The following is a 144179-nucleotide window of genomic DNA, read 5'->3' on the forward strand; positions in this document are numbered from 1 at the left end:
GTCACGTGACGTCGTTACGAGTGGGACGAGTCAGTCGTACGGCAGACGCCGGCGAGTACGGACGTGCCGCAGTGAGACGCTTGGTGTGACGGTGAGCCAGTGTGCACATTTACAAGTGGCGACGAGGATAAATAAAAATTTTTTGAAAAATAAGGAAAATAAAAGGTCAGTAAAATACATATTTTTGAAATAATAATTAATTTGTAACAAACCTGCCATAATAATTAAAGTTCAGTAATGTGTCTGATTTCATCGAGTTATGGATAAAATAACGATTATTCTGCTTTGGAAAGGGCATAATTATTTTGTTGTATGAGAATAGTCAAGTTAGCAGGCGAAAACATTTTGGTTTTTATCATTATAAAATCAGATTTTATTAGAAATACATACTGTGACGGTGAGCCAGTGTGCACATTTACAGATTGTATAGATTACATCAGTAGTTATATCCCACACATTAAAAGATAGAGTCCTTTCGTTAATGATTATTACCAATCCTCTAATTTAGTAGCGAATGTTCAAATGATTAACGCGATTTGTATCACTAATTTACATTTTCTTGTTACAGGTACGTTGTAAACGATGCAAATTAAAAGTCAACATGCACGTGAGTTGTCAACAATCACAACTTCTGGTAGTGAAAGTACAACGAGCACGTCAAACTTAACACTGCTATCTTAAGCGGTTGTAATAGATGCTATTCTGCAACAAAAATGTGAAGCCTGATAAGCTACTGCTGTGCTTTTACATCTCATTCAAGCTAGACACGGTTGGTTCGGTCGGAAATGGCAAGGATTTCCTTCGCAGTGCTACTAATTGGGCGGCCTCTAATTTATTTGTCTGTGGGAAAACAACGGGCGGGAAACAAAACTTTCTCGTTTAGACCGTAGGATGTGTTACGCCATTTATATGTTGGTATCCGGTTTTCTTTAAGTTTAATATCCGTTTACTACATTTGTACTTTTATTACTTTACTTAATAGATTTGCCATTTCGCTACCGCAAACAGAATTATTATTCGTTCTCATTACAAACTAATCACTAAGATTGAGTTGCACCATCTTATTTTAACTGTGACCATAACCTTAACCGGTGTTTTTTGTATGGAGTTTAACAGACTTTCGATGTTTGTTAAAGTTCAACAATCCAACCAACCAAAGCAAGTTAGCATTCACTTTATTTATTCAAAACCAGTTGTATTTTGTACACCACCATTTCACCTTATTTCTTCTTGTTATCGGTTTTGAGTAAGCTCTCAGGGGTCTTTGTTCTTTTGTAAAGTTTTAACCAAATATTGACACTTATTTTATGTAAACATATGTACGTATACATCGTGTGTTCTATAGAACCTAAATAAACCTACTACACGTCTAAATATAGCCTATGTTCAAATGTCAACAGCCGTTTAAAATACATGTGTTGCGTTGTCTTCGAGATAGTATCGGTTCTATACACGACACTCGGATTAAGGTTAATTCTGGGCTTAGGTTAGTGACTACGAGCTTAAGTTGCTTGTAAGGAGACCCTAAAATATGCCATTGTATTTTCAACTCTTTAGTGTGGCTTACAATTTTGGTCAGCTTAAATATTGGCTTGCGAAAGGTTATTGTTTTCGTAAAAGAAAGACAACTAAAAATATGTATTTTATTAGTTATTCTTTATCGTCTTCACCTTTTAATTTGAAACGTAATTTTGCTAATAACTGACTTCTTCATAGAGAAAAGATCTGATTCTGTCGTGAGATCGCCTCTCGCCTCTTAGACTTTGATTATCAGTTTTCTTTGATTATAGATAGAGGTCGTTCGTTCGTTTCAGCCGAATGACGTCCACTTCTGGACAAAAGCCTCCCCCAAAGATTTCCACAAAGACCGGTCTTGCGCCCCCCGCATTCAGGCACCTCCCGCGACCTTCATCAAATCGTCGGTCCAACTAGTGGAGACCTGCCCACATGTAGATAGAGTAGATTTTTAAACTACTGAAAACAGAGTGCGGGCTAGCTGCAATGTCACCCTAAATGCATTCTAGGAATCAAAGTTCAACCAGATTAAAAATGCTTTCAAGATGANTAGAGGTCGTTCGTTCGTTTCAGCCAAATGACGTCCGCTGTTGGACAAAAGCCTCCCCCTAGGATTTCCACAAAGACCGGTCCCGCGCCTTCCGCATCCAGGCACCTCCCGCGACCTTCATCAAATCGTTGGTCCACCCACCTAGTGGAGACCTGCCCACATGTAGATAGAGTAGATTTTTAAACTACTGAAAACAGAGTGCGGGCTAGCTGCAATGTCACCCTAAATGCATTCTAGGAATCTAAGTTCAACCAGATTAAAAATGCTTTCAAGATGAATTATTACTTAATTTTAAATTCTGTTTAACGTGGTCAATAAAAATAAAACACGAAAAGTTCAGGTTATGCATGTTTAGATATTTAGTAATCCACTGATTGGAAGAATTTCGTAAAACAGGATACCCGAGGAAACGTCAGTCAAATCTACAAAGTTACAAACAGTAAAATTGGTTGTGTATTGTACACCGGAAAAATAAATCGTATGTTTTAGGTAATACAGTTTAACCTTTTCGGAAAAGTTGTATTAATCAAGGAAGTTGATTTCAATGGGAAATATATTCATCGACTAAGGATGATGCAGTTCGGGATACATTAATAACCAAGAAAAAATACAATACGTAGGTAGGTACTTATTATGCAATGCCATTTACTGAAATGAAATTCCGTGCTGATAGATCCTGTAATTGGTTCAACCATCTTGTTACTTGAGTTAGAATCTTCAGGTTTTAGCTTCGAGATTAGATTTGCCCTCAATGGAATTCGATCCCGCTACAATTAGACTAAGCGACCATCATAGGGTACTTAATGTGGGGCGAAAGTGTATTGATGGTGATCATCATAACTTTAAGGATAATGTAATGATTAACCATGACCATTGTATCTCTAAAGAACAATTACCATTGTAGTAGTTATCTACTTGTACAATACAACGAAACTGTAATGCGAAATGAATATTTATGTTGTCCCAGCTCATTAGTAGGTATTATGCATCTTTATGCGTTTGTTGGCATTTGAAAATGTCAAGTTCCAATAAAACGCAGTAATATTTAGTGAAGTTGTGAAACTGTTCTCTCAAATTGCTATGAAGTGATTCTCAGAAGTGGAAGGATTTAATTTTTTTTTTTGGAAATTAGTATTTTAGAGGTGAAATGTGTAAGAAATGAGTTCATATACATATTTGCATGTTACCTGCTAAAGCATACTTCAACTAGATCGTTCAAAATTTGCATTTTTATGACTAGCTTGTCCTTGATACAAATAATATTCTTATGAGTTGTAATGAATTCTAAACGATGATTTTAATTACAAAATTAATGTAGTTTTTTAAGATAAGGAGAATAGAACACAGAACACTATTGGCAAGACATACTTGTACTTATTTGACCAGATTAAACAGTAGGTAATTTTATACATAAAAATTAATTTAGAATAGAATAGAATAGAATTGTATGAAACAGAGATAAAAAATACCTACATAGCAAAATGTGTACAAAAACGCTTTCCATTTATGATGATTACAATAACATTTGTGTCATTACGCGTATGGAACATTGAGAGCGTTGTGGACCACCGGTCCGTGGCGTCCGGCTGTATTGTCCGCGTTTTTACGTGGACCATGAAATCCGATACATGCTCCTATTGACCACTGAAACTATGGACGTTGCTGCTAGAACAGCCGCATTGAGGCATGCTCAGCAAAATGGCAATACGCCTAAGGCAGGTTCACTGAACTACATGTGGTTTGAAATTTTGAGTATTCCAGTGACGTGGCCCACTTTTAGCTTGGTCCACGGGCCAAGTTGCTGGATTGAATTTTTAAATATTTTTTCTTCCAGTAGGACTGGGTCCACCTTCAATGTTTTTAATCACCATTTAACACCAAATCAACAAAAATCTACTTTAGAAGCCCAGTTGCTGAAAGAAATAATATTTAAAAAATCAATTCAGTGACTTGGCCCGTGGTCCATGCTAAAAGGGGCCCAAGTCAATGGAAGACTCAACTTTTTAAGTTACAACAGGCGGCGTCACGTTCGCAACATGTGTTTGTTACAATTGGAATATGGCAACTTATTGGCCACTTTGGGTGTCTTGACGCTGACTGTACCTGCTGCCAGTCTTAAAATCAGCGTCCCATCGCAGATAAATATTAGATGGTTTCAATTGAAAAATCATGTTCTAGTAACATTTCCGAGCGACTTAACATCTGTGTCCAAAGTCTGCGGTTTACGTGTATTTGAAAGCCGAGCCCGAAACGCCCTCATTCCTGAGGCCTGCCGGCTAACGAAGCTGTCGTCGTGCGGTCACACCGACCGCGGCTCGACGTGAGCGCGTGCCAATTTAATTTCATATCTGCGTCAAATCTGCAGTACCTACTCCCTAAGGCCGTATACAGAAAGAAAGCTGGAAACTTATAAGCGCGTACCAGCGCTTGACAGCGCTAGTAACCCGCGCAGGAAAATGTATGAACACGCGCCGATAAGCACTGAATAGCGCCGACAAGTTTCAACACGCGCTGGTCAGCGCTGGACGCTGCCATATAAAATGCCAAGTTGAATGGCATTTTATATGGCTTCCTTTGTGAACGAACGGACCAGCGCTGTTATAAGTTTCCAGGTTTCTTTCTGTATACGGCCTTACACCTTTTTTTGTGTTGAGCGGCTTTTCTGGTTCTATGAAGTCCCAGTACCTATCACTGCAACCAGTACCGAACTATTGTGATCGCCAGTTTTCCTTACGGTTCGCCTCCGAGTCCTGTATCCATTATGTAGTTCAGTATCCATAACTTCTTGTCCTTACACTGCCCGTGGTTCTACTGTCAAGCCCTGTCCGGTAGATCCACTGTAAAAATAACAACAAGATTTTTCATTATCGCAGTACCTACTTACAGTGTCATCGAAAACCTAATTGCCTCGGATGCTACAAGTAGAGCTAAGCAGAGGTTCAGTATTTTCAAATCTGTCATCTACTGCGGATTCGCCCTCTCCTCTGATCAGCAATAATTTTATTAGATAAGTTTTATCTTCTTCTGACCAGTAGATATTTCCAATAAATTTCTCTTACTGGAGAGTTCCCACATCGCAGAGCGCTCCTACATTCCGGAGTATTACCGGGAACGGAATGTAAGGGCGGAATGTAATGTGCGGAAATATCTCAACACTGAAACACCTCGGCTGTTTCCTGAACCTTCTGATCTGTTTGAAGACAATTTCTTTTCCGTGAGACTCAATAATCACTAGGGGGGTAATTTTACAGTATAAAAGGTAAAGAATTTTATTGTTACACATACCTACACTGTAAAATGACCCATATATAAAATTAAATTCATTTCGATAAGTTGAGGAAAAAACGATTTAAATAAGTTAAAAAATACAAATGGGGATTTACCAATGCTTTCGTGTTTGTGATCTATTGATCTGCATTTTGTTAATGTTGTGAACGACAAAACCATAGATGTCTTCATAAAGATTTCGTTTGAGATCTTTGTCTCGACTTTTTTATCGCTTAGGTAAGATGAAAACATGAAAGTATGACATGACTCTTACAACGTTTTTTCTTATTTGACAAATGGATTATTTATTATTGGAAGTCATTAGCTACCTACTACGAGTATGCGAATTTTTTTACCATTTCTATGTCCCCCTTAACCTTAAATTACCACATTAACTATCTAAGCACTAAACTATAAAAAATCATTCGAAGAACTTTGGTGAGTTGCTTCTATGCTTTTCACCGACACACACGCCATGCTTTCAAATGCTATTTTCTAGAACATATGGGTTGAGCAGTTTTCCTCAAAGCACAAATATGTAGTGGTCTATATCAGTGTGTTCTTGGAAGACTGCCATCTATGCGCGTGCGTCGCTAAGGGCTTGTAAAAACTTGATCTGATTGATCTAAAAATATGGTCATTGCCACGTTTTTTCTATTAAAAAACTCGGTATAGTCATACACAAGTAGGTATTAAGATTTTGACTTATGACACATGAGTGTCATATGTGTGTCAATACTAGTTACATACTACGTACTACACTCCCAAAAATTTAAACATGTCTTTGATTCCTGTAGATTGAGTTACTCTATCTCTATCTTTAGCTGCGTAAGTTTGTCATTCATTTTTTATATAGGTATGTTACGGTTAATGTGATAAATTGAAAATTATTAATAATAACCGGTTATTATGAATAATTACCGACAGTCGCGGTAAAAGTGATAAATTAATCACATTTAACAGTGATTGTTTAATAATTCAACATATGGAATATTTACATTATTTCCGTAACATACCAGTAGTAAGTTATTAATTTTCTTCAGTAAAGTATTAAATTAATTTCCAGATTAAATAAACTATTTCCTCTTGAATCAGACTACTGCTAAACCGCATTTAAATTCGTTGCGTATTTTAAAAGATGTAAGCGCACAGAGCGGGTTTGTTTTATACCAAAGATTGACAACACAACAACCTCTACATGTGGCAACCCTAATAGTGACAGAGACAAATAAATCTCGCATTGAACATCATTCACGGAGTCGCGTCGTGTGCGGAGTTCCCAGGGCTGTGAATTAATATTTAACGAGACTGGGTGGCGGCGTCGCCCGCGCATGCGATGCGCACTATTAGACCACCTTGATAACAAAAGAGAATAAACTCATTGAAGAAGAAATAGGAGGATACAACAACGTTGTTTTTATAAACAAGGACAAAATATGATCAAACTATTTAGCTTTTTATATGTTTGCATATCGCTATGTCGATGAAACATGTTGTTCTCCTAACAAGTAAATAACTGAAATGTACCATGTTTTTCAGCAAATAAAAAATAATTTGAATTTTGCCCGCGGCTTCACCCGCGTGAAATTTAGTTTGTCACAGATCATCATAAATTATATCTATATGTTATTCTGGGTAATAAACAATAATACTGTTAAGTTTCATCAATATCCGTTCAGTAGTTTTTGCGTAAAAGAGTAACAAACATCCAGACATCCATACAAACTTTCGCATTTATAATATTGATAGTAAGAAGTAAGATATCACCGCGAGCATACAATAAAAGCTATTGAAGTTTCTTCAGTTAGATACAGGGAAAGTTGTTGTAAACTTTATGTTTTTATTAAAAAGGAATAAATACGAGTATAAATAAAAGAGGAGGTGGGAAAAGCAGGTCATGGGATAGCTTTGTAATCAATGGAAGAATTTGGGTGCACTTGGACATGCCCTCAACAAAATTCACAAGGGTTTGGTTCCTTACTTTATGACCAAGATAATTTATTTAATAATAACTTGTATGTTGTCTGGAATAGCTAAGTCTTCTGAAACATAAGATCTCTCTTGGTGTTCTCAGTGCATAATAACCTGTGGGTGGCAAATACACGAGTAGCGTGTTTATTAGTCGACTGTCGTCATTACCTGCCTGAGAATAGCTTTATATAGCAATCATGGTCATCAGCTTTCACTTGTTTCTAAGACGAGCTAATAAGTAACATATTGAATAATATTCATATTACTAGCTTTCCGCCCGCGGCTTCGCCCGCGTGGAATTTTGTCTGTCACAGAAAAACTTTATCGCGCGCGTCCCTGTTTCAAAAACCGGGATAAAAACTATCCTATGTTCTTTCCCGGGACTCAAACTATCTCTATGCCAAATTTCATCAAAATCGGTTGCGAGGTTTAAGCGGGAAAGCGTAACAGACAGACAGACAGACAGAGTTACTTTCGCATTTATAATACTAGTTTTCCGCCCGCGGCTTCGCCCGCGTGGAATTTTGTCTGTCACAGAAAAACTTTATCGCGCGCGTCCCTGTTTCAAAAACCGGGATAAAAACTATCCTATGTTCTTTCCCGGGACTCAAAGTATCTCTATGCCGAATTTCATCAAAATCGGTTGCGAGGTTTAAGCGGGAAAGCGTAACAGACAGACAGACAGACAGACAGACAGAGTTACTTTCGCATTTATAATATTAGTTGCGATTATCATGAGAGGAAAAGTGTTTTAATTTTGTTGTTTATCTATTTAAAACTTTATTACACAATATAGTTATTTCACTGTAAAAGGCGAATTAATTTACCATAATTATGGCATCCTTTTCATTTTGGACTGAACGCAAATGGGGCCATTTTTGCATTCATGACGGAATGCGAATGGGACGGTCTGTGTCAAACCCTTCCAAGTCCATATTTAGGTTATTAATGAGTATATATTTTTCACGGTAAAGTTTGAAAGCATTTCAAACGTAGGCAAAAAACTCTGGCTTGGTTTCATGTGTTACATTACTGATTACATTAATGACGATTGCAACAAATTATGTGTACCTTCCAAGTTATTTCAAATTGATGTCACACCAATGGTCTAATTAACGTAAGCGTTTCCACCACCTATTTAGCCACATATCGCAATCGGAACGACATCTGAGGCAACGTCTTTCACCACCACGAGAAACACGCGTTAGGGCAATCAGATCGTCTTGTTGCCCTACCATCATTATACCATTTATGGTCAGAGAGTACCATAATATTAATAAGCTTTGGAGAATTTTGGTGTAGAAAAAGGAGGTGCCTTAAATATTGGTCTGTCACATACCTAATAGTCTAATGCCCGTTTTCACCATCAATCCCTAATTTTTAAGTGACCCCTATGGTAACACATAAGAGGAATTTTGTTTTCATAGAGGTCACTTAAAATAACTGATTGATGGTGAAAACAGGCATAACCCCCTTAATAATAAAAAGTTTACCCTGGATTAAAATGACATTTCTATACTAAATGACAATTTAAGCCAGAGTTCAACTATGGAGTAACTTTTATAAATAAGGGGGCTAGTGTTTACTATGTATGTTACTTCATTACAAAAATGTTCTGCATAACCTGTGTCATTTCTGTATAACACGTTAATCGAGCGAGGAAAAAACTGAACCAAATAATTTGTTTATTTAAGCGATTTTTCAAACTAGAATTACTTAGATAAGCAACTGATATCAAACGATTTTTATCTATAACTGGTATTAATGTAGTTTTTTTTTGACAATAATTTAAACGAGCTGATTTAGAGTCGTGCCACTAAATCATGCATGTAAATGACTAATCGACTTTACACTAGCGTGACTTCTGCGTGGGCGACTAAATATTACACGTGTTGATGCAATATCATGATTAGGCTTAGGCCAAAATATATTAAACGGTACATACTTTCACACATACATCCTACTAATATTATAAATGCGAAAGTTTGGATGTCTGGATGTTTGTCACTCTTTCACGCAAAAGCTACTGAACGGATTTTGATGAAACTTTACAGTATTATTGTTTATAACCCAGAATAACATATAGGCTATAATTTATGACGATCTGTGACAAACGAAATTTCGCGAGTGAAGCCGCGGGCAAAAGCTATATATTATAACAGCTAGTTAGTTGAAGCTTACGCCCATATTCACAAACATTACTATGAAGTCTCACAGGTGCGCGTGGACGCACAGGGTGACACATGAACCAATCACAGAGCTCTATTCAACGCTGTGCGTTCGATTTGCTGCTTCACTTAAGCAAGCATCGTTTCACAAACGATGCTTGCGTTACGGGCATTAATATATCTTAGCTGATCGTGACAAATGGTTAACTTAAATTAAATTTGTGTTGTCCACGGCCAGGCTTGGTTCACGAGGTTGGTCCACTAATAGCCCGGGTCAATCCATGTTTGGGCACTATGATTATAATGTATATTGATCTAGCATGACGAATGTTTTGCACACGGCTTCGGGCGACGTCATGCGAAATTTCTTTTATGGAAGCGCGAATGAATTTTGGTTTTATTTATTTCTTTAATTATTACAATATTTGTCACTTAGTTTTTTGATATTAAAAAATAATTAGGCGAATCAATTATTAAAGTGAAAACACAAATTTCTACAACAACAACAATGTTAATAATACCACAGAATAATAATAAGTACTACGTACAGAAGTTTTACTTCGCGAAGGTATTTAAAAAAATGTATGCTCAATTTCATTAACAATATGGTGTAATTTAGCCTGTCTCAAGAGTCAAGCACCATTTTGTTGACAAACGTCAGCGATCGGCACTGCGCCGAAGCTATAGGGCTGACTTCGGTAAAATGATGTGACGTGAGGTGCCAAACTGCGGAAAATGGCGGAGGAAATACATGATTTAGCATGAATTATCATGAATAATATTAACTACCGGAATGGAGGCCGCGTACCGGAAAACGCAACGTGGGGCGTCCACCTACAAGGTGGACCGACGACATCGTAAAGGTAGCAGGGAAGCGCTGGACGCAGGCCGCTACCAATCGATCAACATGGAAAGCATTGGGGGAGGCCTATGTTCAGCAGTGGACGTCCTGTGGCTGAAATGATGATGATGATGATGATATATTACACCATTTTATTTATTTTCTTCCATCATACACAAGAATATGCGTGCGTGAGTCAATGTTCGCTCGTATGTGAGGCCTTGTCGAATTGTATCCTGTAGGTGGGCCATCGTGCGTGTTTTGTTTTCGATGTAAACTCGCGGAGATGAACAGGCCTGATAATACTGTTATATAATTTTAAAAAATCCGTGTTTTCTAATTATTTTGAAACAGTTACAGTATACAAAAATACATAATATGTTATGTATTGAACAAAATGTAACGTTTAAAATATGCTCGCGCGATAATTAAAGTAATAACTCTCTTTCACATCATGCAAATCATAACAATTGCGATGACAAATCGGCTGAAGAAATATCGATGATCGAATAAACAATCGAGTAACGATTGCATTCAATCAGCGCTCGTGACTGCTCGATTTTATCCGTTCCAGGTTGTATTCTAAGACCCGACCTTGTTCTGTGCCCTTTGGTTGCGAAAAGTTTTTGCATATTCATAACTGGCTGCATTGTTTGAAAATGCTACTGACATGTATTTGTATAACGGTTTTAACGGTATGATGAGTTTTGCTCCCATTTTAGTCGCAACATTTACTTTAAGCAATTTGGAATAAGCTAATTTTAATGTTAGCCAACTTCAGTTTACTAGGTGATCTAGAGAGAAAATAATTCAGAAATTCTTCTTTTATTAGCCATGCATTGAAACCCTAGGATTAGGCTTAGGATGCGCTTTTATCAGGTCATTTTATCGATTTTGCAACCCTCTTTGGTTTTTTACACCATAAGCTCATTTGTCGCCTAAAATCGTCGATAAGATTTTATCACGGGGCACATCCTAGCCCGTCTGGTATGGTTGGATACTAGTTTCCATAGTCAGTCAATGTGTACTTTGGAGCATTTGCAATATCAAATCATTTTACCCATGTTCATATTAAGATAAGTTGTACTTCGATCAATCTACTAAGTAAACTAACTAGTTTGGGTGTGTCGTTTGCTAATGAGCCACCTAATTCTCGAAAGCAACCTTCGGTGGACTAGTTCGAGCGGACTATGTGGCCTACATACAGATTAGCGGTTGCTTCTTACGATACCCGCAATCTGGTCTCAAATTAATCCGTTGCGTTTGTTTCAAACTATTTCTTAATCGGCAGTGATTTGTTATAATAAGTAATATAATTTATTGTCTGTGGTTAACTAATGAATCTAGGTAATAAATCACAATAAATTTGAACTTGGTGGAAATTATTGTGCAGAAGGTTTAAAAGTAAAATTAGTTTTTATGGAAAATATTATTTTGTGTCGAAATTGTTTAATGGTCAAATACCTTCCTTTTCTGTTTACACCTTTTTGAAAGAAATGTGTGCTCCATTTAATTTTCTTTTTATAAGTAAGTACACACTTACATCATTATGTCGGTAGGTATGGCCTAGGTATGGTATAGTAGGTATTTGACAGTTGTACATCGTTTAAAATTAATTTCTAGTATTTGATACCTAAAACCTCATACATAACTAACTTCCTCCTTTATCGAAGTCTGATAAAAATATTTACTAATAATGTAAAATGGCGCACACTGCATTGCTACTGCCTTAAAATTTTAATTTAGGGATACTTGACACGTTTTATTTGATTGTATGACAATGACAAATTCTTCGGCCAAGAATGCTGGGGCGTGGGCGTGGGACCGCAGGCCAGTGGGCGGTAATGCTATAATGTTATTATCTTTGTTGTTTGTTTAATTTGATTGACATTGAGTACTTGTTACATTATAAATGATGCCATTATGAATACAATTATGGGACAGTCACATAGTATAATTGGGATATTTGGAAAACATTGTTGCTGTTGGTCGGGTAAGAAAAGTATTGCTCACAGGGAAGACAGCAATCTACCAATAAAATCAATTAAGTCCATCAATCTTCTGTGTAGCCCAGGTTATCTGGCAGTTAGTCGGTCATTTGGTGTAGTGGTTCGAAACGGACTACTATTCCGGAGGTAGCGGGTTCGATTCCCGCACAGTACAAACATTTGTGTGCATAAACATATTTGTTTGTATTGGACTGGGTTTTCTATGTATAATAAGTATGTATTTACAAAAAAAAAGTATTTAAGTATGTTTATATCCGTTGTCTAGTACCTATAGTACAAGCTTTGCTTAGTTTGGGACTAGAAGCGCAGTGTAAAATGTCTAAGGATATTTATTTATTTATTTAGATAATGCCATTAACGAATAATTAAATCATTTTACCATTGGTAATTTTCATAGTAATCCTTTTCCCATTTCAGGAAATGGGTTTTTCTTTTCATTCTGTCAAACATTTTCAGTTTCATACTTACCTAGATACTGATTGACACGTATGCTTAGTTAGTGTCTGCACTTAGTATTAGTATTTGCCTAATCTTTCAAACAATGACGGTTGTCGCAAGCCGAAGCTGTGCCACCGTCCAGGGATAACGTATAGATAACCAACACAATCTACATTTCAATCTGACGGCCACCATTTGCATTTCTTGCTAACCTCTTTGTTAAGGCCGGAGTAAGAACAAGAAGTCTCAATGGCAACACAAAAAAGTTAAGTATAGGTATGTACTATGTTTTGATTTCATTTCAGCCACATGCCAACTTTTATTAGGAAGTGATGACTAGATTTGGCCATTAATAGGCATATTTGTGATTACTTTTGATTTTTGTATACATTTATGATGCTGAATGATTTTAACCATTGGTATTAAGCCCACCGCTTGATACCCGAATAAAAAAAATGCCAGACAAAAGCACAGGTGACATTTTTTTTAAGAAATTATTTTTATTAAAGAAAGCTACATTTATTTTTTTCGTTATTTATGCTCAGTTTATTGAAACACTGAAATCTCTATAACGAAATTAGCTAGGTAGTTTTTATCACAAAAATAGCGTTTTCTATAAAACTCATTGCATCATACAAATAGAGTTACCAAATAGCCCTAACATTTGATCTCAATTTGGCAATGATTTACCATACCCTCTATTTAGGGCTCACTTTACGAACCATAAACTCTACAGAGTTTATCTTTGGCATCTAAACGATCGAATATGCAGCGATCTTTACCGTCTACCCTTCAAACCGTATGTTAATCATACATGTATATTTATTCAAACCTTTGTTCTCGCAAGGCTGCTTTGTATGAGATATTAGCAGCCGTAATGTATATTGTTTGCTTATTTCATTCGTTTGATATATTGACTCGGTTTTAATGCGAACGCTATTTGATGGCAATAATAAATAACCACGCACGATATATTTGGCTGTAATGTCGAATATCCCAACTAATATTATAAATGCGAAAGTAACTCTGTCTGTCTGTCTGTCTGTTACGCTTTCCCGCTTAAACCTCGCAACCGATTTTGATGAAATTTGGCATAGAGATAGTTTGAGTCCCGGGAAAGAACATAGGATAGTTTTTATCCCGGTTTTTGAAACAGGGACGCGCGCGATAAAGTTTTTCTGTGACAGACAAAATTCCACGCGGGCGAAGCCGCGGGCGGAAAGCTAGTATTGTTATATGTCATTCAGCAGTAATTCAATATTATCTAACGAAATAAAATACCACTGTATGTATAGCCTGACCAGGAACATAAAAACCCTGGCATAGAGGCGCGTCAATTGCATTTGATAGTGCAACACTGAGTACAGTCGTACCTGTGTTAAATTAATAGGCTAACTTTATGTATCAGGATTCAGGATTACGGGATAATTTGATATTTTCATGAATTAACGAAAAAATATTATTATAGGTAACCTGGTTTAAATAAATTAAATGAAAACATCAATCGAGCTAGTAGAATTTATTTTATTATTCATCAATAATCAAATTCAGAACTTGAATATTCAACTGCAATGTCTGCTCATGAACGCTTCAAACTCGGTACTTCTTTCCCAATCCCATAAAATTCAACACTTAGAAAGTGACAAAAAACTTTAAAATAGGTAGTTGAAACAAATCACAGCTAATTTTCATAGTGGACTGTACTATACGATAAACATGTCAGTCAATTTGACACCCTTGTCGGAAACATTATTCAATGAAAATATTGTCCGAACCCTTAGTATTTCTCTTCGACAAATACTTTAACACATTGTGAACCACTTTTCTTTCACGACTTTAAAAAGATTTTAACAATGTAATTCACAAAATCAATTGCGCACATTTAAAATAAAGTTTGTTTACACTTTGACAGCAATAGACTGACATGCAAGGTGACATGTCAATGAAGTTTTCAGTTACTGTTGCCATTAAAAGAAATTAGTACCATTAGTTTTCCGCAACATGGCGAGGGTTTTTATGTTCCTGGTCAGGCTATATATGTATAAATGTTATTAGCTGCAGGTATACCTTTTTAAATGGTTCAAATATGAATAGGATTCATGCTTGTTTCAGTGTCAGTGCTATCTTGCTGTAACTTTAACAATCTTCAAAAGTCTGTCAAACTCCATACAAAAAACACCCAGTTACTGCTATGGTAACGGTTGAAGTAGGCTGGTGCAACTGAGCCCTAGAAATAAGGACGAGAACTATTACCGACAAACTGTAATGCAGTTTGGCAAGCGTATCTTTATGTATTGATGTGTATCTTTTTGTGAACAATAAAATAAAAAAAAGTTGTCACATCCCAGAAAAAAATTAAGATTTTTAACTTAACTTTTAGATCTAAATCTGACTACAAGATCTGAGTAATTATGAGAACTCTAACATCTTATTACCTGTGCACATACATCTATTACATCTACGTATTTCTCCTCCATTATATTATGTCCTTTCTTCCGTAACACATTATTTTAAAACTACCTTGTTTATGCAATAATAAACAATCATATACGCGAAATATCATAAACATGGAACAAGGAATTCACTATCGTTTTGCATACTCAATTGCCATCGTTAAATCATGCACTCTCGGCAACAGTGCTAAACAATTTTGACACCTATCTGGGTATGAATAAAGATAGTTTCACAATACGGATATAATATTCATTGAACATGAATATATCATTAATGGACATATAGTTGTTAATTGCTATGTCGGCACCTTCAAGTGAATGTGTCGATAATTTTGATCAAATTATAGTTTACGAAGTGCTAAGCGCGACTCGATGGTAAGGCCCGCATTACGAAACGATCCTCGAAATATTGAAAAAGCAACGAAAAGCTTCAATCTATGGTTGTAATTGAATCTACGTCTTTCTATAATATTACCCACTTGTAATTTAAAGTAAAAAATGTATTATTCGGTTAAAATATTACAGGTTTGGATCAAGTGATAGTTTATTTTATAAGTAGAAAACTATAAATCTACTTTAAAGAGATGCTCAAAAGTAATTTCAAAGTTTAATGTAGTTTAAGGCTGAATTTACAATAGACCAATTACCGGCTTGAATCACATTCTTGAGAATAGATTCATACTTTGGTGTTGTTTTAGAATACGGGCCTCAAATCTAAACCACAATAATGTAGGCGCACCTCTAATCTATTTGAATTTGATACTGCCCAGTATTAGAGGGCCGCTCACACATAATGTCAGTAATTGACAAATCACCATGAAATACGTTATTTGTCGGTCTGTATGTCCATTTACAGGTCAATACGAGAAGTGAATGAAGTACGTTTGAGTGAATTATGTTGGCCTCTTATCACGGATCTAGAAACATTTAAGTCTATCTAAATTCGTTAAATACGCAATTCTGAGGCTATTAAAAAGTTAATTTATTTCTCGTTTGCATAATGTATGTAGAGCACATTTATTGTGATTTTTATTATCGTTTAAAGTGCATCGATCAAGATTAGTTATTGGATCAACGATTAGCAAACGTTTGTAGTATCTGAAAATACTAGTTAAGAGCTTAATAAAGCATTTAATATAAATGTGGTTAGTAGGTTAGCTTTACTTCCTAGAGTTGGGTATATTCCTAGTTACATGGCTTTTATCAAAATAAGTCCTGAGGCCCATGTATGTAATTTTGGGTTGTAATTTTAGCTATGTCAGTTTCTGATTTGGGTAACCAATTCGGCTGTAAATCCAAACTAAAACATTAATGTCTTTTGTAACAAAAGTATTCCACACGAGACATGAATACGAAGTAGGTAGTTTCAAATAAACAACTCTAAAGCGTCTTTAAATTACGCATACTTTTTAAAAACAAGGAAGTAGGATAACTTTTTGAATCAATATTGAAATAAAATATTAAATTCTTTATGTTTATTTTTAAAACAAAAAGGACCTCGTGGAAAATTTTCGAGCCGCCCAAAATAGCCGCGGCCATCGGAAGCGCAGCGGGATCGCGTGACAGCCACTTCCGGTCGCGGGCAATTGCGCGCGCGCAGCCTCGACGCTTGACATGTCACATGTCACTGTGAGGCTGTGTGATAACACCTAAGTACGTGTAATTGGTACCGCATCAGTGACTTGGATAAATGACGTAGTTGAAAAATTCAGAAATACCTACGGAGTTATTATGATGATAATAAGCATGGGTTTGGAATTTTGACATCAAAGAAGATATCTCATTACGAGTGTGGCAACATCTACGATACGCCAGCGCCACTACAAACGTGTACCAACAGATGGCGCTGTTACGACTGCACTATGGCACACTCCGCCGCTCATACAAACCTGCAACGCGGTGACGGAGTTTTCTACCCTGCCAAGTACAGATAGACAAACCAAGATGGTGTAAATCGGACCGTGGTCCCCGAGCATAACACCCGCTCGGAAGGAAGCACTAACACCTAGCTTCCTTATTGTGGTTGAGCATCATATCCCACACGAGTTTTTAAGTGTAGTAAAACGTAGGATTAATATTGTAAAATTGAAATTGATTCTAAATCCAAGTCTATTCTACAGCACAAATACAAAAAGTGAGAGAAAAAAATTATTGTTGCCTTCTTTTCTTTAAATCAAATGACGCATGCTTTATAGGTCACTTACAAAAGTAAACCATATCTGTTTGTACGTTTAACATCATATGTCAGTTAAAACCTGCCTGCATATCTAATTGAATAAAAAATCTTGGTACAATGTTAAGACAATTTGAATTATATTTATAACAGAGCCTGCGCTTGTCAGTTTACGTTAAGTATCTGTCTGTATGTTTCTATTTTTATTTTAACAATGAGTGGATAATAATTCGAAATGGCTAGTTTCCGGTCACATTGCAATAATATTCTTATGTCCAAGATAATCGCTAATCGCTTAGCTTCATAAATCAACACAGTATAATCTTATATCTAATAGTATTTAAAGTAGTGTTATTATTTGTTTGAGATTCTAATGAGCTGCTTACACAAGAGCGGAAATGTGTTGTTAGTATGTATAAGAATAATTGCGGTACAAATAGTATGCGTCTTAATAATACAAATTATTGCTGGTACGGATCTGTTAAGGTAAAAAGTTCAATTGCGAACTTATTAGTTCAAGAACATTAGAGAGAATGGATTGTTTGCATTGCTTGTGAGGTGAACTTTTGAGAAGTCGTAGTTATGTAGAATGATATTTAAAATATGCTGGTTTTGCTAGAATTTTCAAGCTTGAATTGATATTACAGGATATTTTTGTATATTTCTGACGTCATAAATTAATGTGTTTAGAATAATAACTTTGTCCGCTTTAATTTTCCATTCCACCACGACCTGCAAAAATTAATAAGTAATTTTACAAAAGAACTACATTTGTGTAAGATATAAGATTTTGTGCAATTTCCTTTGACTAAATAATAGCTAAGTACATAATTTACTGTACAATTTAATGAGTATTTTACCTGTACATTTTCGAATAAGATTTTCGTTATTTATAGTTGTATTGACACATCAATGCCAAGACATTTCAGTTGTAAACAAGCATGGCGGCCTCCCGACCCCTCAAGATGATCTTTCCCTACAGCTGTCGGGTGTGTTTCGACACTTTTCAATTATTGAAGCGAGAATATTGGCCGGGCGTAGGGTTACCAGCCGTCTGGGGCTTGTAGGGACATAACAGGACTAATCCCACATCTTGCGTTTCCAACATAGTAAACTCCGAAACCTAACCAGTTCATTAGTCCTGGAGGAAAGCAGAGTACTTTGCATCTGTAACGAATATAACTTAAATAACAGAAAAATAGGACATGGACAACTAATGGACATGTGCGAACTTTCCACTTCCCATACAGAGTCAGATTTTTAGCGGATGTAATATGTAAATAGGATGTATCCCTTGCTCACTGTAATTTCAAAACGTGCGTTTTGTGTAGGATTTATAATTCATGTTGTAAAATGTCCGGCTTTTATCCGATTTTTCAGTACAGATGGTCACCCTAGCCGGGCGGAGTTAGTCCGATGCGAAAGGTTACAGTTGCATTCGCCGCGGTTGTAATTGTAATTTGATATCAGAAACTGAGGATTTTGATAATACTGTAGGCTGTTTTGCGGTAATTTTGTAATTTTAGCTTTGGGTCAGAAGTTTCGCAATGTTCATAGGTAATGAAGGTATAGTTTTCATTTAATACAGAAGCATTAAAATAAGCCCCCTAATAAAAGTTACACCCTACTTGAACTCTCGCTTAAGTTGTCATTTAGTATGAAAATGACATTTTAATCCAGAGTTCATCCTACGTGTAACTTTTTATTAATAAGGGGGTATACCTATGTATCATCAACAGCCCTTTACAGTCCACTGCTGGACTATGAGCCTCCTCCAGTAAAGTGGAGGGTTTTGCCATAATCCCCACGCTTGGCAGGCGGATTGGAGATCGCAGTTTATAAGATTGATGTTTTTCAGAGAGCGCCTATTATACCTATGTATAAAGACAATATAATATCTAGAGAGTTATAAAAAACTAGTTTTCATCACACTTAATATTGCCTCTCTAGTCTCTATTGTATGGTATTCGAAAACGATTGGCATCGTAGTTCCTTTGGCAGATCACAAAGTTTTTGGTGACACGATAAGTATAGTAAGCACAAACTAAGTAGTAATTTGCAATAAATTAAATATGCCGTTCATAAAAACTTACTAATCGTTCTGCTCCATAAAAAAATCAAACCTACATGCTTCCTAATACAAAAACTACCTTATGCTATATCTAAACTGCATTACTTCAGCGCCCACATGCCTAGCATTGCGTCGGCTTATGCAAGCGAACCAGAAAGCAAAGCGCTTGCGCACCCGATTGCCTTAATTTATTGTGTGCGAACTGCTGTGGGTGAGAAACAAAGTTAGGAGCTGATGATCAGTAGGCGGCAAATTATTATATACTCGTTTGAAGTGTCTGTAGTTTCGTGAGAGAGTTAATCTGGAGATCCTGGATAATATTAGTTATTATCGTTAACAAATGACCACCTGATGGGTTGGTAAAGGTCTTAAATGACCGCCGTAGTTGTGTTGCAGATTGGAATTCCGCAGAGAGCACATTAACATTGTAAATGCATTAAGTTCGAAAATAAGTAAGATAATTACATATTTGATTCTGATTAATTTATCCATTACCTTATCGCTGTTGATTATCTTATTTTATCCAACACGGGAGAACTCTTGGTTGGACTGTAACTCACCTGATTGAAAGTGATGATTAGGTCAAAAATTTAAGTTAATTTCGCAGTCCATCTAATTCGCAGAGTGCATAGGCATGACGTGTGTGATTGTAAAAATAGTTGTATCCTCATGTCCATTTCTCATTAAAATACACGATTAAAACTCATAAAACTAATTTATTTATGTAAATAGGCTTAAAAAGCACTTTTACACGTCCCAGTATTAACCCTACCACTGCTTCAGGACAATAAATGGGCCAGTGCTGAGAAGAAGCAGCGCAAGAAACTCAGTCACTATTGTCAGCCACTTTTTCAAAGGTTTACAGGCTTTAAATTAGAATACATTTCATCAGTAAGTTAAAACAACAGGTTACTTATCGCAGCGTGTAATGTAGACCCTGCGCGGGCGCAGGCGTGAAGTTCGTGCCACAGAGGCGATAGGGCATGGAGAACACTCATTCCGCTATGTTGCCCTACCCACCCTACACGTAGCGTCGGCAGAAACGTCACAAAATAAATGATAGGGTATAGGTACAAAACGTTTTTCTGAAATTTTGAAAAATCCAACTGAATTTTCTCTTATACATTAGCGGATTTGTCATTGCCGTCCAACATAGCTTAATCAAACCTCGATGGCTTGATGTGACTTAAAGAATGGAATCATAATCATATTCGGTATGATTGAACCTGTAATTCACACACATATTTACCATAAACTATTTACGGCACTTAGTAAAAAAATTTTTTTTCACTATCTGCCTATGTGGCAAGAGACCGATTCCAGAATTTCAGTCTAAGAAAATCTAACTCTGGTGTTCTGTTCTGAGTATCTAAGAGAGTTTTACCCAAAACCGCGAAACCGTAAAGAACTGTTGCAGCAAAAACAATATTAAACAATAAAATTGTGACTGTTTTGCGAACTCTACAAGAAGGCTTAATGCAAGTTGTTCGTGCTGATAACGCACGCGCGCCGCTATCGGGATATGTCGGCGGATAGTTATTTGTTGAGGTCACCGGATTACGTGTGCTGCACTCGATGCACCGATCACTTAGACTCTAAGTCTTAGAGCCAAAGCACACGATGCGTTGCGGCGGCGGTGGGACGCTGGAGCGGTGTCGCTGCGTCATCTTCCATAGAAAATATATATGTCCTACAATGACAGGGGGGCGCAACCGTCAATACCGGACCGCTCGTTCCGAATTTTACCCCGTTGGAAAACACTGCATGTCATTTGTAGGATGGCGCTGCCATCAATGCCGGGTACTATTTCCGATCTTTGCCATTTGACGTTTGAAAATCGTTTAACTATATCTGTGGCGGGCACGTGGTGAGCGCCGCGTCGCGCGATACGGCGAAATCTTTGGCGGTGCGGCGCCGCATCGCATCGTGTCGTGTGCTTTAGCTCTTACGTGTGCTGCAGTCAATCGATGCACCTATCACTTTCGGTCGAGCTTGCTTCAGACATCGGGCTACTTTTACGGGAATGGATTTATTAGATAACAGACTGCGATGAAACGATTGGGTTGAGTAATAAGAAACGGTGAAATTTTCTGTTCCGTACCTATTTTTGGAGCTTTTTGCATCGTTCAGCAAAACATATTTAAAGTGCTCAAATTAGGATAAATACTTATTGATTATTTTAAAGTTAAGATGTAGCTTTGTGATAACAACGAAACGAAACGTACCGAATGTAGTATTTTGTCACTGGTACAATAAAAGCTTGATGTCCATTATTGTCATTTGAATGTCCATTGTTGTACTCGTATGAATGAATCACGTACGAATCCGGTTGACATGAGAATGATTTCATTTGACATCCGATTTGATTTGGAACTAATAAAGGATCCAACAAAAGTTTTTTCATTTAGTTTCATGTCAGTGTAAAATGATTCAGTTTAACCCATAGACTGACTATAATTCCTAGCGTAGACAATATTTAGATTATATGTCAAAGCATAGCAATTAGTTATGTATTTGATATTGCGTTGTATATTTAATAGATCATATTTGCGTTATCATTCAGTTTCCCACGTGAAAATCAGTAACAACCGTGCAATAGATAAGGCGTGGGTCATGCCACTTATTGATTGATATGTACCTCCATTAATTACATAGCCCTGAACCCAAATATATTGGGAACGACAACTCATCAGGCCATGGTTATAATAGTTCTGTAGAGGAAGTACAAATTGTTGTTAGATTACTAAGTATTTACCCGCGCAACGGATGACGGTAGATGCAAATGGCCACGTACTTTTGCAACGACAGAAATAATTGGCAAGGAATAATTTTGATATTGCAAAATATATTTAGGATTAAAACCATCCAGCATGAAATTAAAATACGAACCAGAATTGTCGGATTGCTTACAAATTGGACACAGTCTGGTTATTGTTTATGTAACTATAGTAATTGGACGTGTTTGTGGTGAATCGCTCGCAATTAACTGTTTTGATAATTATTCGCGAATATTTAACCGCTCGAGATATTCTGATCGAGATTCCGCGAAAGTTGTGCAATTTATGTTGCTTTGCCATTTGAATGAAGAAAATATAGTTCAATTAAAAATAGTGGGTAGGTAATTAACGAGCTATAGCGGAAGCTATCTAGAAAACAAATTGACGTATGATGCAGTCAAGACTTTCAAAATTGATGAGAACTCGAATACTTTTGCTAGGAATTATGTAGGCTTCCGTCCATGCATTATAAAAATAAAATAATTACATTACACTACGCTGCATAAACGAAAATGAAGGAAGAGAGTGTTGCTGTAATATTGTTTACTTATGTTACTCTATTTGTTTTGGCGGTTATTTTAATAGCCTAATCATCTTTCTTTGAAATACGTGTAAGAACTCTAATTATGGCTGAGGCATAAATAAGGATTTTAAATAAGGACCCCTGTTTCCCAAAGACCTGCAGGCTTAAACTAAAGCGCAGGCTAGCCGAGACTATCTCCCTGATAGTACTGAGAAGAATTAAACTTTCCTTTTACTGTCTTATCGACAGCTCAGTCTATAAATTATAAGATAACATCTGATTCGATCCAGTCCAGTTTGCGAGCGTTCAAGTTGCCGCATCTGATGCTAATGTTACTCGTAGTTGCGCAAAAGCAGGTTTCTACCAACATTTAGGAGATCGCATTTCGTTTCGCTTGACGTTCAATTGACGTAAAAGTCAATGAGCTTTACGTGGTAATACATTGTGGGTATTTTATGTCTTAATTATCCTGGAAGTAGGTCAGGCTTCAAAGTTTAACGAGTGATCAATTAATTTGATGTGATAGGTGCACTTTAGGGAGTTAGTGAACATGCGTACCTATATTTAGACTGAATAACCACTTAGGTTTAAAAAGTATTTTAATACAATCATCATAAAGTGACGCTTTTTCAAATGTCGTTTAAGGAAAGGACCAGAAACAAAAGGACCAGGAAGTCACTAAATTATTGAATTAAAATTATTATTTATTGTTAGTAAAAAGCCATAAAAAGTTGATCTTTAAAGCCTATTCACCGTCTGCTTCTATTTGCCCAGCAAAAACACACATAGCTAAGTATAAGTGAGTCTTTGTATGCTTATTTTTTGTTTTCGTTTGCATCATTGTATACACAATGCGTGTTTCCTGAAGAAGTACCAGGAAATGTACGTGTATGTTGCTTCCTGAATTCGCTATGAATATGTTTCAATTTCATGCTGTGAAATATACGTGTAAACATTACGTTTTGGTCAGCTGTAGGATTTTATCAATGACATTGAATCCATGTTAATCAATTATCGTGAAATATGTCGAGATGTAAATTAAATTCGTTTCCTCGTGTTAGTTCAAGATGTTAATATTATTAAAATGCACAAAACAATACAGCAAAGAAAGGTTATAATATCCTTTTGTTGTATGGGTTGCAAAAACCGAGTGTTCACAAATGGTGTCTCCATAGGAATAGAATCCTACGAATAGAATCCAGGACTACCAGATCCAATTTTCTAACCATTAGACATAGAGATGTTAAGTTCAGAAATTAATTTACTTTACCTATTGATTCTCTTTATAGAAAATGCTCAAGATCCTAAGTCGTGTCGTCTATATCATGTTCTTTGATAAATATTTCAATTATTACTGTTTTAAATCGTTCCATCGTTTAGGTCAATTAAACAGCAACCTTTTTATACTTAATCTGCCGAGTCACCTTGGGTCCGTTTCAAAGGACGTACCTACCATCTGCAATTCAAGAAACCCTTTCGTGATTCGTGACTATGGCGAGATGAGTCATGGACAGTCCCGTAGCACATTAAATTATACATTTTTGTAGCAATATAGTACTTATTAAAACGGAATAAGATGCTGCTGTGTTCAGGTTGGTAAGCTGTCGTCTGGTCATAGGCAGATTCGTTTTAATGTCATATTTATTGGCGTCTATTCCGATTGCTGTAAGGTCGAGATTGTGCGGTTTTTCTATGAGTTTTGGCGATAAGATCTGCATAGGTATGCGCGGTGCATTTTCAGTGAGCACAATCGCACAATGGTGGCCAGCCATGCGGACCGTTAGTTTAGTGGTGAGTGCCCAATAAAATTGGCATTAGAACAATCATCGATGTTAGAAGTTATTTCATCGACAATGATAACGATTGGTTTAAAAATTGAATGAAAGGATCGTAAACATTTTAATGTAGGTACAGAAAATAGAACTCCAATGAATGTTGAACTCTATCTTCTTAGTGGTTGTTGTAGTAATTTCCTTGAATATAAATTCACTAATTGAAAATTTGAGTAATAGAGGGCATAAAACTTTATTATTTAAAATCTAGAATTAGTTTAATCTAAATTAAATAAATAAATAAATATCCTTAGACATTTTACACTGCGTTTCTAGTCCTGAAACTAAGCAAAGCTTGTACTATGGGTACTAAACAACGGATATAAACATACTTAAATACTTTTTTTTTGTAAACACATACTTATTATACATAGAAAACACCCAGTCCAATACAAACAAATATGTTCATGCACACAAATGTTTGTACTGTACGGGAATCGAACCCGCTACCTCCGGAATAGTAGTCCGTTTCGAACCACTACACCAAACGGCCGACTTTGGCCGAAATTGGTACCTAAATGTCCTTTGCAATGGGGGGACTTATTATTTCAAGGTACGAAAGGCAAGTTATTTTTGTTAACGAAATTTTGTCTAGTATGATTGCCTCCCTACGCACACCCCTGCTACCTTGATAACCAATCGATATCGACAATCCTCCCTCACTAGCAACACCTGCAGCCTCTACTGCAGCGTGCAGTGACCGGCAATGGGGCCGTGTTACCCCACACGACCTCGGCGCGTGCGCATACACAGTACACACATACAGTTGCGCGTATGGCACATTATGACGTGATAATCTATTAATAAATATTGTTATATTTACTATGGAAAAAATTAATTACTGGTTGTACTAGACTGCTTTCCATGTGTCTACACCACAGAAGTAAAAAGGTTTTACATTCTAGATTCAAGCTAGCAAATCTCTAAATACAAAACGTGTTACTTTTCACGTCTTGACCACTGAACCAGTTTACATGAAATTAGGTATCAAGATGTTTTACGTAGTTTGCGACCCATGGGAAAAACATAAGATGAATAAGTTTCATTCACCACCTCAGTAGTTTTATCATTCCATAATGGGGTGAAAAGGGGAAGGAGGGGTGTCATTGGTTGGCGAGCGAAGCCTTAGACAAAAACTGGTTAGGTTATTATGCTCAATAAGTACATCAGTACAACGTCAAGCATTTCTGTTTGATTGAAAAATAGGAGAAACTGTTTATTTATTAGAAAAAATCTGCTCTTAGAATTTGTAAAATATATTACACAAGTAAACTGTTTTTAGAAATTACACTATTCTACTAATTATATTGGAGTCATTGCCCAAGCTAATCACGTTTATTTTGTCCCGCAGACAATGCTCAGTTCTGCAATAGTCTATGGTTTTTGTTTTGTACGGAAAGGCTATGGAGAACAGTGTGGGAATGTCGTTTTATTGTTGTACCGTTTACTAATGTTGTAAGAATGCAGATTTGCCCAGTAAGCCGAGGTGTTGGAGATTGTTTTATGGGAAAACTAGCGACCCGCCCCTGCTTCGCACAAACCTTCCTCTCAAATCACACTTCACACTATCTATTAAAAAAACCGCTTCAAAATCCGTTGCGTAGTTTTAAAGATCTAAGCATACATAGGGATAGACAGACAGCGAAGCGACTTTGTTTTATAATATGTAGTGATAATGAAGAGTCACATGCTCATCATTACCTACCTTTTAAACAAATGCAACTGTTGAGTATCATAAAAATTTTAGATAATGATGATACAAACTGCTCTTGGAAATGTTATTTTTCTCCTTTATTGTGGAATAACCCAATAAAGGAGACAGATTTATTAACTTATTTCTTAAAAAAAATACAATATCTGCAACTTCTCTGGTTTGTCAAGGATCCCAATATTTATTCCCTCCTATTCTTCAAAATAGACTGGTTATAAAGGAGAATCTAAATTGAACACCCTTTTCTCTCAAGTAAAGGCGACTTAACGGCTCAGTTTACTACAGTACCTATATCACAGTTAAGTTACGAGTAGGTAGTACTTTAAGCGTGCGAGAGTAAATAAAGCAATGCATCGGTCACTTGGTCAAGCGAAAGGCATCTGGGATCCGCTCCACTTAGGACTTAGGTAGACGTTCTTGACGACCCTTGGCGGCTAAAATACTGCATGATACTTTATATGAAACGTTGTTTTTTGAATTACTTGCACGGAACGTCTGTGCTACAAAAGTGTTTATATGTATTATTTTCTTATGACCAATTTAATGACAGGATAACCTATATTGAGAAAAAAATGTGAGTTTGTAACATGGGGAAATATCACGAACGCCCATTATCATCGGTTGAAAAGAACTCGCTTGCTACTTTGCTCACATGCATTTATGATTTGATGATTGAACAGGTTCGGGGTGAAAATTAGCACGATATTTCGAAATAACTGCATACATCGTATGTGAACCTAAGGACTATACCACAGATAGGGTTTCTGCTCGAGCTTTCTCGAACTCGAGAAAACTCGAGAAATTTGGCTTCATTCGAGACAAGAAAATAATTACCGGAGCTCGAGAATTCCCGAGTTTCGATTTTGAAACTTTAATATTCTTGAAAGCCTATTTTCTTAGACAAAAGTAAGTTTTTAATTATTTAATAGGTCAACGTTGCTTTAAGACTGGCCTAGTCTTTCCTTTTTTAACTGATTTGATTTGCAAGTCATGATTTCAATCGAAACTAAGTAATAATGTTCACCAACGAGTATGCTATATTTATTATGTATGTTTAATCTGACTGATTTAAAGACTGAAAAATTTGTTAAGTAGACAATTACCTTACCTATAGTCTATCCAATATAGCTTNATGGAACGGTTTCAATTTCATGCTGTTAAATATACGTGTAAACATTACATCTTGGTAGGCTCAAGAATTTATCAATGACATTGAATCCATGTTAATCAATTATCGTGAAATATGTCGAGATGTGAATTAAATTCGTTTCCTCGTGTTAGTTCAAGATGTTAATATTATTAAAATGCACAAAACAATATACAAATAAAGCAAAGAAAGGTTATAATATCCTTTTGTTGTATGGATGTTGCAAAAACCAAGATCACAAATGGTGTCTCCATACGAATAGAATCCAGGACTACCAGATCCAATTTTCTAACCATTAGACATAGAGATGTTAAGTTCAGAAATTATTTTACTTTATCTATTGACACTCTTTATAGAAAATGCTCAAGATGTTAAGTCGTGTCGTCTATATCATACTCTATGATAAATATTTCAATTATTACTGTTTTAAATCGTTCCATCGTTTAGGTCAATTAAACAGCAACCTTTTATACTTAATCTGCCGAGTCACCTTGGGTCCGTTTCAAAGGACGTACCATCTGCAATTCAAGAAACCCTTTCGTGATTCGTGACTATGGCGAGATGAGTCATGGACAGTCCCATAGCACATCAAATTATACATTTTTGTAGCAAAATAGCATTTATTACAACGGAATAAGGTGCCGCTGTGTTCAGGTTGGTGTGCTGTCGTCTGGTCATAGGCAGATTCGTTTTAATGTCATATTTATTGGCGTCTATTCCGAGTGCTGTAAGGTCGAGATTGTGCGGTTTTTATATGAGTTTCGGCGATAAGATCTGCATAGGTATGCGCGGTGCATTTTCAGTGAGCACAATCGTACAATGGTGGCCAGCCATGCGGACCGTTAGTTTAGTGATGAGTGCCCAATTGGCATTAGAACTCATCGATGTTAGAAATTATTTCATCGGCAATGATAACGATTGTTTTAGAAATTGAATGAAAGGATCGTGAACATTTTAATGTACAGAAAATAGAACTCCAATGAATTTTGAACTTTTATCTTCTTACACTTAGATGTCGTAACCGATAATAGAAATTAATCATTATGTGTGGTTGTTGTAGTATTTTCCTTTCCGTAATAAATTCACTAATTGAAAATTTGAGTAATAGAGGGCATTAAACTCTATTATTTAAAATTTAGAATTAGTTTAATCTAAATTATGCTACCTACCTAAATGTCCTTTGCAATGGGAGGACTTCTTATTTCAAGGTATGAAAGGCAAGTTATTTTTGTTAACGAAATTTTGTCTGGTTTGATTGCCTCCCTACGCACACCCCTGCTACCCTGATCACCAATCGATATCGACAATCTTCCCTCACTAGCAACACCTGCAGCCTCTACTGCAGCGTGCAGTGACCGGCAATGGGGCCGTGTTACCCCACTCGACCTCGGCGCGTGCGCATACACACATACAGTTGCGCGTATGGCACATTATGACGTCATAAACTATTAATAAATATTGTTATAGGTATTTCTTATGGAAAAAAATAATTACTGGTCCTAGTAAATTGCTTTCCATGTGTCTACACCACAGAACTGAAAAGTTTTTACACTTTAGATTCAAGCTAGCAAATCTCTAAATACGAAACGTGCTCCTTTTCACGTCATAACCAGTGAACCAGTTTAAATGAAATTAGGTATCAAGATGTTTTACGTAGTTTGCGACCCTGGGAAAGACATAAAATGAATAAGTTTCATTCGCCACTTCAGTAATTTTTAGCATCCCATAATAGGGTGAAAAGGGGAAGGAGGGGTGTCATTGGTTGGCGAGCGAAGCCTTGGACAAAAACTGGTTAGGTTATTATGCTCAATAAGTATCAGTACAACGTCAAGCATTTGTTTGTTTGAAAAATAGGAGAAACTATTTATTTATTACAAAAATCTGCTCTTAGAATTTGTAAAATGTATTACACAAGTAAAAAACAAGACAAAGTAAACTATTTTTAGAAAAAAATGTAATACCTATTTATGATCTTACAACCAATTCGATCCACTCATTAGATATCGAAGTACAGAAGAAATCTACTAATTAGATTGGAGTCATTGCCCAAGCTAATCACGTTTATTTTGTCCCGCAGACAATGCTCAGTTCTGCAATAGTCTATGGTTTTTGTTTTGTACGGAAAGGCTATGGAGAACAGTGTGGGAATGTCGTTTTATTGTTGTACCGTTTACTAATGTTGTAAGAATGCAGATTTGCCCAGTAAGCCGAGGTGTTGGAGATTGTTTTATGGGAAAACTAGCGACCCGCCCCTGCTTCGCACAGGTACAACGTATTATAGGTACTTAAAAACCTTCCTCTTGAATCACTCTATCTATTAAAAAAACCGCTTCAAAATCCGTTGCGTAGTTTTAAAGATCTAAGCTTCATTTATTAGGGACAGACAGCGAAGCAACTTTGTTTTATAATATGTAGTGATAATGAAGAGTCACATGCTCATCATTACCTACCTTTTAAACAAATGCAACTGTTGAGTATCATGAAAATTTTAGATAATGATGATACAAACTGCTCTTGGAAATGTTATTTTTCTCTGCCTCCTTTATTGTGGAATAACTCAATAAAAGAGACAGATTTATTAACTTATTAAACTTAAAAAAATAAAATATCTGCAACTTCTCTGGTTTGTCAAAGATCCCAATATTTTCGCTCCTTTTCTTCAAAATAGACTGGTTAGAAAGGAGAATCTAAGCACCATTCCATATCAAGCAAAGGTGACTTAAAGGCTCAGTTGACTTCAGTACCTATATCACAGTAAGCTACGAGTAGTATTTTAAGCGTGCGAGCGTAAATAAAGCAATGCATCGGTCACTTGGTCAAGCGAAAGGCATCTGGGATCCGCTCCACTTAGGACTTAGGTAGACGTTCGTAAACGGTAACCCTTGGCGGCTAAAATACTGCATGATACTTTTATAAGAAACGTTGTTTTTTAAATTACTTGCACGGAACGTTTGTGCTACAAAAGTGTTTATATTAACTTCTTATGACCATTTTAATGACAGGACAACCTATATTGAGAAAAAAATGTGAGTTTGTAACATGGGGAAATATCACGAACGCCCATTATCATCGGTTGAAAAGAACTCGTTTGCTACTTTCCTCACGTCATGCATTTATGATTTGATGATTGAACAGGTTCGGGGTGAAAATTAGCACGATATTTCGAAATAACTGCATAATTCGTATGTGGACCTAAGCACTATACTTACATGTACTAAATAATGTTTCATGTAATTTGAGTCCTTCATTATAATCACTGGCAAATTAATAAAAATGTTCGTGATTCCTGATCATCGCATCACAAAAAAGTATTTAGCATTATGTTATATAAATGTATTATAGACTATATTTTTTGTAGTTAATTGATAAAGCGCGTTCTTACCGCTCCGGCTAGCGGATCGGATTGCGAAATGTAAATTTTCCCAGCCTTCGGACCCTTTTACTAGAACCTCTTACTCCAGACGTAGGCCTAGTTGGGCAACCAGATGCCTAACTGCTAAATGCTTAACTAAATCGGTTAAGCAAAAGCAGCTGATGTATACGAAGATAAACTTAATGGAGTTGATGTTTATATGAAACAATGTAATCGGTTTGAGCCATATTGCGGAGGGTCTATTCAATAGAAATCATTTTTGAGAAAGGTCAGTTCGAATTTGTTGTCGTATTTATATTGGCGGGTTGTTGTGTTTACACACAATTATGGTTGAGTTTTTTAAGTTCAAATTAAGCTAATGGTTTTAATAAAAAAAAAATTAAAAGGGAGTCGAAAATTTTTCATTACTTATTTGTCAAAAAATGCAGACAATTTTCCCAAAACTATTAAAAACACACACAAACACTTTCACTGCCACTGTTTGTTCTTCAAAGCTAAACATTAAACTATCGCTAATCCGTTTAAATAACAAAGTTCACAATATTACATTTCTTTGCCTAGGTTGGCCATGTCCAGTATTTCACTGACACTAAAATAAATGCATAGACTCTCGTCACAATCACTATTAATTTGTTTGTTATAAAAGTGGTTATCATGTAGGTACCTTAAATAAACATTAATTCAATCAAAAGATACACATCGTAATATTCTAACTCTACTGTCAACGGTAAACATAAACGCGAAAGCTCACTTCCTTAATTACCAACTTACAGTGATTTTACCACTAAAAATGGGTTGTAAAAATAACTAATCCCACACATCAAAACTTTCAGAACCAGCTGGTTCTGAAATATTTGATGTGTGCAATTGCATCGTTTTATTTTAGATTCTATTTGCTTTGGAGTCATCTTAACGTCAATAATGCTAGACAACATTAGTTTTTTGTAAGAATAACAATAATTAATACTTTTTTCACAACAATAGACGATACAATCTGTGCCCTCTAACGTACTGGCTGATTAATAATGCTCGCTACTGTGCACCATGGGGCTATGTGACGACACACCATAATTGCCTACAGCCATTCAAATCATCAACGCAAGACCAACTAAAATCAATTTCACTCAACCTTGACACGACAGCTTCGCTTAAACAATGATCACTTATTACAACACATTACATTGTAATTAAAAGGCGTTATATTTGTAATTATTTCTAATCTACTAATATCGCGAGTAATAAATGTCTTAGGGGCGGGTAATTAAAAAATATGAGCTGACAACAGCTGACAGTCATGAATGGATCTCAAGATTGGTTTCGAAGTGAGCCTGTCTTTGAGGTGTTTGATTTGAATTCGTTTATCTTTCGTGATTTGATCGTTGGGACGATAACATCAAATATGTTTGAGAATAACAATCTCTTAGCGAAGGATACATGTCACATTCCACAACTAATAATGCTCTCACAAGCCTTAGCTAATGATCATAGAGCCATCTCGATGGACGACTTCTAGAATCATTTAGATGTCGTCGGTGTGGAATATATGTAGAAGTAGCAGTAGCTGGACGAAAGAAGCGGGAGATCATGGCAATTGGCATTCCTTGGCATCTAACAATGGATAGCAATTGGCTAAAATGATAACGATAAGAGATTTTATCAGTTGTTTAAGGATTTTATTTACCAGTCTTAATTTTATCTGATCAAAACTTTTTTACAACTTGAATTAAAGCCTTATTAACTTCTCACAAAGCCGAACGAAAAGGTCAACGGTAACAAACAAGATACAGTTATTAATCGTTATCAAAAAACCGCTAGCCATTTGCACGTCGCACCCATTAGCTAGCCGGTGAAACAATAACAATAAACTGTATAAATTACTGGAACCCGTTATGTCATAATCGTAACGTCTACCTTTTTAAAAAACGTCAGAAATAGGCACATAGGTATGAAGAAATGCATCTGGATTTCATTACAAATTAGAATTGGAAACAGGTATTATTCAAATGTCAATTGCATTTACAATTAGTAGACAATTGCATCGTACTGGATCGCCTGGTGTCGTTAAATAGGGACAATAATGATTAACAGTTATCTTAGCCTAGATAATTGGGACGGGCTGTTAATCAGTATGGACATGAAAGTGCGCACACTACACCGATTTGCTATCGGCCGATTCTTCATACAAATTAAAATCGGGCCCAACTTTCGGCCAACTAAAAGTCGGTGGTCTGCGCCTAGGCTTAATTTACACTGAACTTGGTAAAATATAAATGTCACTGGTTCTGGGCACACGCTTTTTTCAACTCAAAATCTTCATTTCAGGAGGAGACTCGTAACTGTTCCATCCAGGATCAAGCTAATTATTGATCGTGCTATCGGATCCAAAAAGCAATCGATGATAAGAAGTTAGTCATGCAATAAAGAAGTAATTAGTGCCTATATTATTAAGCGAATAAACCACGAAGTTTTCTTTAACCATGATAAAATTTGCCGTTACTTGCGGACTTGCGGTTACATATTTTTACATCACCCGTTGCATAAAGGTTGGCGTCCATTAGTGAGTACATTATCGCTTCACTCCTAATTTTAGTTGCAATCAGCAATCCACTAACACTAACCTGACACTTGAATGTGAGAGCGAAACAATCGCGCATCGATTTCGCGCGTTGATGGACGGCAGCCCTAAGATAAGCTGACGAAACTGACGCGCATTTATCGATTCAAAATTGATTTAAGGCCTTATCTGCATCTAGATAAGAAGTCCGTTATTCATTATTGACAGGCAGTTATTTGTTGATGTGAATTCGATTAGTACACGGTACGTATGCTCAGATGCATAGAAACAATGATCATTATTTAGATGTTTCATTACGAAAGTGAAGGCCAGAATCATAAGCGCATACTTAAGTATCTACTTGCTACCATTTAAGTATCCTTGATATTTGTTTATGCATTCCTTTATACATGTGGGTGATTTATCTAAATGTATGTTCAACACTGTATAATTAAAATCTGAACATGAAATACTTTTACTGGCATTTAGACTCAAGCACAGATAACATAAAGTATTAAGACAAGTAACTTTAGTATCTCTTCTTAATTTCGAAACATCTAGGTGCGGCAAACAAACTGGTAGCTGAAATCACTTCAACATGATTCTCAGTTTCATCAGCGACATGTTTGAACTGAAATAAGCCGCAATTGATTGTCAGATTGGTAGATTTGTGCAATTAGAAGGGACTGTAACTCTGTTATCAACGATCCTAGTTATTTCCTGTGTCTGTGACATTGCAAAAGCCATTGTAGATGCCACTGGATTTACACCTTTAGTTGCCACCAAAAAAGTAATTACACAGCTCAACTATCCCTTCAACTACCCGCGAATCGAGATACAATAGAAATAAATTCAATTCAAGAAGCGAACCTTTTTAAATAAAATTATACAGGAGAGAAAATATCGACACGGTGCCTGAAGAATGGAAGATTTTTGTATACTTATCAAAGTTTTTGACTGTTTGTACGATGTTCGCCCCCTTTGCGGTGTTGGCGACAAATTTTTACCGCGGTCTCATTCGACCACTAAGGTTCCACGAGCTAACAGCCAAAATTAAAATAGCTTCTGCCTGCTTTGAAAGTGTAGACCGTATTCCTCATTCCCGATATATAGTCCAGTCAATGAATGCCTTAACGACGGTGTAGAGAGAAATCCGTGGAACACAATTTTCTGACCTCGGGACTTTATTTAGCCTAGTTAGGTGGTGAACATAGCAAAAGTCCCCGCCCTTAGTCCTTGAGCCGGCAGGGAGAGGGGGGTTTAAAGGTACCACTTTTCGGTTTTTCGCTTAATCCTCGGAAACTATGCGTCCTAGTGACATGACTACTATGAACCAAAAAAAGCTTATTCAATTTTCTACAGGCGAGACCGTCAAGTTTTTCTATATCTTGTATAGTTTTTGCGGCATCTGCTCTACAAGGTCTGTAAAATTGGAAATTTAATTTTTGTCTTACATGTTCCTATCAGGAGAAAATCGACCAAATCAACATTGAGCAAACACTATAGACATGCGGGAGCATGTTAAGCCTAGTTCCAGGGAGGGGACTGCAACGTGCGTATATTTATACGAACCAATTGGAGCCACTTTTGACTCCTCATCATTCAAAAACTACTGTGCATTAACTCTTCAAATTTGGCTCATGTATTGAGACTTGCAAGATATACATCAGCTTTAAATTTCATAAATATACCTCAAACGGTAATTTAGGTATTGACGTTCAAAAATTGACATTTAGAACACTAAAATCTATCTATCACCTGTGAAATGTTAAAATTTAATGGTTTTTTATTTGTTCCTATGTATTTACATAACTACCTTTCTGGATGCCAAATTTGAACCTTCGAGGTCATCTGGAAGTGGTTAGAATTTGGTATATAGGTCAGACATGTAGATTTTTGGACGTCAATACCTGAAGAACCGTTTGAGGCATATTTATGAAATTTGAAGCTGATGTATATCTTGCAAGTCTCAACACATGAGCCAAATTTGAAGTGTTAATGCACAGTAGTTTTTGAGTGATGAGGAGTCAATTGTGGCTCAAAGTGGTTCGTCTAAATATACGCACGGTGCAGTCCCCTCCCTGGAACTAGGCTTAACATGCTCCCGCATGTCTAGAATGATTGCTCAATGTTGATTTAATCGATTTTCTCCTGATGGGAACATGTAAGACAAAAATATAATTTCCAATATTACAGACTTTCTAGAGCAGATGCCGCGAAAACTATACAATTTATCAAAAAAGTTGACTATCTCACCTGTAGCAAATTGAATATGCTTTTTTTGGTTCATATTAGTCATGTCACTAGGACGCATAGTTTCCGAGGATTAAGCGAAAAACCGAAAAGTGGCACCTTTAAACCCCCCTCTCCCCGCCGGCTTAAGGGCTAAGGACGGGGACTTTTGCTATGTTCACCTCCTAACTAGTCTAAATAAAGTCCTGAAGTCAGAAATTGTGTTCTATAGTTTTCCATCTATAATGCTTTATTGACTGGACTAATATTTTTTCATACATTGAACCGAATAATTGATCTGAATCGCCGATAGTATTAATTGCGGCAAAAACCGGCGCGCGCGCAGAGAAATCACGCGCACGCTAGAGAAACTGTCGGGCTGCGGTTAGATTTAATTCTAGTAGAAAATATAATAAAATTACATGTGGTTTGCAATTTATACATAAATTATTGAAATTGAAAATGAATTCATTAATTTATTATAGATAATCTTTTATGTTTACTTCACAAACGGTAAATAGAAAATAAGTTCATAGATAAACAGCTCATTTTGAATCTCATTTACTAAAAGCATTTTATTATCTGCAACCAGTTTAATTGATTATTAAGTTAATTAACAGAAATTTTATAATAATATGATTTAGAGCCACATGATTTTCTAAGCGAATGTGACGACGGCCATGATAACGACATTGAATCTAAGATGCTTTTTTCACATTTAATCACATTCTGAAAATTTGATGCTTGTACCTAAATAATGAATAAACCTCGACAACAGATTACAAAATCGAAAATTGCCGTTCTCTTGGACATCACGTTAACATAATGTGCTTTGCAATTATCTTATAAATTATTTTTGTCTCGTATGTAAATTATATTTAAAAAATACATTACCATAAGTCATGAAAATATTCTTTACAAAAATCACCTTTGTGGGTGAAGGCTGCGCGTACGCATTAGAGACGATTAGCGCAGCGCTCGTTATGTCGCGGTCGTCATGCGATCCGTTCGGATTAGCGATTACTCGATAATTATCGTCTATTGTCTCCGATGATTGAGGTTGTTGACTGTTGATCTTGCTGATTGGTATGGCACGAAAGTTGCGCAAAATCACAATTAATAACATAGTTTTATTTTGACAGTGTCAAAACTGAAGCAATAGCAATACACACTTAGGAGGAGGGTTTCATCTGATGGCCATGAATCTAATTTTACGCATTGCTTAATGCATTAAAATCAGTTACAATTACTCGTATATGGTAAACATTATCTTTTAGACGTTTGTCATCTATTGAAAATAAAGAGTTTTTTTAAAACTTCACCTATTTAAATTAAAACAGTAAGACACGGGTCTTAACGCGACGTTTATTAATGAGTTACATTATGTACTCATAATGTTTAAAAACTTCACCTATTTAGTCAAAATCTGCAATATCAACCCTTTCTTCGTTTCAGGAGGCGTCCGGCGGACCACGACCCAGAGTAGCGTCAACGCGACAAGAGACTCACAGCTGCTGTCCGTGCTCGCTGCCAGAAGGAGACAGCTGCTCAGCGGCAGGCTGGCCACACACATCAACACTCTGGCCTCGTTGGCGCACAAGGCTAATAAGTAAGGACCATCTTTCTTTATTTTTCAGCAAAGATAAGCACCACATTACATAGTGTTCCCGACCCCCATGGTTATCTTTAACAACACGTGTCGATGACTGCTTATATTTGCCCCACAGCTTTGGTTAATTTTATTCTTGTTTTATAATGTGTATACCCTTCAAAATATAAACTTTCTTATTTTTTGTTTTCCAGAACCAACACCACGTTTGCCCAGTTAGAAATACGTGACGCTAATGGCTCTACAGTGAAGAAGATAACTCTAGACAACTCAAACAATGAACCAACCCCAACGCTGAAACTAATCACCACCGACGGTTCGAAGGAGATCCGACAAACGGTCAAACCGCACGAAATAAGGCATCTGTTTGTTCCCAAAGGATATCAAGAAAACAGAAACAGAGCCGGTTTTATGAACAATCGAAGAAAAGATTTACTTAATAATACCAAAACTACGCCAGTATCTGAATCAGTCACCGAAAATGGAGTAGTTTATGTACCACCGGAGAAACTAGAAGGACTTGACAAAGAAGTTGAGTTAGACCCTGAAGAAGAATTTCAAGTAGATGAATCTAATCACGGACTATATTTACTCAATTATTCAGATACTGAAAATGTTACTCAAAACATAAATCTCAACAAAACAACAAGTAGTAATGAAGTGAGTGACAATATAACCAATATAGTAACCACAACACCAATCAGCAGCCAACTAAAAGAAGTAACAACAGAAATTCAAAACGTCAGCACGGAAGAAAAACCAGAAACTAATACAATAGCAAATAGCACCGACGCGAAAAATACAAAACTTATAAAAGTTGAAAATGAAAAAGATAAAGAAAATCATACTTTGTTTATGTCTGATGAGATTTATAACCATTTTCGGCCTCTTGAATCTGAACTGCCTGCTGAAGACATGGCGCCATTCATTTTCTTTGGGCAAAAACTTGGTGGACAAATAATTAATGACAATTTAACAAATTCACCATCTCTATCAGCATCAACAAAGTCAGTGAATTTTATATTAGCTCCTACAGAAAAAAGAAAGTTCAACTCAAGGTACTCAGCTACAGAGAAATATAGGAATACCAGCGCGGACGAAGAAGAAATAAATGAAGATATGGATGTCTCTGTAGTAAAAAATATCATAGAGAAAAACAAAATTAGAAACACAGTCAAAGGTCCAGCACCAGCTAGACATGTAGGCTTGGTAAATGCTTATAAAAAATATTCAAGCACTACTCAAGCAACGACGAAGGCTCAAAATATAGCGCAACTAAATGTTACTGATCCTATAATACAAAATGTCACACCAAGTACCTTAGATAAAACAAAAGATAGTAATCGTACTAATAGCACAACTTTAGCTAAAGATGTAGTTAATAAAACAAATGTTACCCAATTATCAAAGGATATTAGTTTAAGTAACAAAACAACTACACCTGCTCCCAGAAATTTTACTAGAAATTACTACAATATAAGAAGGCGACCAGCTAGAGTGACGGCTTCATCAAGCACAGAAAATCCATTTGTAGCCGTGAACACTACTACTGAAAAAGCATCAACATCTGTCTACACTGCAGTTGTGACATCAGTATCGATCACGTCATCTATGAAAGGAAAAAATCTGACGGATTCATTAAATAAAGATGACAACAGCACGGTTGCCGAAAGTATTGAAACAAAAACGAACGTAACAACGCCTAAAGCTATTGTATTAAATGATACTGATACAACCACCCAATCGATTGCCACACAATCGCCTTCAACTACTACTACGACAGCTCCAACGACAACTACAGCTCGACCGCAAAGGCACAGAATCAGAATACGAACCACGACAACCGAAAGTTCTATCAATGCAAGTCCTAGTCCGAATCCGGTGACTTATAAACCACCAGATTTGCCTCAAGCAAGCGAACTATCGACTAGGAATACTGAATTGAAAAGAGAACCAACTAAACTGCCAGAGCGGTTAGCTAATTTATATCGACAAAACGCTTACGATAACTCGACTGGTACAGCGATAAGACCTAAGAATATTCTACGAAGACGACGACCTACGACTACGACTAGCACCTCTACGACCACATCGACCACGCCTATACCAATTTTGAGTTCAAGTGATACAACACCTTTACTTTCCTTACCACCTTCCACTTCCCCCATTCCACCAAGCACAATCCAAACTCAAGTTACAGAAACAATTGAAACTACATTCAAACCTTTTATTGTCACTTCCCGAACATCATCTGAATCTAAATCCAAACCAGTCCTTATTCCTAAAGACTTCACTACTTCTAACGAATCAACACCAACTGTAAATACAACTAAAGATGATGTTGATGAAGATCCAATTACGCAGAACGAGGAAGTGGTGATAGAAGCCGAGAAGACGTACACGGCTTCTTATGTGTTAGCTGGACTGGGTTTCCTTCCAGTGGCGGCTATAATTATATTTGTGTTAAGAAATGTATTGAATAAGAAGACCAAAGAACTAGACACGGAGTACGAAGGGTACTTCGACGACGGAGACATCAAGAAGGAGTCGCAGATCACTCCGGTGGCGCGGCCGCCGCTGCCGACGCCGACCATGCCTGACCAAAAGTGGGAGTTCCCTCGAAATAAGTTGAGGTTACAAACATTGCTGGGTCAAGGTAACTTCGGGCAGGTGAGTCAAATTTTATGATGATAATNTCAACGTGAAATTGTGAACTATGTCAGTTTATAATATAACGCGTTAGATTGTAAACTAACTGTGGGTTAGGTTATGTTAGATTGTAATTTAACTACGTCAGATTATAATCTGACGGAATTCACAATTTTACGGTGATTTTTAAGGTGTTTGTTATAGGTTTTTATGCGGTGCGTATCCCACGCACACTATAAAGTTTTTATGTGATAAACCGATATCCACGCGGGTGAAGCCGTAGGCAAAAGCTAGTGTAATAATAAAAAAATAACTACATAATTCACTTGAATTTTGAACATTAGAGAAATGAAAAATGTAACTTTACGAATTGTTATGTGTACAATTTCAAACCTTTACCCTCCTAAGGTGTGGAAAGCCGAAGCCGACGACCTGAGCGGGCACGACGGGCTGACGCGGCTGGTGGCCGTGAAGAGCATCAAGGAGACCGCCTCGCAGAAGGAGAAGCAGGAGCTGCTGCACGAAATCTACATCATGCAGAAGATCGGCACGCATCCGAACGTCGTCACGCTGCTGGCATGCTGCACTGAACAAGGTATTAATCAAGTGATTAATGTAGTAGTAGCCGTGTGATACCAGACTTCATTGGACCATCTGCACATTCCCTGTGGATATCCTAAAAGGTGACCGAATAAAGGAGATATTAGCAAACATCAAGCCACTTTTCTACTGGCCAACGTGATGTGTTAGTCAAATCCTGCAGTGGAGATTAAATGATCTGATGATGCACATAACTTATCTATTGAGACATACCTAGCACGTTACATAAAAAAGTGTATTAACTATAGTCTGGGCTGTGAGCACGTAGAATTTTAATTATGTTGCTGTCGCGCTCGCACACTCATTGCGGGCGCTCGTCGCACAGTCGCGACAGCAATATAATAACGCGCGAGCGATAAGGATGGGTAGCTTAGGGTCATTGGACAAAATTCTACGTGCTCACAGACCGGGCTTTATTTGTATCTGCTAAATTAGAGGGTCGTATTACTAAAGTAGAGAGACTAGCCCCCGGTTTGTAAATTGAGAATTTTGAAGTAGATGAGCATGCTCAAGATACAAATCCCAATTCAGAAGCATGGCCTAATTGACCTGATGACGATGATAACGTTTTATCCCCGATATTTGCTCTCATTCCAGAACCCTACCTCCTAATAATGGAGTACGTGATGTGCGGCAAGCTGCTGACGTATCTGCGCGAGCGCCGATCGCGGCCAGATCGCTTCAGCGGCAGCGGCGCGCTTACGTCGCGGGACCTCACAGTCTTCGCGTATTGTGTNATGATAATAATTATGAAGATTCCTTAATCCTATCGTATCGTACTAAAGCTATAAATGAACGTTTGTTAGTAGGATGGTTTTTATATCGGTTTTTAAATACAGATATGCAGGCTATCAAGTTTTTTTTTGTGATAAACCGAAATTCATGCTGGTGAAGCCGTAGGCAAAAGTTACTGAAATAATAAAAATGTAACTCGAATACTTACATTAGAGCAGTGTTTTTCAACCTGTGGGTCGCGAACCCCTGGGGGGTGGCGAAGCCTTTATAGGGGGGTCGTGAAGCCTCTATAGGAGGGTCGTGAGAGGTCGTAAAAACTACCTCAGTAAAAATAAAACATAAAGTTTTAAAGAAAGATTTATCCGAAATCTAATTATGCAAATTGTGTAGATTATGGACTGTGAAGTTTTCTCGGACCCTACAACATCTTTGTAACATTATAAAAAAAACATACACTTGAATTGAGAACCTCCTCTTTTTTGAAGTCGTTTAAAAATGCATGAAAAAAGTAAACGATCGCAAAACATTTTTTTATACTAGGGGGGTCGCGTCATGAAAAAGGTTGAAAAACACTGCATTAGAGAAATGAAAAATGTGAATGTAATATTGTAACTTAACGAAATTCAAACCTTACCCTTACCAAACCCTCCAAAGGTATGGAAGGCCGAAGCCGACGACCTGAGCGGGCACGACGGGCTGACGCGGCTGGTGGCCGTGAAGAGCATCAAGGAGACCGCCTCGCAGAAGGAGAAGCAGGAACTTCTGCACGAGATCTACATCATGCAGAAGATCGGCACGCATCCGAACGTCGTCACGCTACTGGCCTGCTGCACTGAACAAGGTATTAATCAAGTGATTAATGTAGTAGTAGCCGTGTGACTCCAGTCTTCATAGGACCATCTGCACATTTCCTGTGGGTATTCTAAAAGGTGACCGAATAAAGGAGATATTAGCAAACATCAAGCCACTTTTCTACTGGCCAACGTGATGTGTTAGTCAAATCCTGCAGTGGAGATTAAATGATCTGATGATGCACATAACTTATCCATTGAGATATAGTATACGTATACGTGCTAGGCACGTTACATAAAAAAGTGTATTATCTATAGTCTGGTCTGTGAGCATGTAGAATTTTAATTTTGTTGCTGTCGCGCTCGCACACTCATTGCGGGCGCTCGTCGCAGTCGCGACAGCAATATAATTACGCGCGAGCGATAAGGATGGGTAGCTTGGGGTCATTGGACAAAATTGTACGTGCTCACAGACCGGGCTTTATTTGTATCTGCTAAATTAGAGGGTCGTATTACTGAAGTAGAGAGACTAGCCCCCTGTTTCTGTATTGAGATTATTGAGCACGCTCAAGCTAAAAATCTGAATTCAAAAACCTAACTGACCTGATGACGATGATAACGTTTTATCCCCGATATTTGCTCTTATTCCAGAACCCTACCTCCTGATAATGGAGTACGTGATGTGCGGCAAGCTGCTGACGTATCTGCGCGAGCGCCGGTCGCGGCCCGACCGCTTTAGCGGCAGCGGCGCACTCACCTCGCGGGACCTTACTGTCTTCGCCTATTGTGTGGCGAGGGGCATGGACTACATCGCTTCTAAGGGGGTCAGTGGGATTTGCCTTTAAAACTTCCTTAATATTACATTATTTAATGTTCAGACGATTGAGGAAACTTTGCTAATTGGAGATTTCAGACCTACTTTGAAATTTACATTTTTTCAGATGGCATGGTCATGACCTGATGACCCCATGTTTTATTTTTAAGAACCAAAAAGACTTTCTAGATGGGAATAAAGTCCAAAGTATTTTAAACTTTGTTCAAAATACCGAAGACTCCGCTTGGAAAAAAGTCTTGAATCTGTCAGTAATAGAGGCTGAAATTATTCAACATCCTATACATTTTGTCGCGGGTTTTGGATTACAAAATTCCAGCGTACGGTTCATTTTATGCTTCTATGGGGATTTACTTCTAACCAATGACATACTATAAACACATCTTAGCTTCTAACCCTAAAAATATTTTCTTATTAACAAAACCATTTGCTGTAAAACTGAAACTCACTTCATTTCCTTCCAGATCGTCCACCGCGACTTAGCAGCGCGCAACGTATTGGTCGACCACAACAAGCTGTGCAAGATCGCCGACTTCGGCATGTCTCGGTGCGCCGGCGCCGCCGCGCGCGCCGCTCGCTCCGCGCTGCCTGTCAGGTGGATGGCGCCTGAAGCGTTACTGTATAACGTGTACAGCCATCATACTGATGTGTGGGCCTTCGGGATTCTTCTGTGGGAGATAGTTACGCTAGGTTAGTATACGAGTATTCCTAAACTAAGTAGCGCCCTGCCTGTGCGCTTGTTTAGCGCTGCCTATGAGATGGATGGCGTATAAAACACTGCTGTACAACGTGTACAGTCATCATACTGATGTGTGGGCGTTCGGGATTCTTTTGTGGGAGATTGTGACGCTAGGTCAGTATAAGATTATTCCTAAATTAAATAACATCCTGCCAGAGTGCTCGTTTAGCGCTGCCTATGAGATGGATGGCGTATAAAATACTGATGTATAACGTGTACAGCCATCATACTGATGTGTGGGCATTCGGGATTCTTCTGTGGGAAATAGTGACGCTAGGTTAGTATACGAATATTCTTTAATCAAATAGCGCCCTGCTAGCACGCTCGTTAAGCGTTGCCTGTCAGATGGATGGTGCCCAAGGCGTTACTGTATAACGTGTACAGCCATCATACTGATGTGTGGGCGTTCGGGATTCTTCTGTGGGAGATAGTTACGCTAGGTCAGTATAAGATTATTCCTAAATTAAATAACATCCTGCCAGCGTGCTCGTTTAATAATAATAATAAATACACTTTATTGCACACCAAAGATAAGAACAGAAAGAAGTTTAGCGCTGCCTATGAGATGGATGGCGTATAAAACACTCGTTCGGCGTTCGGGATTCTTCTGTGGGAGATAGTGACGCTAGGTTAGTATACGAGTATTCCTAAATTAAGTAGCGCCCTGCCTGTGTGCTTGTTTAGCGCTGCCAATTAGATGGATGGCGCCTGAGGCACTCCTGTATAACGTGTACAGCCATCATACTGATGTGTGGGCCTTCGGGATTCTTCTGTGGGAAATAGTGACGCTAGGTTAGTATACGAATATTCTTTAATCAAATAGCGCCCTGCTAGCACGCTCGTTAAGCGCTGCCTGTCAGATGGATGGCGCCTGAAGCGTTACTGTATAACGTGTACAGCCATCATACTGATGTGTGGGCATTCGGGATTCTTCTGTGGGAAATAGTTACGCTAGGTTAGTATGCCAATATTCTTTAATCAAATAGCGCCCTGCTAGCACGATCGTTTAGCGCTGCCTATGAGATGGATGGCGTATAAAACACTGTTGTACAACGTGTACAGCCATCATACTGATGTGTGGGCGTTCGGGATTCTTCTGTGGGAGATAGTGACGCTAGGTTAGTATACGAGTATTCCTAAATTAAGTAGCGCTCTGCTTGCGCCTCGTTTAGCGCTGCCTATGAGATGGATGGCGCCTGAGGCACTCCTGTATAACGTGTACAGCCATCATACTGATGTGTGGGCATTCGGGATTCTTCTGTGGGAAATAGTGACGCTAGGTTAGTATACGAATATTCTTTAATCAAATAGCGCCCTGCTAGCACGCTCGTTAAGCGCTGCCTGTCAGATGGATGGCGCCTGAAGCGTTACTGTATAACGTGTACAGCCATCATACTGATGTGTGGGCATTCGGGATTCTTCTGTGGGAAATAGTGACACTAGGTTAGTATACGAATATTCTTTAATCAAATAGCGCCCTGCTAGCACGCTCGTTAAGCGCTGCCTGTCAGATGGATGGCGCCTGAAGCACTGCTGTATAACGTGTACAGCCATCATACTGATGTGTGGGCCTTCGGGATTCTGCTGTGGGAGATAGTTACGCTAGGTCAGTATAAGATTATTCCTAAATTAAGTAGCCCCCTGCCTGTGTGCTTGTTTAGCGCTGCCTGTCAAATGGATGGCGCCTGAAGCACTGCTGTATAACGTGTACAGCCATCATACTGATGTGTGGGCCTTCGGGATTCTTCTGTGGGAAATAGTGACGCTAGGTTAGTATACGAGTATTCCTAAATTAAGTAGCGCCCTGCCTGTGCGCTTGTTAAGCGCTGCCTGTCAGATGGATGGCGCCTGAGGCGTTACTGTATAACGTGTACAGCCAGGATTACTAATGTTTGGCCAAAAAACGTTTCCCAAATTATCACATCGCAAACAACGTTTCGCAAATTTTCATTTGGCAAATTCTCATTTGGCAAAACAACTTATTGCAAACTTTTAATTCGCAAATGTCGTTTTTGGCATATTATTGTTTNTACATTATACGCCCAAAAATTAGAGTTTACTTGTTCTTTACTACCATGGTAACTATACTAAAAAATCCAATGGTATTTACATCCCAATTTTCACGATAAATTCTGTTTAGCTTATCAAATATGATGGGTCGTAAAGGCACTTTTTTTGGGAATTTCGACAAACTAAATATACAGATCGATAGAGAATTAAATTCTGAGTAAATTTGTATAAATAACTCATTTTCGGTATTTTGTCCTTTACGACCTTTGAGCCCAGAGGTATCGATATACATCTAATCTTTGCTTAACTAGCAGCCCATTCAGAACTTATTATGTGCTAAAACACCTGGGGTTTGTAAACCTGTGTCATGAATGAGCGAGCAGAGTTTATGACGTCTATAAAATTGTCACTTCAGACGACTTAGACCCAGAACAGACGGTGAGACGCAACTGCAACGAAACTGCAAATTTCTGATGATTGTTATGGATGAAACTGAAACTGAAAGTTTGAAACTGGTCGCGTCATGTGTGGTCTCTCAACGGACGCTATGGCAGAAACTTAGACGCAACTCAACTGTAACTAGGTAGGGCCTGAGGGAAAATATGCAAACATCAATTCATTGTATAAGATGACTAGCGGCCGCCCGCGACTTCGTACGCGTGAATCCCGTTTTTCCCGCTAATTCCCGTTCCCGTGGGAATTTCGGGAATTCCTTTCTTAGTGCACCTCTACGGTACCTAAGCTACGTCCCTTCCAAATTTCAAGTGCCTACGTTTAGCCGTTTAGGCTGTGCGTTGATCTGTCAGTCAGTCAGTCAGTTTCTCCTTTTATATATTTAGATGAACCGCTCTTCAAGAGAAGACCACACCCAACCGTCACCCTCTCTGATAGGCTGCTTTCACCACCGGAATGTCCTTTTCAATAAATATCCAGGCTTATTAACGTAAAAAGACGATTAGCGGACAAATAATTATTTGACAACAACAGGTCTCCCCAAACCGTATGGCTAGCGTCAAGAATATAGGCTATATCATCTACTCACTTCTGGTAAATTAGAGAGTTTCGTGCTTCTGCAGCGAAAACAATGATCTAATGATATTTCACAAATTAATTTCATATCATCCTTCCATTCCAGGGTCAACGCCCTACGCTGCCATGTCTGGCCGCGAGGTGCTAGCAGCAGTAACAGAGGGCTACCGTCTAGAGCGGCCTCCTCATTGCAAGCCACAGTTATACCGCGCCATGCATTCTTGCTGGCACGCCGACCCGTCCCAGCGACCCACCTTCGCTGCCCTCAAGGCACAGTTAGCAGAACTGCTGGATAATGAACCCTCTGAAGGAAATTACGTGGACCTGGACTCGTTCTACCAGGAGTCGTCGGTGTATAGCGACCCGTCGGCTATCATCAATGATGATGAGGGACTGTCGGCGGAGTATGATAGGGAGAGAAGGGTGTTTAGAGAGTGAGTATTGAGTTCTTTAGTACAGTCAAACATATTTTAAAAAATCCAATGAGCTGTAACGCGTTTGAACTGCAAGAGTAAGATTGAGTATGACTTGGGGTGAGCATGACGATTTGACGGTGCTGCAAAAAAATGCTGACTTCTGCAAAACAGCACAAGTTTGTTAGTAGTTTAGGACTAGATGCCGCAAAAATAAAATAACCCAGAATAAAAAAATTGAAAACAATATTATACCTACGAGTACTGAGGTTTAGAGGTAGCCTTTGAAATGTAGGCCACTTCAAGCTGGTAATTTATTGCGTCTCGTTTAACCTACAAAACAAACTAAAAGAATTCCCTTTTTACAGATTGACCAAAGGCCCAGCCAAGTTCGAGAACCGAGCGTTCAACTTCCGGGACGAGGAGCTCCGCAACAAATTCGGCATCGGGACACCGAGGATGGGCGGCTTCGGCATTCGGGACGTCCCGTTCAACGACCGAAACTTCTCCGACGGAGAATTCAACGAACGCACTTTCCCCGAAAATTTCAGTGACCCTAACTTCACAGAGAGAAAAGATGGGAAACTTTCCACCTCCAGTTTTCACAGAGAAAGGGAACGAGAAAACCCTTTAGTCAGTAGGAACAGTTTCAATGGCTTCCCGCGAATTGGGACGAGGGACAGCCATTTCCAAATGACTCCTGACGGTAGAAATAAGAGAGTGTCAGAATTTGAGTGCGACATTTAGTATGGTTGCTTTAATTGCGGTATTTAAAAGTTCGCCTGATGTGGTTTTTGAAAGAGTGACTACCAGCTGTACGTTTGCAGTTGGTGTGTTAGCTAAGAAAACCAGTTTGTTCAGAGATTTTATTGTTGAATGCCATGCGTTTATTGGGATAAAATTCTTTGATTTGATGTTGATTGGCGAACGATTGGTTGTGCTCTGTGACAAGTTTGGGTGTAGCCATATGACGCGTTGTGTTTCGGTGTGCCTAAGTTCAGCTGAGAAAAGACCAGCGATTTAGAGAACTGGGGAATTAACTTTAGTTAAAGGAAGAAAAAGCGCTTACTATGGGCCTCATAAGAAGGCTCAAGGTCACCCAAAGGGCGATGGAGCGGGCTATGCTCGGAGTTTCCCTGCGTGATCGAATCAGAAATGAGGAGTTCCGCAGGAGAACCAAAGTAACCGACATAGCTCGCAGAATTGCCAAAATCAAGTGGCAGTGGGCGGGGCACATAGCTCGTAGAGATGATGGCCGTTGGGGCAGAAAAGTTCTCGAGTGGCGAACACGGGCTGGAAGACGTAGCGTGGGCAGGTCTCCCACTAGGTGGACCGACGATCTGGTAAAGGTCGCGGGAAGAGCCTGGATGCGGGCAGCGCAGGACCGTTCATTGTGGAAAACCTTGGGGGAGGCCTTTGTCCAGCAGTGGACGTCATTTGGCTGAAAAAAGAAAAAAAAAAGGAAGAAGCAGGCTTCTGGGTGTATCCCTAGAAAACTGCGCCACACCGCACCGCGTCGCGTGGCCGCACCGTTAGATTTATCTTCCCAAAACACAAGCACTGGTGTAGAGTTGATTATTTTCTCACGTTCTGGCGGCACCGTGTGACATGACAGTTAGGCTTTAAGTTTCAATTTCAATCGAATTGAAATTCTGTAACTTACAAGTTAGTGTTGATATTTTTGTACATATTTTGTTAATTTATAACAGTATTTGAGTTTCATGTTATCGCACAGATGTATTGTAAATAATGTAGGTAATGAAAGAACTGTTTAAATGTATATATTGAGGAACTGTTTACGTATGAATAGTTTATGTAAAAGAAAGTTATTTACATGTTGAATGCAAGTTATACTACATATTTTATATACTAATTGCCTTTCGTTTTGCCTCACTAAACACATTTGTTACAAAACCAAAAGGCGTAATACACCTATACCTAAAATATATGGTCTGGCACATCAAAGTAAATATTGGGCACCTTATTTAGTTGTGATAGGTGTGGTTTTGCAATAAAAATGTTAACTTTGATGTGCTGACGGCTGTACTTATTTTTTGTATTTTTATGGAGGGATCGTAATGGTGCTATATTCTATGAAATAGTGTTATTGTAAATATCAAAGTTTAATTTCAATTTTCACGTCCATATTTTTTCTTAGCCTTTGTGTCTCAGTTCAATATTACTTTCTAGTCTTTAAAATGTAGGATATAATTGGATTTTGTAAGACCTGATTTAGTTATAAGTGTAAAAGATCTATTTTATTATAAATATAGTGATTTCTTAAAAATTATACTTGTGTATTATTAAATCCTTATCGCGTTGATGTCAATTATTATTTACGTCCCAAATAAACTTGATAAACTTGCATACAAATAAATGATTTCATTTGATTTGATTGCATTGGATACCTTCAATCCGTAGGAAGAAAATGGTCTTATCACTAACAACTATTATTTAAATAAATAGATATCATTTACATTTATTTGACAAAACCTCAAGTGCCTGTAAGTAAGTAGACAGCGGGAGTTGTTAGTTAAAAAAATCGGATTGTCACTCGATCTTTGGGGGACTTAAGGACAAGAGTGGTCCACGTTGGCTAATATAATCAAGGACATATTCACGCATTCTAGTAACTCAGTACTAAGTAATGCCTAAACTACCGTAACATTACATAAGATTAAAATCACAAAAAATATGTGAAATAGTTACTGTTAGTCAATGTAAAAATTACATAATTCTGAAACTAACCGCCACAGCAAAAGCCGTGGAAGAATGCAGTAACTGCGAAACGAGAATTTAATAATTTCTTAACTAACGTCAAATAATAAATCAAAATTCCTGTTCATCTTGTTACTCAATTCAATTTCAGTTTCCCAACATGGTCTGTGACTCTTATTTATGAAGTCGTAAGATTGAATTTACAATGATTTTCTTAAACTACAGAAGCTGCTGATTGTCAGTAAGTAGGAAATCGTTTTGATATTAAAGGCCTGCGGTTTGACGATATGACAGTTACTTTCTTTGTGATTGAAGCATTGTGCGCTGCGACGCCATTACTGATACAGGGTGTTCATTTAATGTTTCGATTTTGCAATTATGTATTCGTCATGAAAATATGGGATGTTGCGTCAAGAAATATAATATAATTACGTAAGTATTGAACAAGCATTACGTAGATCAATAATACCTACTATTGTATTTTTATTTTTTCTACTACTTACTACAAGTTCGTTGGAATGATTTTGAATCAAAAAAATAATTGAATTAGCTAGTTGTATAGGTATTTAGGAAGTGACCCGCCTGCATAGACGACTGGACATCATGATAAACACAGTATCTTACACAGTTGCAATAAGTGCTATTTTGCGACAAAAACTGCCTGCAATTGTTCATTTCACCCTTCAAATAAGTATTAAAGAATAGAATTAAAAATTATATGCTATGAAGTACTCTGGAAGTTCTAGAACACACTGCGACTACCAACCATAGGCATCATCTGGCGACAGTAAAAATTCAAATCGAAAGCAAACGCCCTGTATAGTGAAGATAGCAAACAAATCTTCTTGGGATTATTGCGCGGTCTGGCTGCGCAGGAGCTGCGGTCGCAATGAAAGTGTTGCACCATAGCGCATCGTTTGGGACGTATAGCGGTTATTGTTACATTGTTATGCCTAGAGGCATATTCGTAGAATGGGTTTGTTTTCGTTCCAGCCGAAGACGTCCACTGCTAGACAAAGGCCTCCCCCAAGGATTTCCACAAAGACCGGTACTGCACCGCTCGCATCCAGGCACATCCCAAGAGCTTTACCAGATTGTTGGTCCACCTAGTGGGAGGCCTGCCCACGCTACGTCTTCCGGCTCGTGGTCGCCACTCAAGAACTTTCCTACCCCGTAGAATGGGTAAAAGTATGCTACTTTTTAGGTTCAGTAAATTCGGAAAATAATAGGTGATTACGCATGCCAGAAAACCTGGCGTTGTTGGGGGCTCTTAGCACATCAAAACGTGAGTGAATTTAGAAAATATCGTTTCTCAATTAAACCCGTTGGAGAGTGAATATCGATTGTTTGGAAGAATGGGAGCTTTCACGCCATAGTTCAGTGCGACATGTTGATATGCAAGTGCGATATCAAATGTCTAGGTCTGGAGGTCCTGCCAAGGAAAGTTATGGGCACAGTTAATCTTAAATTGTATTTTGATTATAAAAAACAATCCAATGATATAGTACGTATAAGTACTTATATGCTCTACATTCAGTTGTTCACTTGTTCAGTACCTACTTAGTCATAGATGATAGTTTTTACTTTTTCATATGTGATGATCAGTGTGACGAACTAATTGATGTATCATGAAATCTGCATCATGCTAAATAGGCAGTATAGTCCGCATCATAAAATAGGTGGTAATAACAAGAAAGTTTAGAACTAAATAACACGTTTGTATACAATTTTAGTCGTTTCTGAATATGTAATTGGTATAACGACAATACTTTCAATAGCTACGAGTAACAATTAATACTAGTTCAGAGCCAGTGGTATAAATCTATGACTTTATGGCGCTAGAGCGGCAAAAAGTTACGAGCACTAATTGATAGGAAAGCGTGATACCATGTGTAAGTCACACGGAAGTTCTCATGGTACTGTATGTATTGTAGTATGTGATTTCTTGGAAAGCATGCAACTGTAATATTATCAAAGTATTGTTGCTTGATAAAAAAAAGTTATAAAATTGGTGGACTCACTTTTTTATAGAGTTTTAAAACAATCAGTCGAATTGTGAGACTACAAGTAGAGCAAAATAATAGTAGATAAAAATACTCTTACAGTGTGTCTTTGGAATAATTAGCGATTCGATTTTTGTTATTACATAATATCTCAACTCAAATCTATACTAATGCGAAATTAACTCTGTCTGCTTTCACGCCTAAACCACTGAACCGATTTTGATTAAATTTGGCATAGAGATAGTTTGAGTCCTGGGAAAGGACATAGGATAGTTTTTATCCCGATTTTTGAAACAGGACGCGCGCGATAAAGTTTTTCTGTGACAGACAAAATTCCACGCGGGCGAAGCCGCGGGCGGAGAGCTAGGTAGTCATTAATTTAGAAAACCCAGAACCAAACTAAGACTATTGAGACGAGACGTGTTTATAAGTTACAGAATTGTAACCATTTCTTTGTTAATAAATCTAATTAATTTTATTACATGTTTGAGTGTACACTTGTATAGATTGCAACGAGAAGAACCATTATCGTCGATTGTACGGTGTCCACGGTCTGATTGACTCGTAATGTTCTAAAGAATCATTAAACCTTCGGCCGAACCAACGCGTTCAGCTCGCGCCAGCGATTTCAATGGCGATCACTGCTCGGCGACACCAATAATAACAGAACGTGTTGATATGTGAACTCATCGCTAATTCATACACGACATCTGATCGTCATTGCGCACGCAGGCTGCACGCGTTGGTTTGGCCAAACCTTAAGAAATACACACGATTACGATTGAAGCAATTTCTCGTGGGAGATGTCCAGTGTCAATACCAGTAATAGGATCACAACATTTTATTTATTTACTAATGAAGAAAACCAACGGTGTAACAAAGAGAAATTTAGCAGTTAGTAAAGTTAATTTAATAGGTTATTCTTTAATAGAACAGTATTCTTTAACTCAAATAAGCAGACATATTTTTAAAGATAAACTAAACTCATTAAAATTAAAATAACTTTTAATTAGCTAAGAGCCCAATAATTACATTCAAAGTTATACAACAGAAACAAGTAATGTTAAAATATTTTTATTTGCATTATACATTAATCTTCATTTCTACATATTTATACAGTTTTAACATATTCCTCAATTTGCCTCTGGTAAATTAGAAAGGGTCATGCTCCTACAATGGAGACTGCATGACTTGATGAATATGTACTGTTAATTATGAAAAATCTAAAACGTTAAAATAACGGTATAGTTGTGGCCAATGAGTTGCTGTCATAGTGACATTGACAATACGTCAATGTCACGCTAGCATCAAACGTCAGAATAGAGGGACGCGCGGAGACGACTCCGCGCGCTTTTGTGCTAAGTGATGAAATGTATCTAAAATAAGGCAATATAATGTGAAAGATGAGTATCCAGTGTTTTATTTATGAGAATAGATCGACCGGCCCTTAATAGTACCTACCAAAAACATACTTACAGTTAGCAAAGAACTCGGTGACACTGGTCAAGTGGTCAGTCAATGGACTTATAACGTTTAAACGATTATAACGTTTTATTTTCATAAAATTAAATACACCCGAGAAACCATTACTAAGAATACGAAAGTAATTACCGAGCATGTTAGTGATCGAGTTTTGTGCGAGTTTTGAGACCGTTCTGCGATATTTCTCTTTCTCGAGCTATGTTATTGAAGCAGGTAGTAATCAGGACTATGAAATATCTATACTGCCTACATCATCATCATCATCATCTCAGCCATAGGACGGCCACTGCTGAACAGCCTCCCCCAATGCTTTCCATGTTGCCCGGTTGGTAGCGGCCTGCGTCCAGCGCTTTCCTGCTACCTTTATGTTGTCGTCGGTAAAAATTGTGGATAGACGTCACACTGCTTGTCTTCATTGAAAATAAAAACACAATATCAAATCTTTTATTCAGGACTAGGGCCTTTCCAGGGCGCTCAGCGCTCATACGGGCCCCTACCACCACTTCGGGATAACGGGCTGGTGTTGAGAAGAAGTGGAGGAAGAAACTCAGTCACCTCTTTCACAATTTGCTGTAGTGATTCTTGCCCAGAATAATAAAGTCTTAACCCTACAGTGGTCGCGTGGATTACACCCGTAATCCACTCGTGCAAATTGTCGAATATTTTGAAATCGGTCAACGCGATCGTTTTGATACTTCGTGTACTTTAAGTTGCATAGTCGAAGATCACACTTAATGACGTGTGAGCGCCAGGTCGCTTGTGGATGTGTCGCAGGAGCCCCGTAAATGCCAATGGTCTACCCGTGTAATCCGCGCGACCAATTACGTAAGTATTTTTTAAGTTACCTTTTTTACTTAATGTGTTTGTTTTTGCATTATTAGTGTAAATTAATGCTTTGTAATAAATAATTACGGCATAGGTATGTATTTACATTTGTGTTTTCAATAAAATCATTATATTTCAGATAAAAATCATGAACAATAGACAAAAAACACAAATTGCGGAATGGCTAGAAGTAATTGACAATGAAAGCGTATCTTCTAGCGACTCTTCGGTTTCTGATGAAGAAGTGCACATTCTTCCACAAGGGAACAAGTTTCTCAGACCAGTGATTAGCCATCTAACTCAGAACCATCACAGCGGAGTTTTTTAGGTCGCTACTTTGACTGCGGAAGAAAGCGAAATAAAAGTTCTGGAAATACTTGTAATTCGTGCAACAAATTTATTTGTCCTTATCATTCCATGATGGCCTGTATCTCTTTTTCAAAATATAATTAATAAATAAGTGCAATTAGTACTGAATAATTTCTAAACTGCCACAGTTGACATTTTCTTGATAAAAAATGATGATTTTTATGTTTTGGTTAATTTATAAAAACTGAGAAGAACTGCTCGTTTCTTTGTTTGATTATTTCATTAACTAATACATAACAATAAATATAAAAAATAAAGAAATATATTTTTATAAAGAGATGTCTTCTTTTTTTACTCTATAAAATGGCTTACGCATGTAATCCACGCGACCATTTACGTAATATTTTAGAGCGCGACCACCGTAGGGTTAATGAGCTCCGCAATGCATAATGCAAATGAAGAGATAAGATCCACCAATAAAGAGATAGTTAGTTCATGTCTTATTTGAATTAAGAAAGATATAAGTAGAAGTCAATCAAATTATAAGATAAAGCCGTATTCTTTGAAGATAATAATGAAGCTTTCTAAAAGCTTCACAAAGGAAACGATAACGTTAACGTTATACACAAAGGTTTATACTCTATAATGGTATATCGCCAAGTCATTAGCTATTCACATCAAAGTCCGTAGGCATACATGGCCGAACAATACCGGCCATGATATAACTACTGACCAACTTACTTTGCGGTCAAAAAACACGTTTGGTCATACCGAATCAAAGCGAAGAAAGTCCAATCTATTGGAAAATGTAATGTGCCGTAACTCGACCTCTATAGCTTTCATAACAATGTCATAACACCTTTAATCTGTGAAAGCATCTTCGTACGAAAATTGTAGTATCATCGCATCTTATTTTTGCAAACAAACATTTATTTGCTGCAGCTGAAATGATACCTGGCATTGAAGCCGTAGAGGTAAGGCACATTTTTGTCCATAAGCAAATAGAAGAGGTGCAAAGTTAAAGTTTCGAGTTAAACTCTTCAATAGTTTTACGCAACGGGATTGTTAGGGCCATTGTCGATGATGACGATAAGTAGATGACTTATCAAAATGTGACCGATGATGGGTGACCCAGCGGTGAAAGTCGCGAGTTCCGGCAGCATCTGACACCTGTAAATATGAGATGAGTGTGCCTGTGTGCGTGTATAGTATGCGCACGCGCTCACTCCGCGCCGAGGCAAGGAAAGCGCCGCGCGCATCGCCCTCAAACAAACCACCGGAAAAATAATGCGGTTCCTCCAAAACATGTGAATTTTAAGTGCATTAAAAATTATGATATAAACAATATTAGTAAAAACATTAACAATGGCGTGTAAAAATCTAGTTCTAGTTCTGCTCGTTGTATCGTGTTTGAAAGCTGATGATGATTTGAGAGACTTTGAATTTTCGGATAGTGATGATGAGGTGATGATCGCGCAGGAGTCGAGGCATTACCAGACGTTCGTGAAACCTCCGGTGAGGATAGTGAAGCCGACTGGTGTCACGAATTCTCATCGGCCGCAGTATAACTTGGATTCCTTTGAGGACGATGTGGCCCTTGAGGAGTTGGAGGAGTTGTTTGAGACTACGACGAAGAAGGCGTACAAACCAGCTTATAAGATAAGGTCTAAGGAGAGCATGATAAAGGAGGCTGTGCTGAGGGCGCTGGAGAGGAAGGATCACGTGGGCAAGTTCGCACAGATCCTGCCCATCATCAGGGCCATGTCGGGAAGCCAGAGGACGGCGCTGGCGTCGCTGGTGGCCAGCCAGGTCACTACTCCTCCGGGTAGAGCGCCGCTCAATCTTGCACAGGTAAGAATATTGTATTCATACTTTTGATTGTTATTTGTCATCATTGAAAGAGAGTATCCTGAAATTCGACTAATACAGGGTTCTCTAGTGTGAATTTATTACTTAGCAATCAAGTAGTAGTACAGATCTAGACTACACAATATTTGCAGTATTATAAACGAGAGATGGGAATAGTTTCATTAAAATGGTGGTTTGTAGTTTCAAGATTTTCTAGTTTCTATAATCTTGACTTGATTGAGTAACTCCATAGGTTTAAAGCACGAATGTGTTTTTGACTTGCTTTTCACAGTAAATATCTGACAACTGTTCATTTAATATACACCGCTTTGAACTTGTCTACTGTACTAATAAAAAAATGATTATTTTATCAGACCCTCATCTGGTACATTAAAGTAATAAACAAAGATACAAATTCTTGCTCTGAATGTGCGATCTGGAGCTTAAACTAGGGCCACCCTGTATTTCAGGCCTCCTTCTAATCAAACCCAAGTCTCCAGTAAGCCGCATCGTTAAACGTATTTTATAGGACCTTGATTAAGAACTAATTACTAATTTCTCATTTCATTATCTATTAGAAAGCACTTATATCGGTATCCTTCCGTTTGGCCAAATTACTTTTCGCCAAATTTCACTTCGCAAACAACTTATCGCCGAAGTTTCATTTCCCAAATGAACTTTTAGCAACTGTACTTTTCGCAACTAATTCATTGGGTCAAATTATCATTTGGCAAAATTTTACTTGGCAAATGTTTATACAGGGTGACAGGTAAAGCGATACATTCCTTGATAGGGGTTAAAGTAGAGCTTATTTGCAGTCATTTAAGTCATATGACACCATGTCCGAAACTTGTTCATTTCCAAGTTATTCAAGATTTAAGTATTTTTTAAAAAATCTCCTGTTTTTATGGTAAAATGTACCCTGGTAATGAAGAATACGTAATAATGTTAACTCTTTTGTTGTATTCGTATAGCTAAATAATAGGATTAACATTTTAAATTAAAATTTGCAAGAAAGAATCGTCATTACTTAAGTTAAAGCTAAAAAACCATGTATCATTTTGCAAAAAAAATTAGTTTTAGGTAAATAAACGAAGAATTTCCAAGAAAAAATGTATGGAATGTTGTGTACAAATTACAGAACTTAGTTCCTTGATTCATTAGCTATTCAAAAAGGTACAGGTGTTTAACAAACATTACATCATTATTTTTTATTTGAATTTAAACGTCTAGTAGATACTTTCATAAAAAAAATTAATTAATAAAAAAGTCACACTAACAACTATTCTTGGGTCTCAATAAATGNTACCAAAAACATACTTACAGTTAGCAAAGAACTCGGTGACACTGGTTAAAATTAAATACACCCGAGAAACCATTACTAAGAATATGAAAGTAATTACCGACCATGTTAATGAACAATTAGTGCAAGTTTTGACACCGTTCCGCGATATTTCTCTGTCTCGAGCCATGTTATTGAAGCAGGTAGTAATCAGGACTATTAAATATCTATACTGCCTACATCATCATCATCATCATCATCTCAGCCATAGGACGTCCACTGCTGAACAGCTTCCCCTAATGCTTTTCACGTTGCCCGGTTGGTAGCGGCCTGCGTCCAGCGCTTTCCTGCTACCTTTATGTTGTCGTCGGTAAAAATTGTGGATAGACGTCACACTGCTTGCCGTCATAGAAAAAAAAACACAAAGTTAAAGCTTTTGGACTGAGGCCTTTTCCAGGGCGCTCATACGGGCCACTACCACCACTTTGGGATAACGGGCTGGTGTTGAGAAGAAGTGGAGGAAGAAACTCAGTCACCTCTTTCACAATTTGCTGTAGATAGCGATTCTTGCCCAGAATAATAGTCTTACCTAATGAGATCCGCAACGCATAATGCAAATGAAGAAAAGATAAGATCTACAAATAAAAAGATAGCTGTTCATGTCTTATTTGAACTAAGAAAGATATTGTAATTATACAAGTAAGTAGAAGTCAATAAAAAAAGATAAAGCCGTATTCTTTGAAGATAATAATGAAGCTTTCTAAAAGCTTCACAAAGAAAACGATAACGTTAACGTTATACACAAAGGTTTATACTCTATAATGGTATATCGCCAAGTCATTATTAGCTATTCACATCAAAGTCCGTAGGCATACATGGCCGAACAATACCGGCCATGATATAACTACTGACCAACTTACTTTGCGGTCAAAAAACACGTTTGGTCATACCGAATCAAAGCGAAGAAAGTCCAATCTATTGGAAAATGTAATGTGCCGTAACTTGACCTCTATAGCTTTCATAACAATGTCATAACACCTATAATCTGTGAAAGCATCTTCGTACGAAAACTGTAGTATCATCGCATCTTACTTTTTGCAAACAAACATTTATTTGCAGCAGCTGAAATGATACCTGGCATTGTAGCCGAAGAGATAAGGCACATTTTTGTCCATAAGCAAATAGAAGAGGTGCAAAGTTAAAGTTTCGAGTTAAACTCTTCAATAGTTTTACGCAACGGGATTGTTAGGGCCATTGTCGATGATGACGATAAGTAGATGACTTATCAAAATGTGACCGATGATGGGTGACCCAGCGGTGAAAGTCGCGAGTTCCGGCAGCATCTGACACCTGTAAATATGAGATGAGTGCGCCTGTGTGCGTGTATAGTATGCGCACGCGCTCACTCCGCGCCGAGGCAAGGAAAGCGCCGCGCGCATCGCCCTCAAACAAACCACCGGAAAAATAATGCGGTTCTTCCAAAACATGTGAATTTTAGTGCTTTAAAAATTATGATATAAACAATATTAGTAAAAACATTAACAATGGCGTGTAAAAATCTAGTTCTAGTTCTGCTCGTTGTTTCGTGTTTGAAAGCTGATGATGATTTGAGAGACTTCGAATTTTCGGATAGTGATGATGAGGTGATGATCGCGCAGGAGTCGAGGCATTACCAGACGTTCGTGAAGCCTCCGGTGAGGATAGTGAAGCCGACTGGTGTCACGAATTCTCATCGGCCGCAGTATAACTTGGATTCCTTTGAGGACGATGTGGCCCTTGAGGAGTTGGAAGAGTTGTTTGAGACTACGACGAAGAAGGCGTACAAACCAGCTTATAAGATAAGGTCTAAGGAGAGCATGATAAAGGAGGCTGTGTTGAGGGCTTTGGAGAGGAAGGATCACGTGGGGAAGTTCGCACAGATCCTGCCCATCATCAGGGCCATGTCGGGAAGTCAGAGGACTGCGCTGGCGTCGCTGGTGGCCAGCCAGGTCACTACTCCTCCAGGCAGAGCGCCACTCAATCTTGCACAGGTAAGAACATTTTATTCATAGGTACTTTTGATTGTTATTTGTCATCATTGTAAGCAATTATCCTGAATCCTGAAAAAAATGGACTAATGCAGGGTTTTCTGGCGAGAATTTATTACTTAGCAATCAAGTAGTAGTACAGATCTAGACTACACAAGATTTGCAGTATTAAAAACGAGAGATGGGAATAGTTCAGTTGAAATGGTCGTTTGTGGTTTCAAGATCTTCTAGTTTCTTATAATCTTGACTTGATTGAGTAACCCCATAGATTAAGCACAAATGTGTTTTTGACTTGCTTTTCACAGTAAATATCTGACAAATTTTCATTTAATATACACCGCTTTGAACTTGTCTACTGTACTAATAAAATTTATTTTATTTTATCAGACCCTCATCTCTAACATTAAAGTAATAAAGAAAGATAAAAATTCTTGCTCTGAATGTGCGATCTGGAGCTTAAACTAGGGCCACCCTGTATTTCAGGCCTCCTTCTAATCAAGCCCGAGTCTCCAGTAAGCCGCATCGTTAAACGTATTTTATAGGACCTTGATTAAGAACTAACTAATTACTAATTCCCATTTCATTCACTATTAGAAAGCACTTATATCGCATGCAAACAATAAACAATGGTGACCTCAATCTTTGATATCCCTCATTGGATGTTACAATGACGATCAGCTAGTTTCCATTTTGACTGAGAAACGCGTTATTAACTATACTTCATATCCAATTTGGCATACTGCTGAAGCAGTGAAAGAAGATTGGCTAGCATTAGCAAATCGAATTTTTCTAATTCGCGCTGCAGAACCCATCTAAGGGTAGTAGATGAGCAGTTCTAATTAATCTTTCTTAGGGACACTAAATGCCCCAATTTTCCATATTCACCATTAGCAATTGGCATATTGAAGCAGTGAAAGGGGGTTGGCTAGCGTTAGCAATCCACTTGCCTTAATTCACGCTGGACCCATCGATTTCTAAGGATAGTAGATGACCAGTGTAATAGGAAAAATGTGTATGAAGTAATGAAATGCGGGCAGCCCTCATGTGAACAACATCTGCATCACAGGAAAAAGGCACAAATTTTAATAGGTACATCTCTAAACTAACCATAGAAAATCATAATTTCTCACCATACACTATCCCGAATCTCAATTTGAAAACTACCTAAATCCCTTATTTTAACTACCCGAAAAATCACATGACTATACATACAATCAGTAGCAAATAAGGCTGACCAAAACGAACCACTTTTTAAAATAACTGCAAATCATCTACTCGTAAGTACTACATAAGTAGGTACTCCACAATAGACACAATCCGAGAGTATGTCGCCGTATATATTTTCAACTACCAGGACGCATAGTAGCCGCTTGCGTAAGCAGCTTTTACTTCGTGGAAATAAAATTCGCGAACATATAAAATTTTGAAAGTAATCGGCCGTAAACGCAAAGTCGCGTGTAATCGCCATGTAAGATGGGCTATAGTATCTTTATTGCAAGAGTTATCTGTACGAAGTTGGTCTATTAAGCCGTTTCGATTGTTGGTAAAGTATTTTGAATGTAATGTATCTGATAATATCAATAAGCAATCTGTTCTGGTACATCGAAACACAAATACTTATGTATTTCCATCCGTATCATTTTATTTGCAATATCGAAGATCGAAGGTTATGTAAGAAACATAAATATAAACGAAGGTAGAGCTTTTGTTTCTAATAAAAATATCATCAATTAAATGAATAAGCCATAATTTTTTTGCGCATTGTTCGTAGGTAGATCAAATTATTATGTACGAGAGAAAATTGACGGTATCATTAACTATTATGTATAAATGATGTAACAGATGAGTTTGATATAATTTGTCAGAACTAGTTTAGATCTCACTCAAATAAATTAAGATTGACGTAATAAATTAATCTCGGAAGCCATTTTAATAAGTAGGTTTCGACCGTTCGAAGAGAGTTGTTTGGTGTCGAGATTAGATATAATACGAGTGATAATTATATTGTAACTATTGGTGATTATAATAGAGCCAGTTATTTTCATTATTTTTATCCCCGGTTGTTAGTTAGAAATATTCTTAATGCCTAACCACTTCGTACCCTAAAAAGCAGGACCAAAACCGCAAAATCAGACTATGAGTAAATTTTTTGTAGAAATTTCATCAAGATAAGTATTTTGAAGACCGAGCTCATTTTCATTCCACTGCTGTTATCATTGCGGTTTTAAAAAAATAACACATATAAAAAAAAAACTAGTAAGCTTTGACTTTAAAAATGCTGACCTCACGTTTGTAACACAAAACTGGACTGTTACATTTTATTGAACGAGTAACCCCGAGAAAACAAATAACACGTAGTCTTTGACACCGCATGACTACAGCCTGTTAATGAAAGTGTACTACACTGTAGGCCAACAAAAATGTTCCACTTAATATTTCTCTACAAACTCCGCGAACAAAGTTCTCACGTCTCGAACTTTTTGTTTGCTTGTTTCTTCAAAAGATGTCGCAATTATCCATGTGAACGGAAAATGCTTTTGGATTATTAGTTTTTTAAAGGCATCAGCGGCAGAATTTTCACCAAGACTAGAAAATTACCTTTTGTTATAACTACAATTACGTGCGATAAAAACACATGTTTTAAGTAAGTAATTTATTGTAGCTTCAGTGTCTGTGTAAAGCTGAAGTGATTAGACGATTTTAATGAGAAAATATAAAATGAATAAAGATCTAGGAAACCAGTGGCTCTAAAGTAGGGTACCTAAATACTCGTATACCTACTATTATGTAGGCATACTCGCATTAACCATCTGAAATGATCAAGGTGACAGTCGCCTATGGTTTTGGCTTCGAATTGCCCTAGAGAACCCTAGTTCGATCTCCAACGACGATAATATAATCGTCTATCAAGGTCATAAAACTAAAATTAAATGCTTTTTGCAAGTAGTTTTTTAACGTAATGAGTTGCATCTCAAACTTGTAATTATAATAAACCTATTTGTAATAAACTACTATAGTAAATCATGTCAATGAAAACCCTTTGGAAGAACGCGACTACTGTAAGCATATTGTTTTTGAAAAGTCACTTCGATGTAATTAACTAATGAAGATTAATATCATTTGTTACATCGGAAAACGCAGCCAACAAAGTAATCATATAAAGCCTAATTGCCCAATGAAATGATACAGGCCGCGTTCTCTCGCGGCCCATAAATATTCAGTTACTCGAGAAATACTTTATGTCCAGTGGACTATGTCAGAGCGGATTCCTTACATCGCGAGCTGATGAAAGCGAGCTAAATTTAACTGCAGTTTTGTATACTAAGCAAAACTACAATTTATGTAAGTGCCTCTACTGTAGAGTCAGTTTAAACTGTTTGAAATAGGAGACTGAAACTGCGTAAAATATTTTGGTGCTCTAATACTTAAGTTTTTATTTTTGTTTATTCCTAGATATTTTTTGGCATGATAGGTAGATTATGTTATAATATTTACACACTAAAACAACTATGATTAGACTACAGTAATAGTAATAAATCTTCAGTCTAAATACTTTGTACAGTGGGCTATAAATAGTTGGCAAATTAGTGTAGTGCATAAATGTAGTGTTTTTCTAATCCACTGTAATTTGTTTTACATAAATATGCAATGATCTAGTAATATTTTACATAAACTGAATTCACATAACATCAGACGATCAAGATAAAAAGCACCGGTTATGATCAAATGATAATTAAATAATTATGAACATTGTCATGCCCGTGATTTAAACGACGCAAATAAAATTAGTTTATTGGGTATAATTATTTCATCGGCTTGCAATGCGCACGCGCCGTTAACTTTGTAACAATATATCCGTAGGAGTCGTGTCTAGGAATCAGCATATCGTGGAATTGAAGTATGTTAACGTTACACTTCCGTAACATTTCTAAGCTCGAATGTTGGAGAGCTAGACCAAGTTTGTTCCAAAGTGGAGAGCAGAGATGTGTTTGAATAACCAATCAGGCCGCTGGGGCAGGAAAGTTCTTGAGTGGCGACCACGAGCCGGAAGACGTAGCGTGGGCAGGCTTCCCACTAAGTGAAGGTCGCGGGAGGTGCCTGCATGCGAGCGGCGCAGGACCGATCTTTGTGGAAATCCTTGGGGGAGGCCTTTGTTCAGCAGTGGACGTCTTTCGGCTGAAACGAACGAACCAATCAGGTTTTGCTACTTCCATGTCATCTCTGCTCAGCTTCGGTTCGGAAATCTGTAGGCCAAGATTACGCGTCGCGATAAGCGTTTATCACGCCTTTTTATCGATTTTACATTTGTCGTCTAAAATCATCGATAAGACTTTATCACGGCGCGCATCCTAGCCCGGCTGATTGGTTTCAAATTCAAATATGTCAGCTCCTCTTCTCTCCAGGATTCTAACTCTCATGAGTTATAGATTCTGGATTCGAGTCCAGAGTGAAACTTACTATTTATTTGAGGAGTATAATTATGTATACCATAGTAGGATATCTCAAAAGCTTTCAATTTGTTTCAAAAGAAGAAATGCATGTCACCAAGCTCACTAAGCATCGTTCTTCTACAATCGTTACCTTCATATTATTACGTTAGCTTTGTTACTTTTGTTAGATTAAATAGACAGCAATAACAATATCAACAAATGGCTCCAGTAAATTAGTGGTTAGTGGTTCAAGGAGTGTGTTTAATTTTCGCCAATATAATGACAGATACTAAATATCTTTTTCACTATAACAAGTATTTGTTTACTGATTTTTTTTTATCGTCATTGATTTCACATTGAGTTTCTTTTATGTCACGCAGTGTATTTCGCTAGCTTATTGTCCGCGATTTCTTTTGTCCGATAGGGGTTCAAATAGGTCATACTTAACACGACAATTTAACGCTCTTTGTAAATAAATACTAACAAACTGACAGTTTTTAGACTAGTTGCCAATAGCACGACTAATCGGTAGGATTGCAACATTATTATTTTCGGTTATTTTTTAGCAAAACTACAAAATAATTTACTTAAGTAGACATTGTTTATGACGAAAAGATAAAAGATTAATATTTTTATTTACTAGATGCCTAAATCGTCATGAAAAGTTCAGATGTCACTACTAAGTAGTTTTTACTGATAAAAACACTATTTCTAAGATTTCTATTGTTCGAGAATCGTCACCCTGGCTTAGAAAACATAACATCTCAAACGCAATGCTGGCCACAAAAAGTGTATCACGATTATGTTGCAAATCTGCGCTCTAATTCGATATCGCCAAGAATACGCGTGAAAATATACGCGGGGACAAAAAAACAGCCCAGATTCAGATATCTCGATTCAATCATAAGAGAAATAAGTACAGTAAGTTGTGTGCCGTGAACTCTATAAAAATGCCTATTATCACCACCACCTAAATAAATAAAATTATGTCCTTTCAATTTTAAATTCCTTTCATTTCACGGTTTTGTGTGGAGTGCAATAAAGATTACGGTTTGAACAATACTATTATTTTGTACAATTTTACCTACTTTAAATCTACCTTATATTATGAACCAGTCTTAACTAGCTTGTTACATTTCACGTAACTTTATGAAATAAAGTAATAATAGAGCTACCGAAGTGATTGATGGACATAATTATTTTTAATCTTTCACAATTCCGACTCTAGACATTTGAATCATTGAAATTGCTATTTCCTGTACGCAAATGTGACAGGCTGTAGTTGATTTTGAAAAATATAAAATCGCAACAACTACAACAAAATAATAATTTACTGTGTTATTAAAGTCGTATTCATGATTTGTGAATAATTAAACTAATTATGATTAGCTTTAATTGAGTGGTAAAATGTCGATTATAAAACCTGTCAACAAAAACTTAGCATGTCAATTATAAATTGACGGAAGGCATGTCATATCGCGTGCGCTCAGTTTCCGAGAGGAAACAAATTATTGGTTAAGTTGTTAACATACTCAACGATTAACTCTAATTGGGGTATGAGCTTGTGTTTCATTTATTTTAACGCATTATACTTTTTGACAATCGTATTTTTTATACAATTTAAATACTTTTTGAAATGTGCTGAACTAAACTGATGTCTATGGGCGACGGTAATTCCGTTTGCCTCCTGTCACATAAAAAAGGTAAATCGGGAGGCTTAAATGTTCAGGAGTGGACCTCTTATGGCTGAAATGATGATGATGAAACGAATGTAAAGATTTAAATGCTGGTAGATGAAACAGAAAATATCTTTCATCGTCTCATAGGTACTGAACTAGGAGTTAGGACCAAGACAATTAAAATAATAGTTGCAGCCTGTTACCATAGAATAGACTATTTGACAATCGAAACCACACCAAAAGACACTTGATTCTGGTCTTAAAAACTTAATTAATTTTAGATTACCTGTAAATAAGATTTTTGGTTGCATTGTAATTGAAAAAAGTAGTTTAATTAAGTTGACAAAATAGTGTCACTTGCAAAAATCAAACTATGGAAAAAATGTTACAGAATCTATGGTAGTCTCGTTCTGTCAATTTTAAAAAGTACGTCAATTGATTGGTTAATTAAATAATAATAAATAATAATAAATAAATCTTTGGACAAAATCACACAGCGCCAGCTAGCCCCAAATTGCGTCAACAAGTCTATTTACAAAAAAATTGCTTTGAACGCAACAGATCCCAATACGGTCAGATGAATAAAGAAGATATATTTTTAAATCTAAATTATACAAATAAGTAATTTGCTTAGATCGAGACGATAAAAATTGCTGTGTTGTTTCCAAGATGGACAATCAAGGGCAGATATGTACCATCCTAGACCGCATCCCACTTAACATCAGGTGCGATTGTGGTCAAATACCTGCCTTGTTAGGCATAAAAAAAAAAAAAATCTAACATCTCACTCGATACGGACGCGTTATAAGACTTCCGGTAATGCAGTATTTTGTTCGTTAACACATTAATTCGGCGCTACTCGCGATAATTCGGTTTAAACTTTCCCTTGTCATGGTTTCCGAGATGCAGAGCGGCCGTTACAGTTACATCACTTTCATTTATAACGTTATTATCAAATTATCAAATTATCTGCGCTGTGAGAGATCATTTGCATTCCTTGATGTGGCTGTGCTTTGGATATCACCAATTAAGTAAAATATTTGGAATAAGTAATGGACGATACTTAGGCTGAGTTGCACCACCTAACTTTAACCGTGACTATAACGATAACCGGTGTTTTTTGTATGGAGTTTTTTGACAGATTTTTGACGTTTGTCAAAGTTAAAGTAAGATGGTGCAACCCAGCCTTAGTGTAGGTAACACTAATTAATTTTTTGTAGAGACTATTATGGATTATTTGTGTTCTATTATTTTAGTTTTTTCGACACTGTGTGGTTTCCTATAAAATTATCTGCATCTTTAAATAGGTACATCTAGGATGCCTCAAATTTTTCAAATAACATAAATTGTTTATAACTAAAGTGCGTGTGTTCATGAATTTTCCACGTACATAGCCTCGTGTGTTTGTCTTTACAATTAAATGTTAAAAATACAGTTGAATATAATGGCAGATATAAATTAATTAACATGATATCATCAAAGGTCACAGAACAACAATTTTGTGCACCGCGGGCGCGGAGTAAAGTGTTATATCTAATCTGGGACTAGGTTTTCTCATTGCCTTGACCCTTGTATGGTAAATGATGTGATTCAATTAACTTTACAAAATTCTGAATATTATGATAATATTACATAATTAATGATAATAATATTACTGATAATATTACTTCGTCGGCCGTTTGGTGTAGTGGTTCGAAACGGACTACTATTCCGGAGGTAGCGGGTTCGATTCCAGCACAGTACAAACATTTGTGTGCATGAACATATTTGTTTGTATTGGACTGGGTGTTTTCTATGTATAATAAGTATGTATTTACAAAAAATAAAAGTATTTAAGTATGTTTATATCCGTTGTCTAGTACCCATAGTACATGTTTTGCTTAGTTTGGGACTAGAAGCGCAGTGTAAATGTCCAAGGATTTATTATTAAACAGATTTTGAAGTGCTAAAATACGAATAGTTCGTCCACCCTAGCACATACAAGACACAACTCACTGTGCTCTTACTACATGTACAATAATCTGAAAACATAATTCAGTCATACTGAACTTGCTAACTCTATCATTCCAGGTGAGGTCAATGTTCGGCAACAACGCAAACACAACCACAGACCTCATGCTACCAATACTGCTAGATATGGCAAACCTCATTCGCCGCGCTGACAGGTCCGGCAAACAGTCTAGAGAGGTCCGGATTTCCATGCCACCTGCTGCACAACTCCTGCGCAGGTCGTTTACAGAAGACACACACACAGATGAAGAGGACACTACAGTGACAGAAAAAGCTAAATCAACACCTAATACTATCATTAAACGCAGCCGCAGAATCGTTCCACGAACACAAGCCAAAGATATCGCACACGATCACAACAGAACAGTCGCCAATGACACGAAACTGAACAACACTGAGACAGCAAATAATAAAACAGATGAAGTAAGTATGAGGAATTTATCAGGTGATCGGGTGTGATTTGAAAGCAAAACCGACTGGGTTTTGAAGGCAATTGTACTGTAAAGATCATTAGGTATGTCAGTATAGCTTAGTGATTTAGACGACAAGTAAGTCAACATTGAGAGGGATCTCAGCTATAGTAGTAGTTTACAAAGTCTGCTGGATCATACAGTTCAACAGATCATTAGTAAATAATACCTATAGGTAATCAAAAGTAGTTGAGAAAGTGACATGCTCTCTACAGATTACAGGCCTGACAGAATTAAGAAACACGTAATAAATACGTCGGTATAATCTTTTCAAAAAAAGATGGCTCAGTTTATGACGTTTTCAATTTGTTCTACTTGTGCTCAGTACATCCAATTTCATACAACACATAAAATTTGCCAGCATTATTTATTTGTAATTTTATCACAATCCTCGCATCCAAATCTATCATATGAATTTCTAACATTCCAGAAGAACGTCACCAAGTCGTCTACGACAGAAGCACCAACAATCCGAGGAAGATCAGTCGGCAGCAAGATTACTAGCGACAACAGCACCCTGGACCTGACAGCGGATTCTACCAACCAGACCCTCGCCCAAGACCTACCGGTGGCCGAGAAGCTGAGGTCTCTGAATAGATATGTGGATAGAAAAGGTTTGGATACAAATGACAAGTATGTCAAGTAATTTTACGGCATACAACAGATATCCCGACAATTAACTCCAAGTTTAGCATCAAACAAGTGTCAATGATATTATTATGTCCCTAATTTTTTTTAAAGTAACCATAAATGGAAGAAACGCCAAATCAAAATGGCACAATTTAGGTGATCTTATCACTAGGAAGCTATCACACCTGAAGGTGTAATGCATAATATTATGAAAATATTGTGGCATGGAGCCTAAGACCGAAATGAATGCTCTCTATTGTAATAGTTGTTTGTCTTTAGCATACATATTTAGATAATACTTTCCTATAATTTCAGGAAACCTAATCCGCCGCGGCACGTACCCGCCCAAGCCGTCTCTAGCCCGACGCACCACCGCGGAACCGACCCTGAACCCCATCAGCAGGAGACGGCCCGCCCCGCCGAGGAAGCTGCCCAACCCCGCCGACCAGGCCAAATGCGAGCTGTTCACTAACACACTCTGTCTGCACGCTGAAGACTATCCGACGTAAGTTTTAGAAACTATTTTCTATCAAGCCTTATTTTACTTAATAATTAAAGACACCAGATGTATCTGGATATACATGTAGGAGTGCAGGGAACCAAACAAATAGGTTCTCAATGGCATATATTAATGTGGCAGGGGCTGTAGAATGGAACTGATGATTAGCATACGAAGAGGTTACTCTTTTTACTCTGGTAAATTCAAGAGGCTTCTGGCAGTGGATACTAAATGATCTGATTATGATGACAGCTCACTATCACATATGATTAGGCTCACTTGGACTCATAGAACACATTCAATATCCTATAGATAGATTATGTCAGCCCGACGGATTAGCAAGCTGAAGTGGCAATGGGCAGGGCACATAGTGCGCAGAACTGACGGCCGATGGGGCAGCAAGGTTCTGGAATGGAGGCCGCGTACCGGAAGGCGCAGCGTGGGACGTCCACCTACAAGGTGGACCGACGACATCGTAAAGGTAGCAGGGAAGCGCTGGATGCAGGCCGCTACCAATCGATCAACGTGGAAAGCATTAGGGGAGGCCTATGTTCAGCAGTGGACGTCCTATGGCTGACATGATGATGATGATGATGATGAGATTATGTCAGTCTAAAGTATTATCTATGTTTTATCATTGTGCTAAAATAATTTCCTCTTTCTACACCTTAATAGTTTCCCTATACGATACTTTCATTTTTTAATGCTTTTCTTCTTTTTTCAACATGCCAGCTCGACTTAAAAGCTTTAAGCTCTACACAATAGGTCATTTTACGACTTCAACCTCATTGGCTATGAAAAGCGAAGGTCACCGTTATGCAACGAGTATAATGATGGCATAAACACCGGACCGGAGGCGAAAGTGCTCGCAAATTACTCGAATCGCACTGAGGAGTCGCATCATCAGACCAAAGCGATCAGTTCGCGTTTATGGGAGTGTTTACTGTGGCAATAACTTACTGTAAATAGAGGTTCATTCTGAGTGCAATGGAAAAGGTTATTTTCTCTTCTGAATGCATGAGAAAGGTCCTTTAATGGAGACCGTCAGTCTGAGGATAAATATGATTCGATTAGGGTAATATCTATCCCATCAAAAACAATACTTGTCAAAAAAACCAAGTCNACATGATTTAGCATGAATTATCATGAATAATATTAACTACTTATTTACCTCTCAGTGTCTTGAGGCAACTTAAAAAAGTGCATTCTGTGTTTTTATTATTATTAAGGCAGTTAAATACTGCACAGTATTTAACACCATTTTCTTTATTTTCTTTCATCATACACAAGAATACGCCTGCGTGAGTCAATGCTCGCTCGTATGTGAGGCCTTGTCGAATAGTATCCTGTAGGTGGGCCATCGTGCGTGTTTTGTTTTCGATGCAAACTCGCGGAGATGAACAGGCCTGGTGTGGCCGTGTGTACATTGTACAATCACATGAAAACATAACTCAGCCATACTGAACTTGCTAACTCTATCATTCCAGGTGAGGTCAATGTTCGGCAACAACGCAAACACAACCACAGACCTCATGCTACCAATACTGCTAGATATGGCAAACCTCATTCGCCGCGCTGACAGGTCCGGCAAACAGTCTAGAGAGGTCCGAATCTCCATGCCACCTGCTGCACAACTCCTGCGCAGGTCGTTTACAGAAGACACATACACAGACGAAGAGGACACTACAGTGACAGAAAAAGCTAAATCAACACCTAATACTATCATTAAACGCAGCCGCAGAATCGTTCCACGAACACAAGCCAAAGATATCGCACACGATCACAACAGAACAGTTGCCAATGATACAAAACTGAACAACACTGAGACAGCAAATAATAAAACAGACGAAGTAAGTATGAGGAATTTATCAGGTGATCGGCTGAGATTTGTGAAAGCAAACGCGACTGTGGGTTTTGAAGGCAATTGTGCTGTAAAGATCATTAGGTATGTCAGTACAGCTTAGTGATTTAGATGACAACTAAGTCAACATTGAGCGGGATCTCAATTGCAGTAGTAGTTTACAAAGTCTGCTGGATCATACAGTTCAACAGATCATTAGTAAATAATACCTATAAGTAATCCAAAGTAGATGAGAAAGTGACATGCTCTCTACAGAATACAGGCCTAACAGAATTAATAAATACATAATACATACGTCAATTTAATCTTTTCAAAGTCAGAAGACGGCTCAGTTTATGACGTTTTCAATTTGCTCTACTTGTATTACGTACTTAGTACTTACATCCAATTTCATACAACACTGATAAAACTTTGCCAACATTATTTATTTGTTATTTTATCACAATCCTCGCATCCAAATCTATCATATGATTTTCTGACATTCCAGAAGAACGTCACCAAGTCGTCTACCACAGAAGCACCACAAATCCGAGGAAGATCAGTCGGCAGCAAAATTACCAGCGACAACAGCACCCTGGACCTGACAGCGGATTCTACCAACCAGACCCTCGCCCAAGACCTACCGGTGGCCGAGAAGCTGAGGGCTCTGAATAGATATGTGGATCGAAAAGGTTTGGATGGAAATATCAAGTCACAAATTTTAAGGCACACAACAGATACTCAGATTAACTCCAAGTTTAGCATAAAAAAAGTGACAATGATAAAATAATTATGTGCCCACTTTTTTCAAAGTAACCATATAATAATATGAAACAACAAAAATTTTGGTAACCTTATGACTAGGAAGCTAGCACACCTTCACTAATGTGAAAACATTTTGGCATGGAGCCTGAGACCAAAATTAATTCTCTATTGTACTGTCAGCCTCAAATAGTGGCCAAAAAGTTGACAACACAACCGTAACAAAGACATGTTGCGAACTTTTTGGCTACTTTGGGTGTCACGAACTATTTGACGCTGACTGTAATAGCTGTTTTTAATCCCCGACGAAAAAACGACGGTGTGTTATAAGTTTGTATTGTCTTTAGTATTAATTTTTAGATTGGCTTTTTTCTATCTTTTCAGGAAACCTAATCCGCCGAGGCACGTACCCACCCAAGCCGTCTCTAGCCCGTCGCACCACCGCGGAACCGACCCTGAACCCCATAAGCAGGAGACGCCCCGCCCCTCCGAGGAAGCTGCCCAACCCCGCCGACCAGGCCAAATGCGAGCTGTTTACTAATACACTCTGTCTACACGCTGAAGACTATCCGACGTAAGTTTTGGGAACTATTTTCTATCCATGAAGGTTTAATTTGACCATCACTGGTTGGGTTTTTATTAGTAGTCAAGCCTGGCTACACAGGAGTTGCAGCGGTGGGAACGAAAGGTGAGAATAGACCCAAAATTTTTTTTTCTATCAATAGTTATAATGTTCCTGCCACATTAGAATTTGATGGGGTAATAGACTCTTTTCATTCTGCTAAATTCGAGAGGGTCATGTATCTACTGTCGATAATGGTGCCAGTGGTAACTTGGGTTCATAGATCACATTCTTTCCTTTGGGTTATGTCCAAAATATTAAACGTATGCAATATGCATGCATACTACAGCAGACTACCGTAACGTATGCGTAACTTCATCTCTCTCTTTCTCTACCTTAATAGTTTCCTTTTATGATGCTTTCATTTTTTAATGTTTTTCTGTATTTTTCAACATGCCAGCTAAACGTAAAAGCTTTAAGCTCTACACAAAAGGTCATTTTACGACTTCAACCTCATTGACTATGAAAAGCGAAGGTCACCGTTATGCAACGAGTATAATGATGGCATAAACACCGGACCGGAGGCGAAAGTGCTCGCAAATGACACGAATCGCACTGAGGAGTCGCATCATCAGACCAAAGCGATCAGTTTGCGTTTATGGGAGTGTTTATGGTGGTATGACTTACTGTAAATAGAGGCTCAATCTGAGTGCAATGGAAAAGGTTGATTTCCCTTCTGCAAGCAATTGGCCTTTCTTGAATGCATGAGAAAGGTCCTTTAATGGAGACCGTCAGTCTGATGATAAATATGATTCGATTAGGCTAATAACTATTAACGCCTATTGCATTTTGTAAAGTCTGAAACAGATTTTGATTTCCGTTGTTAAAATCAAAAATATTTAAGCAGTTTAGACCACAAGTGGCACTTATGAACGTCAAAATGTAAATAATAAAAAAGAAAAGGTAGCCCTTTTGTTATAACACAAAAACAAACCCCTATAGCTCACAAACTCTGGTTGATTAACTGAACGATTGATTGGAAAACGATTGTCACAAGTGCGAATAATACGATAATACCACCTATAACAATATTCGTGACTGCTTATAATGTCCAGTAATTTTGGTCAGTCATCGCACACAAAAGCGTCTTACAAAGCGTTTAATTTCATTGCCAACTTATTGTTTGCTTAAAAACAGCTTTACTATTTCTATTTACTTTCTCACGGAGATAAATATCTTGAATGGCGTGTAAATGACTGTGTATAGTGTATTTGTGAGAAAGTACACAGTCATATTTTATTGTCTCTACTAAAATGGACGACAAAGTGGTTTTGAATTGTCACGCAGACGTTTAACTTTTATTTTTTGAAGTAGGTACCGACCAAAGTTTAAGACACGCATAGAATTTGGTTTGTCATAAAATTACTATTTCAGTAAAAGGAAGAACCATACGTATGTATAATAAGTTAAGAAGGAAGTAGTTTTGTGGCTTTACATAACAAACGCTTATTAAAATTTAACGTAGAAAAAATGCAGGAAGAATCTACAGTCGGTTACACGTATGCAATCTAACAATGGGATTCTTAGTTATAATGTGATTTTGTTTGTTGTTAAAAAAAGGCACGCAATAAGAATTCGTTGCCTGCTGCTGTCTTTCCCGAAGACTATAATCCGGGCCTTTTCAAGGCGAGAGTGAATAGGCACTTACAGGGCAGATATGTACCATCCTAGACTGCATCCCACTTAAGATCAGGTGCGATTGTGGTCAAATATCTGCCTTGTTATGCATAAAAAAAATCATAAATTTAAATTCCCAAGAAAACATCATACTCAAGTCAATATTTTCGAATTTGTATTGCACAAATTCCTAATGCCTCGGCCGCACTCATCGCGATAACCCGAAAAAGTGTAGCCCAGTATTAGCGTATACTTCGGTGCTTTTTTGCATAGATATGTTACGGCTAAAGATAGGTGTGAATATAAACTTAAGATTAGCCGGCTAAACTTAAGTTTATCTTCGACGAGGTGTTAATGTTAGTTTCTTCTATCTTTAGCCGGCTAAACTTAAGTGTNTCGCATGAAAACACGAGTAAATTAAATTATTTAGTGCGATGGCCAAGTCAATAATTTATGTAAAACGTTAAAGATTTCCTGGCCTGGACTTGGTATTACATGGATCTCACAACTTTTTACGGTAGAACAACTGAGTTGCGAGACTTGGTTTTTTTGACAAGTATTGTTTTTGATGGGATAAATTATACCATTTAAATACCCTTAAGCTATTTCACTTCCCCTGTGAATGCCACAAAACTCAAAGGCGTGAAACGGGAAAAAAAAAAAACAGAGAAAAGAAAAAAAAACAAAAAAATAAAAGAAAATGGTTGAAGATTTATTGACGACCACATGCTGCCACGCAAGTCACGCAACAAAAACGTGATTTCACCCTTGGAACTGGACTTCACCACTTTGATTCCTGATTTTGATTTTGAAGAAAGTGATTTATAGCTACACACTACAAAGGTCAAGCCAGAGAACAGAATAAATAAAATAAAGCAGGCCCAAGACGACGCTAAACGGAGTGCCCGGCGTTTTGATTTCCACCCATTGCCTTGGTTTTTTGGCATGAAGATTAACTGAACGATTGATTGGAAAACGATTGTCACAAGTGCGAATAATACGATAATACCACTTACAAAAATATTCGTGACTGCTTATAATGTCCAGTAATTTTGGTCAGTCATCGCGCTCAAAAGCGTCTTACAAAGCGTTTAATTTCATTGCCAACTTATTGTTTGCTTAAAAACAGCTTTACTATTTCTATTTACTTTCTCACGGAGATAAATATCTTGAATGGCGTGTAAATGACTGTCTATAGTGTATTTGTGAGAAAGTACACAGTCATATTTATTGTCTCTACTAAAATGGACGACAAAGTGGTTTTGAATTGTCACGCTGACGATTAACTTTTATTTTATAAAGTAGGTACCGACCAAAGTTCAAGACACGCATAGAATTTGGTTTGTCGTAAAATTACTATTTCAGTAAAAGGAAGAACCTTAAGTACGTATAATAAGATAAGAAGGCTTTACATAGCATACCCTTATTAAAATTTATTAACAATTTAACGTATAAAAAATGCAGGAAGAATCTATGATATAATGATATAATGTGATTTTGTTTGTTGTTAAAAAGGCACGCATTAATTAATAATGGCAGTTAATATCATAAATTAAAATTTCCAAAAAAATATAATTCTTTAAGAGTTTGTATTGCACAAATTCCCGTTAAACCCACCAACTGTCCTACTGTTTGTGTTTCGTGCGAATGGGTCCATTCATCACAATAGTCCAGCGGATGACAGGGTGCGAACCGACCCTTGTATCGGCAGTCTGACAATGACACTGTTGACTCAATAACTCGACAGTGTCAGCCATTAAACAACAAGAAATAATGCCCGTTTTCAGCATCAATCCCTAATTTTTAAGTAACCCCTATGACACCAAAATTCCTGTTATTTGTTACCATAGGGGTCACTTAAAAAATAGAGATTGATGGTGAAAACGGGCATAAGACTCTTTAAATTCCTCTTCTTTAACCGTCACCTACTGATCATTTACTCCTTGTTCCAGGGAAGCCATAGTGCAGTCCATCCGTCGCAACAAGGCAGCGGCCGGCGCGCTGCTGGCCGACTTCCGGGACCCTGGAGATGGCGCGGTGGACGGAGTCACCGCCGCCCAGGAGGCCAAGTACACGGCTGAGCACTACTTGGTGTCCAATAGGTGAATATGATTTGTTAACTTGAAGGCAGCTGTGAGAACTGAAGATTATAAATATCAACCACGGCAGTTCAACTCCGAAGAAATCATGAAGCTTTTGATGAACCTTACGATAGTTTGATGTTAAAGAGTAGGCTTAGTCGGATTGGAAGATAGGTATCCAAGAGCACTGAGAATGAAGCTCCAGACTCCAGATTTTTCAAATTAAATGTATACAGAGCATTTTTTCCGGAATCTAGCTTTATTATTCGACGACCTTACACTATCATAATATTAGGTTGTGATTACAGAATAAAAAGTCTAGACTGCGTTATTCTGTCACGTTGCCCCCGATAGTAGAAAAGGCGCAGTTGGTGTTAGATGCGCCCTTTTAACTATCGGCCTGATAATAACTTATTTCAAAAACTAAAATCAGTGATATGGGTACCCATTCTCTAGACGGTTTGTTGGAAATCTACTCGTATTAAAGAACAAGCACCTCAAAATTTGCAATAGTATACGAAACGAGGTTAACTGTCAGGAATGTAACTTTATCTAGGGCTGCAATAATCATGACAATTTGTCAACTTTTTTTTCAGACGAGGCGACACAGCCAACCGCGACTTCGCGAGCGCGGGCGAGGCGGGCTTCATGTGCCCGAGCACGGTGAAGTATGCGCGGCCGCAGCGAGCGCGTGCCACCTCTGGCCAATGGAAGTACATCGTCAACACTGGGGAACATACGCAGACTTTACGGCTGGAGAAGTGCTTGTAAGTAAACACCTACAGAGGCAACATAAGGCCTTTAAGACAAAAAATCTAAATAAAATTTAGAACCAGACGCAGGTTAGCGTACCATCCCTATATTGTTGACATTCCACCAGCTCTTTTATAATGCGAACAGCTAGGGACTGGAATTCGCTGCCCGCTGCTGCCTTTCCCGAAGACTATAATCCGGGCCTTTTTAAGGCGAGAGTGAAGGCACTTACAGGGCAGATATGTACCATCCTAGACTGCATCCCACTTAAGACCGATTGTGGTTAAATACCTGCTTTGTTATGCATAAAAAATGTAGATATAGACAACGGCACATCAAGCATCAACACTGTTCATTATGTATTGTATGTCATTGTAACAGGTGCTAATGTGTACTGAGTATGTTTGAAGCTCGATTTATATTTGGTAAGCTTAGAAGACAACTGACAAAATGAAAAATCTTTCAATACTCGTGTAATGGAGATCGTACTTTGTGACACTCTTGGTTTAGGACCAGCACTGTCCGCCATAAGCTAAAATAATGATAATTATTATTGGTACACAAACTAAAATATCAAATTGTAAAACTGCAATATTTTTTTTCATATTTTGTTTTCTCGTTTCAGGAAGCCAAAAGAGTCTTGCACTTATCTCACGGACAATTTCAAATCTAAATGCGTACAAGTGTATAACTACCACCGACTGCTTACCTGGGATCAACAAAATGGGCTACACATGGACATTTTTAAGGTATAAAATCTTTCGCAAGTGACAAAATATAATTATGGTAGGTATTTATCCAAAAAGTTAATATTACTTTAAATTCTTTTTCAGGTGCCAACGTGTTGCTCATGTCACATAGAGGGCTACAGTGTATCTTTCCCTCCAGTGGGCCACCGTGTACACGAAACCTCTGCTGAAAATGTTCCTGAAGATTTGTCATCAGAGCACGGAAACCACGCCTTTGAGTCTGTACAATCTAGCATCCACAGACCAAGCGTTAGCAAGAGCCCACCGTTTACTCACGGGAAGCCTTTAGAGACATTCCCACCTTTCAGCGACACTCATAACTTAATCTCTGGAGTTTCATTCAGCAATTCTAAACTTAACGATAACGAAGACAACGGCAGTATCCCTCCTTCAAGCCCCATGGACTCTTACGGAAACACATACTTTCCCGACTCCTTCAATCAGGCTAGTTCAGTAAGAAATATAAAAAGACCTCTATCAGCCAGAAGCCCAGCGGCATCAAACAATTTTGAAACAATAACATTGCCAAGTTACCTAGAACCACCCACGCCATCTGGGCCTGGATCGTATACCTTCCTCAAGGAGACTCCAAATAAATACAAGATTACAGGCAGTCAGTTTAAAAGGGGACCAGTAAGACCAAGCCGAAGACCGATTAGAAAGAAAATCTCAGGGCCTGACGATTTGTTGTCATCTGGAACGTCAGCTGTAGAATCTTTCACGGACAGTCATTTGGAGACAATGGAAGATTTTAATGAAGAGTCAGAAGAGCCTGATGTTGGCCAAGCGACTGTAAACGTTAATCATCCTCCTCCAAAAAGAGTCACAATAGCCCCTAAGCTGCAATCCGTGACGACTGAACTAATATCGACAACATTTAGGCCTCAAGATCAAACCAATGTCATCAACGAACATTTTACATCGAATGGAAAGAGAGTAAATTATAATTACCACCCAATAATAGATTTCTTCGGTGAAGATGAAAAGGAAATTGACAACGAATCAATAGACAGAGAGGACAACGAGGGCAGTTACATTTCGCCTGTACAGTCTGAATGGAAGCCAATTAATAACCCACCTCCAAGAAATGTGCAAACAGCTAATTTAGCTGGTAGAAAAAAACAAATAATGGATACCGTTAGTTATTATTAATATTATTATAATTATTAAGTAGCATAATAATACAACATGTGTATATCAATTTTAGTTAATACCTACATCTTTAAGAATTTTGCTGTAAGATTTTCACGATCAAACCAAATTGTAAATTATTATTATTTAATTTAATTTATTTCTTATTTATTTAAGATAATTCAATAAAAATAGTGTAAGGATGAAAGACTTGCCAGTTAAATAAATTTTATGAAATTCAGAATGACTGTTTCTTAACTTCCTGTTCAACTGTCTGAATGAGAATTGTTATTGAGTTTCATAACCACTATTAGTTTCGAAGTTAATTATGACCCAATACATTTAGTTTAATCTCGCGCCAACAAAGCCACCGAAAGTGAAAGTGTAATGAACTTTTTACCGAGTTGAATGTTCGAATCATGAAGTGGTATTCTGGAGCAATTTATTGGTAAACGTTTTGCCTAACACCACAAGTATTATGTAAGCTAATAAGCTGGCTTTGTGGTGGAATATGAATTAATACATTGTTTAGCCGCAGAAAACGAATACGATTTAGAAAATTTGGAATTGAGAAAAAAATAAGAATAAAATATATATTATAACAAAACATTTATTCGAATCAAAATTAAATAAGACATTAACAATTATCATTAAATATAAACAGTTACAATTAAAAATTTAATCTATCACAGAAGCTTTCTTTCGCACTTTACAACAAATTAAAAAAATAAATCGATTCAATTTCGATAAAAACTTTCACATTCTTTTGTCATATAAAAGTCATACGAAATTATTATGTCGTGGCACTTTCTAATAATCATAACCTAAATATAAATCCAATAACACAGAACAATAACTACGCATCTACGTAGTAGTACATTCGTTTGCTGGGATCTAAAATGTACGCTGGAGGAGTCGTAAGAATTGGCGCAGCCTGTGCAAAACTGTTTAGTAATTCAGCTGCATTACTCCTATCATTTTTATAACCCCTATTGGTATTCCGAGAAGGTTTAGTTTCCCCCTTTTCATTGTCTGCCGCAACTAACTTAGCGCTTCTGTAATTACCACCATGTAACCTAGATCCTCTATTTCCGCTCTTTTGAGGCTCGTATGATTGGAAGTCTCCACCATGCATAGAGCTGTCATCGTCGTCATCACGATCATCATTAAGTTCAATTAATTTCTCACTTCTACCTCTGGAACGACTTCTATCTCTGTCTTGTAAAGATTTGAGATTCCCTCCATGCATGGATCTGGTATGGGATGCCTCTGTCGGTGATAATTCCACAAGTTTTTCACTCCTACCTCTTGACCGCTTTAAGTCACTCACTGATTTTAAATTACCACCATGAAGACTTTTATTGGGAATGTCTTCATCCAATTCTATTTGCTTCTTGTGCTCAGTTTGAGAAGCTTCAGCGTCTTTAGGTACTTTAGGTATCCTTCTTCTAGCAGTTGGGATAGACGACGTTTCTACATCTTCTATTTCTTCTTTCAAATCTGGCGCAAGTCTGTAGTTACCACCATGTTTGGGACCATTTACGAGGTCTAAATTTTCCTTGAATACTTCCACTGCCCCTAGTTTGTTTATATCTCTAGCCAAATTGTCATCTTTATACAAATCTAATAATTCAACATTTTTATTTGGCTGTTATTTAAGGCTTTTCTTGGTATTTCTTTAATAATTTCAACTTCTTTGATGTCTTGTTTAAACTGAGTTACATGTGGGGAAGAGTTGTTGACTGGTAACTCCTTATGAATTTCTATTTTCTTTCTAGTTACAACAGGTTTAACCGCTTGTTTTAAAAGCTGTGTTTCAGTTGTAGAAGGTGGAGCATCAGTAGTTCTGGCAAGTGTTCTTCTCGGTGCTTCTGTTGTAGTCAGTTTTGGATCTGGTCTCACATCTTCTTCTTCCTCTTCCTCATCGTCATCTTCATCATATTCTTCATTTTCATCGTCTTCATCATCATCATCTTCATCATTTTCTTCACTACTGTCTTCTTCACTTGAGTCTGATGAATCTGGTTTCACTTTTTTATTAACTGCAACTTCTTTTTCATAGAGTGGCATATAGTCGTCCATGTCATGCTTAACACCAATTAATGCATCGATTTCTTCCTTCTGCATATCATCATCACCATCACCATATCGCTTAGTGTCAGTCACCAAAGTGCTTTTCGAACTTTTTTTCTTCTTTTCCCGATATTTGGGATGTTCATCGTCATCAATGTATTTCTTTGGTTTTAAAGGTGGTTCAGTAGTGTGTTGTTTTGTTTCTTGACGAGGTGTATTCCTAAACCTAGTCACCAACCTTAATTTAGGAGGTTCTTCTGTTATATCTTCTTCTTTTTCAGTTGTTGTAGTGGTTGATCTTATCCTCCTTCTAAAGGCAGGTTTAGGGGTCGTGGTTGTCGTAGTTGTTGTAGTCGTAGTCGTAGATGTTGTCGAGATAGGAGTTTCTTCCTCTTCTTCTTCATCTTCGTATTCGTCGTCATAGTCTTCTTCACTCTCGCTGTCATCTATTACGTCATCTGACTGTCGTTCCATAACAGTTCGTTTGGTAGGGAGAGGAGATGTGCGGTCAACAGTGGTTCGTACTGTATTCGATGCGGCTGGATTTTGTATGTCTTCGTTCTTAGGTAGAAATCTGGAGATATCGTAAACAGCCCGCGGTGAAGGTCTTTTATTTTTTGGTTCTCTTACAATTTCTTGATTATTGTTTTCATTTGATTTAAGTGTGATTTTTTCCTTGGTTTGAGCTTCATAATCTTCAACAGACATTGCTTTTTTGTTATCAACTGGGGAATATTGGGATTTATGGTTGACAGGCCTGAGTTCATACCTTGGTTCACCTCTGCGTTTATCTACGTTAACGTCGACAAAGCTAGCAGTTTCAGTGTTATCACTTATGGTATGTTGTTCTCTATCTTTTCTTCCAATATCTTTATAAGTACGACCACGAATGTTTCGTTTTACTGGTTGATCTTTGTCACTGTTGGTTTTAACTACAGCATCAATTACTTTACTAGCCTGTAGTTGTTTGATAAGTGGACTAATATTACTCGTTGTCGTTGTTTTCTTAGAATCAGGGATTTGGACATCTCTAATTATTTTATACGGTTCATATACAAAAGGAGCAGTTGCGCGCTTTTTTCTTGAATGTGAATTAGGTTTTGTAACATCTTCTTTATTGTTGAAAGAACCATACGTTACATTTGCAGTAGAATTTTGGTCTGCATTTTGTCTTTGTAAATGGTGTAAAACATCAGAGTTATTAAATGGAAGGTTCAAGTTATTTTTTATATTTTGTAGTATGTCAGAATACACGTTGTTCTGTTGATTGATTGAAGTATTATTGATAAGAGAAGATATATTTTTAGGTAAAATGGAAGATTTTAACTCCTCTGATCCTTTAAAGATAGAGTCTAATAGTCTGCTTTTATTATCATTGACTTTATCTAGAAGAGTAAATAAATCACCCGCACTCGGTTTTCGAAGGTTTTCAGCACCAATAACAATATTATTTGATGCCACACCTAGGATAGAATCAGATTTGTTATTATTCTTTAATTTGAAAATCGATGTGGTTGGCAGAGTGATAGGCTCAGGATTTGCAATAATATCTTCTTTAAAAAATGGACTATCAAGCGGATTTTCGCCAAAATATTTTGCTTTAAAACAATCGATTTTGTCACCTAAGCCTTGAAGCCGTGGTCGCTCTGCGTGAGGATCCCCTTTTTTCTTATCTTTCTTTGGCAAATTGTCATCGGAAGCCTCTCCTTCTTCTTCGTCTGGGTGCCCACCTTTTTTTAATTTCTCAGGAATAGGGTCAACATCATCGTCAACTTCTGGACACTCAAATTGTGTTCTTGAATCATAAAATTCTGTTCCACCTTGTGATTTTCTCGGCATATTTTTAAGGTTTTCAGCGTACCTCAATGGTGAATTCTTACTTATAGCTTTAAAATCTTTGAAGTAATATGGGTATTTTTCAGACAAGTCATCTTTTGCCACAATTTTTTCTTTGGCTATTTCTAAAATATCTTTCTCGGTAAGAAAAGTAGAATTGAGATTGATTTCAGGAACTTTGAAATCACTCGTTTCACGTTTGTTTACATCGTGTTGAGATGTAATATTGGTTTTATCATCAGCATCAGCTGCTTCATCGACGCCACTAGTGGAGTCGTCCTCTCTTTTATTTCTTTGATCGTTATTTTTTCTCACAGGCCCGTCTCGGTAAATATCAGCCTCTATGGATGCTTCTTGTTCATCTTCAGAATAATCTTCAGCTTCTTCTTCTTGTTGGCTATCTTTATTATCATCTGCCCATTGTTTACCATCTAAAACTTGATCTTTATAAGCAGATCCTCGCCCATCTTCATAGCTAGCACTTACTGAAGGTGTTTTGTATTTTCCACTACTTAACTCTTTCTCTTTGAGATATCCAGCATGAGCTTCGTGATCAGAAGCATGCTTTTGCTCTCCGGCGTGATCATATGCTGAATCTTCATATCCTTCTTCAGAATAAACCGTCTGAGCTTTCGTACTTTTAATGGCTTCTCTTAATCGAGGAGCATTTTTTAATTCCTCAAAACTATCAGCATCATCAAAAGCAGCTGATTTAGGTAAGTGTTTTGTGGTTTCAGTTTTCCGCACTTGGGCATAATTTTTAATAGGCACAAATTCATCTTCTTCATCTGGCTCGCTGTCATTCGCTTGAAGTTCTAATTTTTGCGGCGCTGATGGCCGACTTTCCCTTACGGCATTGCTAATTGATTCATCTAGATTATTCCTGAGTTGTACATATTTTGCTTTACCCTTTTCATAAATATCATAACCATCAGAAGGCTCTTCATAATGTTGCTGAATGGGGACTTGTGGGTACTCATTTCGTTCGTCGTCATATGTAAGAGCGTGGTGCTGTCTCAGTCTTTGAAGATGATTTTGTAATGGTTGGTAGTGAAGTGGCCGAACTTTTACGAAATTCTGATTCCAAGGATGCTTAAACCTTTGATTTAACACATGATCCCTGTGAGGATTTCTGGGAAAAGGTCTGTAGTAAATAGGCCTGCGTTGTGGTCTATGAATTTCATATGGCGCGGGGATATTCCTTTGAGGTATTTTTTTACGATCAGTTTTTTCTGCACTCTCTAAATATTCGTCACTCGCAATATCAGGCTTACCAGCTTCGTTTTCGTAGGTCTGCAATCGTTGACTACTGTCTCGTATGTCGTTTCGTATCTTATCTAATATGGGGTCCTTGTAAAGTTCTTGCAATCCTGGTTCTTCAGCTTTATACGGATGGAACACATCATAATTAGTGGAGGCCGGTGTTACGTAACTGTTAGTATCTTCATCGTTATTCAAGTACTGTTGGAACTGCTGAAATACAGGTCTCTTTGCATCTTGTATTAGATGTTTTCCCAGTTCAGGCTTTTCTTGATTGGTGTAGGGACTAATAGGGTATGCTTTGTAATGGTTTTCAGGTGACTTGACTCCATGGAAGGCGGCAATATCGACTGCGAACTGTGGTTTCTTGGCTGTGTACTGGAAGTAGTCAATGGGCACAGGTTGCTGTAGGTTTTGGGGTTGGATTTTATCCGCGGAGGTTTTGTGTTCTTCGTTATTCACTGCACTGTCACTATCCCACACGACGGGCACCTTGATGGCGCGTATGTCACAACACTGGAGGACTGCGAGGAGAGTTACGGTCGCGCGCATCGTGGCAGAGACATCACGGCGCGCGGTTGACTGAACCGGGCCAGGCGGCGGCCGATCGTATTTATCTCCTCGGTTGGTCGTTGCGGCCGATTGCAATTGCCGCTTTGTTTGGTCACTTGTGGTCCAAGTGGAAAGTTTTAGCGGTATCTATTTTTAAGAAAATAGAGGACTTCACCAAGTAATTAAACAAGGTATTAATGAATAGAGCTTATTTTTATGAATTCATTGATTTTATTTATATTATTTTATTTATCCGTTTGTTATCCGCAAAATTATTCATCTTCAGTTGTTACAACAAATTAGGCAGCTAGTAGATAATTGCATTTAAAAATAATTTATTTTGTATTTATCTATTGCTTGTGTGAATTATAAGAAGTTTAAGATTCTCTCTTTCAAATTGTGTTTAAAGTAAATCTACAATCAAAATGAAAACTTATTTGCACCGTTATTTTCAACATTTGTGTTTGTAACTATTTTGCGAAAACGTAAAATATTTCCCAAAGAAAGCAAATAGAAAAAGCTAGTGAATTACACCGACAGGTCAACTAGAGCAGCTGAGAAATTGAAAAACGAAGGCGCGTGCAACACTGGATCTATTAACAAAATAGTCAAACGGCAACCAGAGCGTTGGCTAGAAATACAAATATCAATACAATGTCGGTTACGTACAGGTCACTAAGTCATTTGGCTAAAAACTGTTGAATGGACCACGGCAAAGAAAGAAGAAAGCGATTTCGTAGTTTGCTTGCTCGCGCCGTTTTACAAATAAGTTTTTGTTCCATTACTTACATCGACTACGTACACGGAAAAAATGTTTTGGTGCTTTTTTAAGCAAATTTTTTACTAGAGTTTTAGATACTTTTTACACATTAAGGGGGCACGTAAACTGGGTGTTTGTTACTTATAAAAATAACGTTAGTCACTTAGTCAGATCTCCACTTTTAAGCTCTGCGGATTAGGGTGAGCCAATTATTTTGAACTCTAGCTGAAACTTCAGATTTTTCAGATTCAGAAGAATTTCGAGTGAAAAACCGATACAATATCTAAAATTGTGTCTTTAAACCTGGTCACATTTTACGTCACAGCAGGTTGTAGGAAAAGTTTTTAATGTTGCATACGTAGGTGGGTTGGTTTATATGGGCTATTGTGTAATTTTTAAGGAAGTAGGCCTACCTACTACGTAGAAGATTGGACAGTCGAGAACAACAATATTTTAAAAGCGATAATTTTAGTAAAAAATCCCATACTTTCAAGTACCTGTATTGTAGGTAATACGAGTAATTAGATACTGGAGCTTTTACTAGTTGTCGCTAAGTTTTCAGCCGCAGAGGTATATAACACACAAAACTATGAATCAGCTTTTCATTACATATTTTATTTGATTTTTCTTTATTCAAAAAACCACAGCTTTTTATAATATTAATACAAACAGAATACAATGAACTGATAATTTTAAATTAGAGAGACTACTACAATAGCATCATTTTTCAAATTGGTAACACTGATGAAACGTGTATTCTGAAACTCGATCACAATACAGCGTAAAAATAGAAAAAATACATTTTTAGACTAATTTCTAGGCAAAGGCGTCTCGCAAGAAAGGCTTTGGCAACAACTGATTTCCGCTCCACTAGGTCGGTAAAACATATTACTTATCTTTTGAATGAGTCAGATTCTAGATCTATGAAAATCTTTACAATTAGGTAAGTTAGTCAGATGTGTGAATCCATAGTTGTGTTCTGGGTATAAAAGGAATGATTATAATCAAAGTGTTCGGGCCACAACTTCATCAAGACCTTGGACTTCTTCAAAATGTCGTCCGATTGAGGAATCGTGATCAATAACGAATTGCCGCGACAAATTTTCGAAATGTAAAATAATTAAAGAGTTGAGCAAATATGATTTCTGCACGGTTCTAATTGTGGACAACCAATGGTTGTGTTTGACGCAACGCCAACAAAGGTAATGTTATTTATGCAACTCTACGAGGGGGTATTTCTTTATGTAATTTGGCAGCAATAGATCAAAATGGAGCAGCTGCGTTGTCGCCGTTGATGTAACGACCGGCGCTAGCGCAAGCGGCAGACTGTTTTTTGTGGCAGTGTTTTTTATTGGTGCATTTATTTGGTGTACGTATGTCGATAGTGATAAGATGAAATCATCTGTTAGTTCAATTACGATAATTGTATAATTTCTTTTAGATGTAGAGCATATTAGACTTCAATGAAGAAATGAATGTTCACTGTGGAAAGCTGAATTAAGTTAATGTAGTAATTGTATTTAATTATATGCTGAGTGGGGAAGCGTAGTTTTAGAATAGGCATCTAAAGTCACTGTCCATGTCAGTTACCTTAGTTTAAGTTCTATTTTATAAAGTACCAAAATACGGAATAACTCGTTTATCGAAATTTTAAACAATTTTATTTTTTCCGTAATTTTTAGAAGGGAGCTTATAAATAAACCTACTTACTAAGAATATTTAGTTCTAAGTATATGAAAAACTCTATTATTTTTTCGTCAACCTGTCGTTTTGCAATTTGTGTCATTGACTCTAGATTGGTTCCGACGTGGGGTCTAGGTCAGTTTGTTTAATTTGCATCTAACTCTAGAAGGTTTTTTACCGTTTCATACTTTTTGTTAAAACGGGAACGGACGACATTGACTCCGGATCTCATTGGAGAGAATTGGCATAGGACTGAGAAGTGACACGATAAAAGTGCGTCTACGATATGGCTTATCAACATATTATAACAATAAGCCATATCGTAGACGCACGCACCTGCGCTTTATACTTACATGTATTTGGTACTACCGTTCTATACATCATAAATAAACAAAGCGGACAATATACAGCGTATAAAGCTCGATACCAAGGTTGAAATACTCGTAGTCTAGACCTAAGTATGTATAAGAGAAATAATAGTATTTCGAAATCTAGACCCTACTAGGTTAGATTTCAAGAGCCATCGACGTTAGTACTAAAGAATGAGAATTTTTTAACAGGTTGAGATTGATTTTGAAAATCATGGCAAAACACCATATTTTTTCCAAGCGAATTCATGGACTATAGAAAATGAACAGTTCATATATATTATATCTTTTATGTTAGTGTTGATAAGCTTAGACTTTCCCTTCGTTTGGACAATGAACGCTAATAAATATTACCAAACGCACTGATTTAATTTTAATAGGCAGCAAAGCTTTTCGAAACCATGATCGCTTTTTTACTATTAAAAAGTGAATCTAAATTATAACTGGTTTTAGCAATGTAATGCAAGGTCAGTTAAACATTGTAACTTTGTAAAATTGATTAGACATGTCTCGAATTTTAATCGAAATTAGATTGATGCCGTAACACAAAGGGCCGGTTATTTATTTTGTGATCGATTCAAATGGGTAAGCCTAGGCGCAGACCATCGATTTTTCGTCGACCGATAGTTTAGTCGGGCAGTTGATCAGTATGGGCATGTATGGAAGTGCGCACATTACACCGATTTGATTTGGCCGATTCTTCATACAATTTAAAATCGGGCACAACTATCGGCCAGCTAAAAATCGATGGTCTGCGCCTAGTCTTAATCGCTTTACGGTGTAGAAATGAGTATTAGTTAAGGTTTTAACAAAACTGATATATTAAATTACCTTTAAACTTACGATGTGTCAGTTATAAACAAAAATCATAATGAATCGTAAGGGCAAAAGCCAATACACGTGCTAGTTGCAGCTACAATTTAAACACAGTTTCTGTGCACTTGGCATAACAGCAAATCATCTGATTTGTCCTATTGTAGAATTTACTAAATGGGTGCAGTTATGGCAACTGCAGCCCGTTTGATGGCGAGACCATGGGTGTCATAGGTCTGTTGAGAAATTATAATGGCTAAACATTTTTTCTAGAAAAATGTACCTACTTAGTATATGTGATTAAAGTAAAATAACGTAGATTTTAGCAAAATTAACCCCGAATAAGACCAACTTGACCCGAATGTTTTAATGCCCTAGTTATATTAAGTAGACCGATCAATTTGATTGAAATTGCCAAAGTATATTGGATTCCGACTTTAGTTAAATGATTATGTTGTAATTTTTGATAATGTGGTTCTTTACACTAAGAATCTATCAGCTTTGAATGTTAACATTGACTTTTGTATGCCGTGACGATCTCTTTGGCGCAACAAAGCGCTAAGTCATGAAATGCAACCGTCAGGTCCGGTATGCCGCGTGCTAACTTTGATCCGCTTTCAATTTCAGGGATCTTCATTGCAAAATGGTAAACGATTTTAAAATTACAATAACCTCTGATATTTACCTACTCTCATACCTATATTCTAGATGATTGAGTTTTAAAATCTCAGAAGATGCTCAGAATTTACAAATTGGTACAACACACGATACATTTCATATTAATCAGATGCTTTCCGACCGCGGCTTCGCCCGCGTGTTTGTTTGGGTTTTTATATAACCTATGACACTCAGCAATAATATGGCTTTCTATATTGGTAAAAGAATTTTAAAAATCGCTTCTGTAGATCCCGAGATTACCCCGTACAATTTAAGAAATATACAAACACACAAACTTTACCTCTTTATAATATTGGTATAGACTGCAATGTTTAACTCAAGATGTGCCGCCGTCTGTATATGAACGTGGAAAGATTGAACAAGATAAAATAGATGCCAAGATAGTAATAAACTTAAACCTAAATTAATAGATACTAAGGCTGAGTTTCACCACCTTACTTTGGCCGTAACTATAACGTTAACCGGTGTTTTTTGTATGGAGTTTGACAGGTTTTTGACGTTTGTCAAAGGTGCAACCCAGCCTTATATTGATCGATGTAGTAGATGAGAGATGCTAGCTACTTAATTCATAGTTCACTCGTAATAATACTTTAATGTTATAAATGTCATCATGCTAGTTTAACCTGACAAGATGATACCAGCTACTGGCTAACCAGCAGTTCACGCTTGACCAGTGTTTTCTTTAATGCGATTTGCATGTTGCAACGACTTCCAGAAAGTGCATGTTGCAAGCTGCTTGATTAGAAACGTCTGGTTTTTTGTGGCGTCTTTGATGCACAAGGTTTTATCTTTGCCTAAATCAAGACTAAAATGCATCAACATCTTGAGTCTTGAATAGAACAAGAATATCATTATTTTCAACCCATTAAGGCCTCAGGTCTTCTTTTTGCCTTTTATTTATATCCTCATTGAATATTCCGAATTCGAAGGTATTATAACCTAGTGCCTATGTATATGTATTGCAATCCTATCAATATTTAAATTATTTGGTGGTCGCTACATGTATGTTCAGCTGCATAAAGCTCATTTCAGTTTTTATAAGTATTTCCTTTTTTTCCATGTCACAATAGTCCAGCAGCGGTAGGTTCAAACCAGCGTTCCCCGTATCCAGAGTCAGCAAGTTTGACACCGATACCATTGGGCTATTCTCAACTCTTTTATATTATTATTTTTCCTAATAAGTGAGAATTTAAGATCACTCATTGGCCGAAAATAGGAAGCATGCCTTCATTTGGTCATCAACCATCAAGCTTACATAACAAGCGAACTTGCTATGGCCCCAGCGGAAAAGGCAACGATCTGTTGCGTAAGGAAGCTTAACTAGGGTCAGGGACGTTGCTAACGAATCGCATATACAGTTTACGTTGATGTACGTGACGGCACGTCAAGTTGAACACAGTTGAATCTTATGTAGTTGTGATAGGGTTGATGTTGCAACAAAAATGTTTAGGATGATGTGCTGTGATGCACATTGATTTCTGTAATTGGAATAGGATTTGTTAGTAAACCACACCATGGATCATGTCCGTATTGGTTGAGGAAGCAATCAATCACAGAAAATTGTAGAAAGAACAGCTGCGCAGGTGTTATTAGATTACTTTATTTTAATTTGGTAATTAAGTAAAACAGTATTAAATGCATTTAATATATTTGAATTAAATCTTTAAGTCCGAGTAAGATACATTTTGTGAAATTATGCTAAGAAGATAATAAAGACTAAATTGGAAGCATAAAAGCTATTGAATACTGAAATCTTTAGAAAACGAGTACAATTAAAACATTAAAAACGCGATGTATTTGCTATTTATTCGTTAAGATTGCATTACTTTTAATTGGTCTACATATTACAGTGATGTAAATTTAATTCTCCGTTTATTTATAACAGGATTTCATGAACCCATTTTTTTCTTATTATTGTGCACAAACGTACCTACTTTGCACAGTTTTATTATATCTATTTTTTAAAGTTACAAACCTATCTTATTTGGTATAAGTTGTAGCAAATCAGAAATACACTAAAATTTGTGTTGCAAATCAACACCTATTGCAAACAGCATAAGATACCAAAGGCGTTTAGTGTTTACCTCGTAGTGCCGTCCCAGTACCTACTAGGAAGATCATACAAACGTATGAAAAACATCGCGAACTTAAACGTTTTATTAAAGGCTACTGACTTTTCAAGGTCATATCTTATCTAGACGTAGCAGTTTCACTGTCGGGTACTTATTCGTGAATCGATAGAAACTGATGCATTATTAGTATGTAAGCCCTTTTTAGGGTACTTCTACACGTCCCAATATACCTTGCCCTATCACCACTTCGGGACAACATACAGTGTGAGTCACGTTAAAGTGTACATATGAAAATAGATGAAACTAGACCTATTTTTATCGACAAAAAAGAGGTCAAAAATTTTTTGAGATTTTTTTTTAATTTTTTATAGAATTTTTTTTCTTCAAATTACTTATTGTAAAGAAAACGTAATAACTTTTAAACTAAGCGGTATATCCTGATAAAATAAAAACAGTAATAATGCTTAATAACAGGCGATACTAAAAAAATTCATAAAATACACAAAAAATGCCAACAAATAATAAAAAATGATACTTTTTGAAAAAAATCTGCTTAAAAATTCGTGTTTTTTTGGTTATTTTACAAATTTCTCCAACAAATGCCCCTATAACCGGTGGTTTTTATTACTTTGTATTATTTTCTATCGTATTATCTTTTTAAAACCAAAAATAGCATGTCTCTATCCCTATCACAACATTTGCTATGATCGTTTGAACAAAGGCCTGCCACAACATTATTCTCCGCTACAGGTAGAGACAATTTTAATTTAACTAAAATGCTTATTTTACTTTGAAATCTTTTGTTTTTATTTGAAATCTAACTTGTCTTTATCAAAATTACAAATCTAGAGCCATTTTCAGTTTGGTTGTTAACTAAGCGTTGAATGGCGCGCCCGGAGAGGCTTAGTTCAAACGATCATTGCAAATGTTGTGATAGGGATAGAGACATGCGATTTTTGATTTTACAAAGATAATACGATAGAAAATAATAAAAAGTAATAAAAACCACCGGTTATAGGGGCATTTTTTGCAGAAATTTATAAAATAACCAAAAAAACACGAATTTTTAAGCAGATTTTTTTCAAAAAGTATCATTTTTTATTATTTGTTGGCATTTTTTGTGTATTTCATGTATTTTTTTAGTATTGCCTGTTATTTAGCATTATTACTGTTTTTATTTTATCAGGATATACCGCTTAGTTTAAAAGTTATTACGTTTTCTTTACAATAAGTAATTTGAAGAAAAAAAATTCTATAAAAAATTAAAAAAAAATCTCAAAAAATTTTTTACCTCTTTTTTGTCGATAAAAATAGGTCTAGTTTCATCTATTTTCATATGTACACTTTAACGTGACTCACACTGTATAGGCTGGTGCTAAGAAGAAGTGGCGATAGAAGATGTGTGTGTACAGTCGCGGAATGAAAAGGTTCGTCACCTTAGTGTCGGTTTTCGCTTGCACTAGGTACTGTAAGAGTCAAACCTGCCAACATAACAGTGCAAGAAACAGTGCTGCTAACATTTAAATAAATATGACGTTTGCTAACGAATAAGGTTTTGCTTGTTTATTTTTCTATCCCATCAGTGCAATGCAATGATGACATTGACCAATTGACAATAGTTTTTTTTATTTAAAAGAAATAATAATGGCAGGTTGAACCAACAAGAAGGTTTTAGTTTATCAATCATAATCTTCTTGACAAGATAAATCGTCAAACAACTTTGATCTGAATAATTTTGAACTTTACTGACGAACAGTTAAAGATTATTTTCTCTAACTCGAGATTATTCTGTAACATAGTTTCAAAAGGTAATATGTGCTCGCGATTCGTTGAAGGAATCAATTTGAAAACTGACGAACCTTTTCATTCCGTGACTGTACATACGTAAATATCGTTTATGTATCTATGAGTAAATAGAAAGTATGTTTTAATTTTGCGAGTGTCTCAACAGGAAGTTTTACATGCTGTTTACGAACCGTATTATGAAATGATTGCCTATAATTGTTGTAAATATTGAAATTAAAGCAATCACAGGTATGCTAGAGCTATGCTAGAGTTCTAAGCGTTCACTCCATTTCACAATACGGACGCACCTATTGCTGTGCTTATGGCATTAAACAATCGATAGGTATCTGAATCGATACCTCGTAGATACCTACTTATGTAGCTCTATAATTTATAAACGGTAAAAAAACAAACTGCATTATAAAATGTATAGATTTTTGAAGTTGAAATTACTAAAGTTATATTATTACATTTTAAGTGATAGAGTAAAAATTTTAAGTGAGCTTACAAATGGTTCGTAGTATTAAGCTGGGTCGATTAAAAGCTATTATTAAAAAAAGCACACCAAAGTCCGAATCAGTTCAAGAATTTAGCTGTGTTGAATTTGAATAATCTTATCACTCGTTTATTTGTCGATCGGTCGCCAAATAAATCGCTCGATTGATCCATCGATTTAAGCGGCGCGCCCGCGAGGGCCTGCTCACTCGCGCGCCGCAGCCATCATGCTTCGGTTGAGACAGGTCAGTGAATTATCAATAACAATAACGATTAATCAATATTCATTAAGTCGACACGTGGCATAATGCAAGTCAATAAAATTCGGCACATGGCCAGTCATAATTTGTGTTTATGGAATAGGAGTTATTGTAGTTTATTATGTAGAGATGACTGACAAGATTTTTGAATATTTTGCAAAAAAATAATTGGGCATTACTTAGAATAATAAACTCTGTTACACTTAAGTGTTCTAGATGAAACATTATCCTTTAACATCAAACATGCTTTCAATTGCATCATTTATGAGTATAATGCCCGTTCTCACCATCAATCCCTAATTTTTAAGTGACCCCTATAGTAATAACAAATAACAAGAATTTTGTTGTCATAGAGGAGGCCTTTTTCCAGCAGTGGACATCATTTGGCTGAAACGAACGAACGAACGAACGAAGGGGTCACTTAAAAATTAGGGATTGATGGTGAAAACGTGCGTAGATCTCCTATACGTATTTATAAAAGATATAAGTAGGTTTATTTTGCAAAGAACTTGACTCAACAAAAATGCTGTCCAATAATAAGCTCTCGTTTCATAACTTTACTATCTTCCTTTTATGGGCTGCTCAATAAAACAACTTTCCATAATGGACCAGCATTACAATTACAAGTGATTTTCGCATTCCAATACAAACTCATAACAACTGATCGACAATTTGGAATTTTTCATCGAGCTGTTGACATACAACTCCCAGAAAAAGGTGTTTTCAGACATGAAGAATTCTACTGGTTCACAATGTCAATTCATTTGATGCTTTTAATCTTACGAACTCACTCCATGATGCGGTCATAAGTGCATGTCAGACAGAGTCAAAATCTAACTTTGTCATTTTCCTTAGGTTGTTAACTGCTTGCGAATCGGGTTAATGTCTAATACCAAGTGACTGGCATTATCCACTTAGTTCCACATTATAAAGCAACACGCCTTTGGCTCTTTAATAATCCCAATAAATAATTGATACCTGACACTGACACACAGAACTCGTGTGCACTATTACCTACTTAGCAACAGCGTACATTCAAAATGGTGCTTGAGGTCAAACCTGGACAATGGTATTAAATAACCACGCAGGGTTGACAAATGACAATAAGAGCAAAACCATTAAAAAAAAGTATTTTTATTGCACAAATAACAAATCGTCCCGTTAACCCCTTGTGGGCGAAATATGCTTGTGGTTATGAGTGGGTTTACCACAATACTCCAGCGGTGGGGTTCGAATCAGCATTCCTCGGATCTCGAGTCAGCCAGCCCGAGACCGACATTATTGGGCAATTTTCACCGCAAATATTTCACGGAATTATTTTAATTTAAGAATGTATTTCAATGACTGTAATGGTCATCGTTATCTCAAGTTAGTTCACTTCTGTTTAGTCAATTTCCTTCATTAGTATTTTGCGTATGTGCTCGAGGACTATATTAAAGTTCCATCTTGCTGGAGAGTGCCATCATTTGTTTGTTTCAACCGAAAGATGTCCACTGCTGGACCTGTTCTGTATTTACAAGGAACTTGGCATAAACAATTTGAATTATACTCTTAATTTGCATGTAGTTCCGCTTCATACACGTCTCCTATATGCTTGCCATCATCGAAAACTGTTTCATTAAACTCTGTAGAACTTTGAAAACTACAATTAGAAAATTTTAAAGTAACATATTTTTCTTGGAATTTATTATGATGACAATGCCTAAACAATTCCTATCTTACCAACCCTAACTCCCAATATGCACTGGTGCTCTAGTTATTGAGTTACAAGTGACATTTACTGGGCCTTGAGAACCTTTTAACGAAGTTGGTTTTGAAGGTTATTTCTATGTGATACATAAGAACGATTGTTTAACCATTTTGGATTATGTACGCGGCAGCAAATCCAAAGGTTAAACAAAGGTGTGAGTAAATAAAGACTTTGATTTGATTTGATAGGTATGCGTAGGCTTCTAGGCTTAGATAGGGATGCTTCTAAAATCTATTGTCATAAAATTCAAACAGCAAGGTAGTAAATAAGGTAAAGTATTTTTTTCCCATATTTTTTACATTGACACAAGTTTTATTGCAATTTATACTAAACCGGTTTATCACTTAAATCAAGGCGTTTCCGGCAATCGTTAAAAAGCGAAGATTTTGCGTTTCTCTACACTACCGCATACCAAAACATGCCCACGGCCCAGCACGCATGTTTTATGCGATATTAATCCTTACAACTTCAATAATAAGATGCATAAATGATTATCCCCATAGGGAAACTGTTTACTAATAAGTTTATATTGTTAGCGTCGTGCCTTCACATTAGTTCCAGTTGGAACTGTCAAGGACAAAGCTTTTTGTAAGAGCTTTTAAGTCGTTCAAGCTGTCTTTGAATGGTAGAGTGGATTATGTCGCTAATAAGGCTCAAAAGATTTTTTAAAAGCATAAATTTTGCTCAATTTATTCTAATATTTATATTTTCCAAACATCATTTGATATCAATCTACTGATGTACTATGTTTATGGTGTAGAAGTATGTGTAGGATAAGTAAATAGTACAAGTAGAGTATCACTAAATTGATAGAGCTAACCGCCACGTGTATTGAATAAACGGTAGCGCATTATTAATTAAATAAATACATGAATCAACTTGGATATAAGAAAATATTATTCTGTCCCGTTTCAGATCTTAATAATCTGCGCCAGCTGTTTGATCCTGCTGGCTTCGGCGAGGCCGGACAGCGCTGGCAATCCACCCTTGCCAGGCCCTGGACTGTCATATGGTAAGCATTTTAAAGCATAACGGATAGACTATGTGAAGTAATTGGAACGCATTAGTTCGTTAGTAGTCTATGGTTTGGTTTAAAAAGAATATTTTTTTTATTGACGTTCTTTGTGTGTCACTTACCTTTTCGAGGAATAAACTGAAATGTATTTTGAACTCGCTTTTCATTAGAAATCCTTCATGGTAGCAGAGCGTACCGTTTACCGTGACTGTTAGAGGATTTCTAGAAAGGCGACAAAAGTGTTAGGGCGCCGGCAAGTCACGGCATTTTACAACAATAGTTTGACAACTCCAATTCTAAATTTTCAAAACGAACAACGATCATCATGTCTGCATNACCGAAGCTCTGAGCTCGTATTTTGTTGATTTGTGCTAAATATACAACAATCATGTTAATTAATACTTATGAAATAGTAAGTTGAATAATTTATCTTTTATTATATACCATGGACATTAGCAAAAACAAAAGAAAAGTATGTGTAAAATGGGATTGAAAAAAACTGGTCCAAATTAGCGGACTCTCCCTTATTAGTTAAGGTTTTAACAAAACTGATATATTGAATTACCTTTAAACTTACGATGTGTCAGTTATAAACAAAAATCATAATGAATGGTAAGGGAAAGAGCCAATACACGTGCTAGTTGCAGCTACAATTTAAACACAGTTTCTGTGCACTTGGCATAACAGCAAATCATCTGAATTGTCCTATTGTAGATTTTACTAAATGGGTGCAGTTATGTCAACTGTACATACCATAGGTGTCATCAACGTCCCATAGGTGTCATTGATCTGTTGAGAATCGATAATGGCTAAACATTTTTCTAAAAAAATGTACCTACTATTATGTGATTAAAGAAAAATAACGTAGATTTTAGCAAAATTCACCCCGAATATGACCAACTTAATATGATACGAATGTTTTAATGCCCTAGTTATTTTAAGTAGACCGATCAATTTGATTGATTGCACAGTGAAATAATGTAAAGATTAAATAATGTACAAAATAAAATTGCCAAAGTATATTGGATTCCGACTCTAGTTAAATGATTATGTTGTAATTTTTTGATAATGAGGTTTTTTACACTAAGGCTGGGTTGCACCATCTTACTTTAACTTTGACAAACGTCAAAAATCTGTTAAAATCTATACAAAAAGCACCGATTATTGTTAAAGTTACGGTCAAAGTAAGGAGGTGCAATTCAGCCTAAGAATCTATCAGCTTCGAATGTTAACATTGACTTTTGTATGCCGTGACGATCTCTTTGGGCAACAAAGCGCTCATGAAATGCAACCGTCAGGTCCGGTATGCCGCGTGCTGACTTTGATTCGCTTTCAATTTTAGGGATCTTTAATCGTAAAATGGTAAACGATTTTAAAATTACAATAACCTCTGATATTTACCTACTCTCATACCTATATTCTAGATGATTGAGTTTTAAAATCTCAGAAGATGCTCAGAATTGACAAATTGGTACAACACACGATACATTTCATATTAATCAGATGCTTTCCGACCGCGGCTTCGCCCGCGTGGTTGTTTGGGTTTTTATATAACCTGTGACACTCAGCAATAATGTGGCTTTCTACAGGGTGTTTCTTGTAAGGTGTCAAGCCGAAGGCAGGTGATAGGTGAGGACTAGACCTATCGATTTCACCCCCATGTATGTTCTACGATTTTTCATAGTTTAGAAGTTATCGTTAATTTTGTGATTTTTTCAAATTGTATGACCCAGTAGGCTTTAAATTTTTTTATCTTTTTTTTGGGTCGACTTTTCTCAGATTTCTTTTTTTTGACAGATTCCCTATGAATTGCAGATTTTTGAAAAAAATAATCAACTTCCTATCTTTGATGCAAGATACAAAATTTTTGCTAGAAACATAAAAAATATGCTTTTAGCGGAACATTCTAAAATTTTCAACTTAAAAGTTNTTTTGCTATGTTCACCACCTAACTAGGCTAAATAAAGTCCCGAGGTCAGAAATTGTGTTCCATGGATTTCTCTCTACACCGTCGTTAAGGCATTCATTGACTGGACTAAAAAAACAATATTTATAGTGCCTCGCGTTCGCACTTTCAGCCACCCTAAAAGCTGTCTGGCAAGGCGAAGGAACCATCAGAAGTGTCTGGCTGATGAGGGATTTTCATCAAATGATAGTTTAAATATTTTATGTAAATATCAGCTTTTATAGTATGACGTAAGTAGGACTACATTTTCATGAACTTTAAGGTGTCTGGCTAAGGTTTGCCACCATGGTAGGTGTCTGTCAATGACTGACGTCATTTCTAATAACATTTTGAAGGAAATATAAAAAAATCAGCCTTTATACTTTGACGTAATTAAGTTGGTATTTTACACACCTTTAGTTCCGTCTGTCTGCCAAAGCCACCATGACCCAAACTTCATGTTTGGCCATGGTTCTTAGCTATGTTGGGAGCATGCGCTGACAAACTTTCAGCCTTTATAAAATAACGTAGGTCTGGCGTTCAGTAGCTCTTAGTCTATATGTATTGCAATCCTATCAATATTTAAATTATTTGGTGGTCGCTACATGTATGTTCAGCTGCATAAAGCTCATTTCAGTTTTTATAAGCATTTCCTTTTTTCCATGTCACAATAGTCCAGCAGCGGTAGGTTCAAACCAGCGTTCCCCGTATCCAGAGTCAGCAAGTTTGACACCGACACCATTGGGCTATTCTCAACTCTTTTATATTATTATTTTTCCTAATAAGTGAGAATTTAAGATCACTCATTGGCCGAATATAGGAAGCATGCCTTCATTTGGTCATCAACCATCAAGCTTACATAACAAGCGAACTTGCTATGGCCCCACCGGAAAAGGCAACGATCTGTTGCGTAAGGAAGCTTAGCTAGGGTCAGGGACGTTGCTAACGAATCGCATATACAGTTTACGATGATTTACGTGACGGCACGTCAAGTTGAACACAGTTGAATCTTATGTAGTTGTGATAGGGTTGATGTTGCAACGAAAATGTTTAGGATGACGTGCTGTGATGATGATGATTTCTGTAATTGGAATAGGATTTGAGAGTAAACTACACCATGGATCATGTCCGTATTAGTTGAGGAAGCAATCAATCATACAAAATTGTAGAAAGAACAGCTGCGGGAGAATTATTAGAGTATTAAATTTTAATTTGGTGAATAAGTAAAACAGTTGAATCTGATAACGATGTTTTATGCATATTTTATATTTGAATTAAATCTAAGGAGATATCAAACTTTGCTACATTTTGGAAGCTTATTCAACAAAAAAGCTATATTGAATATTGAAATCTTTAAATATAGGTACAACTGCAATTAGAACGTATTTTATGCAACGCAATATTTATATTTGCTATTTATCCGTTAGTTTACATTGCTTTTAATTGGTCTACAACTACATAATAAAGTGATGTAGGTAAATTAAATTCTCCGTTTATTTATAACAGGAATTCATGAACTCATTTTTTTCTTACAAATTAATTGTGCACAAACTTAGTTTTATCATAATATCACATTTTGTATGGAAACAAAATAAAAAGTTACGAACATATTTGGTATAAGTTGTAGCAAATCAGAAACATATTATCATCTTTGTTGCAAATGAACACCTATTACAAACAGCATAAGATACCAAAGTGTTTATTACCTCGTAGTGCCGTCCCAGTACCTACTAGGAAGATAATACAAACGCATGAAAAACATCGCGAACTTAAACGTTTTATTAAAGGCTACGGACTTTTCAAGGTCATATCTTATCTAGACGTAGCAGTTTCACTGTCGGGTACTTATTCGTGAATCGATAGAAACTGATGATACTATCATTAGTATGTGAGCCCTTTTCAGGGTACTTCTACATGTCCCAATATACCTTGCCCTATCACTACTTCGGGACAACATATTGGCTGGTGCTAAGAAGAAGTGGCGATAGATGATGTGTGTGTACATTAGTAAATATCGTTTATGTATCTATGAGTAAATAGAAAGTATGTTTTAATTTTGCGAGTGTCTCAACAGGAAGTTTTACATGCTGTTTACGAACCGTATTATGAAATGATAGAAACTCAAACACCGACTGCAGTCTATAATTGTTGTAAATATTGAAATTAAAGCAATCGCAGGTTTTAATCTATGCTCCAGTTCTGAGCGTTTGTTTCAAAATAAGCACCTAGATTTCCTTAATACTCAAGCCCTCAAGCTATGCTCATGCTAAAAACCATTTTAACATATTTTCAAGCCGATACTAGAAAAAAAACTCGATAGTCCATACATTTTGAAAAGGTAGAGCGCTGGTATATTTGAAAATGTGAAAACTCATTCGCGTGTAACAGATGTTCATTTTCATACATAAAACACCGACTTAAATGTCGCAGGAATCTTTGTAAAGTCTTTATGTCCAAAAATTTACTCTATCCTACATGATTCATAGATTTGAAGTTAAATAACTTTTTATATTAGCTTACAATGAAAGCTTGTAATTTTGCAGGTGGATTTAAAGCTGAAAAATAGAATCGTTTGAAGAATAATTCAGCTTAGGTTAATTTCGATGTGAATAATATCGTATCACTCGTTTGTTTCTCGATCGGTCGCCAAATAAATCGCTCGATTGATCCATCGATTTAAGCGGCGCGCTCGCGAGGGCTTGCTCACTCGCGCGCCGCAGTCATCATGCTTCGGTTGAGACAGGTCAGTGAATTATCAATAACAATAACGATTAATCAATATTCATTAAGTCAACACGTGGCATGCAAGTCAATAAAATAATAAAATTCGGCACATGGCGTCAGTCATAAATTGTGTTTATGGAATAAGAGCTATTGCAGTTTAGGGAGAGATGACTGACAAGATTTTTGAATGGTTTGAAATTAAAAACAATTCAGCATTGTTTACATTATTCAGTTGTAAAGTGTAAAACTTTTGTAGTTTCGCTATCAAACATTATTTTGAACAAGCTTAAAACATTGAATTATTCAATGATTTTACTATAGTCATAAAGAACTACATACTCCAAAAAAAGCTCTCATTTCATAACTTTACTATCCTCCTTTTATAGCATGCTCAATAAAACAACTTTCCTTATTGGACCTGCAATAAAATTACACGTAATTTTCACTTTCCAATACTAACAACTGAGCGAGTATTGGGAATTTTGTGTCAAGTTTCTGACACAAATCCCAAAACGATGTTTTCAGCTTATTTTCAGAAATTGGGAACTCTACTGGTTGACAATGTCAATTCATTTGACACTTTTAATCTTACGAACTCACCCCATGATGCGGTCATAAGTGCATGTCGATCAGAGTCAAAATATTAATCTTTGACATTTTCCGTAGGTTATTAACTGCTTGCAAATCTCATTAATATCCTACGCAAGTAACTGGCGTATTTCCACTATATTATAAAACAACACGCCTTTGGCTCTTTAATAAGCCCAATAAATAAATTGATACCTGACACTGACACACAGAACTCGTGTGCACTATTACTGACTTAGCAACAGCGTGTACATTCAAAATGGTTGAGGTCAAACCTGGACAATGGTATTAAATAACCACGCAGGGTTGACAAATGACAATAAGAGCAAAACCATTAAAAAAAAGTATTTTTATTGCACAAATAACAAATAGTCCCGTTAACCCCTTGTGGGCGAAATATGCTTGTGCTAAGAGTGGGTTTACCACAAAACTCCAGCGGTGGGGTTCGAATCAGCATTCCTCGGATCTCGAGTCAGCCAGCCCGAGACCGACATTATTGGGCAATTTTCACCGCAAATATTTCACGGGTTTATTTTAATTTAAGAATGTATTTCAATTACTGTAATGGTCATCGTTATCTCAAGTCAGTTTTGCGTATGCACTCAAGGACTATATTAAAGTTCCATCTTGCTGAAGAGTGCCATCGTTTGTCCACTGCTGGACCTGTTCTGTATTTACAAGGAACTAGGCATAAACAATTTGAATTATACTCTTAATTTTCATGTAGTTCATCTTCATACACGTCTCCTATATGCTTGTCATCATTGAAAACTGTTTCATTTAACTCTGTAGAGCTTTGAAAACTACAGTAGAAAACTTTAAAGTAGCATGATATTTTTGGATTTTATTATAATGACAATGCCTAAACAATTCCTATCTTACCAACCCTAACCCCAATATGCACTGGTGCTCTAGTTATTGAGTTACAAGTGACATTTACTGGGCCTTGAGAACCTTTTATCGAAGTTGGTTCTGAAGGTTATTTCTATGTGATACATAAGAACGATTGTTTAACCATTTTGGATTATGTACGCGGCAGCAAATCCAAAGGTTAAACAAAGGTGTGAGTAAATAAAGATTTTGATTTGATTTGATAGGTATGCGTAGGCTTCTAGGCTTAGATAGGGATGCTTCTAAAATCTATTGTCATAAAATTCAAACAGCAAGGTAGTAAATAAGGTAAAGTAAGTATTTTTTTCCCATATTTTTTACATTGACACAAGTTTTATTGCAATTTATACTAAACCGGTTTATCACTTAAATCAAGGCGTTTCCGGCAATCGTTAAAAAGCGAAGATTCTGAGTTTCTCTACACTACCGCATACCAAAACATGCCCACGGCCCAGCACGCATGTTTATGCGATATTAATCCTTACAACTTAAAAAATAAGACGCATAAATAATTATAGCCATAGGGAAACTGTTTACTAATAAGTTTGTTGTTAGCGTCGTGCCTTCACATTAGTTCCAGTTGGAACTGTCAAGGACAAAGCTTTTTGTAAGAGCTTTTAAGTCGTTCAAGCTGTCTTTGTATGGTAGAGTGGATTATGTCGCTAATAAGGCTCAAAAGATTTTTTAAAAGCATAAATTTTGCTCAATTTATTCTAATATTTATATTTTCCAAACATCATTTGATATCAATCTACTGATGTACTATGTTTATGGTGTAGAAGTATGTGTAGGATAAGTAAATAGTACAAGTAGAGTATCACTAAATTGATAGAGCTAACCGCCACGTGTATTGAATAAACGGTAGCGCATTATTAATTAAATAAATACATGAATCAACTTGGATATAAGAAAATATTATTCTGTCCCGTTTCAGATCTTAATAATCTGCGCCAGCTGTTTGGTCCTGCTGGCTTCGGCGAGGCCTGACAGCGCTGGCAATCCACCCTTGCCTGGACCTGGACTGTCATACGGTAAGCATTTTAAAACATTACGGATAGACTATGAGACTGAAGTGAAGACTGATACAGAACTACGAGAATGTATAAGGGACGGAAAGAAGGGAATGATGGTGGCCTAGAGCTTCCTGAAAAAGAAATGATGATAAGTTAAAAATCTTCAGTTTTGCAAGCATTATTACATAAGGGACGGTTCAGTTGATAAGCCATGGTCCGAAGCTCTACAATGAAAAAAATGTTTGGTTACTGCTTACACAACAAAAGTGACCACCGAACACTTTGGTTATGAGGAACAATATGTTGTGTAAATTAAACAAATAATTCTGTAGTGAGCTGGACTTAGTTTGGTTATAGCTAACACTTAGTTAAGCAGTAATCAAACATTTTTTTCATTGTAGAGCTTCGGACCATGGCTTATCAACTGAACCGTCCTTATGTAATGCCTGCAAAACCGAAGACTAGAGCTAGGATTACGGGGAATGCGGTTGCATAGGAAAGAAGAAGAAGACTGTAACATTGAAAGGTTGCAGATTAGAATCTGCCCAAATCAGTTGATTAGCAAAAGCTTCAAGATGATGCTAATATAATATTAGAATTGCAAAAGTAACTCTGTTTGTTATTGTTTTAATACAGTCGCAAGCACGTAGAGTTTTGTTGATAAATACCAATCGTTAAAACCTGTTTAGCTTATTGTAGCACGTCTATGAGACAAAAATTTTTTGAAAATAAACAAGTAAGAATCTTATTACTACACGTGTCGGCGGCCTTAGAGGTGATAATGAAATATAACATTCTCCCATAAATTTTCAAATGAGATCAGATGTATTTATTGGGATTATTTATTTATTGTTTAGTAATATTTCCATTTTTTGCTGTTAACATTTAATTAAAATGTCCTTTATTTCCTGAATTTCAGGCGGCATTCCCTACGGCAGCATGAGCGGCAACGTAGCCGAGTACTTCAGACGACAGGCGCCATCTGGCGTGCGAGCACGGAACCTCGCGCCGCACGGCGCAGGAGACGTCGACTTTACTCCGATTGAGCAGTGGCTGTGATAGATGGCGCTAGGTGCAACCAGTTAGTTCTGGTGAAGACTGTATGGTGGCGCTTATATTTGATAGATTGAAGAGTTACGGAGAAAGGCTTCAAGGCTTTTTTCTCAATTATTGTTCTGTAAATATATGAGCAGTGATAGGTGTAATATAAAATAAATTATCAAGTCATTATTTTCAAGTAATCAACTGAATTTTGAATGTAGAGCTCTGAGTGAGATATTTGAGTCCTTCAAGTGATTTATGGTACAAAATAAAATTAAGTTTAACTATTTAATGCCTTCACGTATTTTCATTATTTATCAATTACCAGGTACTTCATATACATGCAAATATCTCGGAATATTCATGTTAAGTTGGAATATAAGGAGCTAAACCGAGAATATTCTTGACCTGGCAAAGATCTCGAGTAAACGTTAGATAAAGTGAGGTAAAGGATCTCTAGGGAAGAGAATCATTTTACGAATGTGGTTAAAAAACACGTTATCCATAGCAATTCGTAATGAAGGTTTGGACAGCCTAAGCAGTCCTGTAATTAATTAAAGCACCATTATTTAGTTTGACATTGGCCCTAACCGCATTATCAAATAGGTAATAACACTAATAGGAATGTATGTATGCATGTCACAAGGACCTGCACACAATAATGGGCAAAAACGAACCCCGCCTTTAGCCGGCAAATAATTAACCGGGGACGTACAGTTGGGATCAAAAATATGATGTACTTTTACTTCATAATCTCAATTAAATGACACGGAGCGTTATTTATGTAATGATTAAGTACTTGACACTTCCTGAGAATTTTGGATAGTTTTTTTGTTTTTTGTTGTGATAAATAAGTCATTATCATCATCATCGTCAGGTCATTTACTCCCGTATTCACAAATATTACTATGAGGTCTCACAGTGCGCGTGGACGCACAGGGTGACACATAAAACCGATCACAGAGCTCTGTTCAACGCTGTGCGTTTGATTTGATGCTTCGCTTAAGCAAGCATCGATTGTTAATACGGGCGTAAGTGTTAAAAGTGAAGGAGACAAATGGAGAATATATACTTACTTAGGTTAAAGATGGATAGAAAATCATTTAGCAAGTTATTAGTTTTCGTTATTTTTTTATTCTAATTAATTATGTTTTTTTTTTCATCTAAAAGTTGCATTTGCAGATTATTTTCTTTCTTTAATATCTACTAGCCGCCACCCACGACTTCGTACGCGTGGATCCTGTTTTACCCCCTTCATCTATCTTACGCGGTTTAGATTTTTTCATACAAATGTTGCAATATCCTGTTGTAACTAAGCTTTAAGTTTACTTACTAAGGTACCTGCATACCAAATTTCAAGCGTCTAACTTAAGCGGTTTATAAGAGTTATAGACATCTTAATTTCTGAAGTGTCAGTAATAGTCAGTATTTCTGAAGCGACCTGTACTTGAAGTAAGTGGCTGCAGTAGTGACACATAAAACCGATCACAGAGCTCTATTCAACACTGTGCGTTCGATTTGATGCTTCACTTAAGCAAGCATCGATTGTTAATACGGGCGCCCGGGCGTAAGTGTTAAAAGTGCAGGAGACAAATGGAGAATATAGGTTAAAGATGGATAGAAAATAATTTAGCAAGTTATTAGTTTTCTTATAACATTACTATGAGGTCTCACAGTGCGCGTGGACGCACAGGGTGACACATAAAACCGATCACAGAGCTCTATTCAACACTGTGCGTTCGATTTGATGCTTCGCTTAAGTAAGCATCGATTGTTAATACGGGCGTAAGTGTTAAAAGTGAAGGAGACAAATGGAGAATATATACTTAGGTTAAAGATGGATAGAAAATCATTTAGCAAGTTATTAGTTTTCGTTATTTTTTTATTCTAGTTAATTATGTTTTTTTTTTCATCTAAAAGTTGCATTTGCAGATTATTTTCTTTCTTTAATATCTACTAGCCGCCACCCACGACTTCGTACGCGTGGATCCTGTTTTACCCCCTTCATCTATCTTACGCGGTTTAGATTTTTTCATACAAATGTTGCAATATCCTGTTGTAACTAAGCTTTAAGTTTACTTACTAAGGTACCTGCATACCAAATTTCAAGCGTCTAACTTAAGCGGTTTATAAGAGTTATAGACATCTTAATTTCTGAAGTGTCAGTAATAGTCAGTATTTCTGAAGCGACCTGTACTTGAAGTAAGTGGCTGCAGTAGCGGCACCAGTCACTTCCCACGATTGTGGCGATTGTCTTGCCGGCTTCCGACACAATGTGTGGTGGAACTGTTGTACGGCTAGTTTTTAGACGGCCTAAAGTTGCTATGGCGCAACTTTCTTTAATCTGGGATTAGAAAAACTCTGAATAAAATTTCAACTACCATAAGTATAATTTGACTGATTTAGAACTATTTACATCCATAACACGAATGTAAACGAAAAACGTTAAAAATCCTGTATGTTGTAAAAAAATTATAACTCGATAACTATCAAAAGTCACAGTGATTCGGGTAGCCCTAGTGATGCTCTGTCTCTGGGCTTTGGCTTGACATTACTTTTTGGGACACCCTGTATTTGGACGTGTAAGCCCTACAACCGATTTCAACTTGCATTCTACAGTCATTAAATAAAACAATCACTACCCTTGACAATCTTCATCAAATTTTAGGGCAATTAGCCACTGGATGTACAGATCGCAGTGACATAACCGGCCACCGTCCACGCATGGGTGCCGCGCGGCGTAGTATTAAAGCACGCTGTGGTTACCCGTAAGTGGGACATGGGATTTGCGACACGCATTGCTAAAATATTGAGACAAACGACAACTTATACGTGGGGGTTTTATAATTATTATTTCTAGAATCGTCATATAAAAGTTTGGTCGATTATAATTAATTAAGATTTTATTTGTATAAGTGACTAATAAGATTTCTGCGTGCTCTGATATCCCAAAAAAGGCACTAATTTTATTAATAATTTGTTACTACACAAATTACTAATAGTCCCGTTAGCCCCTCGTACTAAGCTAAGTATGCTTGTACCTATCACGAGTGAGCTCATCCACAATAGTCGAGCGACGATTTCTTGCTGGCTACGTTTTCTTTTGGTTTTCTGGTTAAATTGTTTTGGACATGTGGGAAAGAAAAAGAAAGAAAGAGTAGCTATTACATAATTCGGTATCTAAACTCGGATCATTCCAATCGATTAACAAAAGATAAACAGTTTTCCATGCAGGAGGAACATCGCTGATGAGGGAGTTTTGTTTTTGAGGGTCTCCAAGGCCTCACAGCCTCCTCAGACGACAATCGATGGCATAAACTATGACTCGCCCGAGACAATGGCCGGCCTGTTGATACGGCCGATTCACCTTTCGACATGGCCATCACTTTGTCTAGCTCTAATCGGCGAGCAGGGCTGTGGAATTTGCTCAGATTATTTGTTGTGTCATTGATGTTTACATACTTATACAAATAAGTAAATAAAATTGAAGAGTCTGTTTGCTACATCAAAATAGCTACATAAGTACTTTCGTTAAATGCATTTTTAAAAGGTTGTATCGATTTTCAAGGAATGTTTACAAATGTATAAGAAAGGTACACACGGTAGTTATAAAGAACTAATGGTTTTTGAAAAAGTTGGACCAATTTTGAGGATTTTTTTCTGAGGGCTGTTGTTAAAAGAAACAACAAAGACTAGGTACTTTTAGGTATTTAACATTTCATGAATATCTGTTTTTTTTTAAGTATACAGGAGGCAAACGAGCAAACGGTTCACCTGAATGAAGAACTAAAAATGCTTTTCATAAGTTCCTTTCTTTATTCTTTAGTTGCCAAAATACAAGCTCTACAATGTTTAAAGCCAGATGATTTTTATGATTGTTGCATTTTTATTACCTCCTTTGATACTGTCGTCAAGCCATCTCTCCCAAAGCCGCACATTTCTATTCAGCTCGCGANATCACAAGTGACCACCGAACACTTTGGTTATGAGGAACAATATGTTGTGTAAATTAAACAAATAATTCTGTAGTGAGCTGGACTTAGTTTGGTTATAGCTATCACTTAGTTTGGTGATCACTTTTGTTGTGTAAGCAGTAATCAAACATTTTTTTCATTGTAGAGCTTCGGACCATGGCTTATCAACTGAACCGTCCCTTATGTAATGCCTGAAAAACTGAAGACTAGGGCTGGGATTACGGGGAATGCGGTTGCATAGGAAAGAAGAAGAAGACTGTGTCATTCATGCGTTGCTACAAGTACCTACTCGTAATAGTAACAAAGCGCAGTGCGCAGATTAGAATCTTCCCAAATCAATTGATTAGCAAAAGCTTCAAGATGATGCTAACATATGAAAATGAAAATGAAAATGAAAATACTTTTATTAAATAAACACTTTACAATTACAAGATAGATAACATCTATCTATATATATAAAAGTAAGTCGTGTTAGTTACTCCACTTATAACTCAAGAACGGCTGAACCGATTTAGCTGAAAATTGTCAGGGAGGTAGTTTAGAGGCAGGAGAAGGACATAGGATACTTTTTATCCCGTTCGAAATTTAAAAAAAAAGTCTGCTTATTTATTGCCATTAAGGCGGAACAAAGTTCGCCGGGTCAGCTAGTAGTAAATAGAATTGCAAAAGTAACTCTGTTTGTTATTGTTTTAATACAGTCGCAAGCACGTAGAGTTTTGTTGATAAATCGCAATCGTTAAAACCTGTTTAGCTTATTGTAGCACGTCTATGAGACAAAAAAATTTTGAAAATAAACAAGTAAGAATCTTATTACTACACGTGTCGGCGGCCTTAGAGGTGATAATGAAATATAACATTCTCCCATAAATTTTCAAATGAGATCAGATGTATTTATTGGGATTATTTATTTATTGTTTAGTAATATTTCCATTTTTTGCTGTTAACATTTAACCCTTAACCACTGACGTGTCATTTTGTTACACTAACACTGACGTACGTACGGCATACGTACGTAACTTTGAAGACCTCCTGATGTATCAATAGAGTGTAACTTTGGTGAAATTTGAATTTAAATTATTTACACATGTTTATATTAAACAGAGATAGTAAAAAAAACATAGTAACATTAATAGAATAGTATGATATTGGTGAAATCCGCCAGATGTAATAAAAGTTAGACAGGCAATTTTTAAAAATCAACACAAAAATATTCGATAACACTAGGAACTTATATTTTGGCCACATTAAAGATTAATAACATTTTTAATCAGGAAAAAATCAAAATAGCAATAATTCACAAATTAAGTCACTTTTTAATACAGTTCATTTAGGAAGGCTATTTTCTATAGTCTTTCTTTGTTTGATGACCTGTTCACCATTTTGCCGTGCTTCAAACTAGCTAGGAAATATGAAAATATGGTAAACAATCTTCAGAAAAGTCAAATCCAAAGCCACGAACTAAAGCTCCTTAACCATCATGATGATTGTCCTCGAAAACCGCAACTAATATAAAAATGTTCATCCACTGGATTTTTTTGCTAATTTCTTCGTCATTTGTAATATTTTTTTGGCGTAAATAAGGTTTTTTATATATAGACGGCCAAGTAAATAAATAAGACTGCTAACAATTAATTTTATCTATGGACCAACATACAAAAGCAATGTTGAAAAAGTTACACTAACACTGACGTTACGTACCACATACGTCGGGTGGTCTAGCACTCCTACTTAGGGACATGCTACCCATTTATTTTCTCCCGTCGCACACGCATCTCTGGCCATTAGGAAACTACCAAAAAGGACACGCAAAAATTCCCTTACAAAATGAAGTTTTGAACGAAAAACCGTTTGACCGACGTACCACGTACGTACGTCAGTGGTTAAGGGTTAATGAAAATGTCCTTTATTTCCTGAATTTCAGGCGGCATTCCCTACGGCAGCATGAGCGGCAACGTAGCCGAGTACTTCAGACGCCAGACGCCATCTGGCGTGCGAGCGCGGAACCTCGCGCCGCACGGCGCGGGAGACGTCGACTTTACTCCGATTGAACAGTGGCTGTGATAGATGGCGCTAGGTGCAACCAATTAGTTCTGGTGAAGACTGTATGGTGGCGCTCATCTTTGATGGATTATGGAGTTACAGAGAAGTTTACGTGATTTTTTCTCAATTATTATTTTGTAAATACGAGAGCAGTGATAGATGTAATATAAAATAAATTATCAAGTCATTATTTTCAAGTAATCTACTGAATTTTTAATGTAGAGCTCAGAGTGAGATATTTGAGTCCTTCAAGTGATTTATGGTACAAAATAAAATTAAGTTTAACTATAAATGCCTTCACGTATTTTCATTATTTATCAATTTATAACAGGTACCTCATGCACATGCAAGTATTTCGGAATGTTCATGTTAAGCTGGAATATAATATGGAGCAAACCCGAGAATATTCTTGACCTGGCAAAGATCTCGAGAAAACTTTAGTTAAAGTGAGGTAAAGGATCTCTAGGGAAGAGAATCATTTTACGAATGTGTTTAAAAAACACGTTATCCATAGCAATTAGTAATTAAGGTTTGGACAGCCAAAGCAGCCCTGTAATTAATTAAACCACCATTATTTCGTTTGACATTGGCCCTAACCGCATTATCAAATAGGTAATAACACTAATAGGAATGTATGTATGCATGTCACAAGGACCTGCACACAATAATGGGCAAAAACGAACCCCGCCTTTAGCCGGCAAATAATTAACCGGGGACGTACAGTTGGGATCAAAAATATGATGTACTTTTACTTCACAATCTCAATTAAATGACACGGAGCGTTATTTATGTAATGATTAAGTACTTGACACTTCCTGCGAATTTTGGATAGTTTTTTTGTTTTTTGTTGTGATAAATAAGTCATTATCATCATCATCATCAGGTCATTTACTCCCGTATTCACAAATATTACTATGAGGTCTCACAGTGCGCGTGGACGCACAGGGTGACACATAAAACCGATCACAGAGAAGATCTGTTCAACGCTGTGCGTTTGATTTGATGCTTCACTTAAGCAAGCATCAATTGTTAATACGGGCGTAAGTGTTAAAAGTGCAGGAGACAAATGGAGAATATAGGTTAAAAATGGATAGAAAATCATTTAGCAAGTTTTCTTTATTTTTTTATTTTAGTTGATTATGTTTTTTTTTCATCTAAAAGTTGCATTTGCAGGTTATTTTCTATCTTTAATATCTATTAGAGTTATAGACATCTTAATTTCTGAAGTGTCAGTATTTCTGAAGCGACCTGTACTTGAAGTAAGTGGTTGCAGTAGCGGCACCAGTCACTTCCCACGATTGTGGCGATTGTCTTGCCGGCTTCCGACACAATGTGTGGTGGAACTGTTGTACGGCTAGTTTTTAGACGGCCTAAAGTTGCTATGGCGCAACTTTCTTTAATCTGGGATTAGAAAAACTCTGAATAAAATTTCAACTACCATGAGTATAATTTGACTGATTTAGAACTATTTACATCCATAACACGAATGTAAACTAAAAACGTAAAAAATCCTGTATGTTGTAAAAAAAAATATAACTCGAAAACTATCAAAAGTCACTGTGATTCGGGTAGCCCTAGTGATGCTCTGCCTCTGGGCTTTGGCTTGACATTACTTTTTGGGACACACTGTATTTGGACGTGTAAGCCCTAGAACCGATTTCAACTTGCATTCTACAGTCATTAAATAAAACAATCACTACCCTTGACAATCTTCATCAAATTTTAGGGCAATTAGCCACTGGATGTACATACAGATCGCGGTGACATAACCGGCCACCGTCCACGCATGGGTGCCGCGCGGCGTAGTATTAAAGCACGTTGTGGTTACCCGTAAGTGGGACATGGCATTTGCGACACGCATTGCTAAAATATTGAGACAAACGACAAGTTATTATGTGAAGTTTTTTAATCAAGACTATATTTCTATATAGTCCTAAAGTTTGGTCAATTAAAATCAATTAAGATTTTATTTTACAATATAAAGTGACTAACTATAAGATTTCCATTTGATCTGTCCACACAAAAAAGACGAAATTTTGAGTATTTGTTGCTGAGTTTTTTTTTATAAGGACTGGGTTATCATGATAATTATCCTGAAGCAGTATCGGTAGAACACTTCCAGGACCAATACTGCAGCTAATGATGTTTTCTGTTTTTGGGGTCTCCAAGGCCTCACAGCCTCCTCAGACGACAATCGATGGCATAAACTATGACACGCCCGAGACAATGGCCGGCCTGTTGATACGGCCGATTCACCTTTCGACATGGCCATCACTTTGTCTAGCTCTAATCGGCGAGCAGGGCTGTGGAATTTGCTCAGATTATTTGTTGTGTCATTGATGCTTACATACACAAATCTATACTAATATTATAAATGCGAAAGTAACTGTCTGTCTGTCTCGCTTTCACGCCTAAACCACTGAACCGATTTTGATGAAATTTGGCAGGGAGAGTTTGAGTCTCCGGAAAGGACATAGGATAGTTTTCATCCCGGTTTTAGAAACAGGGACGCGCGCGATAAAGTTTTTCTGTGACAGACAAAATTTCACGCGGACGAAGCCGCGGACGGAAAGCTGGTAGATAAATAAAATTGAAAATCTGTTTTGTTATGCCAATATAACCGCTATTTACTTTTGCATAAGATAGTGCGCATAACAGTGATTAGGTGAAACAAAACAATGTTTTTTATAAAGGTTGGACCAATTTTGATGCGTTTTCACTGAAAGCTTTATACACTGAAGATAGGTACTTTTATTTTACATCTATGAATTTTGATTGGAAAAACAAACGAAACATGAAATACGTAATAAAATCTTTTACACGTCGCATGGTGTAATGTGCAATATGCTGGAATCAATATTATATTCAAAACACTACTACTGTAACAATGTTCTTGAAAATAAATGATTTATTATTACTTATGTTTTTCTTCCGCTCAGTTCGTTAGTTGCTAAAATACAAGCCCTATAGTTTAAAATCAGGGAATCACCTGGCTGATTGTTGCATTTTTATTACCTCTTTGATACTGTCGTCAAGCCATCTCTCCCTAAACCACAAATTTCTAGTCAGCTCGCGATATAACGCATCGGTCATTGCTACCGTTTTCGGCGTCACATTTCATTCAAGCCTGCAAGTGACGTGACATCAGAATGTTTACTGTTACCGCTGAGCGTTTGATATTCGATTTTAGTGTTTATTTTCGGTCTTTGTAAAGGATAATGGGCTATTGTTTGGAGTGCAGACGATTTGATTGAATAAATTCTTTTGATTTACGAAACTTGAAACATCGCAAAGTTTATATGATGGTACTAAATTTTTGAATTCGGGATATTCTTAAACGAACTAAAGTCGCTGGCATAGCCCGACGGATTAGCAAGCTAAAGTGGCAATGTGCAGGGCACATAGTACGCAGAACTGACGGCTGATGGGGCAGCAAGGTTCTGGGAGTGGAGGCCGCGTACCGGAAAAAGCAGCTTGGGTCGTCCACCAACAAGGTGGACCGACGACATCATAAAGGTAGCAGGAAGGCGCTGGACGCAGGCCGCTACCAATCGATAAACATGGAAAGCATTGAGGGAGGCCTATGTTCAGCAGTGCTGAAATGATGACGATGACTAAGTTTTTCCGTTACCTACTAATTTTCATGACCAACCGTAGAGTGGTCCTGAAGTGGTTTAAGGGTAAGATATAAATGAAAAGGTCTAAAGAGCAACAAAGGATTAAAAAAAACTAATACATTACTTTTCAATTACAGCAAGATGAAAGTACCTACTGAGAGTGATTAGAGACACTTTGTTCCAATAGGTAAATTCCCATGTACATATTTTTTAATTCCAGATCACGTTTCCACTATTATAGTATACTTAGTCAGCTGTATTTTTGCAGATCGTCTTAATTCGAAGTTTGCTAATACGTTGTTCATCAAAATGAATTTTATGGCCTAATGTGTATGAGCTATAGTTTCAATTCTAGATGGAAATATATCATTGGTTGACTGTAGTATCATGATAAGTAAATTTTGGAGAATATTTACCCTTATACCGTATGAATATGGCTTACATTTGTTTTGTTGGTAGATTTTTTCTATTGTGCCATGGGAAAGGAATCTATTAGGAGTGATTTATATTAATGAGACTTTAAATAGTCTCATTAGATTTCCGCGAATGATGGATACCTACTATAGCAACGAAGACTTATTTGAGTAGAATGTGTCGTGAATACTAATTCACCAATAAATGTAAATAAGTAAACGAAAACGTAAAATCTTGACTAGAAAACGTAAGCCTTGACTGAAAGGCTGTTTTAACATCTTTATTAGGTACAGAATAAAAAGAAAACAACCCATTTATATCAATAAAAATTATACAGAGTGTTTTTTACTTGATCAAACGAACATATCTACTGCTCAACTGCAACTTTTTTTCTTACAGGACCAGCCCAAAAAATATACTAAGTAACTGATAATTTGTATGAAAAGGTATTTTTAATTTTTAAACTTCGGTCTCTTGGGAAAAGTTGTTGCATTTGAGGATTAGAAAAATAACTTTTTTGGTTTGATCAAGTATAAAATTAACATACTGTATATTATTGCAGTGGACGTCTTTCGACTGAAACGAACGAACGAACGAACTGTATATTACGCACGATTCTAGTCTAAACAGTTGTTACAGTAAGAAAATATCAAATCCTCACTGACGTAGAGACAAACTACCAGCTCGGTCAACATCGCGAAACAAAAGCCTATCGTCCTCTATAACCACTTATAAGCCGGTTCGAACAAAACCTACGAATTACCGAGCTCATGACCCGTATTCGCAAATTAGCCCCGAGCTCCTGACCTCAAGCCGCCATTGCCTCCGATGACGGACGTAAGAGAGGAAGGGCGGAAGGTTCGGCAGGTAGGATGCCCGGTATAAGGTGAGGTCATGGTGGTGAGAGAGCGGATTGAATGAATACTTTCATGTTTGTTTTGTAATCATAAATACAAAGTAGAGTTAAAGAAAAAGTCAAATATGATTGACCGAGATGTTTAGCTAGAACAGGTTAGGTATTATGACTAAGCCATTCGCCAAGAAAGGACTATCCAAAATTAACCTCCTGAGGGGATGAAGTAAAGGTCTAACGGTTAATAGAGCGAATTATTGGCGCGAATCACAAATTCTTACCAATGACGTAGGGTTATATCCTGTTGAACATATTAATAAATCTTTACACATAATTTAAAGGAAACAATGCTGAAAAAATCTTTATTGTTCCTTGGTAAGTTTCATAGACTGCATAGACAGCTCATGGCATTTACAAAAAATTTATTCAACGAGATTCAGAATCCGCTATTCTCTTTACAAAGCACGCACCCTGTCATCACAGAATAATTTCGTCAAACGCATCTAATTGAGACGTTCCTACATCACGGCACCATTGTCAGCGTCGACAACGCGTAATTGTTATATTACCCGCCTGCTTAGACGCTGGCAATAATTACGCTGCTTAAGCAGCATATAATGATTAATAATAACTTCTTGATGAAAACATGCTATCTACTGCCAAAGGATATGCACTGTGTAAGCTGCGTAAAACTGTGCAAGCCATAGAAATATGATGATGAACTGTATGAGCCATTGATGCCAACGAATGCGCTGAGTTCGAAACTCAGTGTCGCATTAGAAATTCACACACATAAAGTGCGGTATCAGTAGGTACTCAACGTTTTAATAATCGTGGTCGGTATGTGGCTTTTGTAAAAAATGCAAGAGTGATGGATTTTTAAGGCAATTAAGATCGACTTCATACAGGTATCAGGAAGGCGCTGGATGCACTACGCTACGAGTACCAACCGGGCAATATGGAAATCGTTGAGGGAGGCCTATGTTCAACAGTGGACGTCCTGTGGCTGAAATGATGATGAACTTTTGCTCTCCATTTTGCATGAATTAAATATAGAGCTTTAACTAATGGGTCTTCGACAGTTAAGAAGTCGCCCGGTATATGAAAGGTCCTGGGTTCAATTCCCAACAGAGGCAACTTCAAGTTTCAAACTGATGCGACCCACCAATAAATTAAAAGTCCACCAGTGAAGTACTGAATGTCAACAGATTGAATTTCCTCGCATCGCTACACTCGCACTAATCATCTGCTAATTAAGACAAACTAAAGGAAATTAAATTTCACGCCCATTCCATGTCACTGTTGCGCAATTTACTTTTTATGCCCAAATTCGGTGGAGATACGAGTAGACGATGACAAGTATTTTCAATTTCGTGATGATTGAAAATTTATTTTTTTATATGACAAGGTAATCGTGGTTCGTATATGGATTTCAGATTTTAACCCTTCAGGCCAACGTAGGATCAAGGAATTCAGTTGGGATTATAAGACCTTTTCGAGAATACCTACTTAAATTGCATGTTTGACTAAACCTAAAACTCTGAAATGAAAAATTAACTGCAGTAGGTATCTCTGTAAACCGAAACTGAAAATTAAAGTCAAACTGAAATGAATCAAATGAGTAAATTACTGCACCCTTCTTATTGCAACTGTGAATCATCAAAGATTAAAGTCTGCGAAGTAATGATATAAAAGTGTAAAAGTAGTGTCGAAATCCACATGATAGAAGAAATTGCTTAGGGCTATTTAACATCTGCTCAGTTCTGTTCTTTGCGTTGCTTCTTCTCAGCGCTGGCCCATTTATTATATTGAAGCAGAAAGTAATTCTGAGGGGTGTAAAGGCGCTTCCTAAAAGCCTATTTGCAGAAAATAAATTAGTTTAGTAAACCGGCAGACAGTGGTGACTGAGTTTGTTGCGGCGCTTCTTCGCAGCACTTGCCAAATGTTTGTCTCGAAGCGCTGGTAGGGCAAAACAAGAATGAGACATGTATAGGCTTCATGAGCATTTGACGATTTGTAAGTACTAATTGAATTAGTCTATACAAATAAAGATAATTTTGATTTTGATTTCGTTTAGTGTTTTTAGGATGATCAGGTGATCGGAACAGATTAACTCTATCTGAAACGTCACATGTCAATTTTTTCTCGTCTCGACTTCCATCCCTCGGACCTTCAGGCGCAGGGTTCAATGGCAGCGTACAATGGGCCGAAGGAAGCCAGCCACTCATCCATGCATCTCTAGGACACATCGGGCTATAAAGCGCTCGCGCGCGCCCTACGTCGTCAGTCCGAACTGTAGTAGCTCAACGAACATGGCTTGCAAAAATGTGAGTACTTAGTACTAGCTATTTGAGTCAGTTTTAAGTCATAATCAAGTGCCATTATCAAAATATCAAAGTAAATATTTTAAGATAAATAGTGTTAATCATTTTTTTTTGGCGAAAAAGTGACGATAAATTTTTAGTTACCTGATTTTGGAACTATTCTGTTTATTTTTTTGTTTACGTATGAGTGGGCCGGCTTAAATGAAGTGTATGTAGGTCAAGCCAATATGCCAATTAAATGAACAACTCATTTTGTACAGCTTTGTTTTCCGTGGGAAATAATGAAAAAGGATTAATGCCATTTGAATACAATACAGTATCGATATTATATTAGCTTTGAGGTACTAATTTCTTTTTAAGTGATACAAACGTTTTAGCTGCTTATTACAAAATTGAAAGACATTATAATCGATTGATGGATAGTCAAATAATTTCAGATTCTTATGCCAGTCTTGACTGTCCCAAACAAACGAAACTTAGAGACATTTCCACTGCAGTTCGGTGGCATAACAATTTTACATCTACTGGTCAATTTCCAGCTCGCCTTCATCATCGTCAGCCTCGTCTTGCTGGTGGCGGCTTTAGCAGCACCTGCTGAAAAACAACAGCCCGCCGAAGCAGAACCAGCACCACAGAAGGAAGACCTGGTCTCCGCGTCCGAGGATCTCAAGCCAGCAGCCTCGCACTGGGGCGGCGGCTGGGGCGGCTGGGGCGGCTTGGGCGGCCACTGGGGCGGCCACTACGGCGGCTACTACCCCTATTATGGCAGCTACTGGGGCGGCTGGCCTAGCTACGGCTACGGCGGCTATGGCGGCTACGGCGGCTACTGGCCGTACGGCGGCTACTACGGCCACCACGGTGGCTACTGGTGGTAACCACGAAAAACTAACATAGATCAATGCCAGTATTAATTTTACACGAAACGGATTCAGTTTTGGCTTTAGGTCGAGATTTTATATTAGTTAATGTAACTGGATAATCATTGTACTACGTTATTTTATGAACCTCTACATAGTTCTGTGATTTCGTTTGTATTTCTTACATATCAACAGTACTGATGCATTTTTATGATACTCTTAATCACCTTTCTCTGATCATACACACATCTCGACCAAAAAGCTCAATAAGCTTGCCTTAGCTTAAAGTATATGTATATAGGAGTAATATTACTGACTTAATTACACACCATAGCAATAACACAGTATTGGCGAATTCCCTCACGTATTCGCTGACACCTGCGTCAAACATTATTACTGTTAGATTAGATAATGCGTTTTTGGCAAGTTGAGTATGACAGGAATAGCTAATGACCGTCAGGGTGCTTGGGAGAGGGGGCAGGATGTGTAAAAACCAAATGATGGCACGTGAAGACATGGCATGATCCCAAGCGAATAACAATGCCATAATGATGGCATTGAAGTGCTAACTAANTCTAACTAAGGCAAAATGATCGCGATGAAATGTATTACTGATTTGGCATAATCCTGTATGTCGAAAAGAAAGAAATTGTGTTCTCAGCTTACATTAAATACAGTTTCATTACTTATCTTTTATCATTTTCAAAGTTCAAAATAGGTTTTATTTTTAAGAGTGTTACTAGTATTATACCTACTATACTGCCTATACAATTAATAGACCTGTAAATAGTTATAAGTACAATTGTATTTATTAAAGATGAATGAAGAATATTACTGTGATTTCATTTTTATACCTATTTACTAAATCATGAAATAAAATACTTATACAGTCTAATAAAGAGAAAAAAAGAAATAATGTATATTATAATTTTCTAGATTTGTGTTACTCGTACAAATTAAACTTTTTATTACAAAACTCGAATGTCTGTAAAAATGGAAAAAAATGTATGCTGAATAGATTTTCATTACTAGTAACTAATCACCAGTTATCATTTTATCAAAATACGCGCGGACAAAGTCGCGTGCAAAATAGGGTCAGAATGAATTGCAGGTGCATCTTCAATTCAAAGAAGTTTTTACTTATTTTAATGCAAATGCTCCTAATCTTAGTAATAGATTAGATTTCTAATCTTAATTGAAATCATATTGTTTTATGTTAATGGCGCTTTAACAAAAAAAAAATAGAAGAGAAAATAATTCGAAAGCCAAAATGAACTGATTATCTGTACCAAAACATTTAGTGTCAACAAACTCTGAAAATAAACATTTCAGCCCACAAACGAAAAGTAATTTAGTTTTCATTCATATAAACAATACCTACGACATATTTCATGTTAATAATGCTAATAATCTCATAATTCAATTTAACATAAGATTTTACTACAAACAAATTTTATTAAGAATAACTTTTATAATCGCTAACGTATTGATGTCTTTTGTATGGGCGGCGAGTATAGAGCACTTTTCAGCTTTGCAACGACTAGTAGCGCCATCTATCCACAACTAATAAGACTAAATACTAACTTGTCTACTTTATCAATACACTGAACGTTTGGAAAATCTATGCAAAATTTTATATAAAAATAACTTACAAAACCGCTCACGCATTGATGTCTTTTGTAAGAGCATCGAATCTGAGCGCATCTTTGCAACGACAAGTAACGCCATCTATACATAACTAATAGGAATAAACTTGTCTACTATATCAATATTTAATTGGCTTGGCCTGGACATTGGAATATGTATGGAAACTTTTGAAGAAAAATACGCATTTGAAATGCCTGTATTAATTATTTTATTTAGTATTTTAAGGAAGTTCGAAGCAGAAAAATAGGTATTGTATTTTGTCCTCTGAAAGTTGAAAAGTTTTAATCGTGTTCTAGAAAAAAAATCTGTTGTACGTGTTACAATTACTATAATAGTACACTGTACATGCCATTAGATTCTGTCTTGAACAATTCAATTTTATTATTTGTAACACCAAAAGCATCAATAAGTAACAACGTGAAGAAAGTATTTTTTTATAATACAAAATATTTCTTACAATGAGCCCCACCTGTGTATCAAACTAATTAACTCCTACAACTAAAATATTAACTTGAGGCTTCAGAAACAAAATAAAACGAAGAATTCTAAAGCGCCTTGATAATGTTTTACTGCAAATTCTTATAGCGAGAGATTTGCTGATGACAAATATTCGAAGAGATGTCGGTTACGAACTTGAATAATTTATACAGGCGTTATTGCACTCTACGCATACATAAAAATGTTTAAAGAAACATGGATAAGAAAGACTTGTAATAAAAATGTGTAAAAGTTACCGAAATAAACTTTATTTCTTATTATGTCTTTTCCATGAAAAACTGAAAACATTAATTTGGCTTTTTGCTAAGGAAAAAATATTTAAGATTTCACCAAATAACTTTAAAACCGAAACGCTAAGAGATGCTAAATATCGATTTGATATAGTTAGTGTATCTTGGTAGGTAGGTAGCCAAGTTTTTCTTAACGAAATGCGATGATCGAGCAGTGTCAGGTGCTTTAAAATCTCACATAGGGTTTTTGTGAGGTAACAGGGGGTAAGTAAATAAAGTATAATTTGTAAAACATTGAATTTCGCGATCGTTTACGAAGCAGCCTTGCGTAAAAATATCAACCAATTTCAGAATTAATTGTTACGAATGATTTCGTCTCAGCTCTTACAACCCACGCATCAAAAGAAAAAGAATAAAAACCTAATAAGCACTGATTACAAAATACCTGTTAAATTGCCAGTCGATTATATTATTATACAAAGACGTTGATTAATTAAATGCAAATCTATCAACGCCATCAATTAGGCAGAAAACTAGTATACCAACATGTATGGCTTGAAATCATCCTCGTGTACCGTGCTATGGTCCAATTTGAAGCAAGTGGGCTCCTTGTCCGCGCGACCTTGCCCACCGAAAGGTCACTAAGTTTGACCTTTAAATTGACCAGCAACAAATTTATTCCAACTATGTTTGTGTGATCTTAAATTCTCATGATGGCACCTATTTGAAATGACGTGGGATGCTATCTTGGAGGTGATCGATATAAAGAAATAACAGGTTCAACGCTTTCTTGAAATACATAATATAATTCAACAGCTCTATTTTTATATAAAAAATAGATCTGTTGAATTATATTGTTGAATTATACAAAAAAACTCATCGAAAAAGGTCAACCTGATCAACTTTTCAATTTCTAGAATATTTTTATGATTGATGGGCTTGCTTTTTGACATCTGTTAAACTGAAAACAAAATTTAATGTTTTGTCTATATTTAATGCAAAAACTATCAATTAAGAATTATAAAACATATATTTACATGATATTAAAGCTTTTTTTATTAGAAAAAACAAACACAAACACCAGGATTTCTATGTAGTCAATACCGTTACTATAAATTTGTATTCAGTCAATTGTTAATTAAGGTGATTAGAGTAGGTATGTAAGTTACTACGCCGAAACAATACTAAGTATCTAGACGTATCCTAGACGCATCGAGCAAAACATTATGGCATTATTTTACTTCTCTTCTTCTTCCTCGGTCCCTCACTGATGAGGATCGCGACCACAGATAGTGTTCCTCCACAGACTGCGGTCATAAGCTGTGTGGACCGCACGATGCAAACTCCCGCCCACCATTATTTTACTAGAGTGTGTAATAATAGGTGGTTCGTTCATTCGTTTCAGCCAAATGACGTCCACAGCTGGACAAAGATGGATAAAATCGGTGGCATTAAAAAAACTCCTATTTTGGTACAGCGTCATCATATAAGAAATATTCTGTGAAATAATATTATTAAACTTCTAAGTAATTCACATAGTGGCCATGAAAGCTTAAAATAGTAGAATCATTCATATGACTTGTGTCATGTATTTTGTCTTAGTAAAATTATTGGAAATAAACAAAAGTGTTTTACGAATATTACCCCGACTCGATATTAGAGTTCGCTGTATTTCGCAATTCCCAGTAAGCCTTACCAAATGCGATGCGACTGATTTGAATAATACCGTTTTGTAGACCGGCGCACGCGCACAAGGCCCCGTACTTACAATCAGGGATGTTATGGATATCCGTAACCGTAACCGAAACTTTCGATATCTGAAATAAAAAAATATCCGTAACCGTAACCATACCTAACCTATTTAAAGGTTTCGGATAGTTTCTGATGTAGGCAGAGTCAAGCAAGTCTCTACGCTGATTTAATGATTGCATTAAGTACATGAGTTTTTTTCACTTATGATAAAAGCTTTTTTGTGAGACCAAAAGAAGGTGACAGATGCCAGAGAAATCTCTTCTATACCCATTCTATTCGTAAGGCATGAATTGTGTTGGACAACCATTGGAATCTACACTATCGCATTCTATACTCAGCACAGATAACCGTAACCGAAACTTTCGGATTTCCGAAATAAAAAAATATCTTTAACCGTAACCGAAACCGGTATAATATTAGTCCAATATCCGTAACCGTATAACCGAAACTACATATCCATAACATCCCTACTTACTTACAATTAATACCGAGTTAGTTTACCTAATGGATGAGGCGTTTGACCTCCGTTTGAGCATACGTGCTACTGTGTTTCTATAATGATTAATGAAAAGATTTGTAGCATGCATGACTATATCAGATTGATTTTTAATTATCGAAGAGGAACAGCCTGAGCGTCGTTAATAACAGCGACAGAAAGAAGTCCTGTTGAAGTATTACTGTAACATTTATATTTTAATTAGTGACTGCAACATGGTGTCACATTCAATGTGTTGAGTTAGCTATATTTTAGTTTTAAGTAAATTTGTACTTTTCGAATCAATAAATATTGGACATTCAAACCCTAAGCACGTCTTTCACTTAACATACCACATTGTGAAGGAGTACAGGAGTTTATTATATTGAAATCAATTACCAGATTAATGAGAACAGGAAAATCTAGTGATAAAGGAGCAAGACTTGGCCTATAGATTTGGTTTGGGGTTTTTTTTAATTAAAATTTAGTAGTGGCATTGGTCATAGGTTTTTTTATATTTTATTTCTAGGCTTAAAATTAGCATTGATTGGTGTACATAAATAAATATCCGTAGTTAATATTTTTACACTAGGTACATAATGTCAAGTTCAGCACGAAAACTGCATAACAAACAATTATCTTGCGTCTATGAAAATAACAATTTATAAATGTAAAACAATTAATTTTGTGATTCATTCAATGTTATATTGTAACCGGTTATCGACCTCTTAGGTAATTTTAATTGGTAGAATTACTAAATAGATGATAAATATTTAAAGAAAAGTTTGATTAGGCAACAAATGTTGCCAAGATGTTTTCAGTTTATGTCTTGTTGGATGTCCTATTAAATAAATAAAAATAAAATAAAAGTCATGGTTCTTCGGCCAGGAAATGCAACCTTGTTTTGTGAACTATAAACCAAATACTAGATTTTTAAAGTAAATATTGCCCACGCGTGTCCTTACTGATATTATGTTAGAAGAACCATACTTTAAAATATAAATTCGAAGTAACTATCGGATTCATACGCTAAAACTACTGAACTTATTGTGATGTTTGAGACAGATTGATGAACGTACAATTTTACTTGTTAGGTTAGATGATTGATAGATATAGATTATTTCTCAAGTAAAGGAATAAATCTAAAAATGTAAATATTTATGCCTGCTGTATGTAATAGAGTTACTTCATATAAAGCGCAATACAGTTTCAGTGACTGAAGTCTACACAAGTCAAGTCGCGAGCAGAAGCTAGTTTAATAATATTCAATTAAGAACGTGCCAGTTACTAAAAAGGGTAATTAATTATGCTTATGATCACCAGAAATAGCAGAGACGCCACTGCTAAGCAAGGTCCTCTTACACGTGTGTGTTACCAAAAACGACTCATCAATAAATTCCAATTCTTTCTATGTATTTTTTTATGGGATGAGCAGAAGAATCACCTGATGGTAAGTGATTACCGCCATCTATGGACACCCGCAGCCCCGGGGGAATTACAGGTGCGTTGCCAGCTTCTAATCTAAGGTATAAGTACGCTCTCTTCAAGAAATATCTAGTCCTTTTCAGGACACTTATACATGGCTTACCAGCACTTCGGGACAACATATCAGTTAGTGCTGAGAAGTAGCGAAAGAAAGTAAGTTTTATCTTCACCATCCATCCATTATTCCAGTCAAAACTGTGATCAAGAGCCGATCAATCTATACTAATATAGGTAAAGCTTAAGAGTTTGTATGTTTGCTTGAACGCGCTAATCTCTATAGCCTATTTATTGAGGAAGGCTTTAGGCTCTAACATCACACCAAAAGGGGCGGCGCAGTAAAGAAAAATATTGCAAAGACGACAAATATTATTAAAACTATTTTTACGCGTACAAAGTCACGGGCATAGCTATTTTATTATAAAAATAGAATTATACTCGATCGTCAAGATTTATTTCTCAATTGCGTACAATTTAATCGCAATCCGACCATTAATCTATGTAAGTAGGCATTTTTATATCATTATCTGAATACTAACTCGATGTTGTAGGCAATAAGAACAACCACAATTTTGCAAAATGTCGCGTCTTAGTAGAAATATTTATTGTTATTGCATAAAATGGAAAATAAATAAAAACAATGCCAATTAATATATTTTAGTCTAGATAGATTCCTAACCTTTTTTTAATGTAGGACGTCTGTTAATTGACCTTTACTTAATTACAATTTTAAAATGGCTCATTTAAATAAAAGCAAAGTGTCATTATTAACATATAACAGTCATTTATACAATCTCTAAATTAAATGATATTATAATACAAATGGTATCCTCTCACCATTTTAAGAATGCATTTTTATGTGCAGGCGAGGTTGTGTATTTTAAGATATAGCCAGCCTCCAAATTGGCAAATAAATAAAAATAAAACGCAGTGAATTATTATTTCAAAATGGTATTAGTTTCAATCCATTTTTCTATGTTATATTATTGCTGTTGCGATGGAATCAATTAACCTTTCTATGGAGGCATGAAATGTTACCAATGACTGCAACACGCATATTTTATAAGGATGTCTCATAGACGAGGATAAGGTATTGCCGTAAAAGGAAAATGACGAGTATGTTGGCAAATGATTTGTGATAGAATGAGCAGAATATTGTCTCAAATACCTATAGGCCATTTTCATTCGTCATTTAAAACTAAGGGTTAGTCAAGAACTAGCGAAAACGTAACGTTATAAGGGAGGTAAGATAAATTTTCAAATGTTTGAAAATAAATAAATTTGCGCGAACCGGATGCAGCCGACGATTTGCGTTACTTAGGCTGAGTTACACCATCTTACTTTAACAAACGTCAAAAGTCTGTCAAATCAAACTCCATACAAAAAACACCGGTTATCGTTAATATCACCATTAAAGTTAGGTGGTGCAACTCAGCCTTAATTTTGGTCGGAGTTGCCGATTGATAGTATAAAATCAATAAATGATTGCATTCGATAACATCCATATAGCTCAGTGATGATATTGACACAATCGATACTTTCAAAGTTCCAAAAACAATAGTACTGAGGGACGAATATACGAGCGTCAGGTCTCCCAAACCCATTTTGTGCAGTCCCAATAGACCATATAAGTTTAAAATAAACTACATTCATATTTGGTAACATTATCAGTCTTATTAGTATGTAAATTTTTTGAGGATTTAAATTCAAAAAGTAACATTCAAAACAAGCTCGTGGAGACAGAAAAAAGTGATTATTCAGTGAGTTTACGTAACGACCGGACTCGAACCTCCACCTGCGACATTGACTTTTAAGTTCCTCCTCCATGACGCAACGAGCATCCGATCCGTCGCATGAAAACTATTTGAAATGTTATCGTTATCAGCTCTATCATCTGAGATAGGACGATCTTTAGTATTATCAGTTCGAATATCTTAGTGTGTCATTAACACTTAGAAATAAACACAATGGCCTCATTGTGTACTAGTCTTTTGTCAATTGAAGTCAATTATTTATTACTAGCTTTCCGCCCGCGGCTTCATCCGCGTGAAATTTTGTCTGTCACAGAAAAACTTTATCGCGCGCGTCCCTGTTTCAAAAACCGGGATAAAAACTATCCTATGTCCTTTCCCGGGACTCAAACTATCTCTATGCCAACATCAAAATCGGTTCAGTGGTTTAGGCGTGAAAGCGAGACAGACAGACAGACAGAGTTACTTTCGCATTTATAATATTAGTATAGATGTTTCGAATTATTATTGGTTTTGGCACAGTTCGATCCCCTTCGACTGCTGGACTAAACTATAGTAGCCACTCCTAACACAAGAATTTTAGCTTACACAAACAACCTGTATTATTAGCATAATAAATGCAAAGATCTGAATAACAAATTCATAATAAATAATAATAAAAATGGATAAAGTCATAAAACATAAACTAATCTCACTGTACAAATACTGCCTAAGGGTAAGTAATCTATAAAAGTGAAATACCACTCACTGATTAATCACGAAATCTCAGAAACTGTAACACCTACAAACTTGAAATTTGGCAGGTAGGTTTCTTATAGAGTAGATATCCGCTAAGAACGGATCTTACAAACCTCCACTCCTTTGGGGTAAAACGGGGTCCACGTGTACGAAGTCGCGGGCGGCCGCTTTATGTATAAAGTAACATAATAAAAACAAAGTGACCAAATCTTCATGCCTCCCGCAATGATAATTTATTTATTGGTCCAAAAACTGTTGGAATGCTCAAGGAAACTCTTGAAGATGATATAATTTACATACTAGGCCTCATCATTATGCGACAATACATAACTTGGAGCCTAGGTGATCAACTTTCTGCCACATTCCGACACTTGATTCGGATTTTTATGGCTACAAACTTATAATAATATTTTAGTTGTTGATTGATAACTCGACTTGGCAACTCGATTGTTGGACGGATGTTTTAGCTTTTAATCTGAAAAATCTCGCTTGGAAGATGGTGAAACAAATAACAGTAAAGAAAGTAGTATTCTAGTAAATATTGAGTTCCATTTGAATTTATGCCGTAGAAAAACCACATTGCATTTTTCCGTTCTCAGTAGGTAGGTCTATACCTACTTTACGTAGCCTAACGTCATAGTGAACATTTAGGAGCATTCATAATAATTACTTTTTTTTTTCACCTAAAGCCATAAATTCTGTTAACAATTATACGATTGTATTAGCAGTCAAACTTAAAAGCTAATCTGCACCTATCATTATAAACATTTTGAATAATTCCAAACTGCAACCTTTTGGCAGAACTTCCTTGATCACTTTTTGCTGATTTGACCAAAATGTTAAGTTTTTACGGCAATGTTTACTTAGACATTCGATAAAATTTATGTTAAAACCTCATAATTAATTCAAGGCCACTTGAGCACCTAATACAAAATTGTATAACTATCGATTCGTCATTATTCCTTGATCCGTCTTCGTTCGCTGCATTTTTTGCAAAACGCAAAAATATGCGTGTTTTTATATAGAATTTAGCATTTGAGCCATAAAATCAATCCTGTTTTTTATTAATACTTAAAGCGACACCCTGTATAATAAAATAATATCATCACTATAAAGTTATACATAACACTAAATTAAGACAATAGCCCCAATGTTTTAGGCATCATCATTAGCTCATTCATGAGCTCGCCGGTTCGACACGCGTCAAACGCGGGGTGAACACATTCCTAACACAGTATAGAATATTTTTTATTTGACAAAAAGGTACACAATCAATACAAACATACAGGGAGAAATGAACAAATCTTATGTGCTTCTCTGACAAAAAAGGCTTCAGAGGCAATGTTTTGTAACCGATTTTCAGCGAGAATCTGGGTCCACGCTGAACACAAGCATATTACTCGTATTAGGGTAGTTAATTTACGAACCACAAGTAATCTGGATAGGATTTATATAAGTCTAAAAAGATATCTAATATTAAGTAGTTCAAGAAATAAGCCGAACGTCCACCGCCGGCTAAACTAAGTTAGTTTAGCTTGGCTCGCATAGTTGAGCCAGTTTTTCATACATGAGCGTCCACCGCAAACTATGCCAGCTAAGCTACGTGAAATGCCCCAGCTAAGTGGAACTAACTTAGCTCGGTTAGCTCGACGTTCTAGCACAAACTGACCATCACTAACGTAGTTTTAGCTTATTTGTTGGTGGACGGACAACGTAGTTCTAGTTTAGCTTAGCTTAGTTCACTGAGTTTAGTTTTCATTTAGTTTAGCCGGCGGTGGACGTTCGTCTAATGTCAATCTAAAATTAGATGCGATGCTCCGCTATAATTTAGACTAAATAATGGGTTTATACGCCGTTTAAAATAGATTTCGTCGTTTTTCATAGCAGTTTATTAGCTTATTATAAAGTGAATATTCGTATGGAAACGAATAAATAAAACAAACATCCCTCTTTTTGACTTAAAGCCTCCGAAATATTTAGGTCTTGAAATGCAGAATCTCGCAAAGCTTTACTGTCGTGTGAACACAGAAGTGTTTGTATGGAAATTTGAGTTCTACACTGCAAACGGGATGTTCATGTGAATGTTAATTAAAAACGTATACAACTAATATAAACGGGATCCTACAAATAACAGTTCCTGCACAAAACAGGACGTCCCCGTTAGAAAGAGCCCTTAAGGAACAAAATTAATACGATTTGTACGATTTCGTATGCGAATTAGATTTTAATGGTTCTAAAATAAATGTTCGGGTTAAACAGCTTCATGCCTTCGTGTTACCTTAATTTATTTTAACCCAAGTTAATGTGCGTCCTTCATATATTATATGCATGTGGACCAAATTACCCATTCATTTACATAATGTTGTCCAATTTCCGTGAATTTTAAATTCTTTGGTAATCTCTGGTCCCATCTTCATGGTTAATTGACCATAGTCTCAAATTGTATTTTTTAAATTTATTTTGACAGCACTCAAACTTCGTACTCGGAAAATCTGTGGAATAGCCCGAGGCAATAGCCACACCAAGTTTTAATTGTGATAAATTAATGTCAAATCGCTTTCCGGTTCGCAAACGCCTTCAGAATTATTTGTGGTCATAAAAAAGAACCATATTGAATCGCTTTGCATCCATAAACAAAAACACACACAACATTTTTCGCGTGAGAAGATTTTTTTGGAAAATTTTGGTTATGGTAATCCGTCCTACTATAGGGCACAGTGGAGTGTGGGGTAAATAAATGCACAATATTGTACTCTGTTAAGTCAGATTGCTGAAAGCATGGATTCTAATGAGGAAAAAATCATGGGGGAAAATCTCTTTTCAGACCCCAAATGAATCATATAGTTCAACAGTATGTTTAGCCTCAAATACAAAAACTGCGATATCTAAAATGCCCTTTCAATCTTTGATAACATAAACTAGTAATGTAACATCATACATAGATGATGCGTTTTGTGGATCACTAATTACAATTCAGAACTTTATGGCACTGGTCGGCCATGAGCAAACGGATAGAATAACAAGCACCTAACCGTGAAAGACATTTAGACCATACGATTTTCTAAATATTAAATTCTATTTTATGTATAGTTTTAACAAGACACGCGTACTCAAATAATTGCTGAACTGCCAGCTCTCGAAGACAATTAATTTTGGTTTATTTGTTCCCAGCTGCTGAAGACATTCGTAAGTAAGATGAAATGAGACTTATGAGACTGTTCGTAAAATAAATTAGAAATTACTCTAAAAAATTGTCTGTCTCAAGTAGGACACGCACCCACGACTTTTTGCTTTCCAAACGACAGCTCTGACGACCGAGCTTCGGAGATAGGGCAAACTACGAAATGCTTTAAGGGGCCTGTAGATTTATTTTCTGTTTTAGTAATCCGTAGTAATCTTTTAAATTTTTGAATGCTCTGTAACCTAATTTACAAAATGTATTTAAGAATACGAAACTCAAGTCCATTTTATGGAGTGGACTAGTCCACTCGATTCAAACTCCGGCATAGATTTTGTCACGTCGCGGCGTCGTAACGCAAAATTGTAACGGTGTCGTAATCGTATGTTTTAAAGACATATTTTTAGACTTTTCATCGAATCTTTGCTACAATTTTGGTATCGTGGTCACTTAAAAAATAAAAAATGTGATTTATTCATGTTTTTGATACATGTTCGATTTTTTATAAGCTTTGTACGAAAATGTCAACGTTTAATAAACTGTAGGTAAAGTCAAAATATTGTAATATCAAGCTTAGTGTTTTTTGCTAAGTAGAATCTATTTTGTTTATCATAAGGTGTTTTTGTCCCAAAAATCGCAATTTTATGTACCTACAGTTCTTTGCTGTTAAACAATAAGTAGTCCATAATAATATCATTTTATGACATAGCTGCGTTATGGAACTATGTTGTTAAATATTAGTGGTAGTACTATTAGTTATTCTGTGACACTAGAAGTCATAAATCACCTGGACTTTTTTAAAATAAGCATTCCGAAATTCTAAATTGCTTCATTTACATCGATTAATTAGCTACATATCATTCTCTCGATACTGAATTCATATACAGGCTGCATTTTTTGAAAGGTTGGCTAAATACAAAACTACATACGAGTACAATACAAATAACTTTTCCCCGGGACAAACTTGACCTTCACTGGTTAGGTGTTTATTGGCGGTCAAGCTGTAGATCCTGGCTACACAGGAGTTGCAGCGATGGGAACGAGAGGTGGGAATAGTCCCATTAATACAAATGCTGAAAGGAATCTTAAGTTCAATAGCCGGCTGGGGGCACAAGTAAACCACTTCGTGTATTTGTTCCAAGTTGGGTATGGAAACTGAAAAACAAAACCCTCCTTCAGGCGCAGTCGGGTAAAAATAAAAGGCACGTTAAGCCGTCGGGTCTAATAAACATGTTGACACGACCAATCAATTGACGTACGTAAACGAAACTCTCCCATAGATTTTGTATGGCACTACAAGCAAGTGACGTCACTATTTTGTCAACTCAAATTAACAACTTTTTTTCAATTACAATGCGACCAAAAATCGTAATTTACAGGTAATTTAAAATTACTTAAGTTTTTAAGACAAGAATGAAGTGTCTTTTTAGAATAGTTGTGATTTAGAATTATTGGGGAATGGTGTCAAATTGTCTATTGTGTCACGTCATAACGTCTAACACCAGGATTGTGACGTCAGTTGTTGCAGTCTACACGATAGAGACAGATCATCAATATTATCGTCATCGGGTCATTTAGGCTGAGTTGCACCACCTAACTTTGACCGTAACTATAACGATAACCGGTGTTTTTTGTATGGAGTTTGACAAAATTTTTGAAGTTTGTTATAGTCAAAGTAAGATGGTACAACCCAGGCTTAGTCTCTATTGCTGGAGCATGTCAAAGATAAGTAGAAGATTTGACCTACAACCCACATGCCGGCCAGAAGGGTTAGGGCGGCATAACGTTCCTTAATCGCCTCTTACATCTATGGAAAGAGTGAGTTAGAAGAATGCACAACGATAAACGCTATTTACAAACAACATACAATTTAATTTGGTACATATTAGAAATAACACTTGTGTGATACGATCGAAGGCCTTGTCGGGCGTTTAAATAGATATTTAATAACAAACAACTGAGAATATCAAATGAAGAATTTAGCAATACCAGACGCCACCTTGCTCATTGCCATAATTATGGTGCAGCCTTCCAATTTAAAACTGTAAGGTTGTGATTTAATTGAATTATAATATGTAATCGAAAAAAATGGTTAGAAGGCTTTTGATTATCCTGAACGTAATTTATTCATAATAGAAGCATAATTAACGCGTTGACTGATAGCTTAGGAATCAATCATATTTTTTATAATATGATCTCCCAAAGGTTAAAATAATATTTAAAAACTCATGAAACTCATTTATTTAAGCAAGTAGGCTTGTAAAAAGCACTTTCCTTCGGGACAAACTTGACCTGCATTAGTTGGGTTTTTTATGGCAGTCAAGCTGTAGATCCGGGCTACACAGGAGTTGCAGTGGGGGGGACGAGAGGTGGGAATAGTCCCGTTGTATTAACCCAACACTGCTTCAGGACAATAAATGTGCCAGTGCTGAGAGGAAGCAGCGTAAAAAATTCGGTCACTATTGTTTCGTTTCGTTTGTTGTTTCAGCTAAAGCCTGGTCCGTGAGCACGTAGAATTTTGTCCAATGACCCCAAGCTACCCATCCTTATCGCTCGCGCGTAATTATATTGCTGTCGCGACTGTGCGACGGGCACCCGCAGTGAGTGTGCGAGCGCGACAGCAACATAATTACGCGCGAGCGATAAGGATGGGTAGCTTGGGGTCATTGGACAAAATTCTACGTGCTCACGGACCAGGCTTTAAATGACATAATTATCATCCATAACGACCGGTCCTGCGCTACCCGCTTTCAGGTACTTCCTACGAGCTTCACCAGATCGTCAGAAAATAGTCTTAATTCAAGTAAGTTAATGGTCCCATTAAATTTTTATTGTGAGTAGAATACAAATTTTAGGATAGTCACANCTAACTAAGGCAAAATGATCACGATGAAATGTATTACTGATTTGGCATAATCCTGTATGTCGAAAAGAAAGAAATTGTGTTCTCAGCTTACATTTAATACATTTTCATTACTTATCTTTTATCATTTTCAAAGTTCAAAATATGTTTTATTTTTAAGAGTGTTACTAGTATTATACCTACTATACTGCCTATACAATTAATAGACCTGTAAATAGTTATAAGTACAATTGTATTTATTAAAGATGAATGAAGAATATTACTGTGATTTCATTTTATACCTATTTAATGTTTACACGCAAAGACGCAAACTCATCAATCTTAAGTTTTTTTATGACATGCATGCGGATGAAAAAATTAAAATGAAAAATCTTTATTCAGAATCTTTAAAGAGTACATTTTGTTTCATGTGCCTGGGATCTCCTTTTAAATATAATATGTACCTGTATTAGGAGGTCACACTCCTTCGAGTTGCAAAGAATGCGAATGCATCTGATTAGAGATAAAGATAAAGATAAAGATACATTTATTTGTTCAAACATGTGTACATAACGTGTTAAGTNACTAGCTAGATTGATGGTTTCATTAAATTTATTTAAACCAGGTTACCTTTAATAATATTTTTTCGTTAATTTATGAAAATATCAGATTAGCCCGTAATCCTGAATCCTGATACATAAATTTAGCCTATTAATTTAACACATGTACGACTGTACTCAGTGTTGCACTATCAAATGCAATTGACGCGCCTCTATGCCAGGGTTTTTATGTTCCTGGTCAGGCTATACAGTTTATTCTATAACTTAATATTAATACTATTGGATAGAGCTCGTGAAGCACTTTTAGGATCAGTAACCAGTTTTACGATATCTTTTGTAGTTTTTAATATTATCAGGCTGTACCAAATGTATGGAAGCTGGAAACATTGAATTTTAAGATAGATCAAGTTTATTCTTTAACCTATTATTGGTACCGTTTGATAGAGCTCATGAAGCACTTTCAGGATCAGTAACTAGTTTTTTGATATCTTGTATAGTTTAGAAATAATCGAGGGAGATCACTTATCGTTTTCACCCTGTATACATATAATAGTACACTGTACATGACGTTAGACTCTGTCCTTTATTAGGCTTTAGATGTGGCTGAAAATGGAAGACCTTACGAGTGTTATTGAAGCTTCTAGAAACAATTTAATTTAATATTTATTGTAACACCAACAGCAACAATAAGTAACAACGTGTATAAATATTTTTTTTATTATACAAAATACCTGTGTATCAAACTAATTAACTTCTACAACTAGAATATTGAAAGGCTGCAGAAACAAAATAAAACGAAGAATTCTAAAGCGCCTTGATAATGTTTTACTGCAAATTCTTATAGCGAGAGATTTGCTGATGACAAATATTCGAAGAGGTGTCGGTTACGAACTTGAATAATTTATACAGGCGTTATTGCACTCTACGCATACATAAAAATGTTTAAAGAAACATGGATAAGAAAGACTTGTAATAAAAAAATGTGTAAAAGTTACCGAAATAAACTTTATTTCTTATTATTATGTATTTTCCATGAAAAACTGAAAACATTAATTTGGCTTTTTGCTAAGGAAAAAATATTTAAGATTTCACCAAATAACTTTAAAACCGAAACGCTAAGAGATGCTAACTATAGATTTGATATAGTTAGTGTATCTTGGTAGGTAGCCAAGTTTTTGTTAACGAATGCGATGATCGAGCAGTGTCAGGTGCTTTAAAATCGCACATAGGGTTTTTGTGAGGTAACAGGGGGTAAGTAAATAAAGTATAATTTGTAAATCATTACATTTTGCGATTGTTTTACGAAATCAGCCTTGCATAAAAATATCAGCCAATTTCAGAATTAAAATTGTTAGGAGTGATTTCGTCTAAGCTCTTAAAACCCACGCATCAAAAGAAAAATAATAAAAACCTAATAAGCACTGATTACAAAATACCTGTTAAATTGCCGGTCGATTATAATATTATACAAAGACGTTGATTAATTAAATGCAAATCTATCAACGGCTATATATATATATATGGCTTGAAATCATCCTCGTGTACCGTGCCGTGGTCCAATTTGAAGCAAGTGGGCTCCTTGTCTGAGCGACCTTGCCCACCGAAAGGTCACTAAGTTTGACCTTTAAATTGACCAGCAACAAATTTATTCCAACTATGTTTGTGTGATCTTAAATTCTCATGATGGCACCTATTTGAAATGACGTGGGATGCTATCTTGGAGGTGATCGATACAAAGAAATAACAGGTTCAACGCTTTCTTGAAATACGTATAATTCAACAGCTCTATTTTTATATAAAAAATAGATCTGTTGAATTATATTGTTGAGTAATACAAAAAAAACTCATCGAAAAAGGTCAACATGATCAACTTTTCAATTTTTAGAATATTTTTATGATTGATGGGCTTGCTTTTTGACATCCGTTAAACTGAAGATAAAATTTAATGTTTATATTTAATGCTAAAACTATCAATTAAGAATTATAAAGCATGTATTATATGATATTAAGCTTTTTTATCAGAAAAACAAACACAAACACCAGGATTTCTATGTAGTCAATACAGTTACTATAAATTTGTATTCATTCAATTGTTAATTAAGGTGATTAGGGTATGTAAGTTACTACGCCGAAACAATTTTAAGTATCTAGACGCATCCTAGACGCATCAAGCAAAACATTATGGCATTATTTTACTTCTCTTCTCGGTCCCTCACTGATGAGGACATCAGTGAGGGACCGAGGAAGAAGAGAAGTAAAATAATTCGCGACCACAGATAGTGTTCCTCCACAGACTGCGGTCATAAGCTGTGTGGACCGCACAATGCAAACTCCCGCCCACCATTATTTTACTAGAGTGTGTAATAATAGGTGATTCGTTCATTCGTTTCAGCCAAATGACGTCCACAGCTGGACAAAGATGGATAAAATAGGTGGCATCAAAAACCCCTTTTGGTACAGCGTGTGCATCATATAAGAAATATTCTGTGAAATAATATTATTAAAGGACAGTGCCAATCCATGTATGGAAGTTGGACCAAGTGCTGCCCAGAATGAAAGTATAGTGCATTTTGTTCCTCAGGCCAATACTAATTTGTAAACCGGAGCGCACTGAAATCTATCCCTGGAGTTAAGAGAAAAAAAGAGTTTTGTTTTGAATTATTTACATATAAAGTATCATCGATGTATACCTACTACGCATAAGATTTCGCGATTTTGGCATTAAATAACACTCGCTATGTTGAACTTAACCATACTGCATCCGTACACCTTACTTTAGTACGACTTCGACATTATTTATAAGCGATCAAGCGCTGTTTCAGTAGTTTAGTTAGTTGACCGAAATTAATTATTTCCAAAATGGAGCAAGAAGTTTTAGCTTACAATAACTTCAATAATCGATTGTAATACACCAATAAATTGATTTTTCGCAAGGATAGAGAACTACAACTTCTTGCTTCATTTTGGAAATAATGATTTTTGTCAACTAACCAAACTATTGCAACAGCGTTAGATCGCTTCTAAAGAATGTCTAAGTCGCACTAAAGTAAGGTGTACGGATGCAGTATGGTTAAGTTTAACATAGCGAGTGTTATTTAATGCCACAATCACGGAATCTTATGCGTAGTACGTATATATCGATGATATTTTGTATGTAAATAATTCAAAACAAAACTCTTTTTTTCTCTTAACTCCAGGGATAGATTTCAGTGCGCTTCGGTTTACACATTAGTATTGGCCTGAGGAACAAAATGCACTATGGGTTGATTCTGGGCAGCACTTGGTCCAGACCCTGGCACTATCCTTTCTAAGTAATTCACATAGTGGCCATGAAAGCTTAAAATAGTTGAATCATTCATGTCATGTTGACTTATGTCATGTATTTATTGGAAATAAACAAAAGTGTTTTACGAATATTACCCCGACTCGATATTAGAGTTCGCTGTATTTCACAATTCCCAGTAAGCCTTACCAAATGCGATGCGACTGATTTGAATAATACCGTTTTGTAGACCGGCGCACGCGCACAAGGCCCCGTACTTACAATCAGGGATGTTATGGATATCCGTAACCGTAACCGAAACTTTCGGATATCTGAAATAAAAAAATATCCGTAACCGTAACCATGTACCTAACCTACTTAAAGGTTTCGGATAGTTTCTGATGTAGGCAGAGTCAAGCAAGTCTCTACGCTGATTTAATGATTGCATTAAGTACATGAGTTTTTTCACTTATGATAAAAGCTTTTTTGTGAGACCAAAAGAAGGTGACAGATGCCAGAGAAATCTCTTCTATACCCATTTCGTTCGTAAGGCATGAATTGTGTTGGACAACCATTGGAATCTAACCTATCGCATTCTATACTTAGCACAGATAACCGTAACCGAAACTTTCGGATTTCCGAAATAAAAAAATATCCTTATCGGTAACCGAAACCGGTATAATATTATTCCAAAATCCGTAACCTTATCCATAACCGAAACTACATATCCATAACATCTCTACTTACAATTAATACCAACTTAGTTTACCTAATCGATGAGGCGTTTGACCTCCGTTTAAGCATACGTGCTACTGTGTTTCTTTGATGATTAATGAAAAGATTTGTAGCATGCATGATTATACCAGATTGATTTTTAATTATCGACAGAGGAACAGCTGAGCATCGTTTATAAAAGTCCTTTATAAAAGGAGAACAGGAGTTTATTTAATTGAAATCAATTACCAGAAGAATGAAAACTTGAAAATCGAATGATAAAGGAGCTGGACTTGGCCTATAGATTTAGTTCGGGCTTTTTTTTAAATTAAAATTTAGTAGTGGCATTGGTCATAGGTTTTTTTATATTTTAGTTCTAGGCTTAAAATTATCATTGATTGGTGTACATAAATAAATATCCGTAGATTAATATTTTTACACTACATAATGTCAAGTTCAGCACGAAAACTGCATAACAAACAATTAGCTTGCGTCTATTGAAATAAAAATTTATAAATGTAAAACAATTAATTTTGTGATTCATTCAATGTTATATTGTAACCGGTTATCGACCTCTTAGGTAATTTTAATTGGTTTTAGAATAGACAATTTGACACCATTCCCCAATAATTCGAAATCAAAACTTTTCTAAAAAGACACTTCATTCTGGTCTTTAAAACTTAATTAATTTTAAATTACCTGTAAATTACGATTTTTGATCGCATTGTAATTGATAAAAGTAGTTTAATTGGTTGACAAAATAGTGAGGTCACTTGCTTGTAGTGCCATACAAAATCTATGGGAGAGTTTCGTTTTGACAGTTTTAAAAAGTACGTCAATTGATTGGTGGTGTCAACATGTCTATTACTAAATAAATGTCAAATAGAAAAGTTTGGTTAAGTAAACAAATGTTGTCAAGATGGGTTTCATGTCTTGTTGGATGTAATAAAATAAAAGTCATGGTTCTTCGGCCAGGAAATGTAACCTTTTTTCGTAAACTATAAACCAAATAGATTTTTAAAGTAAATATTACCTACGCCCACGCGTGTCCTTACTGATATTATGTTAGAAGAACCATACTTTAAAATATAAATGCGAAAGTAACTCTGTCGGATTCATACGCTAAAACTACCGAACTAATTGTGATGTTTGAGACAGATTGATGAACGTATATGGTATATGGTTTACTTGTTAGTTAGTTTTTCGACCTCAATAAAAAAACAGTGAAGTTTTAAGATAGATTTGTCCGAAATCGAATTATGCAAATGCATAAATGTTGTATGGATTGAAATATTCGGTCCCTACAACATCTTTGTAACATAATAAAATGCATGGAAAAAAGCAAAAGGTCGGGGGGTCGCCAAATATTTTTTCATACTAGGGGGGTCGTGTCATAAAAAAGGTTGAAAAACACTGATCTAATCTAACAAGTAAACCATATTGTACGTTCATCAATCTGTCTCAAACATGACAATTAGTTAGACCCCCCAGGGGGTCGCGACCCACAGGTTGAAAAACACTGGATTAGATGATTGATAGATAAAGATTATTTCTCAAGTATAGGAATAATTCTAAAAATATATATTTATGCCTTCTGAAAGTAATAGAGTTACTTCACTTAAAGCGCAATATAGTTTCTACGAATACTGAAGTCTACACAGGTCAAGTCGCGAGCAGAAGCTAGTTTAATAATATTCAATTAAGAACGTGCCAGTTACTAAAAAGGGTAATTAATTATGCTTATGATCACCAGAAATAGCAGAGACCCCACTGCTAAGCAAGGTCCAGTTACACGTGCGTGGTTATGGTCACCAAAACCGACTCATCATCAAATTCAATTGTTTTATTCGTAAAAAAAAATAGAATTGTAAGAAATGGGCAAACAAGGTATACAACCTATACAGGCTGGAATTTTGTAATATCACCTGGAGGGAAAGTATACTCCTAATACTGTAGATAGTACAAAATTTTACTCAAATAAAACATTTCTTTATTTTTGAAAAGAAATAGAACTTCAAATTCAAAGATTTACAAAAAATTTCTTGAACACCCAGGAAACCATGAAATCTTTAAATATTTTATATTTACAGAAAATTGCATGGTAAAAAATTTATGATCTTTTTTCGGAAATCTTTGAATGCAGTTTTCTTTCTTTCTTTTCAAAAATAAAGGAATTTCTTTGAGAAAAAATTTCTATCTACAGTAATAACAGTACTTTCCCTCCAGGTGGCATTACAAAATTCCAACCTGTGTAGTATACGTATAGGCAATTTTCAGGGCACTTATACATGTCGCACTATAGCTTGGCCTATCACCACTTCAGGAGTTGTCCGATATGTTGATATCGGTTGGTGCTGAGAAGTAGCGGAAGAAAGTTTTTTCATCCTCATCATCCATCCATTATTCCAGTCAAAACTGTGATCAAGAGCCGATCAATGTATACTAATATAGGTACAGCGTAAGAGTCTGTTTGTCTGTTTGCTTGAACGCGCTAATCTCAGTAACTACTGGTCCGATTTGAAAACATGTATTTAGGATGGATAGCAATTAGCAACCAATAGGAGCAGTAAAGAAAAATGTAGCAAAAACGAGAAATATTATTAAAACTATTTTTACGCGCACAAAGTCGCGGGCATAGCTATTTTATATTATACATATAAATAGAAATAAACTCGATCGTCAAGATTTATTTCTCAATTGCGTACAATTTAATCGCAATCCACCCATTAATCTATGTAAGTAGGCATTTTTTAATCATTATCTGAATACTAACTCGATGTTGTAGGCAATAAGAGCAACCACAATTTTGAAAAATGTCGCGTCTTAGTAGAAATATTTATTGTTATTGCATAAAATGGAAAATAAATAAAAACAACGTCAATTAATATATTTTAGTCTAGATAGATTCCTAACCTTTTTTTAGTGCAGGACGTCTGTTAATTGACCTTTACTTAATTACAATTTTAAAATGGCTCATTTAAATAAAAGCAAAGTGTCATTATTAACATAAATAGCAGTCATTCATAGAATCTCTAAATTAAATGATATTATAATACAAATGGTATCCTCTCACCATTTTAAGAATGCATTTTTATGTGCATGCGAGGTTGTGTATTTTAAGTAATAGCCAGCCTCCAAATTGGCAAATAAATAAAAATAAAACGCACTGAATTATTATTTCGAAATGGTATTAGTTTCAATCCATTTTTCTATGTTATATTATTGCTGTTGCGATGGAATCAATTAACCTTTCTATGGAGGCATGAAATGTTACCAATGACTGCAACACGCATATTTTATAAGGATGTCTCATAGAACGAGGATAACGAATTGCCGTAAAAGGAAAATGACGAGTATGTTGGCAAATGATTTGAGATGGAATGAGTAGAAATGAGAATAATTGAACTAGACTAACAATAGTTGAGACAACTCAAATATAGATCATTTTCATACGTCTTAAAACGAAGGCTTTTGATTAGTGTAATCGATCGACAATCTAAAATCTATAAATTATTGTACAAGGAAAGAATCCATAAATAGCTCAGAACAGTCAGAATGTTATAATATCGACACAATCGATACTTCCAAAATTCCAAAAACAATAGTACTGAGGGACGAATAAACGAGCGTCAGCTCTCCAAAACCCATTTTGTGCAAATGTCGTATAAATCTCACTAGACCATATAAGTTTAAAATAAACTACATTCATATTTGGTAACATTATCAGTCTTATTAGTATGCAAATTTTTGAGGCTTTAAATTCAAAAAGTAACATTCAAAACAAGCTCGCGGAGACAGAAAAAAGTGATTATTCAGTGAGTTTACGTAACGACCGGACTCGAACCTCCACCTGCGACATTGACTTTTAAGTTCCTCCTCCATGACGCAACGAGCATCCGATCCGTCGCATGAAAACTATTTGAAATGTTATCGTTATCAGCTCTAACATCTGATAGGACGATCTTTAGTATTATCAGTTTGAAGATCTTAGTGTGTCCTTAACACCTTAAAATAACAATGGCCACATTGTGTAGCAGTCTTTTGACAATTGAAGTCAATTATTTATTACTAGCTTTCCGCCCGCGGCTTCACCCGCGTGAAATTTAGTGTCACAAATCGGCATAAATTATAGCCTATATGTTAATCTGGGTTACAAACAATAATACTCTAGTTTCAATAAAATCCGTTCAGTAGTTTTTGCGTGAAAGAGTAACATACATCGAGACATCCAGACATCCAGACATCCAAACTTTCGCATTTATAATATTAGTAGAATGTTTTGAATTTTTGTTGGTTTTGGCACAGTTCAATCCCCGTTGAATGCTGGACTAAATTGTGGTAGCCATTCCTAACACAAGAATTTTAGCTTACACCTTAAAATTACAACCTGTATATTCAGCATCATAATATGCAAAGACCTGAATAACAAATTCATAATAAATAATAATAAAAATTGATAAAGTCATAAAATATAAACTAATCTCACTGTACGAATACTGCCTAAGGGTAACTATGATATAATTTATCTATAAAAGTGAAATACCACTCACTGATTAATTACGAAATCTCAGAAACTGTAACACCTACAAACTTGAAATTTGGCAGGTAGGTTTCTTATAGGGATGTCTACCCAGACATCTGCTAAGAACGGATCTTACGAAAATCCACCCCTAAGGGGGTAAAACGGGGTCCACGTGTCACGCAGTCGCGGGCGGCCGTTTTACATAAGTAACATAATAAAAACAAAGTGACCAAATCATCTTGCCTCCCGCAATGATATATTTATCGGTCCAAAAACTGTTGGAATGCTCAAGGAAACTCTTGAAGATGATATAATTTACATACTAGGCCTCATCATTATGCGACAATACATAACTTGGAGCCTAGGTGATCAACTTTCTGCCACATTCCGACACTTGATCCGGATTTTTATGGCTACAAACTTATAATAATATTTTAGTTGTTAATTGATAACTCGACTTGGCAACTCGATTGATGTTTTAGCTTTCAATCTGACGAATCTCGCTTGGAAAATGGTGAAACAAATAGCAGTAAAGAAAGTAGTATTCTAGTAAATATTGAGTTCCATTTGAATTTATGCCGTAGAAAAACCACATTGCATTTTTCCGTTCTCAGTAGGTAGGTCTATATACTTTACGTAGCCTAACGTCATAGTGAACATTTAGGAGACTTCTCTTTTATTTCATAATAATTCCTATATTTTTTTCAACGAAAGTCATAAATTATGGTAACAATTATACGATTGTAGTAACAGTCAAAACTTAAAAGCTAATCTGCACCTATCATTATAAACATTTTGAATAATTCCAAACTGCAACCTTTTGGCAGAACTTCCTTGATCACTTTTTGCTGATTTGACCAAAATGTTAAGTTTTTACGGCAATGTTTACTTAGACATTCGATAATTTATGTTAAAACCTCATAATTAATTCAAGGCCACTTGAGCACCTCATACAAAATTATATAACTATCGATTCGTCATTATTCCTTGATCCGTCTTCGTTCGCTGCATTTTTTGCAATACGAAAAAATATGCGTGTTTTTATATTTTATAGAATTTAGCATTTAAGCAATAAAATCAATCGTGTTTTTTTATTCGTATTTAAAGCGACACCCTGTATAATAAAATAATATCATCACTGTAAAGTTATACAGAACACTAAACTAGGCGACGATAGCCCCAATGGTCATTAGGTCATTCGTGAGCTCACGGGTTCGATACGTGTCAAAGGCGGGGTGATTACATTCCTAACACAAGAATATACATTTTTCTGGCTGAAAAATGGTACAGAAGCAAGACACACGCACAGAGAGAAACAATTCATGCAAACAACTGCTTGAGCCCCTCTGACTAAAAGGCCACCAGAAGCATGTCATTGTTTCGAAACTGATTTTCAGCTGGGGCCCAATACACAAGCATATTACTCGTATTAGGGTAGTTAATTTACAAATCACAAGTAATTTGGAAAGGATTTATAGAAGTCTAGAAAGACACCTAAAATCTAAAATTAGATGCGATGCTACGACTCTCCGCTTTAATTTAGACTAGATAATGGGTTTATACGCCGTTTAAAATAGATTTCGTCGTTTTTTATAGCAGTTTATTCGCTTAATATAAAGTGAATATTCGTATGGAAACGAATAAATAAAACAAACATCCCTCTTTTTGACTTAAAGCCTCCGAAATATTTAGGTCTTGAAATGCAGAATCTCGCAAAGCTTTACTGTCGTGTGAACACAGAAGTGTTTGTATGGAAATTTGAGTTCTACACTGCAAACGGGATGTTCATGTGAATGTTAATTAAAAACGTATACAACTAATATAAACGGGATCCTACAAATAACAGTTCCTGCATAAAACAGGACGTCCCCGTTAGAAAGAGCCCTTAAGGAACCAAATTAATACGATTTGTACGACTTCGTATGCGAATTAGATTTTAATGGTTCTAAAACAAATGTTCGGGTTAAACAGCTTCATGCCTTCGTGTTACCTTAATTTATTTTAAACCAAGTTAATGTTCGTCCTTCATATATGCATGTGGACCAAATTACCCATTCATTTACATAAT

General features: G+C 36.6%; 5 protein-coding genes across 13 annotated transcripts; 4 read left to right on the forward strand and 1 right to left on the reverse strand.

Annotated features, from left to right (window-relative positions):
• The first annotated feature begins 37411 nt into the window (after positions 1-37411).
• Positions 37412-48166, forward strand: LOC114356123 (ephrin type-A receptor 2). Of its 4 annotated transcripts, none has more exons than XM_028309216.1 (7): positions 37412-39884; positions 40272-40458; positions 41061-41191; positions 42772-42813; positions 43286-43511; positions 46706-47033; positions 47381-48166. In XM_028309216.1, the coding sequence occupies exons 1-7, from the start codon at positions 37626-37628 to the stop codon at positions 47757-47759; spliced, it is 3552 nt and encodes a 1183-aa protein (XP_028165017.1). In that variant the 5' UTR covers positions 37412-37625; the 3' UTR covers positions 47760-48166. The 4 variants fall into 4 exon arrangements, with proteins under 4 accessions (XP_028165017.1, XP_028165019.1, XP_028165018.1 ...); XM_028309218.1 differs by lacking the exon at positions 41061-41191 and adding an exon at positions 44421-44515 and having other exon boundaries at positions 42641-42813; positions 43286-43416; XM_028309217.1 differs by lacking the exons at positions 40272-40458; positions 41061-41191 and adding an exon at positions 41853-42039 and having other exon boundaries at positions 42641-42813.
• A 7409-nt stretch (positions 48167-55575) lies between these two features.
• Positions 55576-78902, forward strand: NT1 (Neurotrophin 1). 4 transcript variants are annotated; one of them, XM_028309242.1, is made up of 9 exons: positions 58871-59509; positions 67686-68010; positions 68623-68663; positions 71576-71756; positions 72211-72400; positions 76018-76167; positions 76743-76913; positions 77525-77648; positions 77733-78902. In XM_028309242.1, exons 1-9 carry the CDS (start codon positions 59024-59026, stop codon positions 78798-78800), a joined length of 2736 nt encoding a protein of 911 aa, XP_028165043.1. In that variant the 5' UTR covers positions 58871-59023; the 3' UTR covers positions 78801-78902. The 4 variants fall into 4 exon arrangements, with proteins under 4 accessions (XP_028165041.1, XP_028165040.1, XP_028165043.1 ...); XM_028309240.1 differs by lacking the exons at positions 58871-59509; positions 71576-71756; positions 72211-72400 and adding exons at positions 55576-56200; positions 69041-69230 and having other exon boundaries at positions 67686-68048; positions 68526-68709; XM_028309239.1 differs by lacking the exons at positions 58871-59509; positions 68623-68663 and adding an exon at positions 55576-56200 and having other exon boundaries at positions 67686-68048; positions 71573-71756.
• A 617-nt stretch (positions 78903-79519) lies between these two features.
• LOC114356132 (myb-like protein X) lies at positions 79520-84500 on the reverse strand. Its single transcript, XM_028309233.1, is given in 2 exon segments — positions 79520-80436; positions 80439-84500. Coding segments are annotated over 2 exon segments (4863 nt in total). The 3' UTR covers positions 79520-79635.
• Positions 84501-93375: 8875 nt separating this feature from the next.
• On the forward strand, positions 93376-110684 carry LOC114356130 (uncharacterized). Of its 3 annotated transcripts, none has more exons than XM_028309231.1 (3): positions 93376-93399; positions 96080-96176; positions 110277-110684. In XM_028309231.1, the coding sequence occupies exons 1-3, from the start codon at positions 93382-93384 to the stop codon at positions 110414-110416; spliced, it is 255 nt and encodes an 84-aa protein (XP_028165032.1). In that variant the 5' UTR covers positions 93376-93381; the 3' UTR covers positions 110417-110684. The 3 variants fall into 3 exon arrangements, with proteins under 3 accessions (XP_028165032.1, XP_028165031.1, XP_028165030.1); XM_028309230.1 differs by lacking the exon at positions 110277-110684 and adding an exon at positions 104260-104661 and having other exon boundaries at positions 93378-93399; XM_028309229.1 differs by lacking the exons at positions 93376-93399; positions 96080-96176; positions 110277-110684 and adding exons at positions 100817-100867; positions 103262-103358; positions 104260-104661.
• Positions 110685-117570: 6886 nt separating this feature from the next.
• On the forward strand, positions 117571-119025 carry LOC114356133 (glycine-rich cell wall structural protein). The gene is made up of 2 exons (XM_028309234.1): positions 117571-117606; positions 118143-119025. Exons 1-2 carry the CDS (start codon positions 117592-117594, stop codon positions 118476-118478), a joined length of 351 nt encoding a protein of 116 aa, XP_028165035.1. The 5' UTR covers positions 117571-117591; the 3' UTR covers positions 118479-119025.
• Positions 119026-144179: the final 25154 nt, after the last annotated feature.

Source organism: Ostrinia furnacalis, unplaced genomic scaffold, assembly GCF_004193835.3.
Source record: "Ostrinia furnacalis isolate ACB-3 unplaced genomic scaffold, ASM419383v2 OfSCF2663, whole genome shotgun sequence".
NCBI classification, from domain to species: Eukaryota; Metazoa; Arthropoda; class Insecta; order Lepidoptera; family Crambidae; genus Ostrinia; species Ostrinia furnacalis.

What these genes read in the sequence shown, in the direction of transcription:
- NT1 (XM_028309240.1), top strand. Translation starts at nt 55,715, where the DNA reads ATGGCGTGTAAAAATCTAGTTCTAGTTCTGCTCGTTGTATCGTGTTTG. An exon ending in TTACGGCTGGAGAAGTGCTT is followed by an intron (nt 76,914 to 77,524) that starts GTAAGTAAACAC and finishes TTCTCGTTTCAG; the next exon opens with GAAGCCAAAAGAGTCTTGCA. An exon ending in TACACATGGACATTTTTAAG is followed by an intron (nt 77,649 to 77,732) that starts GTATAAAATCTT and finishes ATTCTTTTTCAG; the next exon opens with GTGCCAACGTGTTGCTCATG.
- LOC114356123 (XM_028309216.1), top strand. Translation starts at nt 37,626, where the DNA reads ATGAACAATCGAAGAAAAGATTTACTTAATAATACCAAAACTACGCCA. An exon ending in GGCATGCTGCACTGAACAAG is followed by an intron (nt 40,459 to 41,060) that starts GTATTAATCAAG and finishes CTCTCATTCCAG; the next exon opens with AACCCTACCTCCTAATAATG. An exon ending in GAGAGAAGGGTGTTTAGAGA is followed by an intron (nt 47,034 to 47,380) that starts GTGAGTATTGAG and finishes CCCTTTTTACAG; the next exon opens with ATTGACCAAAGGCCCAGCCA.
- LOC114356130 (XM_028309231.1), top strand. An exon ending in AGGCCCTGGACTGTCATATG is followed by an intron (nt 96,177 to 110,276) that starts GTAAGCATTTTA and finishes CCTGAATTTCAG; the next exon opens with GCGGCATTCCCTACGGCAGC.